At 38.9% G+C, this 126,175-nt stretch overlaps 2 protein-coding genes across 5 annotated transcripts; both read right to left on the bottom strand.

The window, feature by feature from the left end:
- Nucleotides 1-20,279: 20,279 nt before the first annotated feature.
- Nucleotides 20,280-70,796, bottom strand: LOC140679239 (uncharacterized). The gene is made up of 15 exons (XM_072914239.1): nt 70,529-70,796; nt 65,790-65,961; nt 65,569-65,705; nt 60,466-60,631; nt 55,863-56,017; nt 55,553-55,702; nt 51,535-51,658; nt 42,971-43,296; nt 42,737-42,788; nt 42,573-42,647; nt 38,296-38,417; nt 38,131-38,193; nt 35,771-35,839; nt 30,042-30,195; nt 20,280-22,014 (listed from the first exon to the last, which is right to left on the bottom strand). The coding sequence occupies exons 2-15, from the start codon at nt 65,959-65,961 to the stop codon at nt 21,308-21,310; spliced, it is 2,472 nt and encodes an 823-aa protein (XP_072770340.1). The 5' UTR covers nt 70,529-70,796; the 3' UTR covers nt 20,280-21,307.
- A 1,880-nt stretch (nt 70,797-72,676) lies between these two features.
- Nucleotides 72,677-105,102, bottom strand: LOC140679212 (uncharacterized). Of its 4 annotated transcripts, none has more exons than XM_072914194.1 (10): nt 105,008-105,084; nt 96,787-96,943; nt 96,590-96,705; nt 93,189-93,285; nt 87,116-87,269; nt 82,886-82,967; nt 82,344-82,517; nt 80,360-80,489; nt 78,287-78,615; nt 72,677-73,411 (listed from the first exon to the last, which is right to left on the bottom strand). In XM_072914194.1, the coding sequence occupies exons 1-10, from the start codon at nt 105,020-105,022 to the stop codon at nt 73,286-73,288; spliced, it is 1,380 nt and encodes a 459-aa protein (XP_072770295.1). In that variant the 5' UTR covers nt 105,023-105,084; the 3' UTR covers nt 72,677-73,285. The 4 variants fall into 4 exon arrangements, with proteins under 4 accessions (XP_072770295.1, XP_072770296.1, XP_072770297.1 ...); XM_072914195.1 differs by having other exon boundaries at nt 72,678-73,411; nt 104,745-105,102; XM_072914196.1 differs by having other exon boundaries at nt 72,678-73,411; nt 104,875-105,102.
- Nucleotides 105,103-126,175: the final 21,073 nt, after the last annotated feature.

Genomic DNA, 126,175 nt, shown 5'->3' with positions numbered 1-126,175 from the left:
ACATAAACAATGTATGAATACATTAAATATTTATATATATTAGGGACCTATAGACTGTATCTAACCTAACCCCAACCCCAACCCTAACCCTAACCCTAACCCTAAACCCTAAACCCTAAACCTAACCCCAACCCTAACCCTAACCCCAACCCTAACCCTAACCCTAACCCTAACCCTAAACCTAAACCTAACCCTAACCCTAACACAACCATAACCCCAACCCTAACCCTAACCCCAACCCTAACCCTAACCCTAAACCCTAAACCTAAACCTAACTCTCCCGGTAAAAATTAGAGATGCTACCTCAGTAGAAGCATTTAAGTCCCATCTTAAAACTCATTTGTATACTCTAGCCTTTAAATAGCCCCCCTGTTAGACCAGTTGATCTGCCGTTTCTTTTCTTTTCTCCTCTGCTCCCCTTTTCCTTGAGGAGGGGGGGCACAGGTCCGGTGGCCATGGATGAAGTGCTGGCTGTCCAGAGTCGTGACCCGGGGTGGACCTGTGCATCGGCTGGGAACATCTCTGCGCTGCTGACCCGTCTCCGCTCGGGATGGTGTCCTGCTGGCCCCACTATGGACTGGACTCTTACTATTATGTTGGATCCACTATGGACTGGACTCTCACAATATTATGTCAGACCCACTCGACATCCATTGCTTTCGGTCTCCCCTAGAGGGGGGGGGGGTTACCCACATATGCGGTCCTCTCCAAGGTTTCTCATAGTCATTCACATCGACGTCCCACTGGGGTGAGTTTTTCCTTGCCCGTATGTGGACTTTGTACCGAGGATGTCGTTGTGGCTTGTGCAGCCCTTTGAGACACTTGTGATTTAGGGCTATATAAATAAAGATTGATTGATTGATTGAACTCTAACCCTAACCCTAACACAACCATAACCTTAACCCCAACCCCAAACCTAACCCTAACCCTAACTCTAACACAACCCTAACCCTAACCCCAACCCCAACCCTAACCCTAACCCTAACACAACCATAACCCTAACCCCAACCCCAACCCCAACCCTAACCCTAACCCTAACCCAAACCCTAAACTCCAACCCTAACCCTAACCCTAAAAAAACGGTCAGCTATTTTTAAATTAAAGTAACAATATGATTAGGTTATATATACATGCTACATAAACAATGTATGAATACATTAAATATCTATATATCTTAGGACCTATAGTCTGTATCTAACCTAACCCTAACCCTAAACCCTAAGCCTAACCCTAACCCTAACCCCAACCCCAACCCTAACCCTAACCCTAACCCTAACCTTAACGCTAAACTTAACCCTAACCCTAACCCTAACACTAACCCTAACCCTAACCAACTCTATTTCTTTATGCCTAACGCTAACCCTAATCCTAAACCTAAACCTAACCCTAACCCTAACCCTAACCCTAACACAACCATAACCCCAACCCCAACCCCAACCCCAACCCTAACCCTAACCCTAACCCTAAACTCCAACCCCAACCCTAACCCTAAAATAACGGTCAGCTATTTTTAAATTAAAGTAACAATATGATTACGTTATATATACATGCGTATGTCCTATATAAATAATGTATGAATACATTAGATAGCTATATATTTTAGGGACCTATAGACTGTATCTAACCTAACCCCAACCCCAACCCTAACCCTAACCCTAACCCTAACCCTAAACCCTAACCCCAACCCCAACCCTAACCCTAACCCTAACACAACCATAACCCTAACCCCAACCCCAACCCTAACCCTAACCCTAAACTCCAACACTAACCATAACCCTAAAAAAACGGTCAGCTATTTTTAAATTAAAGTAACCATATGATTAGGTTATATATACATGCGTATGTCCTACATAAACAATGTATGAATACATTAAATATCTATATATCTTAGGGACCTATAGACTGTATCTAACCTAACCCTAACCCTAACCCTAACCCTAACCCTAACCTTAACGCTAAACTTAACCCTTACCCTAACCTTAACACTAACCCTAACCCTAACTAACTCTTTTTCTTTATGCCTAACGCTAACCCTAATCCTAAACCTAACCCTAACCCTAACCCTAATACAACCACAACCACAACCCCAACCCCAACCCTAACCCTAACCCTAACCCTAACCCTAAACTCCAACCCTAACCCTAACCCTAAAATAACGGTCAGCTATTTTTAAATTAAAGTAACAATATGATTACGTTATATATACATGCGTATGTCCTACATAAACAATGTATGAATACATTAAATATTTATATATCTTAGGGACCTATAGACTGTATCTAACCTAACCCCAACCCCAACCCTAACCCTAACCCTAACCCTAACCCTAAACCCTAAACCTAAACCTAACCCTAACCCTAACCCTAACCCTAACCCTAACCCTGACACAACCCTAACCCTAACCCTAACACAACCATAACCCTAACCCTAACCCTAACCCTAACCCTAACCCTGACACAACCCTAACCCTAACCCTAACACAACCATAACCCTAACCCTAACCCTAACCCTAATACAACCATAACCACAACCCCAACCCTAACCCTAACCCTAACCCTAACCCTAACCCTAAACTCCAACCCTAACCCTAACCCTAAAATAACGGTCAGCTATTTTTAAATTAAAGTAACAATATGATTAGGTTATATATACATGCGTATGTCCTACATAAACAATGTATGAATACATTAAATATTTATATATCTTAGGGACCTATAGACTGTATCTATCCTAACCCCAACCCCAACCCTAACCCTAACCCTAACCCTAACCCTAACCCTAAACCCTAAACCTAAACCTAACCCTAACCCTAACCCTAACCCTAACCCTAACCCTAACCCTGACACAACCCTAACCCTAACCCTAACACAACCATAACCCTAACCCTAACCCTAACCCTAATACAACCATAACCACAACCCCAACCCTAACCCTAACCCTAACCCTAACCCTAAACTCCAACCCTAACCCTAACCCTAAAATAACGGTCAGCTATTTTTAAATTAAAGTAACAATATGATTACGTTATATATACATGCGTATGTCCTACATAAAAAATGTATGAATACATTAAATATTTATATATCTTAGGGACCTATAGACTGTATCTAACCTAACCCCAACCCCAACCCTAACCCTAACCCTAACCCTAACCCTTACCCTAAACCCTAAACCTAAACCTAACCCTAACCCTAACCCTAACACAACCCTAACACAACCCTAACCCTAACCCTAACCCTAACACAACCATAACCCTAACCCTAACCCTAACCCCAACCCCAACCCAAGGATTTTGCTTCCCGATGTGACGTCACGTTGTGACGTCATCGCTCCGAGAGCGAATATTAGAAAGGCGTTTAATTCGCCAAAATTCACCCATTTAGAGTTCGGAAATCGGTTAAAAAAATATATGGTCTTTTTTCTGCAACATCAAGGTATATATTGACGCTTACATAGGTCTGGTGATAATGTTCCCCTTTAAAGGGCGTTGCTATAGTTATTATCAATTGTGCTGAAGTTGTACTTTTCTATCCGTGCAAAAGGGACAACTCGTAATCTTGGATTGCGAGTCGTCTCGTATCAGTGTTTGTGTCCAGACCCAAGGGCGAACATCGAGTACCGCAACGCAGACAAAGCCGAGACGCGGCGGATATCACGAGTGTCAGCACATTTACATTTCTGAATAATCATATATTTTGTCTAACTGGGGCTGCAGAAGCAATCAATGTTTATTTATATAGCCCTAAATCACAAGTGTCTCAAAGGGCTGCACAAGCCACGACGACATCCTCGGTACAGAGCCCACATAAGGGCAAGGAAAAACTCACAACCCAGTGGGACGTTGATGTGAATGACTATAAGAAACCTTGGAGAGGACCGCGGATGTGGATCTGGAGACCAGATGCAATGGACGTCGAGTTGGGTCTAGTATAATATTGTGAAAGTCCAGTCCATAGTGGATCTAACATAATAGTGAGAGTCCAGTCTATAGTGGATCTAACATAATAGTGAGAGTCCAGTCCATAGTGGATCTAACATAATAGAAGGAGTCCAGTCCATAGTGGATCTAACATAATAGTGAGAGTCCAGTCCATAGTGGATCTACCATAATAGTGAGAGTCCAGTCCATTGTGGATCTAACATAATAGTGAGAGTCCCGTCCATAGTGGATCTAACATAATAGTGAGAGTCCAGTCCATAGTAGATCTAACATAATAGTGACAGTCCAGTCCACAGTGGATCTAACATAATAGTGAGAGTCCAGTCCATAGTGGATCTAACATAATAGTGTGAGAGTCCAGTCCATAGTGGATCTAACATAATAGTGTGAGAGTCCAGTCCATAGTGGATCTAGTTAATAGTGTGAGAGTCCAGTCCATAGTGGATCTAACATAATAGTGAGAGTCCAGTCCATAGTGGATCTAACATAACAGTGAGAGTCCAGTCCATAGTGGATCCAACATAATAGTGAGAGAGTCCAGTTCATAATGGATCTAACATAATAGTGAGAGTCCAGTCCATAGTGGATCTAACATAATAGTGAGAGTCCAGTCCATAGTGGGGCCAGCCGGAGACCATCCCGAGAAGAGACGGGTCAGCAACGCAGAGATGTCCCCAACCGATGCACAGGCGAGCGGGTCCACCCCGGGTCCCGACTCTGGACAGCCAGCACTTCATCCATGGCCACCGGACAAATAGAGGAGTACGTGGGCTGTGCCTTAGGGCGTAGGTTGGAACTGTATCTGAGTGCACAGCCCAATACGTCTCTCCTCATTGAGCAAAATTGAATTCCTTGCTTCTTGTCTGTTTAATAAATGTCATCAGTGTGTGAACCTGACACTCACACACTAACGTTGTTAGTTCCCTCCCCCTGAGGTCTTTATCCCTGACCAGTCTCGCCTCGAGCATCAATAATGGAGGAAAGCACCGAGGCGGCGTGACGACTTAAGACCATCGCAGCTACTAATTCACTAATTGAAAGGTTGAGCAGTCAGTAAATCGGCGTGTTGGAATAACTGATTAACCCTCTTTGCGTCTGAAGCCCAAAGCGCTAATCCCACTGAAAATGAGACGTCCAATCAAACGTCTCAAATTTGTCAAGATGGACAAAACGATCTAGAATGGATTGATGTGTCTTGAGGAGTTTGAGGGTCGGTCAAAGAGACTTCACACACATGGCGAGGACAACAGAGTCCATTTTTGTCCTTCTCTACAGCTGTCAGGCCCCAGTCCGTGTCCCATGGGGGGTTGCCACGGTGATAGGAGGCCACATGTCTTAGAGGGTGTCGTCTCGGTCAAAGGACCCAATTGTTTCGGCGCTAAGCCGTCCTCGTCGTGCCCGTCTGCCAGGGACGCGGCCTTCAGCCTCACACTGCTTCTACAGGGGTGTGCGCCATTCTGCCATCTTTGACTATCAATGTCCTCCATGGAGACTAAAACATGTCTGATCCAGTTGTTTTTAAAAGTAATAAACCATTGTCTCTCACACTAAGTTATCCCTTTGACTACTTCCTGCTGCTTGGTGTATGACAGGCACAGGTGGGTAGAGTAGCCAGAAATTGTACTCAAGTAAGAGTACTGTTACTTTAGAGATTTATTACTCAAGTAAAAGTAAGGAGTAGTGTCGGAGGCAGATATTTACATATATCCGAATTTAAGTTGTACTTCTTTTATTTCTTAGTCATATTTGAAAACAGCTCGTGTTTTCCATTTCTTCTCTTGATGCTCTGTCAGCAAGTATACTGTGTGTGTTAACCTTGAGTTCTTTGGAATGTATTATGGCTAGGGAGACGTTGTGCTTGTATTATGGCTAGGGAGGGGGAAGGAAAGAGGGGTTTTTGGCGTTGGGAAGACAGACCATTTTGGGAGGCGCAATAGAATGTTCTAGGGTTAGACTGGTCTCAAAATGTATATTGGCAAAGCTTTGAAAATATACAACAAAATGCCCATTCTGTCTCCGGTGGTTTTTCAACTCATCTTTAAGTGTCGTAAAGAGCTTGGGAGCAAATTGTGACTTGAATTCCCTGGGAGGAACAACTGGTCCAAAACGCAACAATTGTCACCCAAATATTTACTTGAGAAAAAGTAAAAAGTATGTTGTGAAAAAACTACTCAAGTACTGAGTAACTGATGAGTAACCTGTTCGTTTAATGATGACGGCAGCAAATAATGCACAAAAACATAAAAATAGCAATGAGCAAATTCAGAGCCAGGAATATCTCTTAACAACTAAAACAATAATATATATTAAATAATAATACATTCTAAAAAATTAAGGCAAATTGAGCCACAATAACTTAACAGCACCATAGGCTCAGTAGGCAGAGATTACAAAGGAAAATAACAAGTTAGCCTTTACGCAAACCATAAACTGATAGCTGTGGGCTGCACCTGAGAACACACTGTGCATGTGTGTGTGTGTGTGTGCGACTGTGTGTGTCTATGAGGCTGCAGTGCGTTAATAAATGTCCCCACACGATGTACATTTGACAGCGATTCATAGCAGGGAAGCTAACATCAGTCTACGGTGACAGCCAAAATAACTACTAACGTTACTTACCGACATGTGCTTCCTCAAATTTGACATTGAGTTCATGTAAGCTTAAGCTTGTTAATGATGTGACCGCCTGGCTCTCTTTGATTGGTGAAACGGAGTCAAACGTCACCAGTGACTGTATTTGATTGGTGAAACAGAGTCAAACGTCACCAGTGACTGCATTTGATTGGTGAAACGGAGTCAAACATCACCAGTGACTGCATTTGATTGGTGAAACGGAGTCAAACGTCACCAGTGACTGTATTTGATTGGTGAAACGGAGTCAAACATCACCAGTGACTGTATTTGATTGGTGAAACGGAGTCAAATGTCACCAGTGACTGTATTTGATTGGTGAAACGGAGTCAAACGTCACCAGTGACTGTATTTGATTGGTGAAACGGAGTCAAACGTCACCAGTGACTGCATTTGATTGGTGAAACGGAGTCAAACGTCACCAGTGACTGCATTTGATTGGTGAAACGGAGTCAAACGTCACCAGTGACTGCATTTGATTGGTGAAACGGAGTCAAACGCATCAGTGACTGTATTTGATTGGTGAAACGGAGTCAAACGTCACCAGTGACTTCATTTGATTGGTGAAACGGAGTCAAACATCACCAGTGACTGCATTTGATTGGTGAAACGGAGTCAAACGTCACCAGTGACTGCATTTGATTGGTGAAACGGAGTCAAACGTCACCAGTGACTGCATTTGATTGGTGAAACGGAGTCAAACGCATCAGTGACTGTATTTGATTGGTGAAACGGAGTCAAACGTCACCAGTGACTTCATTTGATTGGTGAAACGGAGTCAAACGTCACCAGTGACTGTATTTGATTGGTGAAACGGAGTCAAATGTCACCAGTGACTGTATTTGATTGGTGAAACGGAGTCAAACGTCACCAGTGACTGCATTTGATTGGTGAAACGGAGTCAAACGTCACCAGTGACTTCATTTGATTGGTGAAACGGAGTCAAACATCACCAGTGACTGTATTTGATTGGTGAAACGGAGTCAAATGTCACCAGTGACTGTATTTGATTGGTGAAACGGAGTCAAACGTCACCAGTGACTGTATTTGATTGGTGAAACGGAGTCAAACGTCACCAGTGACTGCATTTGATTGGTGAAACGGAGTCAAACGTCACCAGTGACTGCATTTGATTGGTGAAACGGAGTCAAACGCATCAGTGACTGTATTTGATTGGTGAAACGGAGTCAAACGTCACCAGTGACTGTATTTGATTGGTGAAACGGAGTCAAACGTCACCAGTGACTGCATTTGATTGGTGAAACGGAGTCAAACAACACCAGTGACTGTATTTGATTGGTGAAACAGAGTCAAACGTCACCAGTGACTGTATTTGATTGGTGAAACGGAGTCAAACGTCACCAGTGACTGTATTTGATTGGTGAAACGGAGGCATGTGATAGATGCTACTTTGAAGGTCTGTCTGACAAACCAAAACAAACAAAGCGTGCATTAACAGATGGATAAAAATCAGTAGCGAGTAGCGAGCTGAATGTAGATAAATGGAGCAGAGTAAAAGTAGCGTTTCTTCTCTATAAATATACTCAAGTAAAAGTAAAAGTATGTTGCATTAAAACTACTCTTAGAAGTACAATTTATCCCAAAAGTTACTCAAGTAGATGTAACGGAGTAAATGTAGCGCGTTACTACCCACCTCTGACGACAGGGGTGTCCAAACTACATCCCATGGACCAAGTGGAGCCTGCTGTCTTCAATTTGGCCCACGAGACGTCAAAAGTTTTGTAAGGAATCTGGCCTCTGGGGTGTTTTCAAAATCAACCAATGTTTACTTATATAGCCCTAAATCACGAGTGTCTCAAATGGCTGCACAAGCCACAACGACATCTTTAGAGAGTGCAGCACAGCATTTACTTACCCTCTTAAGGCCTTAGTGGCCACATGCGTGGACAGCACCTTTTAGCTCGCATTTCCAAAATTGTGTACACGACTGAATTGGGGTCTTATGGCCACTTATGTGGACACTTATACTGCCATCTGGTGGTGTCAGAAGAGTATAACATACAATGGAATTTGGAAAAAAAAAAAAAAAGTGTAAAAATAAGAATTAGCATGTCACTAAACATGAAGTACACGTTTGTGTACTTATGGACTAAGTACATCATATTAAAAGATGCTTTTTTTCCTTCTTTTTAAAAAAATTCTAATTAGGGTCCAATAAGCCCAAATAGCAAAGAGAGATAAAAAAAAAAAGCATGTAAACAAACAGCTTGGGCAATAAGGGGTTAAATGATGCAATCCAAACAATTTTTCATATTCATGGCACAAAAAAAAAGGAACACACAAAGTAAACACACACATGGTCACACAACACAACCTGCTCAATGAACTTTGTGGATATTATTTTTAAAAATCCAATTTACACCTACTTAAATCCATCAGAATGCATGATGGGGGAAATATGCAAAACACTCCACAGTTGTACATACATTTTAGCAGTTACACTGCAAAAAGTCAGTGTTCAAAAACAAGAAAAAAAAAATACAAAAATGAGGGATATTTTATTTGAACTAAGCAAAATTATCTGCCTATAGAACAAGAAAATTCGGCTTGTCAAGACTTTCCAAAACAAGTAAAATTACCACCACCAGGTGTGAATGAATGATGGGTTCTACATGTAAAGCGACTTTGGGTACTTAGAAAAGCGCTATATAAATCCCAGTTATTATTATTATTATTATTATTATTATTATTATTATTATTATTATTATTATTATTATACTGCCATCTGGTGGTGTCAGAAGAGTATAACATACAATGGAATTTGGAAAAAAAAAAAAGTGTAAAAATAAGAATTAGCATGTCACTAAACATGAAGTACACGTTTGTGTACTTATGGACTAAATACATCATATTAAAAGATGCTTTTTTTGTTTTTTGTTTTTATTCTAATTAGGGTCCAATAAGCCCAAATAGCAAAGAGAAAAAAAAAAAAAAAAAGCATGTAAACAAACAGCTTGGGCAATAAGAGGTTACATGATGCAATCCAAACAATTTTTCATATTCATGGCACACAAAAAAAGGAACACACAAAGTAAACACACACATGGTCACACAACACAACCTGCTCAATGAACTTTGTGGATATTATTTTAAAAAAATCCAATTTACACCTACTTAAATCCATCAGAATGCATGATGGGGGAAATATGCAAAACACTCCACAGTTGTACGTACATTTTAGCAGTTACACTGCAAAAAGTCAGTGTTCAAAAACAAGAAAAAAAAAATACAAAAATGAGGGGTATTTTATTTGAACTAAGCAAAATTATCTGCCAATAGAACAAGAACATTCGGCTTGTCAAGACTTTTCAAAACAAGTAAAATTACCACCACCAGGTGTGAATGAATGATGGGTTCTACATGTAAAGCGACTTTGGGTACTTAGAAAAGCGCTATATAAATCCCAGTTATTATTATTATTATTATTATTATTATTATTATTATTATTATACTGCCATCTGGTGGTGTCAGAAGAGTATAACATGCAATGGAATTTGGAAGAAAAAAAAAGTGTAAAAATAAGAATTAGCATGTCACTAAACATGAAGTACACGTTTGTGTACTTATGGACTAAGTACATCATATTAAAAGATGCTTTTTTGTTTTTTGTTTTTATTCTAATTAGGGTCCAATAAGCCCAAATAGCAAAGAGAAATAAAAAAAAAAAGCATGTAAACAAACAGCTTGGGCAATAAGAGGTTAAATGATGCAATCCAAACAATTTTTCATATTCATGGCACAAAAAATACAAAAATGAGGGGTATTTTATTTGAACTAAGCAAAATTATCTGCCAATAGAACAAGAAAATTCGGCTTGTCAAGACTTTCCAAAACAAGTAAAATTACCACCACCAGGTGTGAATGAATGATGGGTTCTACATGTAAAGCGACTTTGGGTACTTAGAAAAGCGCTATATAAATCCCAGTTATTATTATTATTATTATTATTATTATTATTATACTGCCATCTGGTGGTGTCAGAAGAGTATAACATACAATGGAATTTGGGAGAAAAAAAAAGTGTAAAAATAAGAATTAGCATGTCACTGAACATGAAGTACACGTTTGTGTACTTATGGACTAAGTACATCATATTAAAAGATGCTTTTTTTTTTTTTTTTTAAATTCTAATTAGGGTCCAATAAGCCCAAATAGCAAAGAGAAATTTAAAAAAAAGCATGTAAACAAACAGCTTGGGCAATAAGAGGTTAAATGATGCAATCCAAACAATTTTTCATATTCATGGCACAAAAAATACAAAAATGAGGGGTATTTTATTTGAACTAAGCAAAATTATCTGCCAATAGAACAAGAAAATTCGGCTTGTCAAGACTTTCCAAAACAAGTAAAATAACCACCACCAGGTGTGAATGAATGATGGGTTCTACATGTAAAGCGACTTTGGGTACTTAGAAAAGCGCTATATAAATCCCAGTTATTATTATTATTATTATTATTATTATTATTATTATTATTATACTGCCATCTGGTGGTGTCAGAAGAGTATAACATACAATGGAATTTGGAGGGAAAAAAACAAGTGTAAAAATAAGAATTAGCATGTCACTAAACATGAAGTACACGTTTGTGTACTTATGGACTAAGTACATCATATTAAAAGATGCTTTTTTGTTTTTTGTTTTTATTCTAATTAGGGTCCAATAAGCCCAAATAGCAAAGAGAAATAAAAAAAAAAAAAGCATGTAAACAAACAGCTTGGGCAATAAGAGGTTAAATGATGCAATCCAAACAATTTTTCATATTCATGGCACAAAAAATACAAAAATGAGGGGTATTTTATTTGAACTAAGCAAAATTATCTGCCAATAAAACAAGAAAATTCGGCTTGTCAAGACTTTCCAAAACAAGTAAAATAACCACCACCAGGTGTGAATGAATGATGGGTTCTACATGTAAAGCGACTTTGGGTACTTAGAAAAGCGCTATATAAATCCCAGTTATTATTATTATTATTATTATTATTATTATTATTATACTGCCATCTGGTGGTGTCAGAAGAGTATAACATACAATGGAATTTGGAAAAAAAAAAAAAAAGTGTAAAAATAAGAATTAGCATGTCACTAAACATGAAGTACACATTTGTGTACTTATGGACTAAGTACATCATATTAAAAGATGCTTTTTTGTTTTTATTCTAATTAGGGTCCAATAAGCCCAAATAGCAAAGAGAAATAAATTTAAAAAAAGCATGTAAACAAACAGCTTGGGCAATAAGAGGTTAAATGATGCAATCCAAACAATTTTTCATATTCCATCCATCCATCCATTTTCTACCGCTTATTCCCTTCGGGGTCGCGGGGGCGCTGGAGCCTATCTCAGCTACAATCGGGCAGAAGGCGGAGCACACCCTGGACAAGTCGCCACCTCATCGCAGGGCCAACACAGATAGACAGACAACATTCACACACTAGGGACCATTCAGTGTTGCCAATCAACCTATCCCCAGGTGCATGTCTTTGGAGGGAACCCACGCAGTCACGGGGAGAACATGCAAACTCCATACAGAAAGATCCCGATCCCAGGACCTTGGTATTGTGATGTTGTATGTTGCCCTAATTATGTCAATATAATATGTACATATATATGTTTATAACCATTTTTGGACACCCCTGATGGAAGAGGACTACTCTGAGGCAAGCAGTACCTTCTAAAGGCCACCAGGTGGCATGCAAGTACCATTGTGTCCCCAAACAGGAAAGTGAAGGGACAAAACCTTGGCAGCAAACCGCAAGTCCTTCATCCAAGTGACTCTGGTTTGATGTCAAAGTGAGGATCAATAACCCCAATGATGGATTGATCACTTGTCCTCATCCTTGCAGCTGTAAGAACCGAATCTAAAACTTTTCATTTAGCAAACAAAAGGAACGTGTCGATGGAGGATTCAACCATTTTTACCCCCTGAGATTGTTTTTTTGGGGGTATATTAAGGGTTGGCTTACTTATGTTTCCCTGTGATGAGGCAGCGACTTGTCCAGGGTGTACACCGCCTTCCCCCTGAATGCAGCTGAGATAGGCTCCAGAACGGGACAAGCGGTAAAAAAAATAAATGGATGTTTCCTTTAAGGATCACCAAATTACCAGTCAGGACACATTCACACACTCGGAAATTACAGCACTCTAAAAAATGAACGGTGTTAATAGAAATGTTCAAATCTCTGAAGGGACCAACAGGAGGATCCGTGCACTAAGACCCTCCAGGATTTTGTTGGCATTTTTGAAAGAGAAAAAAGAAAAAGACTAAGCCTTAATTTTCCCCAAAAATATATTGAATTGTGTTAGGAATGTCTCAAGGTTTTAAGTGTTTCTTTAAAGCATAGGTGTCACAGTCAAGGCCCGAACGATCTATGGCCCCCCTGGATGATTTTTTTAATAGTATTAGAAGCGGCCAGCAGGCCACAGCTACCTGCTGCTGTTTTGCACGCACTAATAGAATAGAGTTTTATTGTCATTATTACAGTGAACAGGTTCAAAGAACAACGAAATTGGAGCAGATCCACTAAGGTGCATACACAATCATTTGGTAATATAAATAGTAAAAAAATTATAAAAAAGAAGATATCTATATATATATATATATATATACAAACCCCGTTTCCATATGAGTTGGGAAATTGTGTTAGATGTAAATATAAACGGAATACAATGATTTGCAAATCCTTTTCAACCCATATTCAGTTGAATATGCTACAAAGACAACATATTTGATGTTCAAACTGATAAACATTTTTTGTTTTTTGCAAATAATCATTAACTTTAGAATTTGATGCCGGCAACACGTGACAAAGAAGTTGGGAAAGGTGGCAATAAATACTGATAAAGTTGAGGAATGCTCATCAAACACAGGGACCCCCATCAAGTCATAACAATGGGGTCCCACAGTAAATGTTTGGGGTGCCACTTTTTTGTAAGCGTTTTGAAAACAAATGATGAATGTATGCATTATCCTGTTATATCTCACATTCTATATTGTGTTTTGGAAAAAGGTTGTCATAAACGTTAATTCATTAAAAAAAATAAAACTAATTTTTATGCATATGTAAATGTATTCAGTTATTTATTCATTTTCTTTTTTCTTTCATGGATCTAAACTTTACCTCTGACGGTAGTTTTCTCTAAATATTTTTTGTAATATTTTCTGAATGTGTTTGTTCTATTTTTGGCCAAAGTAAGACAAAGAAAACAATCAACAACAAAGTTGTCTTTACTTTTTTTTTTTTTAATGCCATGATTTTAATACCCACAGAATTTCCCTCCATGTGGCCCCTGAGTTAAATTCAATTTGACACCCCTGATTTACACTCATACTTGTACATACCACCATATATTTGACGGTCACATTCTGGAGACTGAGCTGCCAGGTATTAACCGTAAAATATACAGATTTTTATTCACAGTCTATGTAAAAATATGTATTTAACAATAAAATGCATATGCAATCATTGTATACTATAATGTAAGGCGGATCCTTACACATTTATATTCATAAATGATCAACTGTTACAAGCGGCCCTCCAAGAGGAGGCCATAACTCAATGTGGCCCTCAATAAAAACGAGTTTGTCATCCCTGCTTTAAAGCTTAACCTCAAAGAGGTTAAGCTTCCAGTCTGTGGAACGCTCTCCCTGACCACCTGAGGGAACCACAGACTGTGTATGCTTTTGAAAAAGGCTTAAAAACCCTTCTTTTAAAAAAAAAGCCTCTTTTTTTTTTTTAGATATATGCATACTAATTTTAGCTATTTTGCTGTTTTATTTTTTTTATATCTTTTCATCTATTTTATTTGTTTAATACACTGTAGCACTTTGAGGTTGTTTACTCAATGTAAAGTGCTTTTTACAAATAAAATCTATTATTAAAGAGCAATGGATTTCAAGCAAATTGTAACACAAACCCCTGACTGTATACTGATAATGTTACTCTTTTATACCAGACTTAAAAGTAGACAGTCTGTGGAACGCTCTCCCTGACCACCTGAGGGAACCACAGACTGTGTATGCTTTTAAAAAAAGGCTTAAAAACCCTTCTTTTTTTAAAAAAAGCCTCTTTTTTTTTTTTTTTTTTAGATATATGCATACTAATTTTAGCTATTTTATTTTTTTTATATATCTTTTTATCTATTTTATTTGTTTAATACACTGTAGCACTTTGAGGTTGTTTACTCAATGTAAAGTGCTTTTTACAAATAAAATCTATTATTATTATTAAAGAGCAATGGATTTCAAGCAAATTGTAACACAAACCCCTGACTGTATACTGATAATGTTACTCTTTTATACCAGACTTAAAAGTAGACAGTCTGTGGAACGCTCATACTGACCACCTGAGGGAACCACAGACTGTGTATGCTTTTAAAAAAAGGCTTAAAAACCCTTCTTTTTTTTTTAAAAACCTCTTTTTTTTTTTTAGATATATGCATACTAATTTTATCTATTTTATTTTTTTTATATATCTTTTTATCTATTTTATTTGTTTAATACACTGTAGCACTTTGATGTTGTTTACTCAATGTAAAGTGCTTTTTACATGAATACACTGTAGCACTTTGAGGTTGTTTTCTCAATGTAAAGTGCTTTTTACAAATAAAATCTATTATTATTAAAGAGCAATGGATTTCAAGCAAATTGTAACACAAACCCCTGACTGTATACTGATAATTTTACTCTTTTATACCAGACTTAAAAGTAGACAGTCTGTGGAACGCTCTCCCTGACCAGCTGAGGGAACCACAGACTGTGTATGCTTTTAAAAAAGGCCTAAAAACCCTTCTTTTTACAAAAAGCCTCTTTTTTTTTTTTTTTAAGATGTATGCATACTAATTTTAGCTATTTTATTTTTTTTATATATCTTTTTATCTATTTTATTTGTTTAATACACTGTAGCACTTTGAGGTTGTTTACTCAATGTAAAGTGCTTTTTACAAATAAAATCTATTATTATTATTAAAGAGCAATGGATTTCAAGCAAATTGTAACACAAACCCCTGACTGTATACTGATCATTTTACTCTTTTATACCAGACTTAAAAGTAGACAGTCCGTGGAACGCTCTCACTGACCACCTGAGGGAACCACAGACTGTGTATGCTTTTAAAAAAAGGCTTAAAAACCCTTCTTTTTTTTAAAAAAGCCTCTTTTTTTTTTTTTTTTAGATATATGCATACTCATTTTAGCTATTTTATTTTTTTTATATATCTTTTTATCTATTTTATTTGTTTAATACACTGTAGCACTTTGAGGTTGTTTACTCAATGTAAAGTGCTTTTTACAAATAAAATCTATTATTATTATTAAAGAGCAATGGATTTCAAGCAAATTGTAACACAAACCCCTGACTGTATACTGATAATTTTACTCTTTTATACCAGACTTAAAAGTAGACAGTCTGTGGAACGCTCTCCCTGACCACCTGAGGGAACCACAGACTGTGTATGCTTTTAAAAAAGGCTTAAAAACCCTTCTTTTTAAAAAAAAAAAGCCTCTTTTTTTTTTTAGATATATGCATACTAATTTTAGCTATTTTATTTTTTTATATATCTTTTTATCTATTTTATTTGTTTAATACACTGTAGCACTTTGAGGTTGTTTACTCAATGTAAAGTGCTTTTTACAAATATAATCTATTATTATTATTAAAGAGCAATGGATTTCAAGCAAATTGTAACACAAACCCCTGACTGTATACTGATAATTTTACTCTTTTATACCAGACTTAAAAGTAGACAGTCTGTGGAACGCTCTCCCTGACCACCTGAGGGAACCACAGACTGTGTATGCTTTTAAAAAAAGGCCTAAAAACCCTTCTTTTTACAAAAAGCCTCTTTTTTTTTTTTTTTAAGATATATGCATACTAATTTTAGCTATTTTATTTTTTTTATATATCTTTTTATCTATTTTATTTGTTTAATACACTGTAGCACTTTGAGGTTGTTTACTCAATGTAAAGTGCTTTTTACATGAATACACTGTAGCACTTTGAGGTCGTTTACTCAATGTAAAGTGCTTTTTACAAATACAATCTATTATTATTATAATTAAAGAGCAATGGATTTCAAGCAAATTGTAACCCAAACCCTGACTGTATGATAATTTTACTCTTTTATGCCAGACTTAAAAGTAGACAGTAGATGGTAGTAAAAGCACATGATAAAATGTCAGTGTCAAATTACTGTACCGTTTTAATGAATTATAACTAGTTACTATAATAATTATAATTATGGCAAGTAATTGAGAGACGGGATTATCATCGCACAACAACATGAAAATCTCTGCTCTTTGTATAATTTCCGGGGATTGGTTTGATTTTGCGTGAATTGGTGCAAAAGCGACATCCTGGATGGACTGTAGTACTGCAAACCCTAAATAAATGCCTTTTATCGTTTATAAAAAATTTACATTCAGTTGTGGTTAAACAATTACAGGTATACAGTAATACTACTTACAGAAACATAGGATAGGATAGTTCTTTATTGTCACTGCAACAAGTACAACAAAACTATGTTTTCAGCACAAACCCATTCAAGATTAGACAAACAAACAGGACAAGAACGCTGATGGGTCGCCACGAGGCGCCCCGTAAAAGATGGGAAAAAGGTCAAACGCAGGGGAAAAAGATGAGTAAAAAAATACAATCTAGATTGGGCTCCTAAGGGGGCCTAGTCTGGAGTGGGAACAATCCTCCATGCCATGCACACAAACATGTTACATTTAATCACGACTGTTGGGACCCTGGAGGTCGACTGCTGTTATGAAGCTCTGCCAGCCATCCATCACCCCGAAGGGCAATTAAGCGGTGGTGAAGGCGTGGAGTGGGTTGGGTGTGTGTATATGCCCATTGTCTTGGGTGTGTTGATGTAGTGGTCATTGAGGTGTCCTCGGGGATGTTTTCCGAACAGCCTGCTCCTGTTGTTGGAGCGTCAAGCCCATTCGAGGGAGTCAAATCGTAGATTAGGATTTTTGTTTTTCCGCGAGCAGACATTACAATGGCTTGTCTGTTCTATTAGTCCATGCTGGCCCTCATATCCAATTTTTCCCTTACCAGCTTTTCCATGTAATCCATCTTGCGATTCAGTTCAGAAATCACCCCCGGTATGTGATCCCGCAGCTCGGCCCAAACGTTCCATTGCGACGAACAGCCTTTGGGCCCCTTGAGTGGCTGCCATCGTCTTACGAATTTGACGATACACCAGAGCAATGCCCAGCCCAATCAGCAGGTGCCCCGCTATCACGGTTCCAAATAGGGAAAGGTCTTCCATGTCCTTGATGGAAAGGACTGAGAGGCACATGATTCTCCATTTATCCCAGGAATCTCTCACGTACCCGGCAGCAATGGTTCCATCAGGGCAGCCAGGCTCCCCCGAACCTCGTCGAAAAGATTTTGTCAACTGAGTCGAGAGTCCAGCTGATCATTTCCATGTCTGATGTTTAGATTTGGAGGACAGCGCAAAGAAAGAGGCTGCAAAAAAGTTCAGACGAGACAAAACAAAGAGCAAGCAGGGGGAAGAAGGGAGCGGGAAGAAATGTGACCGCCCTCACCAGAGGCAAGACAGAATGAAAACATGCAGTCTTTATTAGATTCACAGCCGAAGCCCTCTTTTTTTCACCTGCGGTGTGTGCCATCAAACCACTTTCTATTTAACATGAAACAATCCTAAAATATTTACAGAAAAAAGGAGAGAAATGAGTGAACACGCAGTGGCATGGATGTTATGAGACTTTTACCCATACTTGCCAACCTTGAGACCTCCAATTTCGGGAGGTGGGGGGCGTGGTTAAGAGGGGAGGAGTATATTTACAGATAGAATTCACCAAGTCAAGTATTTCATATATACAGGTAAAAGCCAGTAAATTAGAATATTTTGAAAAACTTGATTTATTTCAGTAATTGCATTCAAAAGGTGTAACTTGTACATTATATTTATTCATTGCACACAGACTGATGCATTCAAATGTTTATTTCATTTAATTTTGATAATTTGAAGTGGCAACAAATGAAAATCCAAAATTCCGTGTGTCACAAAATTAGAATATTACTTAAGGCTAATACAAAAAAGGGATTTTTAGAAATGTTGGCCAACTGAAAAGTATGAAAATGAAAAATATGAGCATGTACAATACTCAATACTTGGTTGGAGCTCCTTTTGCCTCAATTACTGCGTTAATGCGGCGTGGCATGGAGTCGATGAGTTTCTGGCACTGCTCAGGTGTTATGAGAGCCCAGGTTGCTCTGATAGTGGCCTTCAACTCTTCTGCGTTTTTGGGTCTGGCATTCTGCATCTTCCTTTTCACAATACCCCACAGATTTTCTATGGGGCTAAGGTCAGGGGAGTTGGCGGGCCAATTTAGAACAGAAATACCATGGTCCGTAAACCAGGCACGGGTAGATTTTGCGCTGTGTGCAGGCGCCAAGTCCTGTTGGAACTTGAAATCTCCATCTCCATAGAGCAGGTCAGCAGCAGGAAGCATGAAGTGCTCTAAAACTTGCTGGTAGACGGCTGCGTTGACCCTGGATCTCAGGAAACAGAGTGGACCGACACCAGCAGATGACATGGCACCCCAAACCATCACCCAACCATGCAAATTTTGCATTTCCTTTGGAAATCGAGGTCCCAGAGTCTGGAGGAAGACAGGAGAGGCACAGGATCCACGTTGCCTGAAGTCTAGTGTAAAGTTTCCACCATCAGTGATGGTTTGGGGTGCCATGTCATCTGCTGGTGTCGGTCCACTCTGTTTCCTGAGATCCAGGGTCAACGCAGCCGTCTACCAGCAAGTTTTAGAGCACTTCATGGTTCCTGCTGCTGACCTGCTCTATGGAGATGGAGATTTCAAGTTCCAACAGGACTTGGCGCCTGCACACAGCGCAAAATCTACCCGTGCCTGGTTTACGGACCATGGTATTTCTGTTCTAAATTGGCCCGCCAACTCCCCTGACCTTAGCCCCATAGAAAATCTGTGGGGTATTGTGAAAAGGAAGATGCAGAATGCCAGACCCAAAAACGCAGAAGAGTTGAAGGCCACTATCAGAGCAACCTGGGCTCTCATAACACCTGAGCAGTGCCAGAAACTCATCGACTCCATGCCACGCCGCATTAACGCAGTAATTGAGGCAAAAGGAGCTCCAACCAAGTATTGAGTATTGTACATGCTCATATTTTTCATTTTCATACTTTTCAGTTGGCCAACATTTCTAAAAATCCCTTTTTTGTATTAGCCCTAAGTAATATTCTAATTTTGTGACACACGGAATTTTGGATTTTCATTTGTTGCCACTTCAAATCATCAAAATTAAATGAAGTAAACATTTGAATGCATCAGTCTGTGTGCAATGAATAAATATAATGTACAAGTTACACCTTTTGAATGCAATTACTGAAATAAATCAAGTTTTTCAAAATATTCTAATTTACTGGCTTTTACCTGTATATATATATCCCCGCGACCCCGAAGGGAATAAGCGGTAGTAAATGGATGGATGGATATATATATATATATATATATATATATATGTATATATAAGAAATAATTGACTTTCAGTGAATTCTAGCTATATATATATATATATATATATATATAAATAAAAGAAATACTTGAATTTCAGTGTTCATTTATTTACACATATACACACACATAACACTCATCTACTCATTGTTGAGTTAAAGGTTGAATTGTCCATCCTTGTTCTATTCTCTGTCACTATCTTTCTAACCATGCTGAACACCCTCTCTGATGATGCATTGCTGTGTGGCACGCACAAAAGTGCTTTCATCAAATGCACTAGATGGCAGTATTGTCCTGTTTAAGAGTGTCACAACATTGCTGTTTACGGCAGACGGACTGCTTTACTGTAGACGTTCTTTATATCGTGGGAAAGCGGACTCAGGTCCGCCTGAATTTCGGGAGAAAATTTGTCCCGGGAGGTTTTCGGGAGAGGCGCTGAATTTCGGGAGTCTCCCGGAAAATCCGGGAGGGTTGGCAAGTATGCTTTTACCAAAAAGGCAGTTTTGGTTTCCTGCAGTCCAGAAACAACACATTTAAACAATGTATTCCCTGAATGTACTGTATTGGTATTTTATTTGAGGCAGGGTGGCTTTGGGGCAAAACACAGAAGAGTTTGAATGAGACCCAATAGTATTTGCTCTAGCTCACTTGACAACAAAAACATTAAAATCCTTATATGAGCTCCAAAACATTTCATAAACAAAATTTCAAAACATTGTCCACAATTCTGGCCCTGTATTTATTTGGTATTAAATCAACATCAAAATTTGCGGAATTATCCAACTCTAAAATATAGTCATTATTCTCAAAAATGATTCAACAGAATTACCTTTTGTAGTAAATATTTTGTGTTCTCCTCCATTGCTGTTTCTTGAAGGCAGCAGCTTGGAAGCTAGCCTGACAGAGGGCGACCGCACTAAGGCCGTCTTCATCTATCCGCTAAGAGAAAATATCGACTGGTTGAGTCTCCATCCAGCGACTGTAAAGCGAGGCAGGAAAGTGTGGTTAGATATTGATTGAGAGGAGAAGTGCTCTCGGTGTATCGATTGGCTTGCTTATGGAGACTATAGCAATTATTGGTTAAGGACAGTCGTGTCAGCTCTTTTTTTGCTCATGAAACAACAAGTGTGTTCTCTGGAATGAATTATATTTAATGGTGGGGGTCTGACTGTAGCCCCTGTGATCACTCGAGTACGTCCTCAGACGAGAGGTTGTACAGTAAGTGGAAGAGTAATACCACTTCTACGCCTCATTGACCTCCTGACGGATTCTCTCCTGCTTTCAGGTGAGACTCGAGGAATCCAGGCCAGGCCTGTGTCGACGCCATCCTCCGCCATGCTTTCTTGGTTCCTCAGGCTGCGACGCACAAACCGCTGCCCTCTGGTGGCGACAGGTTTGAAAACATCCTCAAAATTAAAGTCGGCCTGCCAGGGAGCCAGGTCCTTCTGTCCAGGACCTGAGCTGCCGGGGTCAGGCTGTTCCTCTGTTGGGTTCACAGAGCTTCCTGACACAATTTGGGCCTGCTGGGACGTCAAACCAACTCCTCCGATCGTGTGGTCATCATCAGTCAAAGGGCATTCTGCCATTGCGGTTGCTGTGTCGGCAGCTGTTAGTGTGCATTGCGCTTCAGTGCCATCCTGATCTGGCACAGACGAGACTTCTATTGACACGCCTGGAAGTGTCGCGATCTCATCCTTGTGGTTCTCACTTATTTCAAGCTCCACGCAGAGCAGGTCATTGTCTGAAACATTAACCTTCCTCGTCAGTTCTAGCCCTTTGACTCCGGTTCCTGGAGTTCCCCTGTTCTTCTCTGTGGTTCTTTCGTTAATGGACATGGGGAATGTGCTTGCATCGTGAGCCTCTGCCTTCATTGGCCCACTGGCTGCTGACAGGTTCGGACTTTCGTCTAAGAGTAGCGGGAAGGAAACAAACAGCAGGAGAGAAAATGAGGGAAATACATTTACTATTTCAGGCTTTACAAATGTTATAGTTGAAGACTTGCAGGTAAGGGTGTAACGGTACGCGTATTTGTATTGAACCGTTCCGGTACGGGGGTTTCAGTTCGGTTCGGAGGTGTACCAAACGAGTTTCCACACGAACATATTAAGTGCCTCTGCCTCTGTCAGTACCGTATTTTCCGCACTATTAGCCGCACCTAAAAACCACAAATTTACTCAAAAGCTGACAGTGCGGCTTTTAACCCGGTGCGCTTTATATATGGATTAATATTACGATTCATTTTCATAAAGTTTCGATCTCGCAACTTCGGTAAACAGCCGCCATCTTTTTTCCCGGTAGAACAGGAAGCACTTCTTCTTCTACGCAAGCAACCGCCAAGGTAAGCACCCGCCCCCATAGAACAGGAAGCGCTTCTTCTTCTACTGTAAGCAACCACCCGCCCGCGTAGAAGAAGAAAAAGCGTGCGGATATCACCGTACGTTTCATTTCCTTTGTGTGTTTACATCTGTAAAGACCACAAAATGGCTCCTACTAAGCGTCAGGGATCCGGTTCATGAAAAGACGCAATCTCTCCATCCGCACACGGATTACCGGTACTATTTCACAGCAACTGATATTCCTGTGAAACGCACTGTGGATACAACGGGAGCACGTACGGTGAATATTCGCACCACAGGGAATGAGAAGTCATCCTTCACTGTGGTTCTAGCTTGCCATGCTAATGGCCAGAAACTTCCACCCATGGTGATATTCAAAAGGAAGACCTTGCCAAAAGAGACCTTTCCAGCCGGCGTCATCATAAAAGCTAACTCGAAGGGATGGATGAAGAAAAGATGAGTGAGTGGTTAAGGTAAGTTTAAGTTTACGCGAAGAGGCCGGGTGGCTTTTTTCACGCAGCTCTGTCCATGTTGATATACGTATGTTTGTGATTGCACATTTGCGTACATTTTGGGAGTGAACAGAGTTGTTAGAACGCTGGTTTTTAATATATTATTAAAGTTTGACTGACCTATCTGACTGTTTTTTTGACATTCCTTTAGCGCAGTTAGATGCGGCTTACAACACGGGGCGGCTTATAGGTGGACAAAGTTTTGAAATATGCCGTTCATTGAAGGCGCGGCTTTTAACCCAGGGCGCCTTATGGTGCGGAAAATACGGTACTCTACACAGCACCCAGCATTGTCCCACCCACACAACCATCTGATTGGTTACAAACAGAGCGGTAACGGCCAATCAGCAGTGCGTATTCAGAGCGCATGCAGTCAGTGCTTAGCGTTTAGCAGGTAAGCATCAGGCAGCGGACTCTCCCCAAATGATAATAAACACCTCCCAGTCAACTACTAGTAACATCTCTATGAGCCCGTTGACCTTCTAGAAATATAAAAGGCAGCTCAGCTCGCTCGCAGTCCTGGCTTGAGGTGAAGGCTAATTCGCTTTTAGCCTAACGTTAGCTAATTTTGCGGTGTGTGTGTGTGTGCGTGTTACGGACAGCAAAGCCCTGTCTGTCTGTTATTTCACTCTACCTTTTTCTGTGTTGATTGAGCTGTGTTGAAGCAGCAAAAAAGAACATTATGCTAAATGAAGAGTTTCTGTCTCTGATAGTTGATATAATAATGTAAGTGCATCATTAAGCCTACATGAACTCCATGGTGTTCAGGGATGAATAGTCTCTCCTAAATTATATTAATCATTAGAAATGCAGCAGCCTAGTTTTGAATGGCAGGGTCCCTGCTATCACATGATAGAAATATAACATTTACATAATAAAAATCAACTACAGGCTTCCCAAATGCTGTAATAAATTAAGCATGATGAGTTGACTTGAAACTGTTTAATGTTGCACTTTTTATATGTAGAAGAAAAGTTTTGTCATTGTATTTAATCTGAGCAACAACTTGAGGCAGTTTAATGTTGATTAACGTGGGCAGAATTATTATAGTGTTCTCAATGTTAAAAGGATAAAGCCATTGTTTACAAATGTGGTAAATAAATAACCAAAAAAATTTATATTTTGTTGTTTTCTTACTGTACCGAAAATGAACCGAACCGTGACCTCTAAACCGAGGTACGTACCGAACCAAATTTTTTGTGTACCGTTACACCCCGAGGCGTAACAGAAAATATTTGAGGAAGCAATGCATTACAGGAAGGTAGGACTGGGCGATATATCGAGTTTGTAAGATGTATTGATATATTTTTAAACAAGATATGAATTAAGAAAATATATTGATATATTTTATTTCACGTTAAAATGACCAAACACCGCGTATTTGTTGTGTTCCTTGATTCTCCCCCGCTCCCTCTCATGGACTAAACCCACTTTTTTGTTGATTTAACATGCTTCCTTTATGCATGTGCATTTGTATATTAATGTGATTTAATATGCTGTCATGACCTTTATTATTGGAGACATGTTCTGTGGTCTGACAAAACAAAAACGGAACAGTTTGGCTATAATGACTATCTTTACGTTTGGAGGGAAAAGAGGGAAGCTTGCAAGCCTGAGAACACCATCACGACTGTGAAATACGGTGGTGGCAGCATCATGTTCTGGGTTTGTTTTGCTGCAGGGAGGGACTAGTGCACTTCACAAAATATATAGCATCATAAAGAAAAAAAACCTGTGGAAATCCAGAAGCAACATCTGAAAACATCAGTCAGGAAGGTAAAGCTTGGGCACAAATGGGTCTATTGAATGGACAATGACCCGAAACATGCTGCCAAACAGGCAACCAAGTGGAATACGGTGAACAAAATCAATGTTCTGGAGTGGCAATTACAAAGCCCTGATCTCAATCCTACTGAAAATGGATAGGTTGAGCTAAGAAAAGCATGTGTAGGCAAGGCAGCCTACAAACTTGTCTCAGTTACATCAGTTCTGTCAGAAGAAACGGGCTAAAATTCCTGCCAACGACTGGCAGAAGCTTGTGGAAGGATATCCAATACGTTTGACACATACGGTTTAAAGGCAATGGTACCAAATGCTAGGGATGTCCCGATCCAGGTTTTTGCACTTCCGATCCGATACCGATATTGTTTTTGCACTTCGATCCGATACCGATACTGACCGATACCAATACTGACCGATACTGGCCTATCAGAGCATGTATTAAAGTTTAAAGTTATTTAGCCTACTTAGTTGTCAGAATCATGTTGAAAAGGGTTTTAGTACTCCTGATAACAACTAGCCAGCTGAATTAGGGGAGTTTGAATAATACACAATGGTTGGTAACAAGAAACTGACCTGTTTATTCAAGGATAAACACAAAATAGACAAAATCATACATGACAAACAGAAATGGCATCATTGAAACTAGGGTTGGGCGATATGGCCTTTTTTTAATATTGCGATATTTTAAGGCCATATTGCGATACACAATATATATCTCGATATTTTGCCTTAGCCTTGAATGAACACTTGATGCATATAATCACAGCAGTATGATGATTCTATGTGTTTTGATTGATTGATTGAGACTTTTATTAGTAGGTTGCACAGTGAAGTTCATATTCCGTACAATTGACCACTAAATGGTAACACCCCAATAAGTTTTTCAACTTGTTTAAGTCGGGGTCCACTTAAATTGATTCATGATACAGATATATACTATCAGATATATACTATCATCATAATACAGTCATCACACAAGATAATCACATTGAATTATTTACATTATTTATAATCCAGGGTGTGGAGGGGGGCGCCGGATGTAAGTGTCAAAAAGACAGCCAAAAGAGTTTGATATGAGAATAAATCTAAAGTTAAAATATAGGGTAGAAATGCACCCATTTGCAGGAAATGTAGTCTTGATTTTCAACATTTTCTTTCAAGGCTTGCATGTCTACATTAAAACATTCTTCTTCATACTGCATTAATATATGCTACTTTTAAACTTTCATGCAGAGAAGGAAATCACAACTAAAAAAATCACTAATTTTTTCATACGGTGTTGATCTGGAAATTTTTGCCTCGGCATTTTGATGGTGTGGACGTGTGGCACCGAACGGGGATAAGCGGCTCGACAGACGTTATAATATTTGAACAATGATGACGAAAACTGTTTTTTCTGTCGTGTCCGTGTGTCGAAAATTGTTATGCGCTTATTTTTTTATTTGATTTTGTGCGTGGCATATAATTGCTATGCGCAGAGGACGTTTAAACAGTGCGCAATTGCATAAGCGCGCACCTTAGAGAGAACGTTGGTCACACGGCTGCGCTAGCATCACAGCTAACGTTAGCCATGCTGCTACCTCTCTGCTCGGGGAGGACGTATACGTATGTGACGTGACAGTATGTGACGTGTGTAAGAAGGTGCGCTTGCTGTCTGTGAGAGGGAGACACAGGAAAGTGTGAGAAGAGCCTGTCGTGTAATGCCAGCAGCTAAAAGCAACTGCGTGAGAATCCAGACCTGTGGATGTGTTGAAGGTGTGCTGGAAAATGCGGAACGGAAAGTAGGGAGCAGCAGAAAAGTGGAATGTACTATTTAAATAGGTGCGTTGGAAAACACGGAGCGGAGTTTTTTTAACTGGATCTGGATCGGCATTTTCCCATGCCTTGCCGATACTCATTTTTTTGCAAATATCGGCGGCCGATCCGATCCAAATATCGGATCGGGACATCCCTACCAAATGCTAATGGAATGTATGTCAACTTCTTACTTTGAAGAAAGTAATATAAATAATCTCTCTCATTATTCTGGCATTTAGCGACTATATTGTAAATCATTTTGGAAATCAAAACTAACCTAAAACAAAAAGTGTATTCTGATTTCGAGCCAGACAAGTGAGAAATAATGCATACCGGTAAGTACATTTCTTGTTTCAACTGTATGTATAATGTTTAGCAGCAGCCTCGTTAAAAAAAAAAATCATGCAAATATTATCGGACATATCTAGTTTAGGGATGTCCCGATCCGATATTTGGATCGGATCGGCTGCCGATATTTGCCAAAAATTGCGTATCGGCAAGGCATGGGAAAATGCCGATCCAGATCCAGTTTAAAAAAAAAAACTCCGGTCCGTGTTTTCCAACGCACCTATTTAAATAATACATTCCACTTTTCTGCTGCTCCGTAATTTACGTTCCGCATTTTCCAGCACACCTTCAACACATCCACAATTCTCACGTAGTTGCTTTTAGCTGCTGGCATTACACGACAGGCTCTTCTCACTCTTTCCTGTGTCTCCCTCTCACAGACAGCGAGCGCACCTTCTTACACACTTCACATACTGTCACGTCATATGTCACATACTGTCATGTCATACGTCACATACGTATACGTCCTCTCCCAGCAGAGAGCGAGGTAGCGGCATGGCAAACGTTAGCTGTGATGCTAGCGCAGCCGCTAAGGTGCGCGCCTGCTCAAACGTCCTCTGCGCACGGCAAATCTATGCCACGCACAAAATCAAATAAAAAAATAAGCGCATAACAATTTTCGACACACACGACAGAGAAAACAGTTTTCGTCATCATTGTTCAAATATTGTGACGTCTGTCGAGACGCTTATCTCCATTCGGGGCCACACGTCCACACCATCAAAATGCAGAGGCAAACATTTACACATCAACACCGTCTGAAAAAATTAGTGATTTTTTTAGTTGTGATTTCCTTCTCTGCATGAAAGTTTAAAAGTAGCATATATTAATGCAGTATGAAGAAGAATGTTTTAATGTAGACATGCAAGCCTTGTAAGAACATTTTGAAAATCAAGACTACATTTCCTGCAAATGGGTGCATTTCTACCCCATATTTTAACTTTAGATTTATTCTCATATCAAACTCTTTTGGCTGTCTTTTTGACACTTACATCCGGCGCCCCCCTCCACACCCTGGATTATAAATAATGTAAATAATTCAATGTGATTATCTTGTGTGATGACTGTATTATGATGATAGTATATATCTGATAGTATATATCTGTATCATGAATCAATTTAAGTGGACCCCGACTTAAACAAGTTGAAAAACTTATTGGGGTGTTACCATTTAGAGGTCAATTGTACGGAATATGTACTTCACTGTGCAACCTACTAATAAAAGTCTCAATCAATCAATCAAAACCCATAGAATCATCATACTGCTGTGATTATATGTATCAAGTGTTCATTCAAGGCTAAGGCAAAATATCGAGATATATATCGTGTATCGCAATATGGCCTTAAAATATCGCAATATTAAAAAAAGGCCATATCGCCCAGCCCTAGTTCAATGATGCCATTTCTGTTTGTCATGTATAATTTTGTCTATTTTGTGTTTATCCTTGAATAAACAGATCAGTTTCTTGTTACCAACCATTGTGTATTATTCAAACTCCCCTAATTCAGCTGGCTAGTTGTTATCAAGAGTACCGTATTTTCCGCACTATTAGCCGCACCTAAAAACCACAAATTTACTCAAAAGCTGACAGTGCGGCTTATAACCCGGTGCGCTTTATATATGGATTAATATTAAGATTCATTTTCATAAAGTTTAGGTCTCGCAACTACGGTAAACAGCCGCCATCTTTTTTCCCCGTAGAAGAGGAAGCGCTTCTTCTTCTACGCAAGCAACCGCCAAGGTAAGCACCCGCCCCCATAGAAGAGGAAGCGCTTCTTCTTCTACTGTAAGCAACCACCCGCCCCCGTAGAAGAAGAAGAAGCGCGCGGATATTACGTTTCATTTCCTTTGTGTGTTTACATCTGTAAAGACCACAAAATGGCTCCTACTAAGCGACAGGTTTCCGGTTCATGAAAAGACGCAATCTCTCCATCCGCACACGGACTACTATTTCACAGCAACTGCCTAAAGACTTTCAAGAAAAGTTGGCTACTTTCCGTGCATATTGTAAAAACAAGATAGCTGAAAAAAAGACCCGGCCAGAGAACATTATCAACATGGACGAGGTTCCACTGACTTTTGATATTCCTGTGAACCGCAATGTGGATACAACGGGAGCACGTACGGTGAATATTCGCACCACAGGGAATGAGAAGTCATCCTTCACTGTGGTTCTAGCTTGCCATGCTAATGGCCAGAAACTTCCACCCATGGTGATATTCAAAAGGAAGACCTTGCCAAAAGAGACCTTTCCAGCCGGCGTCATCATAAAAGCTAACTCGAAGGGATGGATGGATGAAGAAAAGGTTAGCGAGTGGTTAAGGGAAGTTTACGCGAAGAGGCCGGGTGGCTTTTTTCACGCAGCTCCGTCCATGTTGATATACGACTCCATGCGCGCCCACATCACGCTGGTTTTTAATATATTATTAAAGTTTGACTGACCTATCTGACTGTTTTTTTGACATTCCCTTTAGCGCAGTTAGATGCGGCTTATAACACGGGGCGGCTTATAGGTGGACAAAGTTTTGAAATATGCCGTTCATTGAAGGCGCGGCTTATAACCCAGGGCGGCTTATGGTGCGGAAAATACGGTACTAAAACCCTTTTCAACATGATTCTGACAACTAAGTAGGCTAAATAACTTTAAACTTTAATACATGCTCGGATGTCAGTATCGGTATCGGTCAGTATCGGTATCGGATCGGAAATGCAAAAACAATATCGGTATCGGATCGGAAGTGCAAAAACCTGGATCGGGACATCCCTAATCTAGTTAAGATGCCTTTAATATTCACGGCATGTCTTAATGGACCTTAAGACTCTACGCGTTTTCATCGGGGTACATAATCCTATTCTAAAGACGACGTCTTTCCATGACAATCTTTCCCCATTTTGACGCCCGTGTAACGTTCCTCCCTATATTTTTTAGATATATTTACAGTAAAAGTTAATAAAACAGCAGATAAGAACAAGTGTTCTGTGTGAGCGCAGGCTGAGTGGAAGGGGGATCATGCTCATGTACAGAACTGTACGAACGGCCTCATGCGAGTACACCATAAGGGTCAAATAACGCTTGTCTGGTCAGCTTTTATTCCAAGCATCAGATCCTAAATACATCTTAACCATCATATACTGTAAGGGTTGAAGCATATTTTACCTTCGCAGCCACCAATAGGCGTGTTCTGTGCAGCTGGAAACTGGTTTAGGAAGGACTCTGCGATGGGACTCAGGGAAGGATTGTTTGAGGCATATTCCCGACATCCGTACAGAGAACGATTCACCTCCTTTTTCCACCGACGTGCGGTTGCCAACTGTGGTGAGATCATAAGGGATCATACAATTTCCTCATCAACACAAACATGCTATCGCCTACATAGGAAGCTCTTAAAGGCCTACTGAAATGACATTTTTTTATTTAAACAGGGATAGCAGATTCATTCTATGTGTCATACCTGATCATTTCACGATATTGCCATATTTTTGCTGAAAGGATTTAGTATAGAACAGGGGTCGGCAACCCGCGGCTCCGGAGCCGCATGCGGCTCTTTGATCACTCTGATGCGGCTCAGCTGCATACTTGCCAACCCCCCCGATTTTCCCGGGAGACTTCCATATTTCAGTGCCTCTCACAGAAAACTTTCAGGATTAATATTCTCCAATTTTCACCCTTATAATAATAACAAGGGTGTGTCATGATGGTAAAGCATTTGGCGCCCTCTATAATATGTATTAACAGCGTGCCAGCTCTGCCTCTTGTTGTATGCATTTTCTGCTTGCACATGTAAGTGACAGCAAGGCATACTTGGTCAACAGCCACACATATTACACTGACGGTGGCCATATAAAACAACTTTAACACTCTTACTAATAATGGGCCACACTTTAAACCAAAACCAAACAAGAATGACAAACACATTTCGGCAGAACATCTGCACCTTAACACAACAGAACAAATACCCAGAATCCCATGCAGCCCTGACTCTTCCGGGCTACATTATCCACCCCTGCTACCACCAAACCCCGCCCCCACCCCAACCCTGCTCCCTCACACATCAACCCCCCCCTCTGTGCGTTGGTTGAGGTGGGCGGGGTTTGGTAGCGGGGGTGTATAATGTAGCCCGGAAGAGTTAGGGCTGCATGGGATTCTGGGTATCTGTTCTGTTGTGTTTATGTTGTGTTACGGTGCAGATGTTCTCCCGAAATGTGTTTGTCATTCTTGTTTGGTGTGGGTTCACAGTGTGGCCCATTATTAGTAAGAGTGTTAAAGTTTTTTATACCGCCACCGTCAGTGTAACCTGTGAGGTTGTTGACCAAGTATGCCTTGCTGTCACCTACGTGTGCAAGTAGAAGCTCCATACAACGTGTGGCTGCGCCGGCACGCTGGTTGTAGCGGGCGTTAAATGCTGTACCATCACGGCACGTTCGAGAGAACAGTTGACCTGAAATTCGTAGTCTGCCGGAAAAATCGGGAGGGTTGGCAAGTATGACGCTGTCAAGCGCCATTCATATAAAACCCGCGGGCCGCACCAACATTCAATTATCATATTAATGTGTGGGCCGCGTGTCTGAGACCCGTGCACAAAGCAAAAAAAACTTTGTATGCAGTGTTATTTCATTTTAAATTTCAAAAGATTTTTGTGGCTCCCATTGTTTTCTTTAATTTGTGAAACTGGTCAAAATGGCTCTTTGACTGGTAAAGGTTGCCGAGCCCTGGTATAGAACAACGACGATAAAGTTCTCAACTTTTGGTCGCTGATAAAAAAAAAGCCTTGCCTGTACCGGAAGTAGCGTGACGTCACAAGTTGAAAGTCTCCTCACATTTCCCCATTGTTTACACCAGCAGCGAGAGCGATTGGGAGCGAGAAAGCGACGATTACCCCATTAAATTGAGCCAGGATGAACGATTCGTGGATGAGGAACTTGAGAGTGAAGTATTAGAGTGCAGTGCAGGACGCATCTTTTTTCGCTTTGACCGTAACTTAGGTACAAGGGCTCATTGGATTCCACACTCTCTCATTTTTCTATTGTGGATCACGGATTTGTATTTCAAACCACCTCGGATACTATATCCTCTTGAAAATGAGAGTCGAGAACGCGAAATGGACATTCACAGTGACTTTTATCTCCACGACAATACATCGGTGAAGCACTTTAGCTACGGAGCTAACGTGGCAGCATCGGGCTTAACTGCAGATAGAAACAAAAGAAATAAACCCCTGACTGGAAGGATAGACAGAAAATCAACAATACTATTAAACCATGGACCTGTAACTACACGGTTAATGCTTTCCAGCCTGGCGAAGCTTAAAGGGGAACATTATCACAATTTCAGAATGGTTAAAACCATTAAAAATCAGTTCCCAGTGGCTTATTATATTTTTCGAAGTTTTTTTCAAAATTTTACCCATCACGCAATATCCCTAAAAAAAGCTTCAAAGTGCCTGATTTTAACCACCCCCACCCATTTTCCTGTGACGTCACATAGTGAATACAAACAAACATGGCGGAAAGAACAGCAAGATATAGCGACATTAGCTCGGATTCAGACTCGGATTTCCGCGGCTTAAGCGATTCAACAGATTACGCATGTATTGAAACGGATGGTTGTAGTGTGGAGGCAGGTAGCGAAAACGAAATTGAAGAAGAAACTGAAGCTATTGAGCCATATCGGTTTGAACCGTATGCAAGCGAAACCGACGAAAACGACACGACAGCCAGCGACACGGGAGAAAGCGAGGACGAATTCGGCGATCGCCTTCTAACCAACGATTGGTATGTGTTTGTTTGGCATTAAAGGAAACTAACAACTATGAACTAGGTTTACAGCATATGAAATACATTTGGCAACAACATGCACTTTGAGAGTGCAGACAGCCCAATTTTCATCAATTAATATATTCTGTAGACATACCCTCATGTCAGCAGGCCAGGGAAGCTAGGGTCGATATTCTTCTCTTGATCATCTTCGGTGGCATAAGGGACGGTGTGAGCCAAGACATCCAGGGGGTTTAGCTCGCTCGTCTGCGGGAACAAACTGCCGCCATTGCTTGCCGTGCTACCGAGGTCCTTTGTCCCTGAATTGCTCACACACTCCGGCAGATTCAATGGGGGTCTGGCGGCAGATTTCTTTGACTTTATCGTTGGAAATGCATCTGCTTTGAGTGTCGCAGGATATCCACACATTCTTGCCATCTCTGTCGTAGCATAGCTTTCGTCGGTAAAGTGTGCGGAACAAACGTCCAATTTCTTGCCACTTTCGCATCTTTGGGCCACTGGTGCAACTTGAATCCGTCCCTGTTCGTGTTGTTACACCCTCCGACAACACACCGACGAGGCATGATGTCTCCAAGGTACGGAAAACAGTCGAAAAAACGGAAAATAACAGAGCTGATTTGACTAGGTGTTTGAGAAAATGGCGGATTGCTTCCCGATGTGACGTCATCGCTCCGAGAGCGAATAATAGAAATGCGTTTAATTCGCCAAAATTCACCCATTTAGAGTTCGGAAATCGGTTAAAAAAATATATGGTCTTTTTTCTGCAACATCAAGGTATATATTGACGCTTACATAGGTCTGGTGATAATGTTCCCCTTTAACAATGCTGTTGCTAACGACGCCATTGAATCCAACTTAGCTACGGACCTCGACAGAGCTATGATAAAAACATTAGCTCTCCACCTACGCCAGCCCTCATCTGCTCATCAACACCGAAGCTCACCTGCGTTCCAGCGATCGACGGAATAGCGCGTCTGCTATCCAAGTCAAAGTCCTCCTGGTTGTGTTGCTGTAGCCAGACGCTAATACACCGATCGCATCTACAGCTTTCTTCTTTGCAGTCTCCATTGTTCATTAAACAAATTGCAAAAGATTCACCAACACAGATGTCCAGAATACTGTGGAATTTTGCGATGAAAACTGAGCTTTTTGTATTGGATACAATGGCGTCCCAATACTTCCGTTTCAACCATCGACGTCACGCGCATACGTCATCATACCTAGACGTTTTCAACCGGAAGTTTCGCAGGAAATTTAAAATTGCACTTTTTTTGGCATGTGTTGCAATGTTAAGATTTCATCATTGATATATAAACTATCAGACTGCGTGGTCGGTAGTAGTGGGTTTCAGTAGGCCTTTATTTGTTGCTTTCTGCCTCATTGCGCAAAAACACAACGATCGCTGTTTCAAGTCCGTAAAGTGACAAAACCACAATATTTTCAGACTGACATGAAAATTTGGTATTTTAAGTAACTGACACAGTAACATTTAGAGTTCATATCAGCAGGTAATTGCGCAACTTTAACTCCTACTTTTTCCCTACGCTTTGAGCAAAACAGTGTGGCTAATTTATGGATTTTTCTTCACCAAAGGCCATATTTTCAGATTGACACGAAAATTTATTATTCTAAAGGGGAACATTATCACAATTTCAGAATGGTTAAAACCACTAAAAATCAGTTCCCAGTGGCTTATTATATTTTTCGAAGTTGTTTTCAAAATTTTACCCATCACGCAATATCCCTAAAAAAAGCTTCAAAGTGCCTGATTTTAACCATCGTTATAAACACCCGTCCATTTTCCTGTGACGTCACATAGTGAAGCCAAAACAAACAAACATGGCGGAAAGAACAGCAAGCTATAGCGACATTAGCTCGGATTCAGACTCGGATTTCAGCGGCTTAAGCGATTCGGATTTCAGCGGCTTAAGCGATTCAACAGATTACGAATGTATTGAAACGGATGGTTGTAGTGTGGAGGCAGGTAGCGAAAACGAAATTGAAGAAGAAACTGAAGCTATTGAGCCATATCGGTTTGAACCGTATGAAAGCGAAACCGACGAAAACGACACGACAGCCAGCGACACGGGAGAAAGCAAGGACGAATTCGGCGATCGCCTTCTAACCAACGATTGGTATGTGTTTGTTTGGCATTAAAGGAAACTAACAACTTTGAACTAGGTTTACAGCATATGAAATACATTTGGCAACAACATGCACTTTGAGAGTGCAGACAGCCCAGTTTTCATCAATTAATATATTCTGTAAACATACCCTCATGTCAGCAGGCCAGGGAAGCTAGGGTCGATATTCTTCTCTTGATCATTTTCGGTGGCATAAGGGACGGTGTGAGCCAAGACATCCAGGGGGTTTAGCTCGCTCGTCTGCGGGAACAAACTGCCGCCATTGCTTGCCGTGCTACCGAGGTCCTTTGTCCCTGAATTGCTCACACACTCCGGCAGATTCAATGGGGGTCTGGCGGCAGATTTCTTTGACTTTATCGTTGGAAATGCATCTGCTTTGAGTGTCGCAGGATATCCACACATTCTTGCCATCTCTGTCGTGGCATAGCTTTCGTCGGTAAAGTGTGCGGAACAAACGTCCAATTTCTTGCCACTTTCGCATCTTTGGGCCACTGGTGCAACTTGAATCCGTCCCTGTTCGTGTTGTTACACCCTCCGACAACACACCGACGAGGCATGATGTCTCCAAGGTACGGAAAACAGTCGAAAAAGCGGAAAATAACAGAGCTGATTTGACTCGGTGTTTGAGAAAATGGCGGATTGCTTCCCGTTGTGACGTCATCGCTGCGAGAGCGAATATTAGAAAGGCGTTTAATTCGCCAAAATTCACCCATTTAGAGTTCGGAAATCGGTTAAAAAAAATATATGGTCTTTTTTCTGCAACATCAAGGTATTTATTGACGCTTACATAGGTCTGGTGATAATGTTCCCCTTTAAGTAACTGATACAGTGAAATTTGGAGTTGATATCAGCAGGTAATTTAGCAACGTGAACTACTGTATTTTCCATAGCGGCATAGATGACAGGAGACGAAGGTGAGTTGACTTTTCTGAAAAAACTGATTTGAAATATTTGTCAGTTAACTCACCTTAAACTTCTCAGATGGCTGGGTGGCAGAGCGTGTCAACCTCTTGACGGGTTTGCTCTCTTCAGTCAACTAGATGAAGAAAATGTGGATATACATTATATTATCTTTTGAACAATCATAAAATGTATACACAGAGAGGCGGCTGCGTTTGCATTTAATGGATTTAACTGAAAGGTATCAGACGTATTAAAGTGAAGGAGCAGTGAAGGCAATCTTTTTTTTTTAGCATCAAAAGCCGAAAACTGAGTGTTAAAAAATTAAAAAATGCGTGAAGAAGAGAAAGCTTTTGCCAACATCAGTCTGCTGAGGAATACTGTGGCTACAAGGATTTTGGAACAATCATCAGAACTGGTAAGCCAATCTATCAAATCAATTGTAACTGATGAGCGCACCGACGCGTCTTAACAGTCCATATTTATTTGTGGAGTTAATGACATCGACCGTCACTGAGATGTTCCCTGACATCAGCTGTAGTGCACACATGTCAATAAACAATATGCACAAACTTGTCTTAGGAAATCTGAGGTTGTTCATGACATGTTTTGTAAAAGTACAGTGCATAACTATAACCATTTTCTTCATAGGATAGGATATGACTTTATTGTCATTGCACAAGTACAACGAAACTTTGTTTTCAGCACAAACCCGTTCAAGATTACACAAACAAACAGTGTACAGGGTTACAGAACAGGAACGCTGATGGGTCGCCAAAGGCGCCCCGTAAAAGAAAAGAAAAGGTATAACGCTGGGGAAGAAGATGAGTATAAAAAATACAATCTAGACTGGGCTCCTAAGGGGGCCTAGTCTGGAGTGGGATAAAACCTCCATGCAATGCACACAAACACGTTACATTTAATCACGACAACTCGCAACAGAGGAGAGGGGGGTTGGACCCTGGAGGTCGACTGCTGCTATGAAGCGCTGCCAGCCGTCCATCACCCCGAGGGGAAACAAGCGGTGGTGAAGGCGTGGGGTGTGTGTATGTGCCCATTGTCTTGGGTCTGATGATGTAATGTTCACCTACTCAGTGGCCTAGTGGTTAGAGTGTCCGTCCTGAGATCGGTAGGTTGGGAGTTCAAATCCCGGCCGAGTCATACCAAAGACTATAAAAATGGGACCCATTACCTCCCTGCTTGGCACTCAGCATCAAGGGTTGGAATTGGGGGTTAAATCACCAAAAATGATTCCCGGGCGCAGCCACCGCTGCTGCCCACTGCTCCCCTCACCTCCCAGGGGGTGATCAAGGGTGATGGGTCAAATGCAGAGAATAATTTCGCCACACCTAGTGTGTGTGTGACAATCATTGGTACTTTAACTTTAACTTTATAGACTGAGGCCGATCTGCATGCAAGCAAAGGTTCGACTCCAGGTGTCGTTGAGGAGGGAGGGAGGTCAAAAGCGTCCATCATTGAGGTGTCCTCGGGGGTGTTTTCAGAACAGCCTTTTCCTGTTGTTCACAGCGTCAAGGCCATTCCAGGGAGTCAAATCGTAGATTAGGATGTTTGTTTTCCGCGAGCAGACAATACAATGACTTGTCTGTTCTATTCGTCCATGCTGGCTGCTCTCATATTCAATTTTCCTTTTCAGCAAGCTTCTCCATGATGTGATTCATCTTGCGATTCAGTTCAGAAATGGCCACAGTCTACGATCCCACAGCCCGGCCCAAACCTTCCGTTGCGACGAACAGCCTTTGGGCTCCTTGAGTGGCTGCCATCGTCTTACGAACTTGACAATACACCAGAGCAATGCCCAGACCAATCAGCAGTTGCCCCGCGATCACGGTTCCAAATAGGTAGATGTCTTCCACGTCCTCGATGGAAAGGACTGAGAGGCACATGATTCTCCATTCATCCCAGGAATCTCTCACGTACCCCGCAGCAATGGTTCCATCAGGGTAGCCAGGCTCTCCCGAACCTCTTTTGCTCGTCGAAAAGATTTTGTTTTTAATTGCGTCGAGTCCACCTGATCATTTCCATGTCTGATGTTTAGATTTGAGGACAGCGCAAAGAAAGAGGCTTCAAAAATGTTCAGACAAGACAAAACAAAGAGAGCAAGCTGGAAGAAGAAGGGAGCGGGAAAAAATGCGACCGCCCTCACCAGAGGCAAGACAGAAGTTCATGTCTTCTTGGTACTAAAACAGAGGTAATTATGCTATGATTTACTGGTTCCAGCCCACTTAACACTACTAATTGTAAGTGCACTCTGATTTAAAATTAGTTTGACATTCCTAATTTAAACAATTGATCAGACAGAAAATGTTATGACCCCCGACTAATAAAAAAAACAAAAAACGTACACAACTCCTGGATGGCACTTTCTACAAGTAAGATGAATGTGAAAGCATTTGGCAGGCGTACTACCTTTCTTTTCCGACTCCTGGGGCTTGCTCGAAGTTCAACAATGGATTTGGGCTTGGCCACCGCCTGCAATCGGAGAAACGGAAAGATTTGTGCTAATCCGTAAATTGGCCACAATCTATCTCAGTAAGAAAAATACAACTGAAAACACGATCGACACGGGCATACCTTTTTCTTGCGGTTCCTTAATCTAGATGGAGCTTCCGAGGCGGCCACAGGCGGCGCCTCTTCTGACAAGGACACCGTCTCATTCAGGACATTCACATGAGTGGCTGGATTAGTCCCCGATTCTAGGTGGGGTGTAGGGGAGAAACAAAGTTTTTAAGATTACTTCTATGCACCAGGAAAGACAACCGTGCTCTACAGCAGAATGGTTATGTGCAAAATAAAGAAGCCTTGTTTCCATTACTGAGAGTTGCAGCCAAAATGTTTAATGCCGGCTTCATCAGAGCAGAAAATCACACTTTTCATAGTGTGGTAGTCCTTCAGCGCTAATTTCTATTTCACATTAGGTCTAGAAAAGTGGAGGACTGCAGTGGTGGATTATTATTATTTTGCACTATTTATTTTGTTCAAACATTTGACTATAAGAAAGGGAAGATGTGTATTAAATAAATAAAGTGTTCACAAATAAATCAGTTCTAAACGTGTTTGTGTCTGCCGAAAATCTTTGTGCTGTGTTTTATTGGGATTATTATTCATGATTTTGAACAATTTTAAGTAAAAAGTATCGCTTTTGGCATCAGCAATATCCATCCATCCATCTTCTTCCGCTTATCCGAGGTCGGGTCGCGGGGGCAGCAGCCTAAGCAGGGAAGCCCAGACTTCCCTCTCCCCAGCCACTTCGTCCAGCTCTTCCTGTGGGACCCCGAGGCGTTCCCAGGCCAGCCGGGAGACATAGTCTTCCCAACGTGTCCTGGGTCTTCCTCGCGGCCTCCTACCGGTCGGACGTGCCCTAAACACCTCCCTAGGGAGGCGTTCGGGTGGCATCCTGACCAGATGCCCGAACCACCTCATCTGGCTCCTCTCGATGTTGAGGAGCAGCGGCTTTACTTTGAGCTCCCCCCGGATGACAGAGCTTCTCACCCTATCTCTAAGGGAGAGCCCCGCCACCCGGCGGAGGAAACTCATTTCGGCCGCTTGTACCCATGATCTTGTCCTTTCGGTCATAACCCAAAGCTCATGACCATAGGTGAGGATGGGAACGTAGATCGACCGGTAAATTGAGAGCTTTGCCTTCCGGCTCAGCTCCTTCTTCATCACAACGGATCGATACAGCGTCCGCATTACTGAAGACGCCGCACCGATCCGCCTGTCGATCTCACCATCCACTCTTCCCTCACTCTTGAACAAGACTCCGAGGTACTTGAACTCCTCCACTTGGGGCAAGATCTCCTCCCCAACCCGAAGATGGCACTCCACCCTTTTCCGGGCGAGAACCATGGACTCGGACTTGGAGGTGCTGATTCTCATCCCAGTTGCTTCACACTCAGCTGCGAACCGATCCAGTGAGAGCTGAAGATCCTGGCCAGATGAAGCCATCAGGACCACATCATCTGCAAAAAGCAGAGACCTAATTCTGCAGCCACCAAACCAGATCCCCTCAACGCCTTGACTGCGCCTAGAAATTCTGTCCATAAAAGTTATGAACAGAATCGGTGACAAAGGGCAGCCTTGGCAGAGTCCAACCCTCACTGGAAACGTGTCCGACTTACTAACGGCAATGCGGACCAAGCTCTGGCACTGATCATACAGGGAGCGGACTGCCACAATCAGACAGTCCGATACCCCATACTCTCTGAGCACTCCCCACAGGACTTCCCGAGGGACACGGTTGAATGCCTTCTCCAAGTCCACAAAACACATGTAGACTGGTTGGGCAAACTCCCATGCACCATCAAGGACCCTGCCGAGAGTATAGAGCTGGTCCACAGTTCCACGACCAGGACGAAAACCACACTGTTCCTCCTGAATCCGAGGTTTGACTATCCGGCGTAGCTTCCTCTCCAGTACACCTGAATAGACCTTACCGGGAAGGCTGAGGAGTGTGATCCCACGATAGTTAGAACACACCCTCCGGTTCCCCTTCTTAAAGAGAGGAACCACCACCCCGGTCTGACAATCCAGTGGTACCGCCCCCGATGTCCACGCGATGCTGCAGAGTCTTGTCAACCAAGACAGCCCCACAGCATCCAGAGCCTTAAGGAACTCCGGGCGGATCTCATCTACCCCCGGGGCCTTGCCACTGAAGAGCTTTTTAACTACCTCAGCGACCTCAGCCCCAGAAATAGGAGAGCCCACCACAGACTCCCCAGGCACTGCTTCCTCATAGGAAGACTTGTTGGTGGGATTGAGGAGGTCTTCGAAGTATTCCCTCCACCGATCCACAACATCCGCAGTCGAGGTCAGCAGAACACCATCCTCGCTATACACGGTGTTGATAGTGCACTGCTTCCCCTACCTGAGGCGGCGGATGGTGGTCCAGAATTGCTTCGAAGCCGTCCGGAAGTCGTTTTCCATGGCCTCACCGAACTCCTCCCATGTCCGAGTTTTTGCCTCTGCGACCGCTGAAGCCGCACACCGTTTGGCCTGTCGGTACCTGTCCGCTGCCTCAGGAGTCCTATGAGCCAAAAGAACCCGATAGGACTCCTTCTTCAGCAATACTGGCCATATATTCACTTGTTTTGCAGCCCTAATGGATATCCCTTTGGGTCTGCTGAAAATCTTTGTCCTGTGTTTTTTGGGATTATTATTCATAATTCACCCTAATGGATATCCCTTTGGACTTGTCATTCATTTCCACACAGGATGCCTCAAACTCAGCCTGTCCCCCACAAAAGAATTGCTTCGGTTTCTGGATGTTTTTAAAGAGGGTATAATGGGCACAATCGAGGACCCTCAATCTGTTGACTCAATTGTTAGTTAGTTATTTACAATTTGGAATGCATAAAAAAAGCCAAGCATATGTGTTATTGTCTTCCATATGGAATTGTGAATGATAAACAGCACATTGCTTTCCAATTTTTGCGTATTTCCAGGATGACTGATGTGACAACATGGTCAGAGTGCAGAAGCATTACGACAGTGACGTAAAATCTATGGATATTGTTGAAGATATTCGGAGCGGAACATTTAAATAGGCTGACTGAATTTGTGGGATTTTGTGACGTTTTGGAAGTATTTTCACATTCTTTGCGGATTGTAAATACAATTGGATATGGTTTAATGGATACAATGAAACACAAATAAGCATATAAAGTAGAGATGTCCGATAATATCGGATTGCCGATATTATCGGCCGATAAATGCTTTAAAATGTAATATCGGAAATTATAGGTATCGGCTTCGAAAAGTTAAATTTATGACTTTTTAAAACGCCGCTGTACGGAGTGGCACACGGACGTAGGGAGAAGTACAGAGCGCCAATAAACCTTAAAGGCACTGCCTTTGCATGCCAGCCCAATCACATATCTACGGCTTTTAACACACACAAGTGAATGCAAAGCATACTTGGTCAACAGCCATACAGGTCACACTGAGGGTGGCCGTATTACAACTTTAACACTGTTACAAATATGCGCCACACTGTGAACCCACACCAAACAAGAATGACAAACACATTTCGGGAGAACATCCGCACCGTAACACGACATAAACACAACAGAACAAATACCCAGAACCCCTTGCAGCACTAACTCTTCCGGGACGCTACAATATACACCCCCCACTCCACCCTCCACCTCAACCCCGCAACCCCCACCTCAACTTCCTCATGCTCTCCTAGTGAGAGCATGTCCCAAATTCCAAGCCGCCTTTTTGAGGCATGTTAAAAAAAAAAATGCACTTTGTGACTTCAATAATAAATATGGCAGTGCCATGTTGGCATTTTTTCCATAACTTGAGTTGATTTATTTTGGAAAAACTTGTTACATTGTTTAATGCATCCAGCGGGGCATCACAACAAAATTAGGCATTATAATGTGTTAATTCCACAACTGTATATATCGGTATCGGTTGATATCGGAATCGGTAATTAAGAGTTGGACAATATCGGAATATCGGCAAAAAAGTCATTATCGGACATCTCTAATATAAAGTCAACTTGTCTTTCCAATTTATTGGTACTTAAATGTACTTTTGAGCGCCGCCTTCTTGCTTTTTTTGGCATGGAAAACATTACTAAAAGGCAACCCGGCAGAGTGCGCTCTGAGTGCTTTGCTGCTTGTTTTCCGGCCAAGTGCTTGAGCCGATGCTGAGGGTGAGACATCAAAATATGGCACCGCTTGATTTGATGAACGTTGGTCGGTAACTATAGTAGTACCAAATTCGGTACCCATATTTAATGTCACAGCAAAGTCTGAATACCAGTAATTTGGTATTTCAGCTGGTCTTTTCAGATATACGTTACTGAAAGTTGCTTGACCAGTAAACAAAAGAGACTTCACCTGTCGTCTCCACTGTAGAAAGAAGTTCCTCATGGAATGCATTATTTAAATTCAGCTGGGTCTTACAAAAAAATTCTGTGAGGAAAAAAAAAATCAACTTATGCATTTTTAGCATTTGACTGCACACTGTGAGCAATTGGTTTCACTCCAATGCAATAACCAACCTGCATCGCTAATTTCTGCAAAGTCACTGTCTTCTATGAAAGGAAAAAGGACCTAGAAGCAGAAATAAAAAGACACAATATGAATAATGTGGACCAAATTACGCCAAGGGCAATGTATGCCTATAATAAATCTTGCTGTCATAATGAACACACTATATTGTGTGACAATTGCACTATGACGGTCTCACCGGTATCATATTATGTTTTAATCTTAATAAATGGCAGGTACCATACCTTTTCGCTCTCGTTCGCTCCATCTTCTTCTATATAGATGGATTTGCGAGGTATTGCAAGAACCGGGGAGGCACCGAACCCAATGGGACTGCTGAGGTCTGGTTGGTCTACTGGGGTGTGACGCTCATTCCTCTGAGGTGTTTTTAACACAGAGCACAGTTTTAAGACCCCACCTGGTGTGGGGCCTCGAACTGGTGTCCCTCCTTTGTGCAACGGGGTGCTGGGAGGCAGGTTTCGATCATAAACCTCAGGAGAAAGAGCACCTCCAAAATGCACTCGCCTCTTGTTCTTCTTTGCAGCAAAGGTCCCAGAGGAAGTTTCCTGTCCTGTACAGCCAAAAAACTTGAATTAAAGACTCAGTGGCATGACACATGTCATATGTTATCTTTTAGGGTTGGAGAATTACTACAAAATACTACAATCAGAAAAACCACTGATGAGCCACGCAACGTGCGCACAAATTCCTGAGCTAGTGAAACGGATGACTGAGCTTTTGAGTGGAAAAAAGGTCATGTTTACTAAAGTTTGGTATCTCACCGTGGTTGCTACCTTTTATCTGACACAAAGCTAGTTTGCCTAGTCAATAATCACTTAACTCAACAAAAAAACTAAGGCCATATGATTGCCGTGTCAATGTTACTGCGGACGTAGCCATAGAATTGGCTCAAAAACAGAATTCACTGTTAAAGGCGGAATATCACAAAAATGTACATAAATGTGACTGGAATGCTTTCATTGTGAGGAGAAGTAACATTTGTTCGGGGAAATTATGTATTCCACTTTGCAACTCGTTTTTGAAAATTATGCATATTTTGTGTTTTCCCATCATAAAAAATGCTTGTTTTTTTTGACAAAAAGAGCATAAGACATAAAAAACAATACCAGTATATAAAAACTTTATATCTACGGATAGGTCAGAAGCTGTTGAAGATTATCACACTTTTATGAGTCTGACCGTTTTTCGGCTAAATTGGGATAGCGTGAATTTTTGGGAAAAAACGGTCATAGTTCCAAAAATAACAGTGCATCAAAATGAGTGTTGTTATGAATTGTTGACATACTAAGAGCTGTAATTACCTCGTCTAAAGTATTCCACTTAGCAACTCGTTTTTAGAAATGATGCATATTTTGTGTTTTCCCCTCCTAAAAATTTTGTTTTTTTTTATTTACAAAAGAGCATAAAACATAAAAACAATACCACTATATGAAAACATATTTATGGATAGGTCTGAAGCTGTTTAAGAATTTAAAGCATTGAAGTTAAAAAAAAATCATTAAAAAATAAATATATACCGTATTTTCCGCACCATTAGCCGCACCTAAAAACCACAAATTTACTCAAATGCTGACAGTGCGGCTTTTAACCCGGTGCGCTTTATATATGGATAAATATTAAGATTCATTTTCATAAAGTTTCGATCTCGCAACTTAGGTAAACAGCCGCCATCTTTTTTCCCGGTAGAACAGGAAGCGCTTCTTCTTCTACGCAAGCAACCGCCAAGGTAAGCACCCGCCCCCATAGAACAGGAAGCGCTTCTTCTTCTACTGTAAGCAACCACCCGCCCCCGGAAGAAGAAGAAAAAACGCGCGGATATCACCGTACGTTTCATTTCCTGTTTACATCTGTAAAGACCACAAAATGGCTCCTACTAAGCGACAAGGATCCGGTTCATGAAAAGACGCAATCTCTCCATCCGCACACGGATTACTACCGTATTTCACAGCAACTGATATTCCTGTGAACCGCACTGTGGAACGGGAGCACGTACGGTGAATATTCGCACCACAGGGAATGAGAAGTCATCCTTCACTGTGGTTCTAGCTTGCCATGCTAATGGCCAGAAACTTCCACCCATGGTGATATTCAAAAGGAAGACCTTGCCAAAAGAGACCTTTCCAGCCGGCGTCATCATAAAAGCTAACTCGAAGGGATGGATGAAGAAAAGATGAGCGAGTGGTTAAGGTAAGTTTAAGTTTACGCGAAGAGGCCGGGTGGCTTTTTTCACGCAGCTCTGTCTATGTTGATATACGTATGTTTGCGATTGCACATTTGCGTACATTTTGGGAGTGAACAGAGTTGTTAGAACGCTGGTTTTTAATATATTATTAAAGTTTGACTGACCTATCTGACTGTTTTTTTGACATTCCTTTAGCGCAGTTAGATGCGGCTTACAACACGGGGCGGCTTATTGGTGGACAAAGTTTTGAAATATGCCGTTCATTGAAGGCGCGGCTTTTAACCCAGGGCGCCTTATGATGCGGAAAATACGGTATATATATATATATATATATATATATATATATATATATATATATATATATATATATATGTATGTGTGGGAAAAAAATCACAAGACTATTTCCTCTCTACAGGCCTGTTTCATGAGGGGGGGTACCCTCAATCATCAGGAGATTTTAATGGGAGCATTCGCATACCATGGTTTATATAGGGCACAGAGTGGGTGGGTACAGGCTGGCCTAGGGGCGTGGTGATTGGCTCATGTGTTACCTAGGAGGTGTTTCCGTCTATGGCGGCATGTTACAATTTCGCTGCGCTTGTTGAGGGATGACAGGTCTGGACGGTAAATAATAAACAGTTTCTCTTTCAAGCATAGGTTGCATCTTTTATTACCACTATTGTAAGGTGTGCTGGATGCAAGAATTTGCCATGTTATTGAATATTCAACATTATTGTCTTTGAGGTCCCAAATGTGTTTGCTGAGTTCTGTGGTATTTCGCAGGTTTTTGTTCCTGAAAGAAGCCTTGTGATTGTTCCATCTGGTTTTGAATTCTCCCTCGGTTAATCCTACATATGTGTCGGATGTGTTAATGTCCTTGCGTATTACCTTAGATTGGTAGACAACTGATGTTTGTAAGCACCCCCCGTTGAGAGGGCAATCAGGTTTCTTTCGACAGTTACATCCTTTGTTGGTTTTGGAGTCGCTCTGTCTGGGGGCCGACGGCTCATTTGCAATTGTTTTGTTGTGGTTTGAGATGATTTGTCGTAGATTGTTCATGCAGCTGTAGCTCAATTTAATGTTGTTCTTGTTGAATACTTTTCTTAGGGTGTTGTTTTTGGGAAAGTGTTTGTCAATCTGAGGAATTTGTGTCCAATGTTCGTTGAGACGTTTTTGCTGTATGGGGGGTTGTACCAGATGATGTCGTTTCGTTTTCTGTTCTTTTTTGGCTGGTTTCCTGGCGTGGGTTCATAGGTGAGGGTGAAATTGTATCCGCTTTCATCAAGGGCTTTTTGGTACGGGGGGGTTGCTTGGTCAAATTCAGCTTTGCTAGATGACAGCATCGATAGCCTTTTATTGATTCCGGTAGGTATTCTTTTCGTGGTGGTGGGTGGGTGGTTGCTGTCATGGTGCACGTATTGGAGTGTTGTGTTGGGTTTCGTGAATGGTTGGTAGCTGTTATTTCTCAGGTTGAAAGTGACGTCAAGGAAGTTGACGGTTTGTTTGTTGGCTTCAATCGTGATCCGTAGGCCGTTCTCTTTGAAAATTTGGCATATGCGGTTCTTGGTATTCTCGCTGCTCCTTGGCGAGGCGCGACACACTGCCAGTCCGTCATCACGGTAAATACCAAGGTTCAGATTGAGGCTAGCAAGCTGGGAGAGGAGGAAACTCCCAACGAGTTCACACGTTTCTGCTCCGTCAAAACTTCCCATAGTGACGTCAAATGTTGCATTGTTCTTTTTTTGCCATGGTGTACTGTTGTGGATGAGAATGGAGTTTTTTGCGTGGATGATGATGTTTCTTTCGTTGCCTGTGATTGAGTCGTAGTCTGAGGCGAAGTCTAGTGTGTCTTGCGTGATGGAAGGGTAAAATTCCTCGATATCAAAGGAGATAAAGTTGTGCTGTTGTTTGTCTTGGATGTTGTTGAACCATTTGATTACTGCTGCTGTATTTCTCCATTGGTTGAGTGGTGTTTTGTCCTTGATTTTTGTGTTGACTCTGTCCAGGATTATTTTGCTGATTTTTCCTATTTCAGATTTAGTTGGGTTTATTAGTCGGCATGTTGGGTTATTTGCGAAGTTGGGTTTGTGGTCCTTCAATGTGATGAAGGCTTCCTTGTTGGCTGTGGCGTCCACCCTGTCCTCAATGTCCAGTTCAGCCGCGATCCTTTTATTTTCCAGGTGGATGTTCTGTAAGGTGTTGGGTTGCGCTTTTTTGTATGATTTGGTGATGCTTCTGTCCAGTAAGGTGTGGTGTTCTGGTATGTCCATTCTGTAGAAGTTTGTGGTTTTATCGGCAGCTATGATGAGGTTGTTTACTTTCTTGATGCGCTCCTTGTCATTTTTCAGCTTGGTGAGGAGTGGGTTGCGGATTGGCTTGAATTTGACTGATTGTATCATTTTGACTGATTGTATCATTTTGACTGATTGTATCATTGTATCATTTTGACTGATTGTATCATTTTGAGCATGTCGTTGGTGAGGAGTGGGCATGTCGTGGGCATGTCGTGGGCATGTCGTTGGTGAGGAGTGGGTTGCGGATTGGCTTGAATTTGACTGATTGTATCATTTTGAGCATGTCGTTCTCAAAATCCTTTAGTTCCTCAACTGTGGGTGGGTTCTTGGTAGATTTGAATCCGTAAGTTTCCTTTTGCATTCCTTTTGTTTCAGGATGGAGGAAAAAATGTGCTTTCCACCGCATCCTTCTTAGGAAGTGTTCCGTCTTTTCTATGAGCCTTAGCTTGTAGTCATTCTGCGCGGGTATGGGAATGTTCTTCGTGGAGTAGTCGATGTTGAATTTTTCCATTTCTGATCGTCGTACAGTGCTCAACAAATGTCAATTTGGAGCGGAGTATATGTCTTAATAAGGTTATCCAAAAAATAGTGCTCGATACCGTAGTAGAGCGCAATATATGTATGTGTGGGAAAAAAATCACAAGACTATTTCATCTCTACAGGCCTGTTTCATGAGGGGGGGTACCCTCAATCATCAGGAGATTTTAATGGGAGCATTCGCATACCATGGTTTATATAGGGCACAGAGTGGGTGGGTACAGGCTGGCCTAGGGGCGTGGTGATTGGCTCATGTGTTACCTAGGAGGTGTTTCCGTCTATGGCGGCATGTTGTTACAATTTCGCTGCGATTGTTGAGGGATGACAGGTCTGGACGGTAAATAATAAACAGTTTCTCTTTCAAGCATAGGTTGCATCTTTTATTACCACTATTGTAAGGTGTGCTGGATGCAAGAATTTGCCATGTTATTGAATATTCAACATTATTGTCTTTGAGGTCCCAAATGTGTTTGCTGAGTTCTGTGGTATTTCGCAGGTTTTTGTTCCTGAAAGAAGCCTTGTGATTGTTCCATCTGGTTTTGAATTCTCCCTCGGTTAATCCTACATATGTGTCGGATGTGTTAATGTCCTTGCGTATTACCTTAGATTGGTAGACAACTGATGTTTGTAAGCACCCCCCGTTGAGAGGGCAATCAGGTTTCTTTGGACAGTTACATCCTTTGTTGGTTTTGGAGTCGCTCTGTCTATATATATATATATATATATATATACACCATTTTTCATCACTTTGGAGAGAGAGTGTGAGATTTTGGAAAAAACTGTTAAAGTTCCAAAAATAATTAATCACAATCAGTTTTGTTATGAATTATTGACTTATTAAAGGCTAAAATTACCTCAACTAAAGTATTCAACTTTGCAACTTGTTTTTAGAAATGATGCATATTTTGTGTTTTCCCCTCCTAAAAATGTTAGTTTTTTTTATTTACAAAAGAGCATAAAACATAAAAACAATACCACTATATGAAAACATATTTATGGATAGGTCTGAAGCTGTTTAAGAATTTAAAGCATTGAAGTTAAAAAATAAAATAATTAAAAAATAAATAAATAAATAATATATATATATATATATATATATATATATATATATATATATATATATATATACACCATTTTTCATCACTTTGGAGAGAGAGTGTGAGATTTTGGAAAAAACTGTTAAAGTTCCAAAAATAATTAATCACAATCAGTTTTGTTATGAATTATTGACTTATTAAAGACTAAAATTACCTCAACTAAAGTATTCAACTTTGCAACTTGTTTTTGGAAATCATGCATATTTTGTGTTTTTTCCATAATAAAAAACTTTAGTTTTTTTTAACAAAAAAAGCATAAAATATAAATAGAAAAACAGCACCAATATAGAACAATTTTATACCCATAGATAGGTCTGACGCTGTTGAAGAATTTAAAGTATGCAAGTTTTAAAAAATAGTATATGATTTATAACACTTTGAGCGTGCCCATTTTTGGTCGCTTAGGAGGATTAACAGTTTTGAATTAAGTCGATTCCAGGGTTAAAATAACAGCACTGTGCGCAACATACAATCTGATTGCACGAACAAAAAAAAGTTTACACAAGACAAATGTACTTAAAGCACATTGATACATTTACAAAATTATTATGCTTTGAATTACAATACTGGCCAAAATTGTCATAAGATGTATAATATTGCAACAATAAATGTGAGGATTTTTGCATTTGAGTAACAAACATATTACATTTCAGTTATGACACAAAAAGCACACACTCACGGAATTAAAAACAAAAAGAAAAAAAATGAATTCTATTTTTTTTTATTATTGCTATCTGTGGGGGGGGGGGGGGGGGGGGGGGGGGGCGTGGCCTGCGGACCTGCAGCGAAGCGGGGTGTGCCAGGACCGGCTTCGAGATCAGCGACAGGTGCGTGGATGGCCCACCTGGGCGCGTTTATCTAATCACCTGTCGCTCTGTTAAAGGCAGCAGCCGGGAAGGAGTGAGGAGAGAGTTGTTGGTGAATGACGAGCACGAGACGAGAGAGAGCGAGAGCGAGATTGACAGACACGAAAGACATTTGCTGAAAAGCATAAAAGAGACGGATATTGAGAAATAAATCAAGTGTTCTGAAACCTGAATGTTGCTGTCATGTCGCTGATTGGTGGTCCGAGGAACCCGGAGGAAAGAGTCCTCCACACTATCATTTTAATTTATTGATGTAACTATTATTTTTTATTTGAATTGTTTGATACTAATTTATATCAGCTGTTCTTTTAAATGATATATAAATATTATATCTGAAGTTTAACTTTGATGGTACAATAAAGACTTTTCATATTAATTAATTATTAATGGTGATTTCAATACTGTAAAATTGTTGACAAAATTTTATGATGGTCTGATTTGTGCTGCTAACATGATGTTGAACAGATGACCCTAAAGCATTGGATCTCTAAAAAAGTAATTGTACTGTCATTGTAGCCTTAAAAGCCCTCTAAAACAACTTCAAATGCCTCCATCAATGTTTTATATACACTCTGCAAGTACCGTATTTTCCGCACTATAAGGCGCACCTAAAAACCACAAATTTTCTCAAAAGCTGACAGTGCGCCTTATAACCCGGTGCGCTTTATATATGGATTAATATTACGATTCATTTTCATAAAGTTTCGATCTCGCAACTACGGTAAACAGCCGCCATCTTTTTTCCCGGTAGAACAGGAAGCGCTTCTTCTTCTACGCAAGCAACCGCCAAGGTAACACCCGCCCCCATAGAACAGGAAGCGCTTCTTCTTCTACTGTAAGCAACCACCCGCCCACGTAGAAGAAGAAAAAGGGCGCGGATATTACCGTACGTATCATTTCCTTTGTGTGTTTACATCTGTAAAGACCACAAAATGGCTCCTACTAAGCGACCGGGATCCGGTTCATGAAAAGACGCAATCTCTCCATCCGCACACGGATTACTATTTCACAGCAACTGATATTCCTGTGAACCGCACTGTGGATACAACGGGAGCACGTACGGTGAATATTCGCACCACAGGGAATGAGAAGTCATCCTTCACTGTGGTTCTAGCTTGCCATGCTAATGGCCAGAAACTTCCACCCATGGTGATATTCAAAAGGAAGACCTTGCCAAAAGAGACCTTTCCAGCCGGCGTCATCATAAAAGCTAACTCGAAGGGATGGATGAAGAAAAGATGAGCGAGTGGTTAAGGTAAGTTTAAGTTTACGCGAAGAGGCCGGGTGGCTTTTTTTACGCAGCTCCGTCCATGTTGATATACGATTCCATGCGCGCCCACATCACGCTGGTTTTAATATATTATTAAAGTTTGACTGACCTATTTGACTGTTTTTTTGACATTCCTTTAGCGCAGTTAGATGCGGCTTACAACACGGGGCGGCTTATAGGTGGACAAAGTTTTGAAATATGCCGTTCATTGAAGGCGCGGCTTATAACCCAGGGCGCCTTATGGTGCGGAAAATACGGTATATATATAATGTAGTAACATATACGTTCATATCAATATGTTGGACTGCAAAAAATAAAAAAAATATATATATATTTTTTTTCTTGTCTATCATGTGGATTGTGAACAATAGGCACAATTCCCCCAAAAAGTGCAGTTCCTCTTTAATTAGGAAAAGAAAAACAATTCAAGTGGCCTGATTTTCACGTAGCGTTCTGTCTGGATGTAGTCTCCGAGGCAAGTATGAACTCAGATAAAACACAGGCTACTGGTGCATGACTAACAAAGGAGTGGGTGTTTTTACCTGCTGGCTTCATCTCCAGTAGTGGCGGGAGAGATGAGATTTGGAAAGCAGAGGAAGACTCATCTGTTGAATCTGAAGTAGGGTCACAGCTACCAGGAGGGATTTCAAGTTCAACAACATTGTCCTGTTGAGAGAATACGTGACTTTTAGGAGTTCAGATGTCTGCAAACACATGGTTGTGCAAACTTTTTCCACCGAGGGTCGCATACATTAAAATAAAACTAATCCAGTGTGGCTCAAAATAGGCTTAATCCAGCTAAATTAAAAAAAACAACCATCCACATCTTATCTTTGATTTATTGATGACAAAGCAAATTAGTCTAATGTCTACTAATATATCTAATTTATAATTATTTTTACAACACGTAGAGAGTCTAAAAAAAATGGGCTTGGCTCTCGGTTGACCCCTGACATACCAGCTATACAGCACACAGTGCAAAGGTCGTAACTAGGGGTGTAGCGGTACGTGTATTTGTATTGAACCGTTTCGGTACTGGGGTTTCGGTTCGGTTCGGAGGTGTACCGAACGAGTTTCCACACAAACATATTAAGTAGCCGCCCCCGCTTCCTTCTGCCTCTGTCAGTCCTCTCCACAGCACCCAGCATTGTCCCACCCACACAACCATCTGATTGGTTACAAACAGAGCGGTAACAGCCAATCAGCAGTGTGTATTCAGAGCGCATGTAGTCAGTGCTTAGCGTTTAGCAGGTAAGCATCAGGCAGCGGACTCTCCCCAAATGATAATAAACACCTCCCAGTCAACTACTAGTAACATCACTACGAGCCCGTTGACCTTCTAGAAATATAAAAGGCAGCTCAGCTCGCTCGCAGTTCTGGCTTGAGGTGAAGGCTAATTCGCTTTTTAGCGTAACGTTAGCTCATTTTGCGGTGTGTGTGTGTGTGTGTGTGTTACGGACAGCAAAGCCCTGTCTGTCTGTTATTTCACTTTACCTTAATCTGTGTTGAAGCAGCAAAAAAGGACATTATGTTAAATGAAGAGTTTTTGTCTCTGATAGTTGATATAATAATGTAAGTGCATCATAAAGCCTACATGAACTCCATGGTGTTCAGGGATGAATAGTCTCTCCTAAGTTACATTAATCATAGTCTCTCCTATTGCTATTGTACCATTTTTTCCAGCTATAGTTACATTAATCATTAGTAATGCAGCAGCCTAGTTTTGAATGGCAGAGTCCCTGCTATCACATGTTGATAAAAATATAACATTTACATAATAAAAATCAACCACAGGCTTCCCAAATGCTGTAATAAATTAAACATGATGAGTTGACTTGAAACTATTTAATGTTGCACTTTTTATATGTAGAAGAAAAGTTTTGTCATTTTATTTAATCTAAGCAACAACTTGAGGCAGTTTAATGTTGATTAACGTGGGCAGAATTATTATAGTGTTCCCAATGTTAAAAGGATAAAGTCGTTGCTTACAAATTTGGTAAATAAATAACCAAAAAATGTATATTTTGTCGTTTTCTTACTGTACCGAAAATGAACCGAACCGTGACCTCTAAACAGAGGTACGTACCGAACCGAAATTTTTGTGTACCGTTACACCCCTCGTCGTAGGTTATCATGCTGTAGTAATCTTCATCAAAACCGCACATTGTAGGACAGAAACAGTTTGGGAGTTAATGCAAACCCAATCTTGATTCAAATTTAAGACTAGAGGTGGGTACCGATACTCAGTGCCATTATGGTACCAACATCAACGGTAGTCACCACAGTGAAAAACTAAGTAGCTCAGAATCAGAATCAGAAATACTTTATTAATCTCTGAGGGGAAATTAAGATTTTCAGCACAATTCCATTCAAGAGCAAACAAACATTACAGGGAGACAGAACAGGATCGCTCTCAGTGCTTTGTTTCGGTAATAAATGAATACATACTCAGCCAACAACAGCAAGTGCTTGAAGGTAACGTTGTAAAAACATCTTGTAAGTAATATAGCATCCCGACAGAGGCAATCAGTCTGACACTCTTTATTGCCAGCCTTAAAGGGGAACTGCACTTTTTTGGGGGGTGAATTTTGCCTATCGTTCACAATTATTATGAGAGACAAGAACACACGTTTTTTTTAGGATTTTAAAGATGATAAAAAAAAAGGTTGGAAGATGCGGCTAAAGGTTGTAGCCTTCATAGCCCTCTATAATAACTGCAAACCCTCCATCAAATTGTCCAAAGCTGTTTTGCATCAGTATATGTGAGAGATTTAGCATTTAATTAACAAACATTTTACACAATTTTATTTGACAGAAAAAGTACACACTCTATGGTGGTAAAATAAGTGTAAAAGTAAAAAATGGAACTAAAAACAATTAAAATGCAAAAACAGCATTTAATTGTTTTTTATATTGCCATTGGTATTTTAATTTATTGTTACCATTATTATTTTACTTGTGGTTTATTTATTAATAATTTATATCTGGTTTTTTTTTTTTTAATTGAGTTTTGATGGTACAATAAATACACATGGTATTTAAATAATTGTGTAATTAATCGAGATTACAATATCAATCAAAAATAATCGTGATTGTTATTTTTGCCATAATAGTCAAGCCCTACCCTGTGTTGTTCATTGCTGTTGGTTTTGCAGTGGTGATTATGATTAATTGTGCATTTTATTTCATATTGGTGAATTTATTACTTATTTATAATTTTATCAATGTATTTAAGTTACTAATCTTCTCAATTTGCAAGTCAAACAATTACAAAAAGTAAATTAAAAAAACATTGTTTTGAAAGAAACTGAATTTTTGCCTTTTTTGGTCCCGTGCAGTGTGAACATAGCGATAGAGTTAAAGGGGAACATTATCACAATTTCAGAATGGTTAAAACCATTAAAAATCAGTTCCCAGTGGCTTATTTTATTTTTCGAAGTTTTTTTCAAAATTGTGCCCATCACGCAATATCCCTAAAAAAAGCTTCAAAGTGCCTGATTTTAACCATCGTTATATAGACCCGTCCATTTTCCTGTGACGTCACACAGTGATGCCAATACAAACAAACATGGCGGAAAGAACAGCAAGGTATAGCGACATTAGCTCGGATTCAGACTCGGATTTCAGCGGCTTAAGCGATTCAACAGATTACGCATGTATTGAAACGGATGGTTGTAGTGTGGAGGCAGGTAGCGAAAACGAAATTGAAGAAGAAACTGAAGCTATTGAGCCATATCGGTTTGAACCGTATGCAAGCGAAACCGACACGGCAGCCAGCGACACGGGAGAAAGCGAGGACGAATTCGGCGATCGCCTTCTAACCAACGATTGGTATGTGTTTGTTTGGCATTAAAGGAAACTAACAACTATGAACTAGGTTTACAGCATATGAAATACATTTCGCAACAACATGCAATTTGAGAGTGCAGACAGTCCATTTCAGGCGCGCTAAGAACATATATTTTTCCACGATTTCAGCACTCAGGTTAACCATACCTAAATAGACACAAAATACTGCTTTACACAAGACTACCCGAATGTACTCGAATGATTGAAAAAAATTAATGTTTTAAGATAAATGATTGGTAAACACAGTTTATGTATAATAATTTACGACTGACCATTTCGCCGGCTTTCCCCACAGCCTCGTATTTTTAACAAATTTCGTCCAATTTCTTGCCACTTTCGCATCTTTGGGCCACTGGTGCAACCTGAATCCGTCCCTGTTCGTGTTGTCACACCCTCCGACAACACACCGACGAAAGTGAGAAAATGGCGGATTGCTGCCCGTTGTGACGTCATCGCTCCGAGAGCGAATAATAGAAAGGCGTTTAATTCGCCAAAATTCACCCATTTAGAGTTTGGAAATCGGTTAAAAAAAATATGGTCTTTTTTATGCAACATCAAGGTATATATTGACGCTTACATAGGTCTGGTGATAATGTTCCCCTTTAAGCTTGGAACATAAAAATGACCAGTTTGTTGACACAATTAAAAAGTCAAGATTGTCACGACGTGTCTCTTGTGCATTGCATCAAAGTGACTGGAACAGAGTATCACCTGTCGATGTGGAGAGAAGAATGTGGGTGGCTTATGTTCAATATGCAGCAGTGGGGAAAGAAGTAGAGGACGGGTCGCTTCAGTCTCACTTGATGGCAGTCCGTCTGGGGTGACGTCATCACCGCATTCTTTCACGGCTTTCTTATTGTCCTATAGACATGAGAAGATTTAACCAGTGGTAGAAGAAGGAAAACATTTCAGTGCAAGGAATAACACAGATTTAAAAATACGGTATACCTGCCATTGAATTAATGGCCAAGAGATACTGAGCAGTCAAGAAAGTCTATGGTCAGAGAGATAGTACAGGTACCTCCTTGTCACGCAAGTTCAAGTCGAGGTATGGAGCATGTTCTTTTCCAATCTTCACTTGACAGCCGTTCAGGGGGCCCACACGCCGCCTCTTGCTGGGTGTAGGTGACGTTACTGGAGTGTGGTTCTCTTTTCTTTCTTCCTGGTTGTTCACGTCTAAGATAAGAAAAAGCCTCAATCAAAAACGCATGTTAGAAAATTGCTTAAACCTTTTAAAAGGGTAAAAGCAGCATGAGAGGGTAATGGTCAATATTTTTCTTTTATAATGCATTAGTTGCAAAGAGAGAGGTAAGCAGTTTATCAATTAGAAGGGTAGATTAACATATTGTAGAAACATAATTTTCTTTGAACTCTTCATAATAAAAACACCCCATAATTAGTACACTACATTAAAACTGATGGAGTTTCATCTGCAATAATTTAAAAGGGTCAAATGCTGCTCATTTCAGGTGCCTGTAAAATGGTATCGATCCCAGTGGAGCGCTACCATTTATCTTAATAAAATACTCAATAAAGCTCAGGTTGTACACAGGGTAAAACTGCATTTCTCCACACAGGAAAAAAAAAAAAAACACTTTCTGGCAAGTTCTCATACTGTGTATGGACTTCCTGAAGTGATGTGAGGAATGAAAAAATAAAACATGTTGTGATGTTCTCATACGCAACAGATTTAAGAGTGTCTTAAAAATGAAACCTGGGTCATTTAAAACACACACAAACCTCATGACATTTTCACATGATGCAGATGAAAATAAAGCTGAAAAAAAGATGTACACATCCCGGGTAAAGAAAGGTGTCCAAGCAGTAAAATGCAGTTCAGCATGATACAAGGCATAGTAACACTTGTCTAATTGTATTTGTTAGAATAATTATGTATATATTATCACACAACTTTTATGCTTAAGGCCCTAGGGAAAATAACTGTTAACTGAAAATCGCAAGAAGAAGTTATTGGGGATAAGAAGATTCTGGGGAAGTTATGTGATAAACAGGAGGGAAATGTTAGAACAATTATGCATATATTATCACACAACTTTTATGCTTAAGGGCCGTTGCTATAATTATTGTCAATTGTGCTGAAGTGGTATTTTTCTTTGTCTGTGCAAAGCTGGCAATCCAAAAGATTGCAAGCCAGTCTGGTATCAGTGTTGTGTCCAGAAACGGCCTGCTGACTGCCAAGGCTGAACACCGCCGTGACGCAGACAGAGAAGACACAAGGCGATATCACCAGCGCCAACACATTTGCATTTTTGTATAATCATATATTGTGTCTAACTGGAGTTGTCGAGATTACCCCCTTCCCTCAGCGACAGCTTCAGTGATGTAAACAGGGACCTCCCAAATAAATAGAGGAAGCACGCGGGCTGGACTTTTAGAACGTAGTTTGGATCTGTAACTAGAGTACAGCCCAAAAAACGTGTCTCCTCAATTGAAATTTAACTCTGTCTCTGCATGATTCCTTGCTTCTCGTCTGTTTAATAGATGTCATTAGTGTTTGAACCTGACAGTATTCAAATAGGATTTTGTTTTATTGGATAGATGGACATGAAAGTAGAGACCAATAAATATAAATTATGCAAAAAATTATTATTCTTTTTCTAACCACAGCCTGCCATTTAACATGATTCCTGAAGAAGGGTGGAGGAGTGTAAAAGAAAAAGCAAACAGATCCAGATCTTGTGGTAGGCGGGCCAAGTGTTTGATAGATAATGGGTCACACTTTAGTATGAGGAACATATTCACCATTTATTAGTTCCTTATTAAAGTAACAAAGACTTACCGATAATTTAGAGTTATTTGGACACTAGGGGAACATATAAGGGTTAGGGTTACTAATAAGCAATAACTCTGAGGTCATTGAGGGAAGACTCTTAGTTAATGGCTTACTGGTTGTATAATAAGGCCATGCAGAATAATGCATTAATAAGTACTTAATAATGACTAATTAAGAGCCAATATGTTAATAATTTCCATGTTAATAAGCAACTAATTAATGGTGAGTATGTGTTCCCCATACTAAAGTTTTACCAGATAATGTACTAACGACCAAATACTTCAAATTAATATAAAGAAAAGTTGTGGCCATTATGCCTACAAGATGTAAAAAAATAGCCCCTGACTGCAGTTTATAAAGTTCTAGTAAAGACGGTCTACAAGATTTTCCCAATTGATCTAGAAGATCATTTGCGAGGTCAGAGGTTACGGACGTTAAATGAGAGGATCTTGCATCTCACTTCATTTCAAATTCCTCCCAAACGTGTTTAATGTAGGTTTGGTTTTCAAATTCTTCCCCAATGAATGGATCGAAGAAAAAACACAATGGATGCCTTCTGGGAAGGAGAAGTAAGCTGGTTAGTTTTTTGTTTGTTTGGTAGTTCGAGGATGACGCAACCAAAGAAACGTTACATTATGAATTGATATATACAGCCTATTATTTGCGCACTATTGACAAGTGATGTACCGCTGCCGAAACCAGATGTTGACAAAACGCACGCCATTGTCTGGAGTGTTGTCGGCATGTCTGCAATATTGACGTAATTTTAATATATCCCAGATATAACTGCGGACAGCCATCTACATAATGTGCCAATATTGAGAGGACATAGGCAGCTTTTAAGCAGAGAAAGTCCAACGGGAAAAACAGCGCAAAGCCAGTGCGACATCATGCTCGCCTCCTTCATTGGGGACATCGAGGGACCGAATAAAGAGTCTCTAAACACGCGTACATTTTAAAATAACACCAGAAGAAAATGCTAGATTTGTTGCTAGTTTTTATTCTAAAAAGTCATTAAAAGTCTCTAAACCAGTGTTTTTCAACCTTTTTTGAGCCAAGGCACATTTTTTTTGCGTTGAAAAAATGCGAAGGCACACCACCAGCAGAAATCATTAAAAAATGAAACTCTGTTGACGGTAAAAAGTCGTCGTAATTGTTGGATATGACTTTAAACCATAACCAAGCATGCATCAATATAGCTCTTGTCTCAAAGTAGGTGTACTGTCACCACCTGTCACATCACACCCTGACTTATTTTGACTTTTTTGCGGTTTTCTTGTGTGCAGTGTTTTAGTTCTTGTCTTGCGCTCCTATTTTGGTGGCTATTTCTCTTTTTTTGCTGTTTTCCTGTAACAGTTTCATGTCTTCCTTTGAGCGATATTTCCCGCATCTACTTGTTTTAGCAATCAAGAATATTTCCGTTGTTTTTATCCTTCTTAGTGGGGACATTGTTGATTGTCATGTCATGTTCGGATGTACATTGTGGACGCCGTCTTTGCTCCACAGTAAGTCTTTGCTGTCGTCCAGCATTCTGTTTTTGTTTATTTTGTAGCCAGTTCAGTTTTAGTTTTGTTCTGCATAGCCTTCCCTAACTTTCACGTGGTCGGGGGGGGGGCGTGGTTAAGATATATATATATATATATATATATATATATATATATATATATATATATGTATATATATATATATATATATATATATATATATATACACATATATATATATATATATATATATATACACACACACACACACACACACACCGGTATATATAAGAAATACTTGACTTTCAGTGAATTCTAGCTATATATATATATATATATATATATATATATATATATAAATAAATACTTAAATTTCAGTGTTCATTTACAAACTACAACCCACAAACACTTTAGAGTTAGGCTCCACCATCAGAATGTGTACTTAAACTTATAAAGATCACATGGATATTATTCAGTGAGTTGATTCACCAAAACTAACCTGTTATACAGGAGGAAAAAGCACACAGGACATTTCAATTGTTCACAGACTGGTCGCGCTCATCAGAATGACAAGACACTTCCGGTCTGCAGGTGATAGCATTCAATTGGGAAGAAACACCCTACTGCCCCCTACTGACCAATGTGAATACTGATAAATGTGTAATGACAGCTCCAAAAACGAATTCAAAACCACAAAATAAAATAAATAAATCAACACAAAAATGTGACACATTATGGGTGGGTCACATATGCATGTACAGTAGATGGCAGTATTGTCCTGTTTAAAAGTGTCACAACATTGCTGTTTACGGCAGACGAACTGCTTTACGGTATACACTGTTGTTGTGTGTTGTCAACACGTCACTCAGGTCCGCCTGAATTTCGGGAGTTTTTCGGGAGAAAATTTGTCCCGGGAGGTTTTCGGGAGAGGTGCTGAATTTCGGGAGTCTCCCGGAAAATCCGGGAGGGTTGGCAAGTATGGTCTAGGGGAAACCCTGATATTCTTAGTTTACATTTCCATACTGATATAAAAATGACCACTGCAGAGGACACTGCCTTCCATAGTGTAAAAGTTAAAAAACGCCAGAGCGTTTTACACTTTTTATGTGGATGTTTACGTTGTCACTTTAAAGACATCAACTGTAAGTTTTTCTTTTTAATATTCGCTTGAAACAGCAGGTGTTCCTGCACAATTATTTGCACTTAAAAACACATGTTTGTAGTAAAAAACATGATGCTTTCAGAGTTAGTCTTGTGTTGTTTTTGTGTGAGGCTCAAGACATACGGAACTTCTACTGAAGGACCCCTGTTAAACTTTTAATCTTGTAGCAACGTCGCAGACTCACCAGACAGATTATCTCTTGTCATGACGCATCCTCCAGTGCTGTCATTCTGCCTTGGCATTGGATCACAGGCTTCACTCGCCTCCAAATTCAACAGATTCTGGAAGGAAGCCATTTTCTGCGTCAGGGTGGATGCTATCCGGGGAAGGTAGGGGCTGCCTCTGACATGCTGGGAGTTCAGATGGCATAAAATACAAGTTGACTAGAATTAAGCAAATCAAATAAATCATCCATGTAAAATTAAAGCTCTGACTAATAAGCAAGCGTCACTCATAGATCCTTAAAGAATACAAAGAACTTTAACCCTTGTGTAATGTTCATATTGTTGTTACTCAGCCAGCGTTTGTGGGTCTGATGGGCCCGTTGCATTTTGTGGCTTTTAAAGGGGAACATTATCACAATTTCAGAAGGGTTAAAACCATTAAAAATCAGTTCCCAGTGGCTTATTATATTTTTCGAAGTTTTTTTCAAAATTTTACCCATCACGCAATATCCCTAAAGAAAGCTTCAAAGTGCCTGATTTTAACCATCGTTATAAACACCCGTCCATTTTCCTGTGACGTCACATAGCCAACACAAACAAACATGGCGGAAAGAACTGCAAGCTATAGCGACATTAGCTCGGATTCAGACTCGGATTTTAGCGGCTTAAGCGATTCAACAGATTACGAATGTATTGAAACGGATGGTTGTAGTGTGGAGGCAGGTAGCGAAAATGAAATTGAAGAAGAAAATGAAGCTATTGAGCCATATCGGTTTGAACCGTATGCAAGCGAAACCGACGAAAACGACGAAAACGACACGACAGCCAGCGACACGGGAGAAAGCGAGGACGAATTTGGCGATCGCCTTCTAACCAACGATTGGTATGTGTTTGTTTGGCATTAAAGGAAACTAACAACTATGAACTAGGTTTACAGCATATGAAATACATTTGGCAACAACATGCCCTTTGAGAGTGCAGACAGCCCAATTTTCATCAATTAATATATTCTGTAGACGTACCCTCATCCGCGCTCTTTTCCTGAAAGCTGATCTGTCCAGTTTTGGAGTTGATGTCAGCAGGCCAGGGAAGCTAGGGTCGATATTCTTCTCTTGCCAAGACATCCAGGGGGTTTAGCTCGCTCGTCTGCGGGAACAAACTGCCGCCACTGCTTGCCGTGCTACCGAGGTCCTTGGTCCCTGAATTGCTCACACACTCCGGCAGATTCAATGGGGGTCTGGCGGCAGATTTCTTTGACTTTATCGTTGGAAATGCATCTGCTTTGAGTGTCGCAGGATATCCACACATTCTTGCCATTTCTGTCGTAGCATAGCTTTCGTCGGTAAAGTGTGCGGAACAAACGTCCAATTTCTTGCCACTTTCGCATCTTTGGGCCACTGGTGCAACTTGAATCCGTCCCTGTTCGTGTTGTTACACCCTCCGACAACACACCGACGAGGCATGATGTCTCCAAGGTACGGAAAACAGTCAAAAAAACGGAAAAAAACAGAGCTGATTTGACTCGGTGTTTGAGAAAATGGCGGATTGCTTCCCGATGTGACGTCACGTTGTGACGTCATCGCTCCGAGAGCGAATATTAGAAAGGCGTTTAATTCGCCAAAATTCACCCATTTAGAGTTCGGAAATCGGTTAAAAAAATATATGGTCTTTTTTCTGCAACATCAAGGTATATATTGACGCTTACATAGGTCTGGTGATAATGTTCCCCTTTAATGCCTCACAATCAAAGACTTTTATGTTAAAATACTGAACAGCTGTTTATTGGGATAAGGAAAACATCTGTTCAGTATTTTAACATAAAAGTGTTTGATTGTGAAGCATTAAAAGCCACAAAATGCAACGGGTCCATCAGACCCACAAACGCTGGCTGAGTAACAACAATATGAACGTTGCATGGAAAATTTGTCTGCCAGTTTCTGCATCCCACAGGGATTCTTCTTTTGTGTTTCTGCACCTGCGGTTCCCACACAAGGTTGCAACATTGTTTGTCAACACTGCCTGCTCTCATTTTCTCGCACATTTGACCCTCTGGTGTTCTGTGTACCTACACTCTGTCCTCCTCCTGTCTAGGCCTGCTGTGTGTGTGTGTGTGTGTGTGTGTGGTACACAGAACATCAATTTCCGCACTTCTATTAGCCCCGGGTCCAGTGGACCCGAACATCTTATATGTAGTAGAAATGTGTAGAGGGGGTGTATGGTGTGTGGTCATTAAATATGTATTCTGATATATGTTCTTCACAGAAAATGAGCCAAAGTCAGTGAGCCTCAGTTTGAAAAATTACCGTATTTTTCGGACAATAAGTCGCAGTTTTTTTAATAGTTTGGCCGGGGGTGCGACTTATACTCAGGAGCGACTTATGTGTGAAATTATTAACACATTACCGTGAATTATCAAATAATATTATTTATCTCATTCACGTAAGAGACTAGACGTATAAGATTTCATGGGATTTAGCGATTAGGAGTGACAGATTGTTTGGTAAACGTATAGCATGTTCTATATGTTATAGTTATTTGAATGACTCTTACCATAATATGTTATGTTAACGTACCAGCCACGTTCTCAGTTGGTTATTTATGCCTCATATAACGTACACTTATTCAGCCTCTTGTTCACTATACTTTATTTATTTTAAATTGCCTTTCAAATGTCTATTTTTGGTGTTGGCTTTTATCAAATAAATTTCCCCCAAAAATGCGACTTATATATGTTTTTTTCCTTCTTTATTATGCATTTTCGGCAGGTGCGACTTATACTTCGGTGCAATTTATACTCCAAAAAATACGGTAATTAATTGTATTATTTTTCTTTTAATAAAAAATGAAAACGGGCCCCACAGACCCGAACACCTGTTTGCAGCATTTACACAGATACCTGAACGACGCCAACTTTTCAATGTATTTTACACAGTATATCCCGCCCTCTTACGGCTTCTCGTGCGTAACGCATTACAGTTAGGTGTTGTTAGCTGATGAGAACGATTTGGATAGCTGGTGTTAGCTGTCATTGCATGAACAATCATTTAATATTAGGGGTGTAACGGTAAGTGTATTTGTATTCAACCGTTTCGGTACGGAGGTGTACCGAACGAGTTTCCACACGGACATATTAAGTAGCGTAACGCACGTTGTGTAAACAATGCACACCGAGGCACAACACACTGCATTCTAGCAGCTAACGGGCTACGATAGACTGACCTTACGTCCTCTTTTCACCGGACATGTCCTCTTTTGCGGAGCTGTCAGGGCGCAGTTTCTTAAATGCCTCAAATGTCCGGCATTTTGAGTTAGGGTTGCGTGTATGTTCAATGTACGTTCAGGGTTAAGAAGGGGTTAAAAACAAAACAAATTGTGCGCAGCAGCATTGGTGAGGGAGGGGCAGAGACAGAGAGAGAGAGTGAGTTATGGTAAACGCGCATGCGTCGCCAGGCTCTGCTTTTTAGCCATAGATTTATCAGATTTAATTTTTTATCATCTATAGCATGGGTGTCAAAAGTGTGCCCCGGAGGCCGTTTGCGGCCCACAGCTCATGTTTTAAAGGTTCACGGCACATTCTAAAAATACTATTAAAATAAACAAAAACATAACAAAAGTGCAATAAAAAAGCTTAAAGATTAAATGTAATTTAGAAAAAGTCGCAATGTTGACTAATAAAACAAAGCTGTTTTTTTTTCTTTCAAACTGTCATTGCTCAAAACATAATATTGAATAAAAATCAATGTTATTATGAATTATTGACCTATCCAAGGTTCCCATTACCGTATTTTCCGCACTATTAGCCGCACCTAAAAACCACAAATTTACTCAAAAGCTGACAGTGCGGCTTTTAACCCGGTGCGCTTTATATATGGATTAATATTACGATTCATTTTCATAAAGTTTCGATCTCGCAACTTCGGTAAACAGCCGCCATCTTTTTTCCCGGTAGAACAGGAAGCGCTTCTTCTTCTACGCAAGCAACCGCCAAGGTAAGCACCCGCCCCCATAGAACAGGAAGCGCTTCTTCTTCTACTGTAAGCAACCACCCGCCCGCGTAGAAGAAGAAAAAGCGCGCGGATATCACCGTACGTTTCATTTCCTTTGTGTGTTTACATCTGTAAAGACCACAAAATGGCTCCTACTAAGCGTCAGGGATCCGGTTCATGAAAAGACGCAATCTCTCCATCCGCACACGGATTACCGGTACTATTTCACAGCAACTGATATTCCTGTGAACCGCACTGGATACAACGGGAGCACGTACGGTGAATATTCGCACCACAGGGAATGAGAAGTCATCCTTCACTGTGGTTCTAGCTTGCCATGCTAATGGCCAGAAACTTCCACCCATGGTGATATTCAAAAGGAAGACCTTGCCAAAAGAGACCTTTCCAGCCGGCGTCATCATAAAAGCTAACTCAAAGGGATGGATGAAGAAAAGATGAGCGAGTGGTTAAGGTAAGTTTAAGTTTACGCGAAGAGGCCGGGTGGCTTTTTTCACGCAGCTCTGTCCATGTTGATATACGTATGTTTGTGATTGCACATTTGCGTACATTGTGGGAGTGAACATAGTTGTTAGAACGCTGGTTTTTAATATATTATTAAAGTTTGACTGACCTATCCGACTGTTTTTTTGACATTCCTTTAGCGCAGTTAGATGCGGCTTACAACACCGGGCGGCTTATAGGTGGACAAAGTTTTGAAATATGCCGTTCATTGAAGGCGCGGCTTTTAACCCAGGGCGCCTTATGGTGCGGAAAATACGGTACTTCACATCAAATATTCCACTAAGAAAAATATTTTTGGTGGAAGATTTTGCAAATTTGGTAAATAAATAACCCAAAAATTTATATTTTGTTGTTTTCTTACTGTACCGAAAATGAACCGAACCGTGACCTCTAAACCGAGGTACGTACCGAACCGAAATGTTTGTGTACCGTTACACCCCTATTTAATTTTTTTTTTTTTTTAAACGCATTCTAAATATTATAAGGGTTTTTTGTTGTGGCAGTCGATTTGTGAGTGGAATGTTATTAAAACATAATTCATAGCATCAATCAAAACCAGAACGTCTTCATAACACGTGACAACGAAAATATTTATTTGCAGTGACTGCTTCTCACCTGTGGAGTCCGAAGTTTTGATGAATCCTTCATTCTCTGCTGGCCAATGAATCGAATGAGAGAATTTGTTTCTGGGGAGCCCCTCGCACCAACGCTGGACCTTCTTCTTGCCTTTAATTGTGCCAAACGAGACTTTTCTGGTGGAGGAGGCAAAAACAGTGGTCATACAGGCATGAGTCTTTTTTTTTTTAAAGCAGATACACCTGTGCCACAATGCTCACCTGTGTGTCGTGATGAGGTTGGGGTGAAACTTTGGACAGAAATACCAAACTGTGACGGTGTATGAAAATTAAGAGGGGCTGGACTATTCCTTAAAACAGGAGCAGAGTCATCTTGGGAAGGCTGCAACATTTTCTCCTTCTGGTCTGTCTCCTTGATATGTTGAGTGGCCATCTTCATAAAGCACTATGTGGGTTAATGTCAACACAGGATGATAAACACTTAACATAATTATCTCAGAATATACAGTCGTGGTCAAAAGTCAAAATAACATAATGTCATGGCTGTCTTGAGTTTCCAATCATTTCTACAACTCTTATTTTTTTGATTGGAGCACATACTTGTTGGTCACAAAAAAACATTCATGAAGTTTGGTTCTTTTATGAATTTATTATGGGTCTACTGAAAATGTGAGGGTCAAAAGTATGCATACAGCAATGTTAATATTTGCTTACATGTCCCTTGGCAAGTTTCACTGCAATAAGGCGCTTTTGGTAGCCATCCACAAGCTTCTGCTTGAATTTTTGACCACTCCTCTTGACAAAATTGGTGCAGTTCAGCTAAATGTGTTGGTTTTCTGACATGGACTTGTTTCTTCAGCATTGTCCACAAGTTTAAGTCAGTTCTTTGGGAAGGCCATTCTAAAACCTTCATTGTAGCCTGATTTAGCCATTTCTTTACCACTATTTACGTGTGTTTGGGGTCATTGTCCTGTTGGAGCACCCAACTGCGCCCAAGACCCAACCTCCGGGTTGATGATTTTAGCTTGTCCTGAAGAATTTGGAGGTAATCCTCCTTTTTCATTGTCCCATTAACTCTCTGTAAAGCACCAGTTCCATTGGCAGCAAATCAGGCCCAGAGCATAATACTACCACCACCATGCTTGACAGTAGGAATGGTGTTCCTGGGATAAAAGGCCTCACCTTTTCTCCTCCAAACATATTGCTGGGTATTGTGGCCAAACAGCTCAATTTTTGCTTCATCTGACCACAGAACTCGGAAAAGGGTGGAGTGCCATCTCCGGGTTGGGGAGGAGATCTTGCCCCAAGTGGAGGAGTTCAAGTACCTCGGAGTCTTGTTCACGAGTGAGGGAAGAGTGGATCGTGAGATCGACAGGCGGATCGGTGCGGCGTCTTCAGTAATGCGGACGCTGTATCGATCCGTTGTGGTGAAGAAGGAGCTGAGCCGGAAGGCAAAGCTCTCAATTTACCGGTCGATCTACGTTCCCATCCTCACCTATGGTCATGAGCTTTGGGTTATGACCGAAAGGACAAGATCACGGGTACAAGCGGCCGAAATGAGTTTCCTCCGCCGGGTGGCGGGGCTCTCCCTTAGAGATAGGGTGAGAAGCTCTGCCATCCGGGGGGAGCTCAAAGTAAAGCCGCTGCTCCTCCACATCGAGAGGAGCCAGATGAGGTGGTTCGGGCATCTGGTCAGGATGCCACCCGAGCGCCTCCCTAGGGAGGTGTTTAGGGCACGTCCGACCGGTAGGAGGCCACGGGGAAGACCCAGGACACGTTGGGAAGACTATGTCTCCCGGCTGGCCTGGGAATGCCTCGGGATCCCCCGGGAGGAGCTGGACGAAGTGGCAGTGGAGAGGGAAGTCTGGGCTTCCCTGCTTAGGCTGCTGCCCCCGTGACCCGACCTCGGATAAGCGGAAGAAGATGGATGGATGGACCACAGAACTTTCCTCCAGAAGGTCTTATCTTTGTCCACGTGATGTCAGATGAAACAAAAATTTAGCTGTTTGGCCACAATACCCAGCAATATGTTTGGAGGAGAAACGGTGAGGCTTTTAATCCCAGGAACACTAGTCCTACCGTCAAGCATGGTGGTGGTAGTATTATGCTCTAGGCCTGTTTTGCTGCCAACGGAACTGGTGCTTTACAGCAGGGGTGTAAAACTCAAATACAGAGTGGGCCAAAATTTAAAACTGAACAAAGCCGCAAGCCAAGGTTGAACAAATGAACCTTTTAATAGGGACCCAAACAAGTTTTGCATTGAATATTGAACAAGCAAGGCTTATATAACTTTATAGTGACATGCAAAATCGAGTTTCAAATAATAATAATAATAATTCAAAAATATCAATGGCATATCAAATAAAATTTAAATAAAAATTGAATGCCTCTTTTCTATTTGCAGCCTTCTGAGGTGAATATCAAAATAAACTTTTTCCACAGGCTAATAAATTTGAAAATAAAATAACAATAATGAATGAATCAAACATTCAAGCCTTGAAGTAGCAAGAGAAAGTGCATGAATAAAACGTTAATTATTGCTCAGTTTGCTACACTGATTTGCTTTAACACTGAATATGGAACAAGCAACGCTTATACAACTTAATAGTGCAAAATCAACTTTCAAACGAAAAAACATCAATGGTATATTAAATAAAAAATTGAATGCCTCTTTTCTATTTGAAGCCTTCTGAGGTAAATATCAACATTAACTTTTTCCACAGGCTAATAAATTTGAAAATAAAATAACAATGAATAAATCAACCATTCAGGACTTTAAACTGCTCAGTTTGCAACACACTGATCTAATCTGATGTGCCCACGCCAGACACCTGGCATCTTTTCTGGGATGCTAGTTCATTAATGTCAGGGCTCAGGTGGGCGGGGTTTGGTGGTAGCGGTGGGTGTATATTGTAGCGTCCCGGAATAGTTAATGCTGCAAGCGATTCTGGGTATTTGTTCTGTTGTGTTTATGTTGTGTTACGGTGCGGATGTTCTCCCGAAATGTGTTTGTCATTCTTGTTTGGTGTGGGTTCACAGTGTGGCGCATATTTGTAACAGTGTTAAAGTTGTTTTTGCGGCCACCCTCAGTGTGACCTGTATGACTATTGATCAAGTATGAATGCATTCACTTATGTGTGTGTAGAAACCGCATATATCATGTGACAGGGACCTGGCACGCTGTTTGTATGGAGGAAAAGCAGACGTGACGACAGGTTGTAGAGGACGCTAAAGGCAGTGCCTTTAAGGCACGCCCCCAATATTGTTGTCCGGGTGGAAATCGGGAGAAATTCGGGAGAATGGTTGCCCCGGGAGATTTTCGAGAGGGGCACTGAAAATCGGGAGGGTTGGCAAGTATTAGAGATGCACGGTTTGCGGGCACAACCGCGGAGTCCGCGGATCGGGCGGTTGAAATTAAAAATAATTAGATTTTAAATAGATTCAGGCGGGTGGCAGTTAAACCAATTCGGAAATATATATACATAGTTAAATGTTGTTACCCACATACGAAAAACGAGCAGGCACCTGCTGCATATGCCACAACAGAAAAAAAGAAAGAAAAAGAGATGGACACTTTTACGGAGCGGAGAAGGGACGCCTCGCCGGGGTCCGGGACCGAGGCCCCTTCCCCCGAGAGGGCCCCACCGGGAGCCGTAGCTGAGGCGATCCGCGAGAAGGGCTCGACGCACGTCCAGGGTCACCACCGCGCCCACCGCACAGACACCCCGCCTCGTCCGCCTTCGCCGCGGCCGGCGTCACGCGCAGCAGGTAGGCAGCTTACCTGCCCGCCACCCCCGTGGCTGGGGGCTCGTAACAGGGGTCACTCCGCGCGCTCCGCCCGCGCAGCTTACCTGCCCGCCACCCCTGTTGCCGGGGGCAAGTAACAGGGGTCACTCCGCGCGCAGTGCGCTCACGAAAGGGGTGGGGCTCACCCTGGTTGATATAGACAGCAGGACGGTGGCCATGGAAGTTGGAACCCGCTAAGGAGTGTGTAACAACCCACCTGCCGAATCAACTAGCCCTGAAAATGGATGGCGCTGGAGCGTCGGGCCCATATACCCGGCCGTCGCCGGCAGCGAGACGCGCTTGGAGGTGCGCTCAGCGCGGCTCCCATATGATTGCGCACTGGTGTGCGTCTGGGTCGTGACAGCGTGGCACGCGAATGTCTGTGCTGCATTGGATCAGTCTCCTTTCTTTAACAGGCAAAAGCTTTATAACCTCACTAATGCCTTGCATCGTCTATATTAGATATATAACAACGGGCGGGTGCGGTTCTGATCAAATGCTAGATCGGGTGGATGGCGGATGGTTGACGACTTTCTGATGCGGTTGCGGATGAAATAATTGCCTATCCGCGCATCTCTAGCAAGTATGAATATTAGCGGTGTTACAGCGGCACTGCCGCTGTATAATGCCGGCGGGCCAGCTCTAATGTTAATTTGATATTGCCTCAATTACACGGCGGGCCAAATTTGGCCCGTGGGCCAGAGTTTGACACACAAACACTTTACAGAGAGTAAATGGGACAATGAAAAAGGAGAATTACCTCCAAATTCTTCAGGACAACCTAAAATCATCAGCCCGGAGGTTGGGTCTTGGGCGCAGTTGGGTGTTCCAACAGGACAATGACCTTCCAAACACATGTCAAAAGTGGTAAAGGAATGGCTAAATCAGGCTAGAATGAAGGTTTTAGAATGGCCTTCCCAAAGTCCTGACTTAAACGTGTGGACAATGCTGAAGAAACAAGTCCATGTCAGAAAACCAACACATTTAGCATAAAAGAACCAAACTTCATGAATGTTTTTTTGTGACCAACAAGTATGTGCTCCAATCACAAAAAAATAAGAGTTGTAGAAATGATTGAAAACTCAAGACAGCCATGACATTATGTTCTTTACAAGTGTATGTGGCAAATATTGCTAGAATATTCGAGGCTCAGTTGCCATTGTTATTGATACTTTGACAACAGTAGCGAGCATGAAGTGATACGAATTACTTACCGCTCAAACACAAAGGGAAAGTCGTGTCGGTGGAAAAAAGAGTTCTCACTAATTAATGTGATGTAAAAAAAAAAAAGCCAAGTTAACGTGTATAGTAAATTATATAAATATATATACACAATAAACTATTTCCGTGTGCGGTTCAAATGACGCTCCACAACGACACCGTCAGTGGGCTACATTTGGATTCGTCCGCATTACGTGCTCACACTTCCAAAACGTGCTCTCATTTTGCTCCAAAAAACGTAAATATATATCGAGCAGGAATACAACAAATTCGTGTTTTAAATACATAAAAAGTGGAAAAATGCACGGTCACCTAACTTCCAAACGTCGCGGTTCCGAACAGGAAATAGCGCAGTACGAATTGACCAATAGAAATACGGCAATGTACCTCGTGACCGGAAAATCCAGCTCGGCTTCCGGTCCTTTATTTATTTTTATTTTTGTTTAATTTTAGAAAACTTTTATCTATAAATTACAACATTTACAAACATTTGAGGAATAATAATCAAAATAAGTACAAAAAAGTACAAAACAGTACAGAAACAGCGCCAGGGGGTTGTAAACTCAAAGTAACTAAAATATAATTCCATATATATATATATATATATATATATATATATATATACATAACAAAGTGTAAAGCCATAGGCTCACACAATTTCAGTAAATCATTTCAAATTCGGAACACAGCATCATCCTTTTCACAGCTTTTTTGGTTGTTAGAGGCAGACATGTTATAAGTAGACGCAGCATTGGCTGCTGTGACGCGAGAAATTGGGCCGCCATCTTGAAGTGGTGACGAGGAGCCGGCGAGCAGCCTAAAATGACAAGTTGACAGGTTTTTTGATTGATTGATTGAAACTTTTATTAGTAGATTGCACAGTACAGTAAATATTCCGTACAATTGACCACTAAATGGTAACACCCCAATAAGTTTTTCAAATTGTTTGAGTCGGGGTCCACGTTAATCAATTCATGGTAGAATTATTGACAAATAATAATGTACAAAAACAGTACAAATCAGCGCCAGAGGGTTGTATACTCAATAAAGTAACTAAAATAGAATGCAAAATATATACACATATCTGAGATAGGCTACAGCACTCCCGCAACCTCAAAAGGGACAAGCGGTAGAAAATGGATGGATGGATCTGTACACAAGATAAGTAAGAATGATATTAATAGAGTAATATAATATTTTACATTCATATTTGAAGGCTATGGCTGTAGGGCGGTATAGCTCGGTTGGTAGAGCGGCCGTGCCAGCAACTTCAGGGTTCCAGGTTCGATCCCCGCTTCCGCCATCCTAGTCACAGCCGTTGTGTCCTTGGGCAAGACACTTTACCCACCTGCTCCCAGTGTCACCCACACTGGTTTAAATGTAACTTAGATATTGGGTTTCACTATGTAAAAAGCGCTTTGAGTCACTAGAGAAAAGCGCTATATAAATATAATTCACTTCACAAGGCTATGATTCGGTAGTGACAAGTTTGGGGAGAGGACAAACATTCCCAAATATTCTGAAAATACAATTTGACTGTTCTTTTTACAGAAATGTGTACCGTACTTCAGATAGTGTACTATATATATAGGGACAGTTTTAAAAATATAACTTACAAAACTTTGAATCAATTTGGTAGAATGGCCCATATATTTTTTTTATCGTTTTCAATTTGAACTATTTTATTTGTCCTTTTTCTGTTGCTGCCAGAGACGCCTTATATTCCCCACGGGTATGAATTCAGTTTTTTGAATCTGAATCCATTCAATCAGTTAAGGAGCAGAAACTACAACAGTTAACTGCTAAAAAACACACAAATAACATTATTATTTTATATCCAGTCATAGTGGGCTTCCCAGTCTGTGGAACGCTCTCCCTGACCACCTGAGGGCACCACAGACTGTGGATGCTTTTAAAAAAGACTTAAAAACCTTTCTTTTTTTAAAAAAAAAAAGCCTCTTTTTTTAGATTTATGCATACTAGTTTTAGCTATTTGGCTGTTCTAGTTTTTATTTTTATTATCTTTTTATTTTTTTAATACACTGTAGCACTTTGAGGTGCTTTTTACAAATAAAATCTATTATTATTATTATTAAACAACAATGAAAAAAATGATAGTCAGGAGCTTGTCAGGCCACAACACTTTTTATTGGCCAGTGGGACATTGTAGTTAAACAATTAGGCACAATGTAAATAAATAAAGACAGCTGACATGTTTGATACTATATAATATATGACAACTGGGAATCTTGACAAAAAGAGGTACAATACCATAATATGCAACTTTGATTCTCAGGATATTTCACGTTATGAAGTGACATAACCTAGTCTACCAGTGCTGTCCTTTAAAAAGTTACATTTATTTTGACATAATTTATTCTGATACACTGAGCTGCTTTCACAAAGACAAACACACAAGCTATGTTCCTACTGACATGAACAACAAGAACATTAGCACACCAAGTTTTTCAAAAAAGACACTTGTAGACAAAGCATACAGACAGCTCAGTGTTGAAGCGAAGCAATGAAATCAAGTCTTAATCTTAAACAAAAAAAATCCAGTTTTTCCAAGTAGAAAACATTTTTTTTACATATCTACTGCAGTACATATGTGATATTTTATTCAAAAATGATCAATCAGAAATATCCATTTAGTGATAACCTAAAATTTACTGTCCATTTATTGTCCATTATGCAAATTTAGGATCATATGTAGAGATGACAGGGTTCTGTTTTGGCCAGAGGGTCATTTAGATGTTCCATATTTTTTTCAGCACACGGTACACAGTAGTTAAAAACGAAGTATTAAGTCTTCCATTTTCCTCTTGCTTTGCTGCTCCGGATCTTACACAAACATCCCAAAAATAAAACCCACTCTGTAAAGACAAAAGGATACAGATAACAAAATGTTAAAAAAAAAAAACCACATTGACTATTGAGAACATATTTTTAAACAGTGAGAAAAAATATTGAAAATTTGATCTCCAGCTGATTTCCAAACACCCCAAAAGTGCATATCCAAGGTGAATTTTAACATATACTATCAATAGAGATGTCCGATAATATCGGCCGATAAAGGCTTTAAAATGTAATATCGGAAATGATCGGTATTGGTTTCAAAAAGTAAAATGAATGACTTTTTAAACGCAGCATAACAACAAGAGTGTGTTGTTGCCGGTGCTGTAGCCGTGGCTAACAAGCCAGCTCGCTCGGTGACTGACTAACGACACCATGTCTATGGTTTGGGATTATTTTAAAGTGTGTCTGACGGATAAAAAAACTGGCAATTTGCAATGACTGCAAAACGTTGGTTATGCGAGGAGGAACCAAGACGTCTTCCTTTAATACGAGCAATTTGATCCCCCACCTCTTCAAGAATCATAAGGAGATACACGATGAATACAAGCGGAAGATGGATAAAAAGCAACATGAGGCATGTTAAAATAAATAATGCACTTTGTGACTTCAATGATAAATATGGCAGTGCCATGTTGGCATTTGTTTCCATTATTTCAGTTGATTTATTTTGGAAAACCTTGTTACATTGTTTAATGCATCCAGCGGGGCATCACAACAAAATTAGGCATAATAATGTGTTAATTCCACGACTGTATATATCGGTATCGGTTGATATCGGAATCGGTAATTAAGAGTTGGACAATATCGGCAAAAAACCCATTATTGGACATCTCTAACTATCAACAAACAATATTGAGGGTTCTACCTTTGCAAAGTGTTGTAAGCTTTGTGTGTGTGTAAAAAAAATAATATATATATATATATATATATATATATTTTTTTGTCATTAAAAAATACAATCATGTGTGCTTACGGACTGTATCCCTTGCAGACTGTATTGATATATATTGATATATAATGTAGGAACCAGAATATTAATAACAGAAAGAAACAACGCTTTTGTGTGAATGAGTGTGAATGGGGGAGGGAGGTTTTTTGGGTTGGTGCACTAATTGTAAGTGTATCTTGTGTTTTTTATGTTGCTTTAAAAAAATAAATATAATTTTTTTTAATTTTATTTCTTGTGCGGCCCGGTACCAATCGATCCACAGACCAGTACAGGGCCGCGGCCCAGTGTTTGGGGACCACTGGCGATGTCCCCATTAAGTAAGCATTGCCAGAACACACACACACTGGGGGTGTAAAAGTGTATGTGCACACACACTAGGTGTGTAAATGTGTATGTGCACACACACTGGGGGTGTATATTGTAACGTCCCGGAAGAGTTAGAGCTGCAAAGGGTTCTGGGTATTTGTTCTGTTGTGTTTATGTTGTGTTACGGTGCGGATGTTCTCCCGAAATGTGTTTGTCATTCTTGTTTGGTGTGGGTCAGAGGTGGGTAGAGTAGCCAGAAATTGTACTCAAGTAAGAGTACTGTTACTTTAGAGATTTATTACTCAAGTAAAAGTAAGGAGTAGTCACCCAAATATTTACTTGAGTAAAAGTAAAAAGTATGTTGTAAAAAAACTACTCAAGTACTGAGTAACTGATGAGTAACATATACACACATATCATATATATATATATATATATATATATACACACACACACACATTATATATATATATATATATATATATATATATATATATATATACATACATTGATATATACAGTATATAATTTATATTTATTTTTTTTGCCGTTTTTGTTTACATGTTAATAGTGTTTTAATGAATATACATGCATGTTTAACACATATAGATTCCTTTCTTTCATGAAGACAAGAATATAAGTTGGTGTATTACCTGATTCTGATGACTTGCATTGATTGGAATCAGACAGTAGTGATGACAAACGTCCACGTTTTCAAATGGAGGAGAAAAAAAGTTCCTCCTTTCTGTCTAATACCACATGAAAGTGGTTGGTTTTTGGCATCTTTATATGTCCAGCTTCCATATTCGTTTTTATACACTTTACAAGAAATACATTGGCGGCAAACTCCGTAGCTTGCTAGCTTGTTTGCGCAGGCTTTCGGAGACTCTAATTTTGAAAGCGCAGGCGCGATGGAGCGGCACTTTTATTGTGAAGACAGGAACTGTGCAGTCAGTCTTTAGGCTTTTGACGGGGTGTACGGTTAAAATAAAAAATGGTCTTTTTTCCTTCACACTTTTGATTGATTGATTGGAACTTTTATTAGTAGTTTGCACAGTACAATACATATTCCGTACAATTGACCACTAAATGGTAACACCCGAATAAGTTTTTCAACTTGTTTAAGTCAGGTCATGTGACCCCTGGCTCTGTTTGATTGGTCCAACGTCACCAGTGACTGCATCTGATTGGTGGAACGGAGTGAACGTCACCAGTGACTGTATTTGTTGAAACGCAGGCACTATGAAGGTCTGTCTGACAGACCAAAACAAACAAAGCGTGCATTAACAGATCGATAAAAATTAGTAGCGAGTAGCGAGCTGAATGTAGATAAAAGTAGCGGAGTAAAAGTAGCGTTTCTTCTCTATAAATATACTCAAGTAAAAGTAAAAGTATGTTGCATTAAAACTACTCTTAGAAGTACAATTTATCCCAAAAGTTACTCAAGTAGATGTAACGGAGTAAATGTAGCGCGTTACTACCCACCTCTGGTGTGGGTTCACAGTGTGGCGCATATTTGTAAAAGTGTTATAGTTGTTTATACGGCAACCCTCAGTGTGACCTGTATGGCTGTTGACCAAGTATGTTTGCATTCACTTGTGTGTGTGAAAAGCCGTAGATATTATGTGATTGGGCCGGCACGCAAAGGCAGTGCCTTTAAGGTTTATTGGCGCTCTGTACTTCTCCCTACGTCCGTGTAAACAGCGGCGTTTTAAAAAGTCATAAATTTAACTTTTTGAAACAGATACCGATAATTTTGAAACCGAAACCGATCATTTCCGATATTACATTTTAAAGCATTTATCGGCCGATAATATCGGCAGTCCGATATTATCGGACATCTCTAGTTTTGACCTTAAGTCAATTTATATTTGTAAATGTGAAATAATGCTAATACAGGTCTTTGTTCCTAATGTTGCTCATCTTTTAATTGGTGCTGTCAAACAGTGTTTAATTAATCACAGGGTTGTTGTTGATTACTTTCCATTAATCATGGCTAAAAATGACTGATATTTTAAATCTGTTTCATTTTGTGTTGGCAAATAGTTTCAAGAAATAAGGTAATATACATGTACTTGAATATGTTTTCATGCTTATGTTAACAACACACCTGTTTGTTTTTATAAACAAACATTTATCCACAATAATTAATGTGCCATTATTAATCTACTCAGTGGCCTAGTGGTTAGAGTGTCCGCCCTGAGGTCGGTCGGTTGTGAGTTCAAACCCCGGCCGAGTCATACCAAAGACTATAAAAATGGGACCCATTACCTCCCTGCTTGGCACTCAGCATCAAGGGTTGGAATTGGGGGTTAAATCACCAAAAATGATTCCTGGGCGCTGCTGCCCACTGCTCCCCTCACCTCCCAGGGGGTGAACAAGGGGGATGGGTCAAATGCAGAGGACAAATTTCGCCACACCTCGTGTGTGTGTGACAATCATTGGTACTTTAACTTATATTCCTCCTTCTGGTCTCTGGCATACTTGCCAACCTTGAGACCTCCAATTTCGGGGGGTGGGGGCTGGGTGCGGGGGGCGTGGTTAAGAGGGGAGGAGTATATTTACAGCTAGAATTCACCAAGTCAAGTATTTCTATTTCATATATATATATATATATATATATCCCCGCAACTCCGAAGGGAATAAGCGGTAGAAAATGGATGGATGGATGGATATATATATATATATATATATATATATACATATATAAAAGAAATACTTGAATTTCAGTGTTCATTTATTTACACATATACACACACACAACACTCATCTACTCATTGTTGAGTTAAGGGTTGAATTGTCCATCCTTGTTCTATTCTCTGTCACTATCTTTCTAACCATGCTGAACACCCTCTCTGATTATGCATTGCTGTGTGGCACGCACAAAAGTGCTTTCATCAAATGCACTAGATGGCAGTATTGTCCTGTTTAAGAGTGTCACAACATTGCTGTTTACGACAGACGGACTGCTTTACTGTAGACGTTCTTTATATTGTGGGAAAGCAGACTCAGGTCCGCATGGAGCTGGAGGGGGCGTGGCCTCCAGCTCCGCCTGAATTTCGGGAGATTTTCGGGAGAAAATTTGTCCCGGGAGGTTTTCGGGAGAGGCGCTGAATTTCGGGAGTCTCCCGGAAAATCCGGGAGGGTTGGCAAGTATGGTCTCTGGGTGTGTGCGCTAAGTCAGGAGAGCACATCCTGACCATAAAAGGAGATGTTCGTGTATAAGTGTCTGGAAAACAACTGCTTTGAGTCCTAACGCAAATGTAGGCGTTGAGCTAGACAGGTAGTCTTTTCTCAAGGATATGGTTATCACAATTAGAGCCTTTTTTCCTACGAGAAGTGATCCAATCCACCTGCGAATATCAAACTGTGTGTGACTATCATTGGTACTTTAACTTTAATGTGCTATTTAAAGTGTGCACAATACTTTTGTCGGTTGACTACTTCACGCTTTTTTTGTGCTCAAATTTCTGATGGAGAGGGCCAACATGTGGATTAGCGTCTTCCATATTGTGATGTTTGGTTGTGCAGCCTGTCACTAGCGCTTCATTCTGGGTTAAATGTGTTACATTTTTTAAATCAGTTTAATTACAATGATGAATTAATCACGTTCAATTTGACATACAACCACATATACCTTTCCTTTGTCCTCCACTCGGTCTGCTGCTAGAGAGGGCATTCTGCACTTGCGAGGCATTGCAAGAACCGAGGAGGCGCCAAAGCCCAAGGAACCGCTGAAGTCTGGCTGGTCTTGTGGGGCAAGAGGCTCATTCCTCTGAGGTTTCCTTAACACAGAGCGCAGCTTTAAGACTCCACCTGGTGTGGGGCTTTGAACTGGTGTCTCCCCCTTCTGCAATGGGGTGCTGGGAGGTAGGTGCTTATCATACAACTCAGGAGAAAGAGGACCTCCAAAATGCACTCGCTTCCTTTTGTTCTTTGTAGCAAGAGTTCCACAGGAATCGTCTTCTGTATGGACAAGAAACCATGCCAATTGTCAAATTAAACACATTAAACTAGATCAGGCCTGGGCAATTATTTTGACTCAGGGGGCCAAATTTAGAGAAAAAAATGTGTCTGGGGGCAGGTATATCTGATTTTTAGGAAGACTAATACAAAACCTCACAATAATGTCTGATTGAATGCTAAAAACATTACTCAGTGGCCTAGTGGTTAGAGTGACCGCCCCGAGATGAGTAGGTCGTGAGTTCAAACCCCGGCCGAGTCATACCAAAGACTATAAAAATGGGACCCATTACCTCCCTGCTTGGCACTCAGCATCAAGGGTTAGAATTAGGGGTTAAATCACCAAAAATGATTCCCGGGCACGGCACTGCTGCTGCTCACTGCTCCCCTCACCGCCCAGGGGGTGAACAAGGGGATGGGTCAAATGCAGAGGACAAATTTCATTACACCTAGTGTGTGTGTGACAATCATTGGTACTTTAACTTAACTTTAACTTTACACATACAAACTGTAGCACACAAAAAAGCACATTTAATAAAAAAAACGTTATTATGGTCTTACCTTTACTTAGAAATTAAGTCCATGCGCCGCAACTAAAGCCCTCACTTAAACTTTAAAAGAAATTTCACTACACCTAGTTTGTGTGTGACAATCATTGGTACTTTAACTTGACAGACCGCCTTAAAAAACAGAATGGAATTTTACATTTTTTTAACTGAATGAGACACCCAGAATGTACATGAAAATAAAGAATGTGGGATTTACAATATTAACTATGAATGATAAAATACTGAATATTGACAACATATGAACGTCACACCCCCTGTCCATCCACATATTTTACAATCAACAAAAATGCAACAAACACAGCGAAATAGGAACGTGAAGAATAAAAAAAAAAAAACCACCTACAATCTGATATATCTGATATATCACTAAGCTTTAGAACTTTGCTGTAAAAATCTCCTTCCGCGTCTGTCTCTGACACCCGCATTTCAGGCTGGCCGCTCTGGAAACACTCTGTGGAAACACTCCCCACCCACACTGCTTGGTCCCTCATCTGAGCTGCTGTGACTTAGACTCCCATAGTAACTAATTAGACTACCATAATAACTAGTTGTGGAGGGAGAGTGTGATCAGCGCGTTTGCAGGAGCAAAGGTCACCGCCTCTGTCAATGGTGTTGAGGGCGGAGCACCATTGGCTAGGGGCGGGGCATGTGCGGGACGGCGAGACACAGCTGGCAGGTGATTAGATTTCACAGGTGGTACGTGGAGATCTAATCACCTGTTGTCTTTAACAGTGAGCGACCAGCAGAGGAGAGAGGGGGAGAGTCTGGAGAGAAAAGACATCTGAAAAGATTGTTCTTGGCATTACATGTACAGTAAAACGGCACGCCTGGCTCCTGTGACGTGGTATCCGTGGAACGGGTAGGGAACGACGTCCACACTAGTACATCATGCAAAAGTGCGGATTCCAACCATTGAAATACTTTGTATAGTTCAAAACTTACGGCCTTTTGAAAACATCACTGCACATTATAATGGCAGCTACAGTTTCCATCTTAAAAAACTAAAACAATTATTTGGGAATGTCCGGCGGGCCAGATTGAAAAGCTTAACTGGCCGCATGCGGCCCCCAGGCCTTAATTTGCCCAGGCCTGAACGAGACGTACTATTGTAATGTAGAGTCAGCTTTAACAGGTTTTAACCCAGATGAAAGACGACCAGAGAAGAGTGGGTGTTTTACCTGCTACCTTTATCTCGAGGAGAGACTGGAGAGACGAGATTTGAAAAGCTGAGGAAGACTCATCTTGTAAAGCTGATGTAAGGAAACTGGACCGTGCTTGGACGGGTCTTTGAGGTTCACCCACATCGTCCTGTTGAGAGAGAATATGTGACACTGCCGCAGTCGAACTGAAGTACATGTTCTGTATATTCACTCAACAGATGCACGTCACTACAAAGTTGAATTTCAATTGAACATTTTTTACAAAAGGTCATTTTTCTATTGGGGCTCCAGTACTCTGGAATGCCCTCCCAGTAACAGTTAGAGATGCTACCTCAGTAGAAACATTTAAGTCCCATCTTAAAACTCATTTGTATACTCTAGCCTTTAAATAGACCCCCTTTTTAGAGCAGTTGATCTGCCGTTTCTTTTCTGCTCTGCCCCACTCTCCTTCGTGGAGATGGGGCCACAGGTCTGGTGGCCAGGGATGAAGCGCTGGCTGTCCAAAGTCGGGACCCGGGGTGGACCACTCGCCTGTCCAAAGTCGGGACCCGGGGTGGACCGCTCGCCTGTGCATCGGTTGGGGACATCTCTGCCCTGCTGACCTGTCTCCGCTCGGGATGGTCTCCTGCTGGCCCCACTATGGACTGGACTCTCACTATTATGTTAGATCCACTATAGACTGGACTCTCACTATTATGTTGGATCCACTATGGACTGGACTCTCACAACATTATGTTAGATTCACTATGGACTGGACTCTCACACTATTATGTTCGATCCACTATGGACTGGACTCTCACTATTACGTTAGATCCACTATGGACTGGACTCTCACTATTATGTTAGATCCACTATGGACTGGACTCTCACTATTATGTTCGATCCACTATGGACTGGACTCTCACAACATTATGTTAGATTCACTATGGACTGGACTCTCACACTATTATGTTAGATCCACTATGGACTGGACTCTCACATTATTATGTTAGATCCACTATGGACTGGACTATCACAATATTATGTTAGATCCACTATGGACTGGACTCTCACACTATTATACTAGATCCACTATGGACTGGACTCTCACATTATTATGTTAGATCCACTATGGACTGGACTATCACTATTATGTTAGATCCACTATGGACTGGACTCTCACTATTATGTTAGATCCACTATGGACTGGACTCTCACACTATTATACTAGATCCACTATGGACTGGACTCTCACATTATTATGTTAGATCCACTATGGACTGGACTATCACAATATTATGTTAGATCCACTATGGACTGGACTCTCACAATATTATGTTAGATCCACTATGGACTGGACTCTCACAATATTATGTTAGATCCACTATGGACTGGACTCTCACTATTATACGACCAGTGCAATGTTTTGTATTGTTGCTGGTTTTGTTGCAATAATTCTATCAGTTGGTTGTGGATTTTATTTCTCGTTTTGAACCTATTACTTAGTTATCATTTTATGTACATAATTGAAGTATTTCAACTACTAGTCTGCTCAAATTGAATGTCACAAAATTCCATAAAAATAATTGGCATGTTTTCCATTTTTAAGTACTAATTTGGGCACCGTTCAAGCCCCTATTTCATAATAAATAATAATAATAATACATTTGACTTATAACACGCTTTTCTGGGCACTCAAGGACACCGTACAAAATCAAAACAATAAAATCAATTAGATAATAACAACAAAAACAACAACAAAAACAAAGATTGATAATATTTACAATGAATAAGCAGTCAGGAATTGGTGTTTTTTAAGTCTTGATTTAAAGAGGGATATTGAGTCTATGTTACGAAGGTCTGGTGGTAATGATTTCCAAAGATGTGGGGGCTGAGCGGCTGAAAGCTCGGGCACCAATGGTGGACAAATATTTGGTACTAGTACCGCTTAAAATGTACACAATACCATCATTAGTAAAGCGTGGTACAAACTTTCCAGTGTGATGTCTGGGAGTAATTTAACCTGTTGGTTGTTTGTTGATGAAAAGTCTTGTAGCTCCAACATGGCTCGCTCACTGTCACCATGGAGAGGTGCAGGAAGAAGCACAGGCTGGGCCTCTTCTTCTTCTTCAATATCACTTGATGGCAGTGCATCAGTGGTGATAGTGTCACTGCATTCTGTCGCTTCTTCCTTATCCTGTAAACGGGAGGGCAGATTTTGAATGCTACACCTGCAGAAAACCTGTAGCGCTAACAGAAAACAAGTGTAAACATAAGTTTAAAACATTCAAAATAACACAAATCGTCTCTCACAAACACGAGTACAACCCTCATATTTCAGCAAACATTTTCCCAAAGAACATTTGGGTAGTCGGTGTATATCGTCATTGTCTAATTTGCCATGATGTATGTATAATTTCTATGGATGCTGTGAGGGGAGATAAAAATATGCAGCAAAAGACCATAAAGAACAAAACAAATGAATGTTGAAGAGGTTCATTTATCCTACTGATGTGTATTTATAAATGGTTGATTTATATAGGCTAGTAAGGTAAAGTTTTGTACCTGACATGTTTCGGCTACCTTGCTTCTGCAGCCTTCATCAGAGGTGTCACGCATACTTCCCGAATCTCTCCCGATTTCCACCCGGACAACAATATAAAGATACTGCCTTTAACGTCCTCTCTCACCTGAAACCTTCACCCCTTAACAGCCGAATACTGTCCAGGCGTCCGCTTTTCCTCCATATAAACAGCGTACCGGCCCAGTCACATAATAATGTAGCGTTGGACGGGTTTAACAATGGTCTTTACTCGAAGATGTCAAGTAATGCTGACACTTTGTATGATCTTTTAACTAGATTAATGATAACGCAAGACATACTTGGTCCACAGCCATACAGGTCACACTGAGGGTGGCCGTATAAACAACTTTAACACAGTTACAAATATGCGCCATACTGTGAACCCACACCAAACAAGGATGACGAACACATTTCGGGAGAACATCCGCACCGTAACACAACAGAACAAATACCCAGAATCCCTTGCAGCACTAACTCTTCCGGGACGCTACAATAACATCTACGGCTTTTGGAGCGCAGAGCACAACTGCACACACAACAAGAAGGAGACGAAGCAGAAGAACGAAGAAGAGACATGGCGGCGACGAGTAAGAAGAGGAAATACGCTTGCAAGTTCCAAAATGATTGGAAAAAAGAATTTCATTTCATCCGGAAAAGCTCGAAGGGGAAGGGGTATGCTGCCTGCACCTCAACCCCTCAACTACGTGCTTTACAAGACCAGGAAAAGGGGCTACATTTGTTGCTAATCGCTGAAAAAGAAAAAAGCCTGAAAAAATAGATGGCAACACTGATTCCTCCTGCAACATCTTTTTCTCTGGCAGACAGGTGTGTATGAGGTGTGTTAAGAAGCAGAGTTGAACTTTTACAGTACATAAACCTTATGATATACACTATATTGCCAAAAGCATCCAAATGATGAGAATCAGGTGCCCTAATCACTTGGCCCAGTGTATAAAATCAAGCACTTAGGCATGGAGACTGTTTCTACAAACATTTGTGAAAGAATGGGCCACTCTCAATGATTTGTAGCTTGGAACTGTCATAGGATGCCACCTGTGCAACAAATCCAGTCGTGAAATTTCCTAAATATTCCAGTCAACTTTGTTATGAGAAAAGTGAAGAGTTTGGGAACAACAGCAACTCAGCCACCAAGTGGTAGGCCACGTAAACTGACAGAGAGGGGTCACAAGATGCTGAAGCGCATAGTGCAAAGACTTTCTGCACAGTCAGTTGCTACAGAGCTCCAAACTTCATGTGACTTTCCAATTAGCCCACGTACAGTACGCAGAGAGCTTCATGGAATGGGTTTCCATGGCCGAGCAGCTTTATCTAAGCCATACATCACCAAGCCCAATGGAAAGCGTGGGATGCAGTGGTGTAAAGCACGTCGCTATTGGGACTCTAGAGCAGTGGAGACACCTTCTCTGGACTGATGAATCACGTTTTTCCATCTGGCAATATAGTGTAGACATGCGGCCTGTTAAGCTTTTCAATCTGGCCCGCCGGACATTCCCAAATAATTTTATTAGATCTTTAAGATGGAAAGTGTAGCTGCCGTTATGATGTTCAGTGATGTTTTCTAATGACTAAGTCTTGAACTATACAAAGTATTTCAATGGTTGGAATCTGCGCTTTTGCATGATATACTCGTTACTATGGTAATCTAATTAGTTACTATGGCAACCTACGTCACAGCAGCTCAGACGAGGCACCAAGCACTGTGGGTGGGGAGCGTTTCCAGAACGGCCAGCCTGAAATGCGGGTGTCAGGGACAGACGTGTAAGGAGATTTTTACTACAAAGTTCTAAAGCTTAGTGATATATCAGATATATCAGATTGTATGTGTTTTTTTACCCTTCGCGTTCATATTTCGCTGTGTTTGTTGCATTTTTTTTGTGTTTCGCTTGATTGTAAAATATGTGGATGGAGAGGGGGTGTGACGTTCATAGGTTGTCAATATTCAGTGTTTTATGCTTCATAGTTAATATTGTAAATCCCACATTCTTTATTTTCATGTACATTCTGGGTGTCTCATTCAGTAAAAAAATTTAAAATTTCATTCCGTTTTTTAAGGCAGTCCGTCATAACGTTTTTAGTTTTCAATCAGACATTACTGTGAGTTTTTGTATTAGTGTTCCTAAAAAACAGATATACCGGCTCCCAGACACATTTTTTTCTCTAAATTTGGCCCCGGAGTCACAATAATTACACATACAGGGAGACACATTTTCTTGTACCGTATTTTTCGGACTATAAGTCGCTAGAGATGCGCGGTTTGCGGACACAACCGCGGAGTCCGCGGATTATCCGCGGGTCGGGCGGTGGAAATAAAAAAAAATTAGATTTCATCTGCGGGTCGGGTCGGGCGGTTGAAAAAAAAAAAAAAAAGATTTTAAATAGATTCAGGCGGGTGGCAGTTAAACCAATTCGGAAATATATATACATAGTTAAATGTTGTTACCCACATACGAAAAACGAGCAGGCACCTGCAGCATATGCCACAACAGAAGAAGAAAAAAAAAAGAGATGGACACTTTTACGGAGCGGAGAAGGGATGCCTCGCCGGGGTCCGGGACCGAGGCCCCTTCCCCCGAGAGGGCCCCACCGGGAGCCGTAGCTGAGGTGATCCGCGAGAAGGGCCCGACGCACGTCCAGGGTCACCAACGCGCCCACCGCACCGACACCCCGCCTCGTCTGCCTTCGCCGCGGCCGGCGTCACGCGCAGCAGGTAAGCAGCTTACCTGCCCGCCACCCCCGTGGCCGGGGGCTCGTAACAGGGGTCACTCCGCGCGCTCCGCCCGCGCAGCTTACCTGCCCGCCACCCCCGTTGCCGGGGGCGCGTAACAGGGGTCACTCCGCGCGCAGTGCGCTCACGAAAGGGGTGGGGCTCACCCTGGTGAGCCGAGTGGGCCACTTTTGGTAAGCAGAACTGGCGCTGCGGGATGAACCGAACGCCGGGTTAAGGCGCCCGATGCCGACGCTCATCAGACCCCAGAAAAGTGTTGGTTGATATAGACAGCAGGACGGTGGCCATGAAAGTCGGAACCCGCTAAGGAGTGTGTAACAACCCACCTGCCGAATCAACTAGCCCTGAAAATGGATGGCGCTGGAGCGTCGGGCCCATACCCGGCCGTCGCCGGCAGCGAGAGCCGCGAGGGCTAGGCCGCGACGAGTAGGATGGCCGCCGCAGTGCGCGCTGAAGCCTCGGGCGCGAGTCCGGGTGGAGCCGCCGCGGGTGCGAGGGACATCGCACCTCCACGCGCTTGGAGGTGCGCTCAGCGCGGCTCCCAGATGATTGCGCACTGGTGTGCGTCTGGGCCGTGACAGCGTGGCACGCATTGAATTTCTCTGCTGCATTGGATCAGTCTCCTTTCTTTAACAGGCAAAAGCTTTATAACCTCACTAATGCCTTGCATCGTCTATATTAGACATATAACAACGGGCGGGTGTGGGCGGATGCGGTTTTGATTAAATGTTAGTTCGGGTGGATGCGGATGGTTGACGACTTTTGTGATGCGGTTGCGGATGAAATAATTGCCTATCCGCGCATCTCTATAAGTCGCAGTTTTTTTCATAGTTTGGCCGGGGGTGCGACTTATACTCAGGAGCGACTTATGTGTGAAATTATTAACACATTACCGTAAAATATCAAATAATATTATTTAGTTCATTCACGTAAGAGACTAGACGTATAAGATTTCATGGGATTTTGCGATTAGGAGTGACAGATTGTTTGGTAAACGTATAGCATGTTCTATATGTTATAGTTATTTGAATGACTCTTACCATAATATGTTACGTTAACATACCAGTTGGTTATTTATGCCTCATATAACGTACACTTATTCAGCCTGTTGTTCACTATTCTTTATTTATTTTAAATTGTCTTTCAAATGTCTATTCTTGATGTTGGGTTTTATCAAATAAATTTCCCCAAAAAATGCGACATGTAGTCCGAAAAATACGGTATACATTTTACATTTCTCGATGCTTTTGTCATGAAACGAACCAGACCAGAGATCATGTGTAGATGGACTGTGTCTCAACTCTCAACAGTCTTGGTATGTTTGCTTGGTGTGCACCAGGATTTGGATGATAGCGTGTGTAGACTTACCAAACAAACACACCAAAGTACAAGTTAACCCCGTGCAAACAGAGACATGACTTAATGAAAGCAGTCAATAAAGTCGACATGACAGAGAGATAGTACCTCCTTGTCACTCCAGTTTAAGTGGAGAAATGGGGCATGTTGGTCTCTAATCTTCACTTGACAGCCTTTGAGTGGCCCCACACGCCGCCTCTTGCTGGGTGCAGGTGACATCACTGGAGGGTGGTTCTCTTTCCCTCCTTCCTGGCTGTTCTTGTCTAAGATAGCACATACACCATTAAGAAACAGGTTATACATGCAAACAGAAACAATACTAAATAACATTTAGTATTGTGACTTTGCTATGGTGCCACAACACATCAATGTTTGCATTTCTGTTCCTATCACAACTGATAAAATGCGTTGAACACGTCTTTAATCAATGAACTCGATCTGTGAAAGGAGCAGCGATGTCATAGCAAGGATCATAAATAGAAACTGTACTACGGATTTTGAGTAGTACAATAAGTTGAGTTTACACTGCAAAAATTGAAATCTAAGTGTCATGTCTTTTGTTCATGTTTTTGTTTGGCTTTGTTCTGTTTGGTTTTTGGACTCTTTTTAGTTCCTGTTTTCGCTCTCTTGTTTGGTCACCATAGCAATCCATTAGTTTCACCTGTTTCACGTTTTGGACTCGCGCACCTGTGTTAATCATGTCACTAGTATTTAAGCCTGTCATTTTTTGTTGGTCGTCCTGGCGACATTGACTTCTGCTACCCATGTTACCCATGCTACCATAGTTCCAAGCCAAGTGAGTTTTGTCTATTTTGATGTCACAGTACCGTATTTTTCGGACTATAAGTCGCAGTTTTTTTCATAGTTTGGCCGGGCTCCAGTGCGATTTATATGTTTTTTTCCTTCTTTATTATGCATTTTCGGCAGGTGCGACTTATACTCCGGTGCGACTTATACTCCGAAAAATACGGTAAGTGTTTTCGTTTTCATGTCCGTAGCTTTTGCCCAAGTGCTAGTTTATTGTTTTCATAGCCAAGTTTGTTCTCCGCCTTGTGCGCGCCTTTTGTTTGTACCCTTTTGTTTGTTCTTTTTGTTAGTGTTAAAATAAATAATGTCCTTACCTTCACGCCATGTCCGCTCCAACTTTTCTTGCATCTCAGGAAAACAAACCCCCCATAGTCCACGTTGTGACACTAAGTAAGATTAAATATCTCAAATAAGGGTGATATTTGCTTATTTTCTGTCTGATAAGATAATTCTTCTCACTAAGCAGATTTGATGTTAGTGTTTTACTTGTTTTAAGAGTCTTGGTCCTAAATTATCTCAGTAAGATATTAAAGTTAAAAGTTAAAGTTAAAGTACCAATGATTGTCACACACACACTAGGTGTGGCGAAATTATTCTCTGCATTTGACCCATCACCCTTGATCACCCCCTGGGAGGTGAGGGGAGCAGTGGGCAGCAGCGGTGGCCGCGCCCGGGAATCATTTTTGGTGATTTAACCCCCAATTCCAACCCTTGATGCTGAGTGCCAAGCAGGGAGGTAATGGGTCCCATTTTTATAGTCTTTGGTATGACTCGGCTGGGGTTTGAACCCACAACCTACCGATCTCAGGGCGGACACTCTAACCACTAGGCCACTGAGTCGGTACAGCTTGTTGCTGAGATTTTATGACCTATATTGAGTAAAACAAGCCTGAAACTAGAATATTAACTGTTGCAAAGCTGTGTCATTAACACTCACAAGTATACTTTTTCAGAGTAATCATTTCTTACTTCAAGCATGAAAAAAAATCATGATGCCGAGCGAATATCATTATGTCAAGATAATGGCACTAGCATTTGCTTAATTTAAGAATATTTTTCAACATATTGAGCAAAAAGGTCTAATTTTTTTTTCTACCAAGAAAAGTGCACTTGTTATTAGTGAGAATATACTTATTTTAAGGTATTTTTGGGTTCATTCAGGTTAGCTAATTTTACTTGTTTTGGAAGTTCTTGACAAGCCAAATTTTCTTGTTCTATTGGCAGATAATTTTGCTTAGTTCAAATAAAATACCCCTCATTTTTATATATATTTTTTAATATATTTTTTCTTGTTTTTGAAGACTGAGTGTTTGCAGTGTATATAATTTTAAAAGTGGTGGGAAAACAAGAAGAGAAGGAAAATAAGAACTGAGAGATAATTGAAAATGCTTTTCTAGTATCTGCACCTAAATGCATCTTTTTAAAAACACAGCTTCAGAGAAGAAGTGGAACGTTGTCAATTTTTAGCTCTAAATTACTGCTTTTAAATTGAATTTGTGCTCACTGACTAAGGCTGCACAATTCTTGGAAAAAAAATCACGAATTAGAATCGAGATGGCGATTCTCTGGGACGAGATGCACACACACTTGTCCTACCCTGGCTCGGGCAGGTAAAAGGAGTGGCAACAGGAGCTGTAAGCACATTCCTCCTGAGTCTCCTGGCTGTTCTTTCCTCCACTCTCGGATGCCAGATGTTCAGGTCGGCAGCAACATCCTCCATGGCCTTTACATATCCTTAATGCTGTTTTTAGCTGCTCTTTGTAGCGCCTCTTCTACCCTCCAGGAGAGTGCAGATGAAAGTGAAGTGGGCCAAAAAGCAGCACTCTACGAGGTGGCCGGTTTGTAGGCGTCCTTATCACATGCCAGCCATCGCACCTTCTGCTGGGTGTTTGTTGCCTAATACCCCTAGAGTTGGTCCTTCAGAGTATTTCAGAATGAGGCACGCAAATATGGCAGGTGATTTTCAGGATGCGTTGAAGTAGAGCGGCTCTAGGATCCTAATGTGGCATCTGTAAGTTACCCCGGCTGATGCAGATGGCTTGATTGACAGCAACTGTGCTCTCAACTGACCTGAGACGAAGGCTTTTATTCTGAAAAGAACCAACACCAGAGTCTTATAGTTGATGCCTGCTTGACCCTGTTCTGGACATTTGTGTTGTCTTCAGAGAGAACGCTGCCCAGGTATTTACAGAATGGAACAATAGCAGCAAAAGTGAAAGTGCGTGGTGAAGATTGGAGGTTACATTATAATCCATCCATCCATTTTCTACCGCTTGTCCCGTTCGGGGTCGCGGGGGGGTGCTGTAGCCTATCTCAGCTGCATTCGTTCGGGCTGAAGGCGGTGTACACCCTGGACAAGTCGCCACCTCATCGCAGGGCCAACACAGAGAGACAGACAACATTCACACACTAAGGCCAATTTAGTGTTGCCAATCAACCTATCCCCAGGTGCATGTTTTTGGAGGTGGGAGGAAGCCGGAGTACCCGGAGGGCATACTTGCCAACCTTTAGACCTCCGATTTCGGGAGGTGGGGGGGTGGGGAGTGGTCGGGGCGTGGTTAAGAGGGGAGGAGTATATTGACAGATAGAATTCACCAAGTATTTCATACATATATGTATACCTTATCGTATTTTGCATATGTATATATATATATATATATATATATATATATATATACATCCTGAAAATATGCAAACTAATATGTGTTTAGATAATTGATACTTCAAACTTGCATAAATATAACATGAACATAAGATAACTTGGCTTCTGAGAGCGTCAAATTGTAATGAATAAAATGGTAAAGTTGTTGATAAACAAGCAATTATTTTAATAATTAAATATGGTAATTTTAAATGAATTATTATGATAATTTAAAATTAATTATTTCAAATGTGTTTATTTTAATGTACCGGTATAATTCTATGGCTGGATGTAATAAGGAGTCAGAAAAAAATACAAATAAAAATACAATTAATTTTGATGTTTTTAGCAAAATATTGTAAACATTTATTTCGTTTTTTGTTTTTTTTTAATTAATAAATATATTTATTTTTAGGTAAGATAAACATAATAATACAATTTATCTCTAGTCTGGATGATTTAGTTCTTGTCACCCTGTTGTCCTCCCGTCTGAAAAAAGGCTGTCCTCACTCAGGTCCGCATGGAGCTGGAGGGGGCGTGGCCTCCAGCTCGGGCTGAAAATCGGGAGATTTTCGGGAGAATATTTGTCCCGGGAGGTTTTCGGGTGAGGCGCTGAATTTCGGGAGTCTCCCGGAAAATTCGGGAGGGTTGGCAAGTATGCCGGAGGGAACCCACGCAGTCACGGGGAGAACATGCAAACTCCACACGGAAAGATCCCTAGCCCAGTATTGAACACAGATTCACACATGTAAAAACCTGAAAAGTTTGACTTTTTAAAGATGGTATTAACATATCTACCGTATTTTTCGGACTATAAGTCGCAGTTTTTTTCATAGTTTGGCCGGGGGTGCGACTTATACTCAGGAGCGACTTATGTGTGAAATTATTAACACATTACCGTAAATTATCAAATAATATGATTTATCTCATTCACATAAGAGACTAGACGTATAATTTCATGGGATTTAGCGATTAAGAGTGACAAATTGTTTGGTAAACGTATAGCATGTTCTATGTTATAGTTATTTGAATGACTCTTACCATAATATGTTACGTTAACATACCAGGCACGTTCTCAGTTGGTTACTTATGCGTCCTATAACGTACACTTATTCAGCCTGTTGTTCACTGTTCTTTATTTATTTTAAATTGCCTTTCAAATGTCTATTCTTGGTGTTGGATTTTATCAAATAAATTTCCCCCAAAATGCGACTTATGTTTTTTTCCTTCTTTATTATGCATTTTCGGCCGGTGCGACTTATACTCCGGAAAATACGGTATTTAAACCACTTCACTAAATAATTTGGTTTAGGACTATTCACTTCAATATGATTTTAAATATGTCAATTTTCACTTTACTTCAGAGTGTAAAGTAGAGATTTTCTGAAACATTAAGGATGATTAACTGTGGGTAAAACAAATCATAATAATACATTATTAATATGAATATATTATTAGTACATCTGCTGGGTAGTTCAAGTGGGGTAGTGGGGTGGAATAGCTCGGTTGGTAGAGTGGCTGTGCCAGCAACTTGAGGGTTCCAGGTTCGATTCCCGCTTCCGCCATCCTAGTCACTGGCGTTGTGTCCTTGGGCAAGACACTTTACCCACTTGCTCCCAGTGTCACCCACACTGGTTTAAATGTAACTTAGAAATCGGGTTTCACTATGTAAAAGTGCTTTGAGTCACTAGAGAAAAGCGCTATATAAATATAATTCACAAGGTGCTGAGTAGTCTGGGGTTCAATCCCAGGCTCGGGATCTTTCTGTGTGGAGTTTGCATGGTGGCGACTTGTCCAGGATGTACCCCGCCTTCCGCCCGATTGTAGCTGAGATAGGCTCCAGCGCCCCCCGCGACCCCGAAGGGAATAAGCGGTAGAAAATGGATGGATGGACTTCACTTCAACATTATGGCATCAAAACAGCGTCAAAATCGACATGCATAAAACCACTGTGAGCGCTTGCGACGTTTCTGTTTCTCGACGCGTGCAGCTTTTCTCCCTTTTGCCACTTAGGGGCGGGCATTCAATTCATGGCCAGGCAACTCCCTTCCTTTCCGATTGGTCACTTTTAACGCCTACTGTCTCCAGGTCAGAGCCAATGTGCGGTAAACGGAACAGTTATACAACTTCACTTTGCCTTGCCTTGAAAAACTTATTGGGGTGTTACCATTTAGTGATCAATTGTATGGAATATGGACTGAACTGTGCAATCTACTAAAAAAAGTTTCAATCAATCAATCAATCAAAGATTTCTACTCTGTTTATAGTGGCTGTGCCTCCCCCCCACATAGTCAAATAGAGTCTATGACAAGAGCTTTCATCGTATTCCCGCTACGGAACAATCGTAGCCAGATTTTAAAACCGATGCACTCTCTTGTTGCCTGTTTGGAGGCGAGACGTGCACAATCCAGTTCATATTAATCAATCTTTAGATTGATTATCATCCCATGCCCACAGGCAACGACCCGCCCACAACACCAACCCCCCAAATAAATACCCTTGGATTATTTACATGATTCACAGGAATGACCATTTTGGCTGAAAAAACAAAACAAAACAAAAAACACAAAAAAACATGAATTCCCAGAAAGAAGGATGAATCACATATTTGAATAAAACAAAGGAGAAACCCCATTAAACAACATCTGATTTTTTCCATGTCATTAATCAACTTTTTAAACCTACAAACTGACTGTTGACAAATGAAACTTTAAATATCGAGGCACAGACTTACCAGACAAATAATCTATTGCGGCGATACGTCTTCCATTGTTATCGTCCTGCCTTGGCATCGGATCACAGCCCTTACTCTCCTCCACATCCATCAAACTCTGGAATGCAGTGGAAGGAGAGTTCAGATTGAAAAGCACAGGCAGACGTCTTCAGTGCTGCAGCTGAATGTTTTGACAAATTAGTTTTTAAATGACTCAAGGCACGTCACTTAAAGGAAGAAAGTCACTTAAGTGCACAAAGTCAGGAGTAATACACTTCATCGTGAAATGTTCATTTAACACACAAAAACAGAGTTTGACCTTTTTGAGTCTGATGAATCTATATGCATGGATTCATCAGACTTAAAAAATGCCAGAATGTGTAAGTAACAGGAATGTTTAGGATAAACACAATTAAGGATGTCCCGATCCGATATTTGGATCGGATCGGCTGCCGATATTTGCCAAAAATTGCGTATCGGCAAGGCATGGGAAAATGCCGATCCAGATCCAGTTTAAAAAAAAACTCCGGTCCGTGTTTTCCAACGCACCGATTTAAATAATACATTCCACGTTTCTGCTGCTCCTTAATTTCCGTTCCGCATTTTCCAGCACACCTTCAACACATCCACAGGTCTGTGAATTCTCACGCAGTTGCTTTTAGCTGCTGGCATTACACGACAGGCTCTTCTCACTCTTTCCTGTGTCTCCCTCTCACAGACAGCAAGTGCACCTTCTTACACACGTCACATACTGTCACGTCATACGTCACATACGTATACGCCCTCCCCGAGCAGAGAGGTAGCAGCATGGCTAACGTTAGCTGTGATGCTAGCGCAGCCGTGCGAGCAACGCTCCCTCTAAGGTGCTCGCCTGTGCAATTGCGCACTGTTTAAGCGTCCACTGCGCATAGCAAATCTATGCCACGCACAAAATCTAATAAAAAAAATAAGCGCATAACAATTTTCGACACACGGACACGACAGAGAAAACAGTTTTCGTCATCATTGTTCAAATATTGTAATGTCTGTCGAGACGCTTATCTCCATTCGGTGCCACACGTCCACACCATTAAAATGCCGAGGCAAAAATTTCCACATCAACACCGTATGAAAAAATTAGTGATTTTTTTTTAGTTGTGATTTCCTTCTCTGCATGAAAGTTTAAAAGTAGCATATATTAATGCAGTATGAAGAAGAATGTTTTAATGTAGACATGCAAGCCTTGAAAGAAAATTTTGAAAATCAAGACTACATTTCCTGCAAATGGGTGCATTTCTACCCTATATTTTAACTTTAGATTTATTCTCATATCAAACTCTTTTGGCTGTCTTTTTGACACTTACATCAGGCGCCCCCCTCCACACCCTGGATTATAAATAATGTAAATAATTCAATGTGATTATCTTGTGTGATGACTGTATTATGATGATAGTATATATCTGATAGTATATATCTGTATCATGAATCAATTTAAGTGGACCCCGACTTAAACAAGTTGAAAAACTTATTCGGGTGTTACCATTTAGTGGTCAATTGTATGGAATATGTACTTCACTGTGCAACCTACTAATAAAAGTCTCAATCAATCAATCAAAACACATAGAATCATCATACTGCTGTGATTCATCAAGTGTTCATTCAAGGCTAAGGCAAAATATCGAGATATATATTGTGTATCGCAATATGGCCTTAAAATATCGCAATATTAAAAAAAGGCCATATCGCCCAGCCCTAGTTCAATGATGCCATTTCTGTTTGTCATGTATAATTTTGTCTATTTTGTGTTTATCCTTGAATAAACAGGTCAGTTTCTTGTTACCAACCATTGTGTATTATTCAAACTCCCCTAATTCAGCTGGCTAGTTGTTATCAAGAGTACTAAAACCCTTTTCAACATGATTCTGACAACTAAGTAGGCTAAATAACTTTAAACTTTAATACATGCTCGGATAGGCCAGTATCGGTCAGTATCGGTATCGGATCGGAAGTGCAAAAACAATATCGGTATCGGATCGGAAGTGCAAAAACCTGGATCGGGACATCCCTAGGATAAACACAATTATTGTAATTGAAAACAAAGATAATGCTAAAATGTTCTAATCATGTTTATTACTAAAAATTATTATTATTTTTAAGTGCAAAGAATTGTGCGGGAACATCCACCGCGTCTCTCAACTTTACTTTCTGAAAAGAAGTGTCCTCTACAAAGGACATTTTTTTTATCAGTAAGGAAAATGCAGTTTCTCAGAAAAGTAAACTCACATTTGAACTTTTTAACATTTAAATACCTCAATAGCACGGTATTTATAGCTAGACGTTAGTTAGTGCAAGTTAAGACATGCTTTGCAGTGGATGAATGATAGACTATTGACAAAAGTTCTCTATTAGCTCCTGTGTGTAATTATCAAATATAATCAAAATGAAATACATCTAATGATCCCTCTTACCTGATTTGGTTTGAGCCAACTTACAAATTTAGTTGAACACCCACTGACCGTACTGTATAGGAATTAGGGGTGGAGGGGGGAGTATATTTACAGTTAGAATTCACCAAGTCAAGTATTTCATACATATATATATATATAATATATATATATATATATATATATATATATATATATAAGAAATACTTGGCTTTTAGTGAATTCTAGCTGTATATATATTTATTTTATTATATATATATATATATATATATATATATATATATATATAAATAAAAGAAATACTTGAATTTCAGTGTTCATTTATTTACACATATACACACACATAACACTCATCTACTCATTGTTGAGTTAAGGGTTGAATTGTCCATCCTTGTTCTATTCTCTGTCACTATTTTTCTAACCATGCTGAACACCCTTTCGCAGGTACCCAGAAAGGTTTTGAGTACCACCAAAAAAACTGAATCTCTGAAGACAGTATAAAAATCTGTGTTAAAGGTGTACAAATACTGTTTGTATAATAAGCATGTTATTTTTTTTTACAAATGAGGGTTAGGAGTTCAGTACTAAAAAAAAAAAAAAGAATGTGGCTTAAGTACAGTTTTTTAATTGAGCTGCTGCATTTTTTGGTTGGGTTGTTTATTTATTTTGAATAACTTCTATACATTTCTAAAAGGGGAATAATGTAATAGAGTTATCTATGTTTGTCTGTTGCCATCTCCTGGTGAATGTTGGCTATAGCGTACTGGGGTTACTTTTTGGTTGGCCAACGATTTACGTGGTGTTGCGCACCTGATGTCACTCAGGTCCGCATGGAGCTGGAGGGGGCGTGGCTTCCAGCTCCGCCTGAATTTCAAGAGATTTCCGGGAGAAAATTTGTCCCGGCAGGTTTTCGGGAGAGGCGCTGAATTTCGGGAGTCTCCCGGAAAATCCGGGAGGGTTGGCAAGTATGGCTGAGCTGCATCTGGATACATGTCTCACCTCTGGACTTTGACAGCTTAATAGATTCTTCATTTTCTGTTGTGGAATGTCGCAGAACTCCAGCGAGCTGACGCTTGACCTTCTTTTTATCTTTATCCGGGTAAGACCGGACTTTTCTGGAGCAAAATACAGAAAAATGCTTTGTTAAATGCGATTACTTTTTCCCGTTAACTTGATTATTGTACCCGAATGCTCACCTTTGTTTGGGGTAAAACTTTGCAAGGAAATGTCCAAATCAGAAGGCGTGGGAAAATCAAGAGGGGCAGAACTATTCCTTAAAACAGGAGCAGAGTCCTCTTCTGAAGACAGCAACATTGTGTCCCTCTGGTCTGTCTCCTTGACATCAATGGACATCTGAAATACCACATCACAATAAACATGATTACATTATTTTACGGACCATAGGGCGCACCGGATTATAAGGCGCACTGCAGATGAATGGTCTATTTTCCATCTTTTTTCATATATAAGGTGCACCGGATTATAGGTCGCATTAAAGGAGTCATATTATTATATGTTTTTATGTAAAAGACTTCCTTGTGGTCTACATAACATGTATTGGTGGTTCTTTGGTGAAAATGTTGCGTAGATGATGTTTTACAGATCATCTTCAAGCCGCTTTCTAACAGTCGTTTCCGGATGCGCCGTTTTGTGGGCGGTCTTATTTACGTGGCTCACCTTCGACAGCGTCTTCTCCCCGTCATCTTTGTTGTAGCGGTGTAGCGTGCAAGGACGGGAGTGGAAGAAGTGTCAAAAGATGGAGCTAACTATTTTAATGACATTCAGACTTTACTTCAATCAATAACGGAGCAGCATCTCCTCATCCAAAAACAACAACAACGCCGGAAATGTGTCCCGTGAAAAACCGTCTGACCGGAACTCTCTAATAACTAAAGTTCCTTGCATACCTGCCAACTTTTGAAATCAGAAAAACCTAGTACCCAGGGTCCAGGGGCCGCAGGCCCCGGTAGGTCCAGGACAAAGTCCTGGTGGGGGGTTCAGGCTTCGCCCCCCGACGCAAAATGATTATTAGCATTCAGACAGGTTAAAATGTTGCTAAAACCATCACTTTTCTATCAGTCACAGTGACTTTTCAAAACAAAAATATTACAGCAAAAATCATATGGGTTGATTGACATGTTTATTCTGTAAGCTAACTTCAATAGTTTGAAATTATTTTGACAGTTAATGCCAGTTATCCTGTCAACCTTTCACAAGACTTCAATTTGTTAATTGAAAGTATAAACAGTATAAACACTTTTTACAGTAAACAAATGGTAAAACAGTACTAAACAATTCCATAAAAAAAAAATTGGTGTCATTATTAACTTTCTGTCCAAGCTTGTATAATCTACTGCCTTGTTCAATTGTAAAAAATATTCTGTGCCTAAAATTCACATTTCTATCACAATTATCATACTGTAAACATGGTAAGCTAACTTCATTAAAATTAATAGTCCTGTCAATAGCATGGAATTACAATTCAAATGTAGTTTTTTTGTAAGTCTTTCAAAAGAATTCAAAATATGAAAAATTAATGAAAATTAATTTAAGCCATCAGACACTTGAAAAGTGGCACATCACATCTCTAATGTAATCATTTTAACTTTTCAACAGAAATAGCACTGCAAAAATATTAAGGACATACTTCTGTATTTTGGTAGTTATGCTGTCAACATTTAACAAGATTTCTTCAACTTGGACTTGAAAGCATAAATAGTATAAACACTTTTAACAGTATAACGGTACTAAACAATTCCAATAGATAACATTGGTGTCATTACCTTTTTGTGGCTAAAATCCGAAAAACGTTGAAAGTTTTCCACTTGTATCGCTAGCAACGGCATTAGACTTGTGTTTTTTTGTCCCAACGTGGTCTTTTACATCGCTATTTCCTCCGTGTCCGATCGAAAAATCTTGTCTGCACAAGGTGCAATTCGCGTAGTTTTCACCCTTTTTGGAACGAATAATTATTCCCGGATAGGCTTTTGAATATTCTTCACGGAATGACTGCAGTTTTCTTTTCGGTTTAAGACTCGTTTGCGATTTTTCTCCGGCTGATTCCATTATCGTTCTGTAATGTTCCCAGGAACGTAGGCTCATAGACTTATTCGTTTGTCTCGTATTTATTGTAATAAAATGCAATGTAACCACACAACAGCTCCAATGTGCGTCTCCCCTCTTTCCCGGCAAAACTCGAACTAACACTTCCTGTCAACAACGTCACTTCCCCCAGCCAAAGCCATTGGCTAACACCCCGTAGCTAGCCGCTACATCTCGCTCGTTTGGAAACAATGGCCTCGTGCTTGGCAGCGGTGCTATAAATAGCCTCGCGCATTTAAAAAAATTTTTTTTTTTTAATTAATGAAAAACCGTATTTTTTATCACTGCAACCGTAACCCGGAATAGGTTGATGAAAACCGTACTAATTACGGGAAAACCGGAGTAGTTGGCAGGTATGTCCTTGGGTGAATAATGTAAACTCACTACACCGGTACGTTTTAGCGCTTTCATGGCGAGTTTACTGACAGATATAAGTAAGAACTTTACACTACTTTATATTAGAAATGGCAACAGTGGAAGATGAATGTCACATAAGAAGTAGAGAAAAAGAAGAAGCTTATCGACTACAAAGGCTGACGTGCGCAATTTTTCAGGATTTATGCAGATCCCAAATACAGATCAGCAGGTACCAGAAGGTAAGAAAAGTTGCTTTTGCATAATATTGTGAAACAAAACGCCAGATAATATGTCTTACCTTATACATACACCATAATAATACTCCTATGTTGAAGCACAGTACAATCCATCAAGCGATGTGGCTTCATAGCTTACCTAAGTCGTACTCAAATATTTTGACGGATTTTTGAGCGCAGTGTGTAATGTTCTATATTTTCAATGGAACATATAAAATGTTGCTGTTGTTTACTTGAGTCATATCGCCGTCATAGTGCAGTCTACACGTATCTCTTATGTTTTAACTGCCATCTACTGGTCACACTTATCATTACACTATGTACCAAATAAAATTGCTTCGAGGTCGGTAAACAAAACCAAAATTATTCCGTACATTAGGGAAATCGGGCTATAAGGCGCACTGTCAAGTTTTGAGGAAAAAATGGATTTTAAGTGTTACTTTATATCGGGAAAATACGGTAACTGTAAAGAAACACTTCAATATTGATTAAAGCAAAACCCTTTCAGGTCCGAACAATATACTTACATATATAAATTACTGTAAATTATATGTTTATATATATATATATATATATATATATATATATATATATATATATATATATATATATATTTATTAGGGATGTCCTACATACTGTATTAGGGATGTCCGATAATATCGGACTGCCGATATCATTGGCCGATAAATGCTTTAAAATGTAATATCGGAAATTATCGGTATCGGTTCCAAAAAGTAAAATTTATGATTTTTTAAAACGCCGCTGTGTACACGGACGTAGGGAGAAGTACAGAGCGCCAATAAACCTTAAAGGCACTGCCTTTGCGTGCCGGCCCAGTCACATAATATCTACGGCTTTTCACACACAAGTGAATGCAATGCATAATTGGTCAACAGCCATACAGGTCACACTGAGGGTGGCCGTATAAATAACTTTAACACTGTTACAAATATGCGCCACACTGTGAACCCACACCAAACAAGAATGACAAACACATTTCGGGAGAACATTCGCACCGTAACACAACATAAACACAGCAGAACAAATACCCAGAACCCCTTGCAGCACTAACTCTTCCGGGACGCTACAATATACACCCCCCGCTATCCCCCCCACCCCAACCTTCTCAGGGAGAGCATGTCCCAAATTCCAAGCTGCTGTTTTGAGGCATGTTAAAAAAATATAATGCACTTTGTGACTTCAATAATAAATATGGCAGTGCCATGTTGGCATTATTTTTCCATAATTTGAGTTGATTTATTTGGGAAAACCTTGTTACATTGTTTAAGGCATCCAGCGGGGCATCACAACAAAATTAGGCATAATAATGTGTTAGTTCCACGACTGTATATATCGGTATCGGTTGATATCGGAATCGGTAATTAAGAGTTGGACAATATCGGAATATGGGATATCGGCAAAAAAGCCATTATCGGACATCTCTAATATATATATGTATATATATATATATATATATATAAATTAGATTATATTCATATTATATATGTGATATATATTTATACTAAATTATATGTGGAAATAACAACAAAGGTACCCTTCATTTATTAACTGTACTACAAAAAAAGAGCAGTTAGGATTAGGGCTTTGACAATTTTGTCGAACAAATATGTTATTTTTGACTAGTCGCTTAATAGCAATTATCGTTTGGCTAGTCGGCTAATGGAACAAAAAAAATTGCTGACAAGTGGACTAATTATATAATGGCTAGTTGCTGCCCTTGCTAGGATAATACAAAGGGCTGGTCATGGGAGATAACTAATGTATACCTAAATGTACAAATAATGAAATTCACTAATCAGGCTAAAGTCAAACACAAAACATTTTTTTTTGATTGATTGATTGAAACTTTTAGTACATATTCCGTACAATTGACCACTAAATGGTAACACCCGAATACGTTTTTCAACTTGTTTAGGTCGGGGTCCACGTTAATCAATTCATGGTAACAACCTCCTACCCAATAATGAATATCATGGGTTTTTTTTTTCAAAAAGAGGAAATATTAAATCTTGGGGAAAAGATCATTTACATCTGACCAAAGTGTTTTAGCATGCATACTGCATAACATTAGCAACATATAATATGATTATAAACATTTAATTAGGGAAGTGCTTCTCAGTTATTTAATGTCATGACCACACTGGACGACAGGAATGTATCCATCAATTTAATTACCGTCGAAACACAATCATATTTATCTGTACTACACGCTGTGAGTACATTCTTTATACTGTACATGCTGACCTCAACTCCTTTATCCTTTTCATTCCTGTCACAAACGTCTCAATCTCATGGCCTCCGTTAGCTCTGTGCATGTGCTCCTGTTTACTCACTACTTCTACACTGCAAATCTAAGTAAGATGAAATATCTCAAATAAGGGTGATATTTGCTTATTTTCTGTCTGATAAGATCATTCTTCTCACTAAGCAGATTTTATGTTAGAGTGTTTTACTTGTTTTAAGGGTTTTGGTCCTAAATTATCTCAGTAAGGAGATTTTATGACCTATATTGAGTAAAACATGCTTGAAACTAGAATATCAACTGTTGCAAAGCTGTGTCATCAACACTCACAAGTATAAAACTACTTTTTTAAAGTAATCATTTCTTATTTCAAGCATGAAAAAAAAAAATCATGACTTTGACACAATTGTGTCTCATAATTAAAACGCATGACGGCCAAATGGACTTTGCTGTTTTATTTTCAATGAAACAATAGAAAATAGGTACTCATATAGTAGTACAGTTGGCACAGTACAGTAAACTGACAGTTAATATTTAAACATTTAACATGTGACATTTCTAACAATTTTGAACAGAAATAGTTCAGGTAAATTCTTCAAAATTACAATGAACAATTTTTTGGCTGGGGTCCAGGCTGTATATATGCGCACTTATTGACTGAAAGAGCACGAACTTGGCGCGATTATGTCATGTTATCGATGGAAAAATGCATTTTTTAGACAATATGATTTGCCTGGGTGGCTAGGAGACCCCGAGAGTAACAAGCGGTTGCCTTCAATCCAATCCAATCCACTTTATTTATATAGCACATTTAAACAACAAAATGTTTCCAAAGTGCTGCACAACAATATTAAACAATTAAAAACAATATAAAATAAATATGATTAAAAACAATTTCAAAGGGTAAAACCTATTAAAACAGTCAATAGAAATCAAAATTTTAAAAACACAGAGGACCACACAACTCACGTAGTGTTAAAAGCCAGAGAATAAAAGTGGGTCTTAAGACGAGACTTAAAACACTCCACTGTGGGAGCAGTTCGAACATGGAGGGGCAGAGTGTTCCAGAGCTTAGGGCCGACCACAGAGAAGGCCCTGTCTCCCCTGGTTTTAAGTCTCGTCTTGGACACCACGAGCTGGAGCTGGCTCTCGGACCTCAGAGCGCGCGCAGTAGAGATGCGCGGATAGGCAATTATTTCATCCGCAACCGCATCAGAAAGTCGTCAACCATCCGCAATCCACCCGATCTAACATTTGATCAGAACTGCATCCGCCCGCCATCCGCCCGTTGTTATATATCTAATATAGACGATGCAAGGCATTAGTGAGGTTATAAAGCTTTTGCCTGTTAAAGAAAGGAGACTGATCCAACGCAGCACAGACATTCGCGTGCCACGCTGTCACGACCCAGACGCACACCAGTGCGCAATCATATGGGAGCCGCGCTGAGCGCATCTCCAAGCGCGTCTCGCTGCCGGCGATGGCCGGGTATATGGGCCCGACGCTCCAGCGCCATCCATTTTCAGGGCTAGTTGATTCGGCAGGTGGGTTGTTACACACTCCTTAGCGGGTTCCAACTTCCATGGCCACCGTCCTAGCTGCTGTCTATATCAACCAGGGTGAGCCCCACCCCTTTCGTGAGCGCACTGCGCGCGGAGTGACCCCTGTTACGCCCCCCGGCAACAGGGGTGGCGGGCAGGTAAGCTGCGCGGGCGGAGTGACCCCTGTTACGAGCCCCCGGCCACGGGGGTGGCGGGCAGGTAAGCTGCTTACCTGCTGCGCGTGACCCCGGCCGCGGCGAAGGCGGACGAGGCGGGGTGTCGGTGCGGTGGTGATCCTGGACGTGCGTCGGGCCCTTCTCGCGGATCGCCTCAGCTACGGCTCCCGGTGGGGCCCTCTCGGGGGAAGGGGCCTCGGTCCCGGACCCCGGCGAGGCGTCGGGGGCCTTCTCCGCGCCGTAAAAGTGTCCATCTCTTTTTTTTTTTCTCTTCTGTTGTGGCATATGCTGCAGGTGCCTGCTCGTTTTTCGTATGTGGGTAACAACATTTAACTATGTATATATATTTCCCAATTGGTTTAACTGCCACCCGCCTGAATCTATTTAAAATCTAATTTTTTTTTATTTCAATCGCCCGACCCGACCCGACCCGCTGATAAAATCTAATTTTTTTAAATTTCATCCGCCCGATCCGCGGATAATCCGCGGACTCCGCGGTTGTGCCCGCAAACCGCGCATCTCTAGCGCGCAGGATTGTAAGTTTGGATGAGGTCCGAGAGAAACTGAGGTGCCAGTCCATGTAAAGCTTTAAAAACAAACAGCAAAGCCTTGTTGCCTTTCCATTAAGAACAATAAATTCTTTTTTAGTATAAGTTTGCTGGTTATAAGAAACGTAATGCTGAGCGCATATCATTATGTCAAGTTAATGGCACCAGCATTTACTTAATATAAGAATATTTTTCAACATATTTAGCAAAAAGGTCTCTTTTTTTTTTTTCTATCAAGAAAAGTGCACTTGTTATTAGTGAGAATATACTTATTTTAAAGGTATTTTTGGGTTCATTGAAGTTAGCTAATTGTACTTGTTTTAGAAAGTCTTGACAAGCCAAATTTTCTTGTTCTTTAGGCAGATAATTTTGCTTCGTTCAAATAAAATACCCCTGATTTTTTTTTTTTTTTCTTGTTTTTGAACACTGACTTTTTGCTTTTTTGTTAAAATAAAGTCAATAATGCCATTTTTTGTGGTCCCCTTTATTTAGAAACGTACCGAAAAGTATCGAAATAATTTTGGTACCGGTGCCAAAATATTGGTTTAGGGAAAACACTTTTTTTTTTTTTTCTTATATTTTATTTTATTGTCGAGGGCCAACACAACTTGAGCTGCGGGCCCCAAATGATCCCCGGGGCCGCACTTTCGACACATCTGCTTCAATAACATTACATGAAGGAACATCACGTGGTTACATTTGAGAGGTTCACGTAACCTCGGCAGGTGCGTTCAAAGACCTGGCACGTTCTATGAGTAAGGAAGAAAAAAACGCAAATTGACTGTACTACGTAAACTAAAAACATTAAAAAATAAAAAACATTTAATTTTCTACAGCAATGGTCGAATTCCCACGCCAAAAAAAGAGAAACAGCTCATTGTTGCTATTCTAATGACTTGGTTACGTTAGAAAGGCGACAGCGAGTACTCACCCTTTAGGCTGACAGTAACGGCCATTGTTTACTTAAAAAAAATAACCCCAATATAATTATGCTAAAACTGTTTTAACCCGCAAAACCAACCACTTTTTTTATCGTAAACAACAACAACATAAATACTAACCGCACGATTGAAACTACGATTACAGTACCGACGTCTGCGCGTGCCCGCATCCTTCAGCGACAAACGTTTGTTTCAAACGCTTACAACACTTCAAAAAACACAAGAGTCTCCCGTGCTTGTAAAACGTAACGACCTTCGTCAGACTCATTGCCGACACGTCTTACGTCCATTACAGTCTTATGTTAATTACAGACTCACTCATTATGTCCATTACAGACACACTTAGTAGTGGTGCGCCCGCCCAGCTTTCAAAGGAGCGGGAACTGCCTCAACATTGGATTGTCCAATAAGAATGCGAGGATATACCACGTGGTATAAACCACTTGTCTCTCTTGTCCAATAAGAATGCGATAATGTACCACGTGGTATAAACCACTTGTCTATATTGCCCAATAAAAATGCGAGGATATACCACGTGGTCAAAACCGCCTGTCTCTCCCAAACATAGACATGTTATAAGTAAACACAGCATTGGCTGCTGTGACGCGAGAAATTGGGCCGCCATCTTGAAGTGGTGACGAGGAGCCGGCGAGCAGCCTAAACTGACAGTTGACAGGTAGAAAACAAAAGATGGCGTTCAGCGTTTTCCAGAAGTGGGACCAAGTCATTGTTTTGCAAGTCAAAAGTAAGTCTCAAGTCTCTTTGCCCTCAAGTCTCGAGTCAAGTACCGAGTCAAGACTGGAAAGATTCAAGCATACTTGCCAACCTTGAGACCTCCGATTTCGGGAGGTGGGGGGCGTGGTTAAGAGGGGAGGAGTATATTGACAGCTAGAATCACCAAGTCAAGTATTTCATATATATATATATATATATATATATATATTTATATATATATACATATATGCATATATATATATATATATATATATATATATATATATATATATATATATATATATATATATATATATATGTATGTGTGGGGGAAAAAAATCACAAGACTATTTCATCTCTACAGGCCTGTTTCATGAGGGGGGGTACCCTCAATCATCAGGAGATTTTAATGGGAGCTTTCGCATACCATGGTTTATATAGGGCACAGAGTGGGTGGGTACAGGCTGTCGTAGGGGCGTGGTGATTGGCTCATGTGTTACCTAGGAGGTACATGAGCCAATCACCACGCCCCTACGACAGCCTGTACCCACCCACTCTGTGCCCTATATAAACCATGGTATGCGAATGCTCCCATTAAAATCTCCTGATGATTGAGGGTACCCCCCCTCATGAAACAGGCCTGTAGAGATGAAATAGTCTTGTGATTTTTTTTTTTTTCCCACACATACATATATTGCGCTCTACTACGGTATCGAGCACTATTTTTTGGATAACCTTATTAAGACATATATATATATATATATATATATATATATATATATATATATATATATATATATATAGATCTACATCGTGAAAATATGCAAACAAAACTGTGTTTGGATAATTGATACTTCAAATTTGCATAAATAAATATTAAGGAATATAACATAACTTGGCATCTGAGAGCTTCAAAATGTAGTGAATAAAATGCAAAAGTTGTTGATAAACAAGCAATTATTTTTGATAATTAAATATGGTCATTTTAAATGAATTATTATGATCATTTAAAATTAATTATTTCAAATATGTTTATTTTAATGTAAAATTCTATGGCTGGATGTAATAAGGAGTCAGAAAAAATAAAAACAAAAATAAAATTAATTTTGATGTTTTTAGCAAAATATAGAAAAAATGTATTTAGTTTTTTTTTTTTTTAATTAATAAATATCTATTTATTTTTAGGTAAGATAAACATAATAATACAATGTATCTCTAGTCTGGATGATTTAGTTCTTGTCACCCTGTTGTCCTCCGTAGTGAAAAAAAGCTGTCCTCACTCAGGTCCGCTGAAAATCGGGAGATTTTCGGGAGAATATTTGTCCCGGGAGGTTTTCGGGAGAGGCGCTGAATTTCGGGAGTCTCCCGGAAAATTCGGGAGGGTTGGCAAGTATGGATTCAAGTCAAGTCCCAAGTCCTGCATTTTGAGTTTCGAGTCCTTTCAAGTCCTTTTAAACCACAGACTAATATATTCACACAGATTGTGTATGCTTTTAAAACTCTGTATTTATTTATTAAAACAAGTGCATTTGAAATTGCAGGGGGAAAAAAATTATGCTGACATTGCACTTCATAATAGCACTATTAACCAGTCAGTTAAAACATTTAACTCATTCCTTTACAGATTAAACACATTTGAAAAAACAAGTGCAACTGTACTTATTTGCACAAAAGTGTTAACATTGAATTTCAATGGCATATTGCATTGTAACTAGTTCCACAGCAGTTTTTATCCTGTTCTTACCTTATCTCATCGATCTCATCTCATACTGTATGTGTGTTTATGTGTGCGTACACATGAAAAACATAACAAACGCATGAACATAACAATGAACAGAGTTGTACTTTTTAGATGTCAGAGCCCTATGTAATATGTACACATATTCTTAAAATAGTGTACATTTTAACTGACCTTTTTTTTTACTATGTTTGTCTTTTTGCAGGTGGCTAAAATACGCAGAAAAAAATCACTTGACAAAAAGTATGAATAAGGTAGCGAACTGCAGTGAACGCAACAGATTGCCGTGTTTGCAATGACGTTATAACCATAGATATCTTATAAGTAGACGCAGCATCGGCTGCTGTGACGCGAGAAATTCGGCCGCCATCTTGAAGTGGTGACGAGGAGCCGGCGAGCAGCCTAAACTGACAGTTGACAGGTAGAAAACAAAGATGGTGTTCAGTGTTTTCCCCGCTCAAATGAGCGAACTGTTGAAAAGAAGAATCGGGGGATTACTTTTCATAAGTAAGATTTAGCATGAACGTACTATTGGTTGTATTTTGTGAAAAGAATATTACCACAGAGTTGAGAAGGAGCAAAGATCTTCAATAGTAATGAAATCGTAGCCGCTAGCAAACAAGAGTATGACCATAATAGAATTGCTTGTCAACAGTGTTGGGACTAATGCGTTACAAAGTAACGCGTTACTGTAACGCCGTTAGTTTCGGCAGTAACTAGTAATCTAACGCGTTATTTTTTATATTCAGTAACTCAGTTACCGTTACTACATGATGCGTTACTGCGTTATTTTACGTTACTTTTTATGTAGTATAAAGTGTGTTTTATCGGAGCTGTGTCATCGTTCTGATTCTTCTTGTGTCACAAGAAGAAGAGAGATACGCGCTCTGTGTGTGTGTGAGTGTGGGGAGGGAGGGAGAGGAAGGGGGCGTGTCTGATCATGGCGGAGCCAGAAGTCGAGTTTGCTAACATGGAGATATTTTCACTACTTTTCTTTTGTCGAGCACAAACAAAATAACATTTTAGTTAAATGTAAATTGTGCTTTGTATCAAAGATCCCATCTACTGCCCAAAACAGCAATTCAAATCTGCTGAAACAAGCTACATAGCAACATGCTTCGACGAAGCTAGTAAAGAGAGATTGAGACTCCAATGACACTTCACCTCCACCTCCACCACTTAAGGATTAATTCTGCCTCTGCTCATCATTCAGCACTGAAGGTACACACACTCTGTCAATCAATGTTCCCTCTAATTGTTCATGTGTGTGAGCAAACGCAAAAACTCCCTGAGCATTGAGTGGAGCCCATGTGAGCAACATCAGACGTGCACACTGTGGCTACACTAGCAGCACACCTGTCCCAAACCTGACTAAATAACAAGCTAAATCTCCATCCATCCATCCTTTTCTACCGCTTGTCCCTTTCGGGGTCGCGGGGGGTGCTGGAGCCTACCTCAGCTACAATCGGGCGGAAGGCTGTGTACACCCTGGACAAGTCCCCACCTCATCGCAGGGCCAACACAGATAGACAGACAACATTCTCTTATTATTATAATCAAATGACAGCAGTCATTTCCATGAGGTTATTTTCTAATATAAGTGTTTAGGCCCACTTGCAATGACAATAACAACAAATATTGTTTTTCATGAACTGCGTACTTGTATTGTTTGTCTGGGTGGAGGTCCTGCTTTGGAAATAATTTGTACCCCTTTCAAACATTGCAAATAGTTCCCATTAAAACATTCACATGTTGAGATGTAAGCAGGGGATCATGTATACATTCCTGCAACTTCCTGTTTGTAAAAAATATATTTTTATTAGTATTTATTTAATATACTAACAGCATTTAATGATTAATATTTATAAATTAAGATTCCTAATAAATGACACTAGAATAAGCACACATTTGATTGGTAAATCATAGTGTAACGACCTGGAATTACACTTTATGTGTGGTGTTGGAGTTGTCCGACTTTTTGTGTGGCTGTAAACGCATCACTGGCTAATTGGCATATGTGCATGTGTTGGCGCAAGTGAGAAAGAGCGAGCGGCTGCTGTTGATATAACAAAGTTGCTTTTGGTCTGGTTTGTACTGCAGAAAATGACCAGTTTTGCTAGATATAATTTTTTTTACTAATGTTTTGGTGATGTGTTTATGGCCGACAATAAAGAGTTTTGCTCAGTAAAGTGATCGATGGAATTCATGTCCTCAAAGCGTCTCAACAGACGTTACAATATTTGAACAATGATGACGAAAACTGTTTTCTCTGTCGTGTTGAAAATTGTTATGCGCTTATTTTTTTATTTGATTTTGTGCATGGCATAGATTTGCCGTGCGCAGAGGACGCTTGAGCAGTGCGCAATTGCACAGGCGCGCACCTTAGAGGGAACGTTGCTGTCAATTCTCTTAAATACTCTTTCATTCTAGACTTCTAGAGTGTTTGATTATCACATCACTCTAAATGTGTAGACTATAAAGTTCACAAACATAAAAAGGGATGCTAGTGGGCCAGGCCAATCTTTCCTTATCTCTAAACTAAAACTGGGGAAATGTGTAGTGTTCTGGGCTTCAGACATCATTTTGTGTCAGAATTACTTGAGGAAGAAAATGCCTGGTTAGGCTTTGTGTATGTAGTGTGTGCCTTTCTTGCTTTACAGCTATGTTGTTATTATGCTGTTTGTTACTTCTGTATGTTATGTTGCAGCTATTTAAAATAGTTTTGTCAATTTGTTCTGGCCAGAAACAAATTGGCCCTTTGAAACCGTCAAGCATGGTGGTGGTAGTATTATGCTCTGGGCCTGTTTTGCTGCCAATGGAACTGGTGCTTTACAGAGAGTAAATGGGACAATGAAAAAAGGAGGATTACCTCCAAATTCTTCAGGACAACCTAAAATCATCAGCCCGGAGGTTGGGTCTTGGGCGCAGTTGGGTATTCCAACAGGGCAATGACCCCAAACACACGTCAAAAGTGGTAAAGGAATGGCCACACGTCAAAGGAATGGCTAAACCTGTCATGATCTTTGGTCTGGATCATCCCATCCATCCATCCATTTTCTACCGCTTATTCCCTTTGGGGTTGCGGGGGGCGCTGGAGCCTATCTCAGCTACAATCGGGCGGAAGGCGGTGTACACCCTGGACAAGTCGCCACCTCATCGCATGAGTTTTGTTATTTTTTGGACTCTTTTAGTTTCTGTTTGTGCTTCCTTGTTTGTTTTGTCACCATGGCGACTCATTAGTTTCACCTGCCTCATTTGTTCGGGACACGCACTTGCTTTAATCAGGAGATTATATAAGCCTGTGGTTGCCAGTTAGTCGATCTGGCGACATGGCTCTGTTCTGACTTGTTTCATGCCATAGTTCATGCTTGTATTCATGCCTTTGCTTTGTTCATACTGCTCGTTCCATGCCTTGCCAAGTAAGTTTTGTTTATTCATGCCACAGTTAGCAAGTTTTTGTTTCATGTCCATAGTTCACGTAAAGTGTTAGTTTTTGTTTCCTTCGCTAAGTTGTGCCTTCGCCTTGTACGCCTTTTGTTTGTCCCTCTTTGAAAGTCAAGATTAAAATAATGTTTGTATCCCGAGAGAACAAATCTCACAGTAAGCTGCGAAAAACCCAGCGTCCTGACAAAATCAGGCTAGAATGAAGGTTTTAGAATGGCCTTCCCAAAGTCCTGACTTAAATGTGTGGACAATGCTGAAGAAACAAGTCCATGTCAGAAATTTTGTCAAGAGTGGTCAAAAATTCAAGCAGAAGCTTGTGGATGGCTACCAAAAGCGCCTTATTGCAGTGAAACTTGCCAAGGGACATGTAAGCAAATATTAACATTCTTGTATGTATACTTTTGACCACGACGGTATTTTCACAGCCAAAATGTGTAAAAACAAGAACAACAACAACAAAACCACACACACAACTTATGTAGTTCTTTTTTTATTTGTGTATATATGCATATACACACATATAAAAAATAAGGGCCTATGTACAGTGATAATAAATATCAACATGTTTGTACAAGAAATAAGTTACTTAACATTACTTTAGGAACATTAAAGACAAGTCAAACTGGGTCATATTAAAAACCCTGGTGAACACAAATAAAAAAACGCGAGCGGAAAAAAAAAAAGAACACTTTAAAGCCTTGAATGATGGAAGTTATGACAAAAGAAATGTGAAAATGTTTGGAAAAAGTGCACATGAGTTATATTACACATGCATCCTTCTTTAGTAAGCATTAATGTTGTTGTTGAAGTAAAGCCTTATAATGGAATTCAAAAAGACATAACCAAGTACCAGTGTATAAAGATAAGGTGTTTTAACTTCACTGTCAAGGTTATCGATACAATGAAGTGCACATTTTTCCCACTGATATGTTCGTATTTGGTTTTGAGGGGAGAAGAAATGACTTGTTTTTGGTTCAATGGCAATTGAATAGGAAATACAATGGGAGATCATGTAAACAAGACACAGGAAGTTACGGAGCCCCTAAAGGGACATGGGGGAACATTTTTTTTTGTATAATTTTATTTTATTTATTTTCTTTTTTTTTTAGACATGTATCTCGTGTGCACGAGAAAGTTTTTATAAAGCTATAACATATTTTTTTTTTTAGATATGTATCTCGTGCGCACAAAAAAGTTTTTATAAAGCTATAAAAAAAAAGTTAATAATTTATTATTTTATTTTTTTAGACATGTATCTCGTGCGCACGAGAAAGTTTCTAGTGTGCACGAGATGTCTAAAAAAAAAAAAATTATAATTTTTTTTTTTATAGCTTTATAAAAAGTTTCTCATGCACACAAGATACATGTCTAAAAAAACAAAACATTTTTTATTTATTTTATAGCTTTATAAAAAGTTTCTCGTGCGCACGAGATACATGTCTAAAAAAAAGGAAAAAAAATTATAATAAAAAAAATTCCCCCATGTCCCTTTAGGGACTTAGGAGGCTTTTTAAAAAAAAAATTTATTTTTATTTTTATTTTTAGACATGTATCTCGTGCGCACGAGAAACTTTTTATAAAGCTATATAAAAAAAAAAATTTAATAATTTATTATTTTATTTTTATAAATAATACAAAAAATGTTGTTTTTTTAGACATGTATCTCGTGCGCACAAGAAACTTTTTATAAAGCTATAAAAAAAAAAAAATTAATAATTTATTATTTTATTTTTTTAGACATGTATCTCGTGCGCACGAGAAAGTTTCATGTCTAAAAAAAAAAAAAAAAAAAAAAAATTATAATAAAAACAATTCCCCCATGTCCCTTTAGGGACTTAGGCTTTTTTTTTTTTTTTTTTAAGACATGTATCTCGTGCGCACGAGAAACTTTTTATAAAGCTATAAAATAAATTTTAAAAATGTTGTTTTTTTAGACATGTATCTTGTGCGCACAAGAAACTTTTTATAAAGCTATAAAAAAAAAAAGTTTTATTATTTTATTTTTTTAGACATGTATCTCATGCGCACGAGAAAGTTTCTAGTGTGCACGAGATGTCTAAAAAAAAAAAAAAATTATAATTTTTTTTTTATAGCTTTATGAAAAAGTTTCTCATGCGCACAAGATACATGTCTAAAAAAATATATATATATATTTTTTTATAGCTTTATAAAAAGTTTCTCGTGCGCACGAGATACATGTCTAAAAAAAAACATTTTTTTAAATTTTTTTTAAAGCTTTATAAAAAGTTTCTAGTGCGCACGAGATACATGTCTAAAAAAAACATTTTTTTTAATTTTTTTTAAAGCTTTATAAAAAGTTTCTAGTGCGCACGAGATACATGTCTAAAAAAAAAGGGAAAAAAAAATTATAATAAAAAAAATTCCCCCATGTCCCTTTAGGGACTTAGGCTTTTTTTTTTTTTTTTTTTTTAGACATGTATCTCGTGCGCACGAGAAACTTTTTATAAAGCTATAAAATAAATAATTTTTTTTTTGTTTTTTTAGACATGTATCTCGTGCGCACAAGAAACGTTTTATAAAGCTATAAAAAAAAATGTTAATAATTTATTATTTTATTTTTTTAGACATGTATCTCGTGCGCACGAGAAAGTTCCTAGTGTGCACGAGATGTCTAAAAAAATAAAATAAAATACTTTTTTTTTTATAGCTTTATAAAAAGTTTCTTGTGCGCACGTCATTCATGTAAAAAAAAAAAAAAAAAAAAAAAATTATAATTAAAAAAAATCCCCCCATGTCCGCTGGCTTTTTTAAAATTTTATTTTATTTTATTTTTTTAGACATGTATCTCGTGCGCACGAGAAACTTTTTTATTATTAAGCTATAAAATACATTAAAAAAATGTTGTTTTTTTAGACATGTATCTCGTGCGCACAAGAAACTTTTTATAAAGCTATAAAAAAAAAAAAAGTTAATAATTTATTATTTTATTTTTTTAGACATGTATCTCGTGCGCACGAGAAAGTTTCTAGTGTGCACGAGATGTCTAAAAAAAAATAAAAAAAATTATATATGTTTTTTTATAGCTTTATAAAAAGTTTCTCATGCGCACAAGATACATGTCTAAAAAAAATTTTTTTTTTTAATTTTTTTTTATAACTTTATAAAAAGTTTCTCGTGCGCACGTCATTCGTGTTAACAAAAAAAAAAAAAAAAAAAAAATTATAATTAAAAAAAATCCCCCCATGTCCCCTGGCTTTTTAAAAATTTTTTTTTTTTTTTTTTTAGACATGTATCTCGTGCGTACGAGAAACTTTTTATTATTAAGCTATAAAATAAATAAAAAAAATGTTGTTTTTTTAGACATGTATCTTGTGCGCACAAGAAACTTTTTATAAAGCTATAAAAAAAAATGTTAATAATTTATTATTTTATTTTTTTAGACATGTATCTCGTGCGCACGAGAAAGTTTCTAGTGTGCACGAGATGTCTAAAAAAAAAAAAAAATTATAATTTTTTTTTTTATAGCTTTATAAAAAGTTTCTCATGCGCACAAGATACATGTCTAAAAAAAAAATATATTTTTTTTTATAGCTTTATAAAAAGTTTCTCATGCACACAAGATACATGTCTAAAAAAACAACATTTTTTAAATTTATTTTATAGCTTTATAAAAAGTTTCTCGTGCGCACGAGATACATGTCTAAAAAAAAGAAAAAAAAATTATAATAAAAAAAATTCCCCCATGTCCCTTTAGGGACTTAGGCTTTTTTTTTTTTTTTTTAGACATGTATCTCGTGCGCACGAGAAACTTTTTATAAAGCTATAAAATAAATAAATAAATTTTTGTTTTTTTAGACATGTATCTCATGCGCACAAGAAACTTTTTATAAAGCTATAAAAAAATGTTAATAATTTATTATTTTATTTTTTAGACATGTATCTCGTGCGCACGAGAAAGTTTCTAGTGTGCACGAGATGTCTAAAAAAAAATAAAAAAAATTATATGTTTTTTTATAGCTTTATAAAAAGTTTCTCATGCGCATAAGATACATGTCTAAAAAAAATTATTTTTTAAATTTTTTTTTTATAACTTTATAAAAAGTTTCTCGTGCGCACGTCATTCGTGTTAACAAAAAAAAAAAAAAAAAAAAAAAATTATAATTAAAAAAAATCCCCCAATGTCCCCTGGCTTTTTAAATTTTTTTTTTTTTTTTTTTAGACATGTATCTCGTGCGCACGAGAAACTTTTTATTATTAAGCTATAAAATAAATAAATTTTTTTTAGTTTTTTTAGACATGTATCTTGTGCGCACAAGAAACTTTTTATAAAGCTATAAAAAAAAATGTTAATAATTTATTATTTTATTTTTTTAGACATGTATCTCGTGCGCACGAGAAAGTTTCTAGTGTGCACGAAATGTCTAAAAAAAAAAAATTATATATATTTTTTTATAGCTTTATAAAAAGTTTCTCGTACGCATGAGATACATGTCTAAAAAAAAAAAAAATTTATAAAAAAAAAAAAATCCCCCATGTCCCTTTAGGGGCTCCGTAGGAAGTCCATTACTTAGGCTTTTTTTTTTTTTTTTTTTTTTTTTGCTGCAGCCTGCTCAAAGTTACAAAACGGACGAACAGCTCATCAGATCGAAAATAATTTAAAAACAAACAAAACAAAAACATCTGCAGTCTATTTTGGCTTATCCGACGATGACGTGACACGGAAAAGTCAATCCTGTACAATCTTTCAACCATAAAATAAAACTTTTTTTTTTTTTTTCTTCCAAAGAGAGCATTTCACAATATTTTTCATATGTAAAAATTCCAAAAAATGCTCCAAGTCAAAAAAGATGCACTTGTACAAGGGTGATGAAAAAATATCCTGTCCATTTGCCGTTGGTCATGCAACATTAGGGGGCTGAACTTTTTGACGACAAACAACATTTTTGAAGCCTTCGGTCCGCAGTTTGTAATGAAGAACATTTTTCTTTTCTTTGATATTTCTTCTTGCGTTGCTCTTCGGCGTCTTTTCTGGCACGTCCCAAAAGTAAAACCGTCCTGTTTGAAGAGAGAGAAGACACTGAGTGAAGTGAGCAAACAAAGCGGGCCATGCAATCCATCGAACACAGGGCTGTCAAACGTACGGCACGAGGGCTGGATCAGGCCCGCGGACAGGTTTTATACGGCCCGCGAGATGATTTTGATAAGTATGAAAATTATCTGAAATTGTTGAATGTTCTGTAACTATCTGTGTACTGTTATTTTTATTTATTCTTATTTTGAGAATTTTTTTATTTTCCTTTCTTGTATTGTAACTGGATCTGCGTATGTTCTGTAACTGTATCTGTGTATTGTTATTTCAATTTATTATTTAGAGAATTTTCTTTTCTTTTTTCCTTTCTTTTATTGTAACTGGATTTGCGTATGTTCTGTAACTGGATCTGTGAACTGTTACAAACTGTATTTTTATTTATTATTATTTTGAGAATTTTTTCTTTTTGCCTTTCTTTTATTGTAACTGGATCTGCGTATGTTCTGTAACTGGATCTGTGTACTGTTATTTTAATTTATTTTGAGATTTTTTTTTTTTCATTTCTTTTATTGTGACTGGATCTGCAAATTTTCTGTAACTGGATCTGTGTATTGTTTTTTCTTTCTTCTCCTTTCTGGATTTGTGTATTATTATTTTACTTTTAAACTTTGTTCTGTATGTTCTGTAACTATATCTGTGTACTGTTATTTTAATTTATTATTATTTTGAGAATTTGTTCTTTTTTACTTTCTTTTATTGTAACTGGATCTGCGTATATGCTCTGTAACTGTATCTGTGTATTGTTATTTTTTTTATATTATTTTGAGAATTTGTTATTTTTTCCTTTCTTTTATTTTTAACTGGCTCTGTGGACTGTCATTTTAATGTATTATTATTTTGAGAATTTGTTATTTTTTCCTTTCTTTTATTGTAACTGGATTTGCGTATGTTCTGTAACTGGACCTGTGAACTGTTACAAACTGTATTTTTATTTATTATTATTTTGAGAATTTTTTCTTTTTGCCTTTCTTTTATTGTAACTGGATCTGCGTATGTTCTGTAACTGGATCTGTGTACTGTTATTTTAATTTATTTTGAGATTTTTTTTCCTTTCTTTTATTGTGACTGGATCTGCAAATTTTCTGTAACTGGATCTGTGTATTGTTTTTTTTTGTTTGTTTTTTTCTCCTTTCTTTTATTGTAACTGGATTTGTGTATTATTATTTTACTTTTAAACTGTGTTCTGTAACTGTATCTGTGTACTGTTATTTTAATTTATTATTATTTTGAGAATTTGTTCTTTTTTCCTTTCTTTTATTGTAACTGGATCTGCGTATATGTTCTGTAACTGGATCTGTGTACTGTTATTTTTATTTTTTAATATTTTGAGAATTTTTTTTTTTTTCCGTTCTTGTATTGTAACTGGATCTGTGTACTGTTATTTTAATTTATTTTGAGATTATTTTTTTCCCCCTTTCTTTTATTGTGACTGGATCTGCAAATTTTCTGTAACTGGATCTGTGTATTTTTTTTTCTCCTTTCTTTTACTGTAACTGGATTTGTGTATTATTATTTTACTTTTAAACTTTGTTCTGTATGTTCTGTAACTGTATCTGTGTACTGTTATTTTAATGTATTATTATTTTGAGGATTTGTTCTTTTTTCCTTTCTTTTATTGTAACTGGATCTGTGTACTGTTCTTTTAAATTTTTTTCTACTTTCTTTTACTGTAACTGGATTTGTGTATTATTATTTTACTTTTAAACTTTGTTCTGTATGTTCTGTAACTGTATCTGTGTACTGTTATTTTAATTTATTATTATTTTGAGGATTTGTTCTTTTTTCCTTTCTTTTATTGTAACTGGATCTGCGTATATGTTCTGTAACTGGATCTGCGTACTGTTATTTTAATTTTTTATTATTTTGAGAATTTTATTTTTTCCTTTCTTGTATTGTAACTGGATCTGTGTACTGTTATTTTAATTTATTATTAGTTTGAGAATGACATTTTTTCCTTTCTTTTATTGTAACTGGATCTACATATGTTCTGTAACTGTATCTGTGTACTGTTATTTTTAAATATTTTTAGAATTGTATTTTTTCTTTTATATGTGTACTGTTATTTTTTTATTATTTTTATTATATTATTATTTTTATTTTTGAGAATTAAATTGTTTTCCTTTCTTTTATTGTAACTGGATCTGTGTACTGTTATTTTTATTTTGTAATATTTTGAGGATTGTATTTTTTCCTTTCTTGTATTGTAACTGGAACTGTGTACTGTTATTTTAATTTATTACTAGTTTGAGAATTACATTTTTTCCTTTCTTTTATTGTAACTGGATCTACATATGTTCTGTAACTGTATCTGTGTACTGTTATTTTTAAATATTTTTAGAATTGTATTTTTTCTTTTATATGTGTACTGTTATTTTTTATTATTTTTATTATATTATTATTTTTATTTTTGAGAATTAAATTTTTTCCTTTCTTTTATTGTAACTGGATCTGTGTACTGTTATTTTTATTTTGTAATATTTTGAGGATTGTATTTTTTCCTTTCTTGTATTGTAACTGGAACTGTGTACTGTTATTTTAATTTATTATTAGTTTGAGAATTAAATTTGTTCCTTTCTTTTATTGTAACTGGATCTACATATGTTCTGTAACTGTATCTGTGTACTGTTATTTTTTAATATTTTTAGAATTTTATTTTTTTCCTTTATATGTGTACTGTTATTTTTTATTATTTTTATTATATTATTATTTTTATTTTTGAGAATTAAATTTTTTCCTTTCTTTTATTGTAACTGGATCTGTGTACTGTTATTTTTATTTTGTAATATTTTGAGGATTGTATTTTTTCCTTTCTTGTATTGTAACTGGAACTGTGTACTGTTATTTTAATTTATTACTAGTTTGAGAATTACATTTTTTCCTTTCTTTTATTGTAACTGGATCTACATATGTTCTGTAACTGTATCTGTGTACTGTTATTTTTAAATATTTTTAGAATTGTATTTTTTCTTTTATATGTGTACTGTTATTTTTTATTTTTTTTATTATATTATTATTTTTATTTTTGAGAATTAAATTTTTTCCTTTCTTTTATTGTAACTGGATCTGTGTACTGTTATTTTTATTTTGTAATATTTTGAGGATTGTATTTTTTCCTTTCTTGTATTGTAACTGGAACTGTGTACTGTTATTTTAATTTATTATTAGTTTGAGAATTAAATTTGTTCCTTTCTTTTATTGTAACTGGATCTACATATGTTCTGTAACTGTATCTGTGTACTGTTATTTTTTAATATTTTTAGAATTTTATTTTTTTCCTTTATATGTGTACTGTTATTTTTTATTATATTATTATTTTTATTTTTGAGAATTAAATTTTTTCCTTTCTTTTATTGTAACTGGATCTGTGTACTGTTATTTTTATTTTGTAATATTTTGAGGATTGTATTTTTTCCTTTCTTGTATTGTAACTGGAACTGTGTACTGTTATTTTAATTTATTATTAGTTTGAGAATTAAATTTGTTCCTTTCTTTTATTGTAACTGGATCTACATATGTTCTGTAACTGTATCTGTGTACTGTTATTTTTTAATATTTTTTAGAATTTTATTTTTTTCCTTTATATGTGTACTGTTATTTTGTATTATTTTTTATTTTTGAGAATTAAATTTTTCCCTTTCTTTTATTGTAACTGGATGTGTGTATATTCTGTAACTGTATCTGTGTACTGTTATTTTAATTTATTATTATTTTGAGAATTTTTTCTTTTTCCTTTCTTTTATCGTAACTGGATCTGCGTATTTTCTGTGACTATCTGTGTACTGTTATTTTTTTTTTAATTATTATTTTGAGAATTTTCTTTTCTTTTTTCCTTTCTTTTATTTGTAACTGGATCTGTGTATTAATATTATTTTACTTTTAAACTTTTGAAAAGGACCCCGGGAAAACTAGCCTGGCGTTTGTGCGTCGGCTCATGGGGATCCTCAATAAACAACAAACAATTCTGATGGATTAAAATTTTACGCCAATAAGAGCATTTTAAAATTGCCAGACTCACCTATTTGACTGATGAACTTTATCACATCATTTATTCAGAAATGATAAATGACGACAAATGCAGATAGACGTAGTCTAAGTGTTAAAAAAAAGTTTTTCAGATTGTGCTTGTTCTATTTTTAAACAACGAAATCAATCTGAAGTTGTCTTTATTTTTAAGTTATCACGCCGTGATTTTACCAGTTCGGCCCACTTGGGAGTATTTTCCTCTAGCTAAAATGAGTTTGACACCCCTGATCTAACATGACCTGAAAAATTACCTTGGACCGAGTCGATCTCCAGCCTGTCAGCGTGGGAGTGATCAGTCTGTCCGCCACGATCCTCCACGTACGCTTCACAAGTCCTTCGCCGCCATGTCCGAGAGCGAGTCCTGTCACAAAACCAGTCCGGGGCGGGGGGGGGGATCGTTCGACATTCAAAGCGTTTTTTTAAGTGTGTGAGCGAGCGTCTTTTGCAGTGCAAGTTGCCGGCGTCCTCAAAAAGGTTGCGACGTGTAAAAAGCACTTCTAGAAACATCCACAGCAGTCGCAAACTACATTCTCCATGCGCGTTGTCTTGGTGCCTCCATCAGTTTTTTGTCTTATTGCCTTTTTTTCTTCTTCTTTTTTCCATTCCATACAAAAGAGTTCAACCACATTTGCAAAAAAAAAAAAAAAAAAAAAGTGGCATGGGGGTGCACTTTTAGGACATTGAAGGTGCTTTTGAAGATCAGCGCACAGCCAGGAATGTAAGAACGTGCTCACCAAAACGTAGTCGCTTGACAACCACTTAAACACTGCAGTGGTTCTCAAGAAATATACAAAAAAAAACCTTCTTATTTCAAACCTATCGTCACAACAAACTGGGATTCTTAGGTGTCTTTCATTCACAAAGTCCCGTTTCGGTCATTCTTTTTTTCCACTTTCTCGCGTCTTCTCGAGGGTTGCAAAAGTCCGGGAATATTCAAAGTTGGAAACTTTCCATGGGAATTAATGGGAATAAACATTGAATGCAACATGCTCGATCTTGCAGCATGATTACTAGCTAAAACAACCTGATTTAATGCAAATTCAGTTGAATTTGAACCCTGCACTGTGCATTCCTCAATCACATGTGCAGTGCCTGCACAGATAATTCCCAGCATGCCACACACTACAGGCCACACTAATATTTGAGCCCAAGGATTTCATCTAGTCAGGTAAGTTTTGATATTTTTGGGGTAAATATATTTGATGATTTTTTTTTTTTAGACATGTATCTCGTGCGCACGAGAAACTTTTTATAAAGTTATAAAAAAAAAAAAAAAAAAAAAAAAAGTTTTTTGTATCTTTTTAAATTTTTTTTAGACATGTATCTCGTGCGCACGAGAAACTTTATAAAGTAAAAAAAAATAAAATAAAATAATTTTTTTATTTATTTACTTTTTTTTAGACATGTATCTCGTGCGCAGGAGAAACTTTCTCGTGCGCATGAGATACATGTCTAAAAAAATAAAAAATAAAAAAATATAATTTTTTTAAATTATTTTTTTATAACTTTATAAAAAGTTTCTTGTGTGTACGAGATACATGTCTAAAAAAAATAAAAAAATAAAAAATAACATTTTTTAATTATTTTTTTATAACTTTATAAAAAGTTTCTCGTGCGCACGAGATACATGTCTAAAAAAATAAAAATAAAATTATAACTTTTTTACATTTTTTTTTATAACTTTATAAAAAGTTTCTCGTGCGCTAACAAGGTTAGCGATCTGAATTTAAAGCAAATACTAAATCAAAACGTGTAGTTTCCTCTGCCTTCTGTTCTGTACGGAGCCCCTAAAGGGACATGGGGGACATTTTTTTTTTTTTTTTTTTTTAGACATGTATCTCGTGCGCACGAGAAACTTTTTATAAAGTTATAAAAAAAAAATGTTTAAAAAAATTTTTTTTGAATTTTTTTTAGACATGTATCTCGTGCGCACCAGAAACTTTTTATAAAGTTAAAAAAATAATGAATAAATTATCATTTTTAATTTTTTTTTTTTTTTTTAGACAAGTATCTCGTGCGCACGAGAAACTTTTTATAAAGTTATAAAAAAAAGAGAAAAAAAAGAAAAATGTTTTTTAAATTTTATTTGGAATTTTTTTTAGACAGGTATCTCGTGCGCACCAGAAACTTTTTATAAAGTTAAAAAAATAATAAATAAATTATAATTTAAAATTTTTTTTTTTTTTAGACAAGTATCTCGTGCGCACGAGATACTTGTCTAAAAAAAAAAAATTTTTTAAATATATAACATTTTTTTAATTTTTTTTTTATAACTTTATAAAAAGTTTCTCGTGCGCACCAGATACATGTCTAAAAAAAAAAAAAAAAAAATTATAACATTTTTTAAATTTTTTTTTATAACTTTATAAAAAGTTTCTCGTGCGCACGAGATACATGTCTAAAAAAAAAAAAAAATTTTTTTTTAAATTATAAGAACATTTTTTTCCCCCCATGTGCCTTTAGGGGCTCCGCAGTTCTGCTAGTCATTCTGTTGTCATACAAGAACGTAGGTTATAGTTTGATTTAGCATGCTGATTGAGTGTTCATGTATTCATCTAGCCTATTTCTATTCATGTGTCCATCAGTCAAATATTTTTAAAGACTACTCCAATTGTTTAGCTGACTATTTATATCGGTGTGTGGCATTGCATTACAAGCTTCTCATCTTATTCTACAAAATATGATGGACGGTGTCTGACTTTGAAAAATCAAAAAATGGTCAAAATTTCCAAACTGCCCGAGCTTAACTTCCCGTGGTAAATTTCCGGTAACTTTCCATGGGAATTAACGAGAAATTAATGGGAATAAACATTGAATGCAACATGCCCGATCTTGCAGCATGATTACTAGCTAAAACAACCTGATTTAATGCAAATTCGGTTGAATTTGAACCCTTCACAGTGCATTCCTCAATCACATGTGCAGTGCATGCACAGATAATTCCCAGCATGCCACACACGACAGGCCACACTAATATTTGAGCCCAAGGATTTCATCCAGTCAGGTAAGTTTTGATGATATTATTGGGGTAAATATATTTGATGTATGGTATTTAAGTGGAATAGAGGTGTAATTTACAGCAGACTTCCACTCAAGCTAGCTAGCTCTTCCTGGGCTTGTTAAATGATTTTGGGCCCAATATCTCTAGCTAGTTATGTTTATGTACCACCACCAGTCTCATAATGAACCGAAATGTATTTCTCCGTTAGCCGTGATGCTAATTTTCTCCATGTTAAATCCCATTCATTTATGCTAACAAGGTTAGCGATCCGAATTTAAAGCAAATACTAAATCAAAACGTGTAGTTTCCTCTGCCTTCTGTTCTGTACGGAGCCCCGAAAGGGTCTTTGGGGACAATTTTTTTTTTATAATTCAAATTTTTTTTTTTTTTTTTTTTTTTTTTAGACATGTATCTCGTGCGCACGAGAAACGTTTTATTAAGTTATAAAAAAAAAAGAAATAAAAAAAAGAAAGAAAAATGTTTAAAACATTTTTTTTTGGAATTTTTTTAGACATGTATCTCGTGCGCACGAGAAACTTTTTATAAAGTTATGAAAAAAAAGAAAAAAAAAAAGAACAATTAAAAAAATTTTTTTTTTTTGAATTTTTAAAATAAATAAAAAAAAAAGTTGTTTCTTTAGACATGTATCTCGTGCGCACCAGAAACTTTTTATAAAGATATAAAAAAAAAATTAAAAAAATTAAAAAATGTTTTTAAATTTTTTTTTTGAATTTTTTTTAGACATGTATCTCGTGCGCACCAGAAACTTTTTATAAAGATATAAAAAAAAAAGAAAAATATTTGTAAAAAATTTTTTTGGAATTTTTTTCAGACATGTATCTCGTGCGCACGAGAAACTTTGTATATAGTTAAAAAAAAAAAAAAAAAAATATTTTTTTTTAATTTTTTTTTTTTTAGACAAGTATCTCATGCGCACGGGCAAGTTTCTCCTGCGCACGAGATACATGTCTAAAAAAAAATAAAATAAAAAAATATAACATTTTTTAATATTTTTTTTATAACTTTCTAAAAAGTTTCTCGTGCGCACGAGATACATGTCTAAAAAAAAAATAAAATAAAAAAATTATAATTTTTTTTATTTTAATTTTTTTTTAGACAAGTATCTCATGCGCACGAGAAAGTTTCTCCTGCGCACGAGATACATGTCTAAAAAAAAAACAAAAACATTTTTTTATTATTTTTTTATAACTTTATAAAAAGTTTCTCGTGCGCACGAGATACATGTCTAAAAAAAAAATAAAATAAAAAAATTATAATTTTTTTTATTTTAATTTTTTTTTAGACAAGTACCTCATGCGCACGAGAAAGTTTCTCCTGCGCACGAGATACATGTCTAAAAAAAAAAAAAAAAAAAAATATAACATTTTTTTATTATTTTTTTATAACTTTATAAAAAGTTTCTCGTGCGCACGAGATACATGTCTAAAAAAAAAAAAAAAAAAATAAAAAAAATTATAACATTTTTTACATTTTTTTTTATAACTTTATAAAAAGTTTCTCGTGCGCACCAGATACATGTCTAAAAAAAAAAAAAAAAAAATTAAAACATTTAAAAATTTTTTTTTTATAACTTTATAAAAAGTTTCTCGTGCGCACGAGATACATGTCTAAAAAAAAAAAAAATTTTTTTTTTTAAATTATAAGAACATTTTTTTCCCCCATGTGCCTTTAGGGGCTCCGTAGTTCTGCTAGCCATTCTGTTGTCATACAAGAACGTAGGTTATAGTTTGATTTAGCATGCTGATTGAGTGTTCATGTATTCATCGAGCCTATTTCTATTCATGTGTCCATCAGTTAAATATTTTTAAAGACTACTCCAATTGTTTAGCTGACTATTTATATCTGTGTGTGGCATTGCATTACAAGCTTCTCACCTTATTCTACAAAATATGATGGACGGTGTCTGACTTTGAAAAATCAAAAAATGGTCAAAATTTCCAAACTGCCCGAGCTTAACTTCCCGTGGTAAATTTCCGGTAACTTTCCGTGGGAATTAACGAGAAATTAATGGGAATAAACATTGAATGCAACATGCTCGATCTTGCAGCATGATTACTAGCTAAAACAACCTGATTTAATGCAAATTCGGTTGAATTTGAACCCTACACGGTGCATTCCTCAAGCACATGTGCAGTGCATGCACAGATAATTCCCAGCATGCCACACACTACAGGCCACACTAATATTTGAGCCCAAGGATTTCATCCAGTCAGGTAAGTTTTGATGATATTTTTGGGGTAAATATATTTGATGTATGTTATTTAAGTGGAATAGAGGTGTAATTTACAGCAGACTTATACTCAAGCGAGCTAGCTCTTCCTGTGCTTGTTAAATGATTTTGGGGCCAATATCTCTAGCTAGCTATGTTTATGTACCACCACAGTCTCATAATGAACCGAAATGTATTTCTCCGTTAGCCGTGATGCTAATTTTCTCTATGTTAAATCCCATTCATTTATGCTAACAAGGTTAGCGATCCGAATTTAAAGCAAATACTAAATCAAAACGTGTAGTTTCCTCTGCCTTCTGTTCTGTACGGAGCCCCTAAAGGGACATGGGGGACATTTTTTTTTTATAATTCAAATTATTATTTTTTTTATTTATTTTTTTTAGACATGTATCTCGTGCGCACGAGAAACTTTTTATAAAGTTATAAAAAAAAAAGAAAAAAAAAAAAAAAAAGAAAAATGTTTAAAAAAAAATTTTTTTGAATTTTTTTAGACATGTATCTCGTGCGCACGAGAAACTTTTTATAAAGTTATGAAAAAAAAGAAATAAATTTAAAAAAAAAAGAAAAATGTTTAAAAAAAATTTTTTTTTGAATTTTTTTAGACATGTATCTCGTGCGCACGAGAAACTTTTTATAAAGTTATGAAAAAAAAGAAATAAATTTAAAAAAAAAGGAAAATGTTTAAAAAAAAATTTTTTTTGAATTTTTTTAGACATGTATCTCGTGCGCACGAGAAACTTTTTATAAAGTTATGAAAAAAAAAAAAAAAAAAAAAAAAAAAAAAAAAAAATATTTTTTTGAATTTTTAAAATAAAAATAATTTTTTTTTGTTTCTTTAGACATGTATCTCGTGCACACCAGAAACTTTTTATGAAGATATAAAAAAAAATAAAAATGTTTTTTAATTTTTTTTTTTTAATTTTTTTTAGACATGTATCTCGTGCGCACCAGAAACTTTTTATATTGATATAAAAAAAAAAAAAAAAAAAATGAAAAATGTTTAAAAAAAATTTTTTTTGATTTTTTTTTGGACATGTATCTTGTGCGCACGAGAAACTTTGTATATAGTTAAAAAAAAAATATATATATATATAATTTTTAAATTTTTTTTTTCAGACATGTATCTCGTGCGCAGGAGAAACTTTCTCGTGCGCATGAGATACATGTCTAAAAAAAAAAAAAAAAAAATACATTTTTTTA

The sequence above is a fragment of the Nerophis lumbriciformis genome, linkage group LG12, assembly GCF_033978685.3.
Source record: "Nerophis lumbriciformis linkage group LG12, RoL_Nlum_v2.1, whole genome shotgun sequence".
Lineage (NCBI taxonomy): Eukaryota > Metazoa > Chordata > Actinopteri > Syngnathiformes > Syngnathidae > Nerophis > Nerophis lumbriciformis.
Note: the sequence above shows the minus strand (reverse complement) of the source record. Positions and strands in the feature narration are given on the sequence as shown.

Excerpts from the sequence above, each read along its gene's own strand:
- LOC140679239 (XM_072914239.1), bottom strand. The coding sequence starts at position 65,961 with ATGGCCACTCAACATATCAAGGAGACAGACCAGAAGGAGAAAATGTTG. Across the intron at positions 43,297-51,534 it reads ACTGGAGATGAAGCCAGCAG|GACAGGAAACTTCCTCTGGG; the intron begins GTAAAAACACCC and ends TTGGCTGTACAG. Across the intron at positions 38,194-38,295 it reads TAAGGAACCGCAAGAAAAAG|GCGGTGGCCAAGCCCAAATC; the intron begins GTATGCCCGTGT and ends CTCCGATTGCAG.
- LOC140679212 (XM_072914194.1), bottom strand. Across the intron at positions 93,286-96,589 it reads TAAGCTGTCAAAGTCCAGAG|AGTTTGATGGATGTGGAGGA; the intron begins GTGAGACATGTA and ends ACTGCATTCCAG. Across the intron at positions 87,270-93,188 it reads CGCAATAGATTATTTGTCTG|ACAAGAACAGCCAGGAAGGA; the intron begins GTAAGTCTGTGC and ends GTGCTATCTTAG.